We start from the raw sequence: 144,179 nt of genomic DNA, 5'->3' as shown, positions 1-144,179 counted from the left end.
CACGTGGCCGTTTGAAAATTCGGCCTTCAGTCTCTCCACTCCCACCACCTGCACTCCCCAAAGACTCTTCGCTTCCTCATTTCAGTAACGACGCTGACGCTGTCTCACAGCAGCGTCATATCATCCCCCAACAAGGAAGTCTCCTCTTCCAGTCCATCCACTCTCTTTTAACTTAGAGTGTGTCATTTGATACTAAGCCCATGCAAGGCTGAAATCCATGTGTGAAAAGTACATTCAGACATTCCGCACACATTTTTAAAGTGGACTTCCATGTGTAAGTCCACTTTGAAAATTGGTGGGTGTACACAGAACCCCCACACAGCAGACACATAAACAATTACACCTGTTTGGGAGCCAGAGCAAATGTGTATACGTGCATTTATATGCATACTTCTGAAAATCAAAAGTTACAATGTCATTCCAGAAATGCCTCTTTCAAGTAATTGTAAATGTACACCCAGAATTGTTTCCCTGGGGGCAATTTTCTAAAATGCCATTAATGCACATAAAACCACTTTTGAAATGCTTTTGAAAATCAGACCCAAAGAGAATTGTGATGTAAGAGAAGACACTTCTGTTTTAACTGCTTTAATTGCATCATGGTTTTTGTCTCATCAGTACCTTTAGGGATTGCAGGTTATTCGTGGTCGTCGGTTTCCTTGCCAGCAGCCATTTTCTGTGGTTTTGAGGGATCCTTTTTAGCTCTGCGTGACGCGGCAAAAGCCACTTCCATTTTGTCCAGTTTTCGACAAGTGTGTGTTCATTGAAGTGTTTTAAACTGTGTGTAGACCTGTGTTGCATATTTTGTGTTAAATTGTGCTGCACATCACCTTGGGAACAAGCTCCTTCAATTTTGAAATAAATAAATATTAAAGCAGATTTACCATTTGGCCATGGCCGTTATCTCTTGAGATAATCTCATCTCATCCCCCTCCCCCTTTTTTCCTCAGGAATAGTAAGTCCCACGGCAGCAATATTTTACTTTTATTTTTTGTGTAATTTTTATGCTAGAATCTCATCTAGCTATTGTTTATTTTTATGTACATTTTAAATTTAATTTGATTTCGATTGTTTCTTTACTTTTTATTTTACTTTTTGTAAACCGTTTTGACAAAATTTATTTTTATAAAACAGTATATAAATGCTTGTAAATAAATAAATAAATAAATAAATAAGTGTTTGGAAGAAACAGCAGTTTTACTCCCAGGCTTTACCTTTGACTTCCTCCTCAGAAAGTAGATCTTTTATACCTTTTATATGTCCATCTGGCTGCATGTTCTCTAGTGCCCCTCCCTTCCCCCACTAGTAAGCTTTCCTAATCTTTCCATGCTTTTCTCATTTTGGAGTAAAAGTTTTGGCAAGGAGCTTATGGTCAATGTGCATTTTAAATGTTTTTACAGCACGCCAAGAGAATAAAGCATTTTAAGAATAACGCATTACTATTTTCCTATAGAACTTCAACTTAAAATGAAATATCTACAGCGCAAAAAAAACCCCTGACCGACGTTGCCAAAGTAGATATAGGTTCAGTCATATTATTGGAACAGTGAGTAAGCCCGAGGATCCCCTGCTGATTGAATAAGGACATACACGCTCATTATGTTTATCTTTCAGATAATGGATTATTTCATTTCAAACTACATCTGAACTCCATTTTCATTCCATTTCATGTCTATCAGCATAAATCATCTCCACCAAGATGAGTGCCAAAGCTGAACTCAAAAAGAATGCCGTATAATTTCACAGCTAAAGAATTGCTGTCAGTGGCCAGCTTCGCATTATTTGGTGATAACTGAAATTGTAGTCAGCGGGATAACTCAAAGCCTTTTTGCTGAATGCCATAATCACACAGCGAAGCACCAGATACTAATAGCTTAAGCAATCTACGGCTGGGGCTCCCGTGTAAGATCTTTGACTTTTCTAACTACGGCTCACTAATAGGAGTCAGAAAGTGGTAATTAGGGATGCTGAGCTAAATGCTTTATACACTGTGTGACCTAGTTCGCGAAAAGTGCCTCCCTGGTTCCCTGAGCTTACGCTATACCCGGTCTAGGAACTGGGGTAGAAAGCCAAACTGGAGTTGTTTCCCCTTTACAAGTGGTGGTTTCACTTGTTTTACTGAACCTGGGGGGGGGCTGTTACTGGGCATCAGGGGAAAAAAAAGAATCAAGGAGTTTTAAAGAGAAAAAAACTAGAGCTAAAAACACTTTTTTTTTTTTTTTTTAACTCTTTAAGGTGCTGCCTGCAGAACTACCCCAAGGGGTTAACAGCTTAAAGAGGTGAAAGCAGCTGTGAAAATTGCATAAAGGAGTCAACAGGTTCCCCAGGAACCAATGGGCGCTGTAGAATCTGGGCACCAGCTCCCAGGCAGGCTGAGGCGGGAGACGAGAGATCCCGCTACGGCGTGAAACACAGACGGGAGCGGTCTTCTGCCTCCGTACGTGCTGAAAGAGCAGGCCACAAGCAGCTCCAAACACTGGGCCCTGAAGGGAGTTGCTCGAGACTACCCCAGCAACTCTGTCGAACAGAGGATCTGACATCTGCATCTTGCTCTTCCCCCCTGGAAACCCACAGCTAAGTGAAAGTTTTCTGAAGGGGCGTCCCATTAGATGGTAGCCTGGAGCCTATCCCAATTGTTGGACGGACACCTAAATAGAGAAGAAAGTAACCTCATCAGCCCTGCCATAGGTTACCAGCGACTCTGATTTAGCTGTATTACTACTGCACTGGGTGGTGCTGCTATAAGAATCTCTTCCCAGGAACTGAGATCACACAGGGAATCCATCCCCAGGGGACTCAGAATCGGAGAACAGCAAGCTGTGCAGGCGGAGGGAGGAAATAAAGCCTCTGCTTGCCACCACAGAACTCCAATGGATTTTTTTCTATGTGCACATTTATAGATAGCAGACATTCCTAGGGTACTCAATATTGCTATACTTATAATACATATTCACTTTTAAAATTGTTCAACCAAGTATTCAGCCAGTTGATCTAGATCAGGAGTGGCCAACTCCGGTCCTCAAGAGCCTCAAATAGGCCAGGTTTTCAGATTATCCAGAATGAATATGCATGAGATATATTTGCATATATCCTGAAAATCTGGCCTGTTTGTGACTTGAGGACCGGAGTTGGCCACCCCTGATCTAGATCAACTGATACATACTGCATAGTTGACTGTTTTGCACAGAGCATTTTAATGAATTTAAATGTATTTATTTATTTAAAATCTTAGATTCTATATCTTCCATAGATTTTGTCCAGTGTGGATTGCATAAAACACATTCATAAAATACATGAAAAAATACATAAAACCAAATCTATAACCATCATTAAAACAACAGAACATGAAAACATAGTCATTACTCAATATGCCAGCTTAAAATGTAATGCCTTGACCCTTTTGATCACTCTCCTTTTTTATTGCTGCTTGTGGGTTTCAACTCCAGTGTTACTTCTACTGTCTTATTTTGAATTGCTTCCAGTAAAAGTTAAACCATTTACTTCTGTTGTTAGTGTGTTTAAATCTGAGGGGAATTATTACGGTTCAGAGGATCTGTGTGGGCAGACAGGGTGTGGTATTGGGGCTTCTGGGATGCTCTCTGCCCTCTTCAAGGTGAGCGAACCCGCAAGAATTTACCTTGGCCTGGGTAACTTAATCTCCCGCAAAGAGGAGGTTATAACTGTAATATAAGAGTTCTACAAGCCCTAATTCTGGGCTCTAGCATGTTTCCTCATTGATGACCTCAAATGCACTTTTGCATTCTAAATGCATTGCTATTAGAAACATAGAACCATGACAGCAGAAAAAGACCGTAAGGTCAGCCATCCAATTAATTTAGCATCACTTCCTTAGAGATCCCCTGAATTTATCCCCATGCTTGCTTGAGTTCAGATACTGTTTTAGTCTCCACTAGGGATGTGAATCGTGTGCCCGATCGTCTTAACGATCGAAATCGTCTGGCAGGAGAAGAAAATCGTGATTGGCACTGTGGCACTAGAATTGCTGAATCTGGAGTGGCAAAAGGAAACATTTTCTGCTAACTCTAGGAAAAGCAATTTATTTATTTAATACTTTTTTTATACCGACATTCATGATACAATCATATCATATCGGTTTACATGGAACAGGGGTAAAATAACAATAACAAAAAAAGCAAGGAAGCAAAGGAAACAACAGTTACATTGAACAGGGGAAATGGAATCAGGGGGAGGAAGAAGAGGAGTTTGAGTTGTTGCAGACAGGGCCGGTGCAAGGGTATTAGGCACCCTAGGCAAACCTTACAGTCTGGCACCCTCTCCTCATACACAATTTTAAATTATGCATTTATAACATATTTTACATGAAAAATGACATTCTGAGGTAAAATTAATATACAAGCTGTTGTGATAATTTCATGTACTGTTGTGATGCCAACAAGAAAACTTCGCATCTTGGAATTCATATGGCATCATACCTATTGTGATATATTTCGGCATGGTACCTTCCGTATCAACACAGTACTATTTGCCAACACTCAGGGCCAGGTTTTCGGGGAGTACGCGCGTAAGATATGTGCGTACCCCCCGAAAACCTGGCCCAAACACCCCCTGTGTGCGGCAGCCGGCCCGGCATGCGCAAATTTACACCTGCCTCGAGCAGGCGTAACTTTCGTGACAGAGGTGGGGGGGTTTAGATAGGGCCGGGGGGATGGGTTAGGGAGGGGAAGGTGGGGGGAGGCGGAAGGAAAGTTCTCTCCGAGGCCGCTCCGATTTCTGAGCGGCCTCGGAGGGAACGGAGGCAGGCTGCTGATTTTGGGCAGCCTTGCGCGCGCCAACCCCGGATTTTAATGGATACGCGCGTATCTATTGAAATCCCGCATACTCTTGTTTGCGCCTGGTGCGCGAACAAAAGTACGCGTGTGCGCAAGTTTATGAAATCTACCCCTCAAAGAATAACAACCCTATCTATGAAAAAGAATACCAAAAATATTACACCAGAATCTAAAATATCAATACACCTCCTGTCAGGAAAACAGAACAGGCCAAACTTCTACAGATCCCTACAGAGAAACCACAGGCTAAAAGAATGCTTCATCTCAGTCTTTGCATGCAGAACACAAACCCTCACCAATTACAGAATAAAGCCACATAAAGTATAAATAGAAATGTACAGACAAAAACTGAACTGTAAAACGCATCACGCCAGACTCTCCAGTGCACAATGGAAAAACAAAAATCACCATTCCTCATGAAACAATCAATAAAATCAAGATATATAAATCATTAATTATAATTGTAAAATCATACTAATAAAATAATTTCAAAACAGCTGATGAACAGAATATCCAATAATTAAAGACTCATGCAAATTTTGAAAGCTTTAGCAAACACCAATAAAATATTTCAAATAGCAGACACATCACATAGTAACCAATAATTAAAATGGTAGTCAATCAAGAAAAATGAACTTAAAAAGCTACCTTTACTTACCCTCTCCAGCAGTTCTCCTATTCCTTTCCCTTGCAGGCCCACCAGAAGCAGCAGTAGCTGCTGAAGCTGTCCTCACAGTCCTCTTCCTTAGGGACTACAACCAGTCTCTTCTCGCTCTCTCTCTCACACACACACACCAGTCACATCCTCAGGACCAGTTTCTGTCTCTCACACACCAATTATCTCCCCAACCAGTCTCTCTCTCTCTTTCTCACACACACACAAGCACACACATACCAGTCATCTCCCTGATCAGTCTCTCTGACACATACACACGTCACCTCTCTGGCCAGTCTCTCTCAATCACACAATGCTCTCGCTGTCTCTTACTTACACACAGCCTTTCAATCACACACATGCTCTCTCTATTTCACTTACACACAAACTCTCAATCACACACATGTTCTATCTTACTTACAAACAGGCTCAATCACACACATACCCTCTCTCACAGCCACAAGCCAGCCAAAAACATGCTCCATCTCTCTCGCACACACACATTGACACACACAAGCACCCTCCCTGTCTCACATATACACCACACACACATACAGAAGCACCCTCCCTGTCTCACATACACATTACACTCTCACAGAAGCACCTTGCTTTCAGACTTGCAGCATTTTTCACTTTTACTAAAAGTGAAAGTGATGCTCCCAACCGTTAAATAAGAAAACCACATTCCTATCAGAAGGCGAAATGACACTCTTCCTTCAGGTTCTGTCCTTCCAAGGGACAGCCACCCACACCGTACAGCTTCTCTTGTTTTATGCTTTCAGTCAATAAAGCAAGTGTCTTTCTTCAAACTATCAGTCGTATGATTATTCATGTGGGAGATATGGAACAGAAAGACATCCTTAGTCAGCTTCCCTTTTAAATGGGAAGATTCCAGTCTTAGTCATTTAAAAATATACATTTTCTAAAGGTTTAAAAAAAAAAAAAAAAAAAAAGCAAAACCATTTCAGATTGGAACTATTCTAGTCTTCATGCTTAAATTATACTTAAAAAAAACAAACAAACCCCACCTGGCATCAGTATCTTAAATTTGTGATTTTGCTGAGATGAACATTTTAAATACTTTATTTTTTTTTTGTTTCAGTATTTGTCTTTACCCACTTTGTTAAATTTTATTTTCCAGAAGAGGGATGCTTAAAATTCAGTAATTTCATCTTTCATCCAACTTTTCAAAAGTTGTGCTACCAGCACAAAAGTTGAGGTATATGTGTTATCACATTTCATTCTTTTAAACTGGCAGATTCCTTTCTCACATACACACAACACACACAGAAGCACCATTCCTTTCTCACATATACATCACACACTCACACACACACAGAAAGAAGATCGGCGCAGCCGGTCTAGCTGATCACATGGCCGACGAAAGAAAGATCGGTGCAGACGGAGACCAGGTGCTGAGACTTAGGGGGCACCGTGGCAGCCAGCCAGCCTCCGACATGCCCTGCCTCCCCCCCATACCACCCTCCCGATGCCCCCCCTGGTGGTCCAGCGGAGGGCCCGGGAGCGATCTGCCGCTCCCGGGGCCTCGGCTGCCACTAAGCAAAATGGCACTGGTGATCTTTAGCCCCTACCATGTGACAGGGGCCAACCAATGGCACCAGTAGCCCCTGTCACATGGTAGGGGCTGAAGGCCACCGGCGCCATTTTGTTTAGTGGCAGCCGAGGCCCCGGGAGAGGAAGATCGCTCCCATGCTCTCCGCTGGACCACCAGAGGGGACAGTGGGAGGGAGGCAGGGCGAGTCGGGGGCTGGCAGAATTTTGAAAGGGCATTTTTTGCCCTTTCAAAATTCTGCTGCCTGCGGCGGCGCCCCCTAAGTGTCAGCACCCTAGGCACAGGCCTAGCTCGCCTAGTGGTTCCTCCGGCCCTGGTTGCAGATGAGGAGGTCCAGCATTGTGGGAGGTGGAAAGAGTGAGAGGAACACTACAGCAGATCAGCCTCTGGTGGCATAAACTTTAACTTCATTCAGTATCAGCTGAGATCAGGCTGCTTTATAGAGATGTACAGCCCCAAAATTTCCGGTTTGGATTGTTTTTTGTTTCAGGATTTTTTTTTTCATGTAAATTCAGTTCATAGTTTCTTTTTTGGTTCAGTTTGTTTTCCAAACTAAAAAAAAAAAAAAGTTAAACAAAATACTCTCAAAACAAACATAAAAAAAAAAATACAGGCCTCTCACAGCCCTTGATAGCTTTCCCAAGCAAAAAACGGTTCCAAACTGGTGCCAAGGCCTAGCCCCGAGCCAGGCCCAGCAATAAGGATAACCCTGCATTGGGCCCTGTGCTGAGGCCTAGCCCTGGCACTGAGGCCTGAACTTTGGCTGGGGGCCTAACCCCTGGGGCCTATTTGGAGCAGGCCAAGGGTGGGTGGTGAAAAATGTAGGGGCTAAGGAGCTCCGACTCCAGTCCTCTCTTACCCGAACTGGCTTGTCTTGGTGGCAGGAGCTCCAGCTCATGTCCCACATTTGAAAATAGTGCCATCCACCTACATATGACAGCCGTACATTAAAATGGCATAAATCTCTCAAAAGGAAGACATCAAAGTGACTTCTCTCCAAACCCATCCTCTAGATAGAAAGTATGCTTTTTCAAACACTGGAACACACACAAGAGCACTGGCCCTAGTCCTCAGCACTGGGACCAGGTATCAGTGCCAGGTTCTAGTACTTGGCTTAGACCCCGGTGTTTGGACCAAGCCTCAGCACTGGGCCAGGGCCTAAGTTTCAATGCCAGGTCTGGCATGGTTTTTGGCTTTGGGGCCCAGCCCAGACTGGGCATAGACCATAGAACCTGAATCACACCTCATTATCAGGCCTTGATGCTGGGCCTAGTCCTCAGTGCCAGTACCGGGCCTCAGTGTCAGGTCCCATTGACATGATGGGACCTAGGCCTCAATACTGGCCCAGGCCTTGCCTTTGTTGCCAGGCCTGATTCTGGACTAGGATTCAACATTGGGCCTGGTTTGGGGCTAGGCCTTGGCACTGGACCTGACCTGGTGCTAGGCTATGGAGTCAGAGCTAGGTCATAGTCACAAGAATAGGCCTCAGAATCGAAACTGGTTTAAGACTAGTCAATATTACCAAGCCTAGGCCATGGCACTGGGCCTATCTCAGGGATAGGCTATTGGGCCAGGCCATTGGAGGGCCAATTTTTACATTTAAAAATGCAACAAATATGAAATTACCTGATAAATTTTGGGTACTTTCATCAGAGGCTAGTTTTGATTCATTCGGATGAAAACAAACAAAAATTGCTTCATTTTCGCATTTTTGTATTCATTAAAAACAAATGCCTATCCCTACTGCTTTACATTACTAGAGTTTTCCAAATTATGCCCATACAATTTAGATGTTATTGAATGAAAAATGTGGACTGGCTTACTGGAAAAACCTGTAACCCAGCATTACAGGCTTGATTCCTATTATAAAACATATTGCAGAGATGTATGCAAAATAGGATCATTATAAGGCTGGTGAGACTAATGCATGAGACTAGAGCATGCGTAAACTCTGTGACTTCATACTCCATGCCAGAAATACCCCCAGCAGTGTGTATAGCAGTTTCCTCATCTTTCTGGACTCTCGGTTGGGTTAACAACTGCCGTCAGCTCACAGCCTGGACTAATCAGAGATCTGTGAGTCCTAGCAGAGGCGTGGGAGTTTCTGGTCACAGGAGAGAGAAGAGGTTAATTCATCACTAGCACTCCACACTTCTCCCTATATACAGTTTCTCATGTCACAAGGTTTTATCTAGTCTTTTTTTCCTTCCCTTATTCTCTTAAGTACAAGAAGAAAACTAATCTCCTGGAGCCTTCTTAGATAACCATTGCTTGACATTGTCCTACTTATCCATGTGGGAAATTAACAATCACTGATTTCACTGACAAAGTACACTCTTTTATGCACAACCTGGTGTCTCAGGCTTTCTAATGTCGTCTCATTACTTGGCTGGCTATATATTAAGAAGAAAGATCCGTGCTGTTTCAGCCAGAACTCTACCATGGAGGGACTATAGTATTCATACATGAGGTTAAACAGAGAAAACTAGCACCATGGCAAATATTTTTGCCTAACAAACGGGCAAAAACTGCTTTTCTGTGCACCCTCCGACTTAATATAATGGCAATATTAAGTCAGAGGTCCCAAAAGATTAAAAAAAAGTAAAAAAAAATGTGAAATAGGCCCACGGCTTGCAGGTCGAAAACCGGGCGCTCAATTTTGCCGGCGTCCGGTTTCCGAACCCGTGGCTGTCAGCGGGCTTGAGAACCGACGTCGGCAAAATTGAGCGTCAGCTGTCAAACCCGCTGACAGCCGCCGCTCCTGTCAAAAAAGAGGCGCTAGGGACGTGCTAGTGTCCCTAGCGCCTCTTTTTACCGCCGTCCCTAATTAAAATAAATTAAAATACTGAATCACGCGCACAGGAGAGTGCCCTGTGCACGCGCTGGGAGAGAGGGCGTTCGCCCGCTCTCCCGCGTTTTTACTGTATTGGCCTGAAAGTATTGTGGTGTGGTGATTTATCATGTGATATCTCTTCATGCACATGTCAACATTTTGTAGAATCAGGTCCCTGCCACTAAGGATTCTATTTAGTAAAGTGTAATATTACTAATGTTAAGTGCCTGCATTAGTTAAAACCAGTGTTTAATGAGTGATAAGTCATCGCTAGCATGAAATTTTATCATACTGTTTATAGGAATGTGCATCTGTTTTCATTGGTTTTGTTGCAAGCACAAATTCCATGCACAAGATTCATTGGGGGGGGGGGGGAGGGGGTGTCAATATGATATTTACATGCATAAATTAGCAAAACAAATAAAATGGGAAAAAAATGCCAAAAAAAAAGGGCAATCTAAATGAACAAACCAAACTGAAAATATTTTTGTGCATATCCCAAGATAATGAGATGCCAAAATATGCAAATTTCCACGGATAAATCAGGTGCACATTAAATAGTATAAATATTAACACAGATTCATGAATGGGAAAAATATAGCCACACCTCAAAAGGCATTCTTAAATTTGACTCTTAACGAGTACTTTAATTAATATGCTGCACCAGGATTGCGTGTAACTATTTAGGAGTCAATTTTCAAAGGGGTTTCACATATAAAAATTGCATATATGTGATAAAATAATGTTCGCACATTTATGCTCTTTCATGAACACTGGGAATGCATTTTACTCGGGAGGGGGGTAAGGAGAAGGCTAGGGGAATTCAAGGATGGGTACAAAAGTACACGAGGTAGTTGCTATATGTGTATACGTTACTTAACTTATTTGTGCACTTTTAAACCTTCTTATTGACTCTCACAAGTGGAACTGGATTTGTCATCTAGCAGTTTTTGGCTAGGAGGTCTGGGAGAACTGCTGGGGTTTCAAGGTGAAGTGCTAGAGGGTTTTGTTGAAGTGGAGAAATTGGGGTGGATTTTTAAACTTGCGCGAGCGGATCCATGTGCGCGCGCTACCCGGCTTGCACACATGGATAGGCGATTTTATAACATGCGCGTGCATGTGTTATATCATAACGCACTGTGGGGTAGATTTTAAAACCCCTGCGCCGGCGCACCTATTTTGCATAGGCCACCAGCGCGCGCAAAGCCTCGGGACGCGCGTAAGTCCCGGGGCTTCGTAAAAGGGGCGGGAGGGGGCGTGTCCGGGGTCAGGGTGCGGTCCAGGGCGGGTCCGGGGGCATGGCGATGGGTTCGGGGGCGGGCCGGGAAGGCGGTCCCGAGTCCCCCGGCACTGCAGCCTGTGCCAGGGGATGCAAGGTGGCGCGCGCAAGTTACGCCTGCTTCAAGCTGGCGTAACTTGCCCAACAAAGGTAGGGGGGGGGGATTTAGGTAGGGCCGGGGGGTGGGTTAGGTAGGGGAAGGGAGGGGAAGGTGGGGGGACGCGGAGGGAACGGATGCAGGCTGTGCGGCTCGGCGCATGCAGGCTGCCGATTTTGCGCAGCCTTGTGCGCGCCGTCCCCGGATTTTATGATACGCGTGGCTACACGTGTATCTTATAAAATCCGGCGTGCTTTTCTTCGTGCCGGTTGCGCGAACAAAAGTACGCGCGCGCGTACTTTTTAAAGATCTTCCTCTGTAATTTTAAAGCATTTGTTATTTGTCCGCAGACGAAATCAATATGAAATAAAATCGAGAAATAATCCCTTGAAACCCGGAGTACCGGAATACAAACCTGATATCAGAGAGGTCCCTGAGGCAGCTGGGACGCGAAATGTGATCACGTTGGAATGAGCTTTGCTATCTCCTCAAGAGGAACACTCGAACTCATACTGAATAGAGCTGAACTGAGCTCCGCCATTTAAGAGAAGTACTTAACATTGGCAAATAGCAAATGCTTTAAAATTACAGTGCGTTATGATATAACACCGAGTTTTAATATAATTTAAAAAAGAAAAAAAATATTTTTGAGTGTTGGACAGTACACGACCAATGATTAAAATTGGCTCTTTAGCAGTTTAATAATGGAGCAGTAATGCCCAATAATACTGCAGGGTGTGATGAAGGTCATCTATGAAATACATAAGAAATTCATGAATGTTGAGATTCTAATATCGCACTTATAGTTAATTTAAAGGCAATTCTGTTTTGACGTCATCTTGAATATATATTTTATTACGTGCCTAAAATATACGTGCGTACGTTTATAAAATGGGTAGAGAAAGGATGGGTTTTCTTGCATTGAAAATATTCACACAAACTGAAACATATGTGTGTACTTTTAGAGCATAAAAGCTGCACTGCTCTAGATTTGAAGGTTAGGCTCGCTATTTGTTATTTTCCATTAAAAAAGTAATCACACAAAACCTTGTGCAAATGTCTGCGGGTTTTTTGTACCTGTGAAAAACTTCAAAGGAAATGTACATGTATATGTTTCCTTTGAGAAAAGGTGCAAAGCCCATGGGTGCGTGCTGACTTTGTCCCAATGTGTGCAGTTTCAAAGCTGCCCGTAATAAATATTGCAACAAGAAGATAAAACGAGCAGAGATGAATCATTTTTGGATTAAAGACTGAAATGAGAAGGGAACGTGTTTTTGGTTTTGTGTATTTTAATTTTAAATTTTATTTTTGCAATCATAATAATGAGGTTATGATGGTTACTTTCAGGACCTGTATCAAAGTTTAATGAAATGAAACTTGAATGCATATTTTGCAGTGTGAAAGACAAGCAGTGTAATTCATGTCCCATAATGTTAAGGATAAAATAGGAGATAGCAACTGAGTTTACAAGAGCAAAGAAATTAAGTCCTTTTTTTGTTTTCTGCTTACCTCATTGCATATTGCAGTGGTGCTCCTAGATTCCCACCTAGGCAGTCAGGTTTTCAGATATCCCTAATGAATATGAGGCAGTGAATACAAATATACAGTGTCCCTTGTGTATTAATTATTCCGAAAACCTGGCTGGCTATGGAGAACCTGAGGACTAGATTGAGCACCACTAAGCTATAGCACATTCTTTGAATCATTATGCTTTCTTTTCAAATACATTTTAGGTTTCCTGTGACTCACCTAACTGAGAACTACATGTGTCCTGTCTAGCCAGAAAACCTTTAGCAGTAATTTTCAAAAGGTTTCACGTCCATAATGGGCTTTTGAAAATAGTTACTTTTATCCACATCACTTCTTTGAAAATTCACTCTCCAGGGATACATTGTCAAAAGGTTTTATGCACATAAATGCACTTTTGAAAATTGCTAAAATATATGCTACTTTTACATGTGTAACTCTTTTGAAAATTACCTCCTTTAAGGTGAATTTTCAAAGGAATTACACACGTAAATGTAGCTACTATCATAACAATTTTCAAAAGTCATTTATTTGAGTATAGTGCACTTACATGGGCAAATCCTATGGACATTTCAATGGTGTATATTATAGCAATTTTCAAAAGCCCATTTCCATGGTTAAAGTGCATTTATACATGTAAAACCCACATGTAAATGCTCTTGAAAATCAGGCCCTACATGCTTAGCAGAGAAATATATGAGAACACTCTGGGGGTCATTTATCAAAATGCGCTAAGGCTTTTTCGCATGCATTAAGGACTTAACGCATGCAAAAAGCCCCGTTAACGCATGCGATAGGCCCTTACCGCGTGCAAAAACGTGTTTAACGCATACAATAGCACCATATCGTATGGTGCGATGCAAATAAGGAAAATAGGAGGAGTTTGGGCTGGGTCTGCGAAGAGCTATCGCACAGACTTAACGCCGATTTCACCTTTTTGAATTGCATTAGGCTGTGTGATAGCTGCCGTGACTGTGCGGTAATGTTCTCTCAACCTAGCTTGATGTTACACAGGTAGAGAGTCCATCAAGCTAGGTTGAGAGAACATTGCCCAAATCTCATCTTGGAGTGAGTTTCCTCGCTCCGAGGGTCATCAAATGTTCACAAGAGACCACTGTTCTGTTCGTACATCTAACATTGAATGTCAAAGGGGCCCCTAACCCCCTACACTGATACCTAACCCTCATCTCGAGGTACTAGGTGGGCCTACCATAGGGATACAAATACCTATCTATGGAGAGGACATTATGGCCAGTCTCTCTCTCTCTCACTCTCTCTCTCTCTCTCTCTCCCCCACTCCCCCAGTGGTTATGGGAAAATTTGCATAAACCACACCCCTTTTGCTATTGCATGCAATACTTACTGCATTGACATAGAGTGAGGGTGCACAGGGAAATTTTTTTCATTTTGCTTTTCATTTCATTGGTGGCACTTTTATTTCATTTTCCTAACTTTAGTGTGTGCAAAATGGTTTTAACGCTCCCTAAAACAGAAACATTTTGTTTCTTTTTCTCTGGTTTCATTTTGAAGGTGACACAAAATGAAACCAATCTCCTCTATGCCATTTTCAAAGGAAAAAGCACCACTAAAATAAGCTTCCGCAAGAGTCAAATTTCAGTTTCTATATGTATGAGGTCCCTCGTCCTTTTGATGGAAAACGGATGTCAGGATCTAATCCTTAAAAAATTCCAAACTAAGCAGCAATGCAGAAGATACTCAGGAAGAGGAAGAAAAGAATGGAAAGAAAAAAGATGGATTTTATGTGCTGGGTGTCTTTATCATGCAACAATATAATTATTCAATCATTGCTCCGTTGTACAAAAAATGTTTTGCTGTAGTGTGACTGCTTTGCTTACCTTCTTGCCATCTGTCTTTTGCCACTTCACCCATGCAACGTAAAATGGGATGGGTGTCTACCATTTTCAGCAGTATTGTTACTCTTTCATGCTTGCCTCGACGTGGATCCTGGTGAATGGAAGGGAGGCAATCCTGGATGTAAAAAGATTTGAAGCTTTCCACACATACAATAGAATGTAGGAAAAATAATTTTAAAAAAGCTAGGAAAAATCCTCTGAATTCCCAAGGAGGACGTGGATGTGTTAGCATTCTTTTGGCATGAGCCAATATCTTTTGTGTCTTCAGGAGGAACCTTTCAACTTGATCAGTAGCGTTTTAAGCGCTATGCTTTCAGAAGAAAGTGGCGAGGTTTATCGCTCAGGCAGGAGAATTACAGACATAGGGGGCCGATGCAATGCAGTGCGCTCAGCCGAGTAGAATAGGTGCTAATCAATCCCCTAATACAATAAGGGGATTAGCGCATATTCAACGCACCTCCAACGCAGAGTGAGTCTAAATGCGCTCATCACATGCAAATGCATGCCTGGAGCAGGCGTTAATAGCTGAGCGCATCTAAAACAAGTACAGAAAAGCAGAAAAAAAACTGCTCTTCTGTACTGCCTCCTACTTAATATCATTGTGATATTAAGTAGGATGAAAAATTCAAGAAACAAAGTTTTAAAAAAAATAGACTGTCGGGTTCAGGAAATGGACGCTCGACTGACAAGCGTTCGCTTCCTGAACCCTCGGTGTCGGTTTTCCTTACCGGCGGACAGCCATCACGTCCCTAGCGCATCCTTGTTAATGAGAACCCAATCAGTTTTCATGACTCGGTTGTCCGCTGGCATCGGTTTTCCTTACTGGCGGACGGCCGAGTCACGAAAACCGATGCAGATAAACCCGGATCGATTTTCGTGACTGGTAAGCAAAACCGGATAACCGAGTCATGAAAAACGATTGGGTTCTCCTTAGCAAGGATGCGCTAGGGACGCGCAAGTGACTCTAGCGCCTCCTTGCTAACGTGAACCCCTAATGGGGGCCCCCCCTTGGGGGCGCGTTAAGAAAGCGGGCACTGACTGTTCAGCGCCCGCTTTCTACACGAATTTATTGCATCGGCCCCATAGGAAGTCAGAGCAAAACATCTGAAGGTATAAACCAATTACGGGGCAAATTTTCAAAAGACAAAGCAGAGCTTGCAGGTCTGCATGCTTAACTTTCCCAGGGAAACTCCCCGCAAAGTTTCTGTTTGAAAATTTGGTCTAATCCCTGTGCATATGTTCCCCTCACACAGCCTAAGCCAGCCCGTTTTCCTTATGAGTAAACGTGTGCACGCTGTTCCCAGTGCACATGCTTTGCCATACTGAAGGGGAAGACAATTTTCAGAGAAGCTTTATTTGTGGCTAAACATGCAAAATTTTGAAAGTGATGCTCTTAACCACCGTTCACATTGAATATGCATGAGAAATGTTTGCATGCGATGGAAGCAGTGTGTGCAAATATATCTCGTGTCTATTCAGTTTCATTCAGCTATGTTTGTTTTTCATTTTGTTATAAATTTCCTCCCTCTCTCTTGATCAAAGGCGCTGCCAAATTTCAAAGTCCTCCCAGGCTTGCTCCCACCCCACTCAAACCCCCCTCCAGCTTAGCAGCCATACTTGTGGTCCGAACGGGGCAAGAGAGCTTCCTAGCTGCTTCTTCTCCAGCGGTGCCCTACTTCAAAATGGGGCAGGTCTGGGAATCACTCCCGCTCCATTCTTACCCCAAGTAAAGGGAGAGGGCCCCTTTAAAAATGACACCGGCTGGTCCTGAGACCAGCGCTGAATTGACAAGCATGTGGCTGTATAAGAAAATGGCGCTCACTGGCCTTGAGACTCGCACCATTTTGTTGACATCAGTTTGGCACCGGTCTCAGGAGCAGAGGGGCAGCCAAGGCTGGCTGATACCATTTTGGAAACGGAGTCACTGGGCCCGCATGCCTAGGGGGCACGAGGACTATCACCACCTCACCACCTCACTTATTGTAAGTGGATAGGGGTTGTGGGGCGTGTGGGGTTACCTGCAGGGGGCTTGGGGAAGGGCTTCTACACAAGTACTTTCCACTTTTCCACTTTTTCCACATAATCCTGTGGTAGGAGGGGGGATTCTCATGATACCCCCCCCCCCCCGTGATTCTGACACTCAATCAGGGTGGGAGGGGGGAACTCCGATTGAGCCAAACAGCCCTTTTATAGGATGGCGACCCAAGATGTGGGGACACCATCGTGCATTCGTTCAGGAAGTCAGCTAACCCGCAATATTTTACCATGCAGGACAATACCATGGGATTCCCAAACCTGCAGTATCAGCTATCACAGATGAATGAATCCTGTTGTAGTTTCTCCTCCGGGGCAAATACCATGGAAAGATACCCCTAAATTAGCATTGGAATAGTTTGTCATTACTGGGACCTGACCTGGGGAAAAGCCGGCCTGCCAGGGCAGGAATATCACCCTGTAGTTTTTGTTACCAGATACACAGTGCATTGTAGGAAGTCCAGACTCTAGCTTATTTACCTGATGTGTACGCAGACAGGAGACAAGAGCAGGTCGATTTCTGCCGACAATTTCATGGTACCTCATGGACTTAATTATTGCAGTCCTAAAGCCAATTTGAATTTTATTTGTAATAGATGGCACAAGAATGATTCCATTGCAACCCAAAGGAATTCTTTCTTTTCCAAATCATTTTTGAGAATTTGCAAGGAAAGCCAAGTAGGGGTTTCCTGCTGTTGTGCAGGATAAACAGACTCTGTGTGGTTGCAGCCCTCCATGTTGACACCCAAGCTCTGCGCAAGGTACATTAACGAGAACGCAGACAGCATTTGCAATGTCGGTTTCTGTAGGCCATGGTTAGCAATCCATTGCAGGGACCTGCGCGTGGGTAGACACTTAACTGCCTTTTCTTTACTGTCAAAGGCACTGAGGAACTCTATGGGCAGACAAATAATGTGGCGTATTGCCTGCCCCCACTCCTTTTAACTGAGGTGGTGGAACTGGAAGTTCCTGGAGCAAAACCCTAATTACCAGTAACACCTCTATAATAGGGAAAGAAGGAGAATACTCCAGGGTCCTACAGTACATTCATGCAAAAGAGATATAAACAAACCCAAGTTTAGTTCCTCTTTATAAAGAAATCAGTAGGGATGTGCATCGTTTGAAACGAGTCAAGAAATTTGAACCCGATTTCCCATTTTATTTCAATTCATTTTTAAAACCAAAGAAACGGAATGAAATGTTGTTCGTTTTCTTTGGGTTTGTTTGCAAATGCGGCCACCAACACCCCCCCCCCCCCCCCCACCACCACCACCACCACCTCGGGCCTCCTTTCTGATCCTCCCCCTCTCAGTTTTCTTTTTCTTCCTGGGGCAGATGCAATCCTCGGTTGCTCCTGCTCCATCAGAGGTCCACTTAGAAGCGGCGCTGGCAGACCGATACCACTGCCAATTTCTACCGTAGAAAATGGCGCTGACCTGAGGGGGTGACATGTAACAATGGTGCCGGCCGTGGTCTGCTGGCCCTAGGTCTAAGCTCCCCCTCCCCCTGCCCATGAAGCAAAGGGAAAACTATGGTAAGAGGATCCAGGGGAATAGGAGGATCAGAGCAGAGTCCTCGGGGGGTTTTCCCTTTCTCTGATGAGAACCAGCATTGTTTTTGTTTCATTTTATTTTCTTTTGGGCTTTTTTTTTTTTCATTTTTTGTTTTTTGTTTGTTGTTTTTTGTTGTTGTTTTACATGAAAATCAATGAAAGAAATTCAGCAAAAAAAAAAGAAACACAATGAAAACAAAACAAAAAAAAATCTGTGCTGAACTCCTAAAAGCTTCTATGGCTTCCAAAACCCAGCAGAAGGTTCAGACAGTTCTTCTCTTACCCCCTGTAGATGACGGCCTACTTATGGTTTTGGAAAAAAAAAATACAGACACATGCTGCATAGAATATCAAAAACCACTAAAATAAAGGTGGGATCCATGCAGAGACAAATAAAATAGAAATGCAATAAAGCATCCCCTGGTTTAATAAAGGATATTGTTGATGAATGCTTCAATTTGAAGAAATATTGGGAGTTTCTGGAAATATGTTTACATTGCTATGAAAACCAAAATGATTTGATTTTTGATGTGCTAATTTCTCAGCGATTCAGGCACTTTTATCAACTGTCTTATGAAAGTTATCCATGGCTGATCTGTCAGTTTCCACGAACAGTTCCTTGATTCGGAGTTAGAAATCACTCAAGTGTGCTGAGTTCCTTTCCTATGTTCAAAGGACTTTTTAAAACGTGCTCGATCTACTTAATAAATGGCCTGCCCCAAGTAGGACAGGCTTTGATTTTGCTCCTTGTTCATGAGGGTAAACATAATTCATGCTAGGAAAGCAGGAAGGGATTGGGGTATATTTCCCAGTTTGTTTTTTATTAAATAAATGTTTCCCTAGTCTGACCAAGATATAAAAAGGAGTTGAACTGAACTAATTCAATACTCTTTTGTGTCTTTTAAGCATGTGCCCGATGTATAAGCACATGTGCAAGTCTGTTCAAAAATCTCGCCATCATCTTCTCTTTAAGACATGCTTGCAAACACAAGTCACAAAAAAATGTAAAAACACATAAATGTACTATAGGATCTTTTAAAGAAACATTGCAGCTAGTATATGAGTAGGAATGGCTGGGAGATTAATGAAACCTGATATTTGTTTATATATTTGGATGCCATAGATAATTATGGGGATTGGCAGCAAATAGCTTGGTTTTATAGATGTTTTGTTTAGATAATGTTGGTTTATAGAACAGATTTTTTGTTTTTTATTAGTGGGAACATTTTTTGATATGACTTTGTAATCTTGAAATGTGGAAGGAATGTACCATGTGATCATTTTGCATTTTATTGTGTTGATTATACTTTTTTTTTTTTTGGTGGGGGGGGGGGGGGGGGGGTGATCCATGGAGGCAGAATACAAATATGTAGATTAAATGACATTAAATTACAGTTTGTCAAAGATGGCTGTCACACAACATCTCCCCACCATCTGGCTCCTGCTGAAGTGAATAGGAAGAACTTTGAAACAACACCGAACAATATGATGAAAAATGGGTGAAAGGCATAGTAGGTGGCCCATTCATACAAAATGAATGTGGCAAGATACTCCAAAGCTAAGAGAAAGCTCTTTTAATTAGGGACTCAAGAGGTGACTCAGATGCTATATTAAAAAAAAAAATTGTCTATTGACCAGGGAAGCCAGACTCGGACATTTTCTCATTCTCTGTCTATAGAAAAAAGTTTAATAAATCAGGCACCAAGTGAAATGCTTTGTTTTCAATGGGAATTCCAGAAGTATAGGAAGAAAGTAACTTGGTCCAAGGTGACAGAGGGGAGTCTTTAAACGTATGTCTCAGAACATTTCCAGACTGCTGTCGCCCAGGCCAGTTTCCTCTTAAAATAATTGGTTTGCATATTCACTCCACTGAGGAACCAAAAAAAAGGGGATAGTCACTCATTTTTGTGCGTGTCCTTTAGAAAATGAAGGCAATTTACCTTCTAGGATTGGCTGGCAGATAATTATTTTTCTTTTATGCACTTTTCCCTTCCTTTCTTGGTTCTTTGTAGTCACCTTTTGGCTATTGCCATGGTGATTCTGCTCTTGACAACATCTATTGTTCGCCCTTTTCTCTTTCAAGCTAATGTCAGTAAACTTTCCACAAATCATTGGCCTTCAACTGAAAAGAACTCCGCACTTTAAATGAAAATCTCCTTATACCCATAATAACTGAGTTTTTAGACAACTCACAAAAATAGTTCTGTACTTTTGCAGTAACTGAAAAATAAACATAGGGAGGGTAATTTTCAAAGGGACTTTTGCAATATTTTATGCATAGAATGGGCCTTTTGCAAAATTGCCTGTCCACCAATATGCAGGTGAACTTCAAAAGTGAGGTATGCACTTACGGGCTGATTTAAAAAAGGCCATGCTCGTAAAAAGCAGGGGGTTACGAGCGTGGCCGGGCCTTGCGCACGCTGCACACATTTTAGAACGGGCTCGGCCACACCCGTAACCCACGTTACGCGCAGAAGTGCTGGTCCCAAAGAAAGGGGAGGGCCGGGGGGCATGGTCTGGGCAGGGAGGGGCGGGGCAGGCCGGGACAGCCATGCGATGCTGTAATGGGGAAGTGCGCCGGCAGTTGACTGGCGCACAGAGATTTCTTCTGCTCCAGAAGAGCAGTAAATAATCTGACAAAAAATAAGTAAGAAGCTAGAAAGGGGTTAGGGATCCGGGAGGAGAGGGCAAAGGGTAGGAAGGTTAGGTAGGGGGAGAGGGAACTGGAGAAGCCCTACTCCCGTCGCCGCGCGTGGGCTTTTAAATCCCCCCCCCCCCCGTGCGCGGAGGAGGCCATACGCCTGCACCTGCACGCGCGGATGTTAAAATCCACCATGCATGTGCGCCTGGATATCATATTTTACAATGCTCGAGCCGACATGCGCATGTTATAAAATAGCCGCATCCATGTACCTGCGCTGGGAACCGTGCACAATGGACGCACACTCGCGGGTCTTAAAATTGAACCCTTACTAGGGATGAGTAGCCCCAACATTTTTGTTATGCTTCATTTTTTCATTTGTTTTTCTTTTTTTTTCAGTTTATTTAATGGGTTTTTGTTTTTTTTTTTGTTACCAAACCAAAAAAAGCCCCAAAATACTGATATCAAAAACAGTCTCCGGCAGCCATGCCTGAGCCAAATAACTGCCTGGGCCTGGTGCTGAGGCAGTATTTTGGCTGGAAAGCTCCAGTCATCGCTACTGGAGGCCTGTTTTCTTTTAAAATGCTATAAATCTGAAAATACCTGAAAATGATCAGTTATTTTCTTAGGAGGCTCTTTTCAGTTCCGTACATTCAGATCAAACCAGATGTAGCCTCATTCATTGCATTTTTGGCATTTCTTAAAAATGGATGCGCATTCCTAGTGCATACCTAGCGCATTCCTAGTGCATACTATAATATAATTTATGGACATACTTTCCATGTAATTCATGTTGGCGCATTCCTAGTGCATACCTAGCGCATTCCTAGTGCATACTATAATATAATTTATGGACATACTTTCCATGTAATTCATGTTGGCGCATTCCTAGTGCATACCTAGCGCATTCCTAGTGCATACTATAATATAATTTATGGACATACTTTCCATGTAATTCATGTTGGCGCATTCCTAGTGCATACCTAGCGCATTCCTAGTGCATACTATAATATAATTTATGGACATACTTTCCATGTAATTCATGTTCGCCCTTGCAAAATTACACTTTCAAAAAGTAAAAGAAAGTAATTCTAATTAGATATTCAAAATTACACGGAGGTAATTTTGTAACAGTCTGCATAAATTTGATGGTAAATATGCATATAAATTACACCAATTTTCAAAGGGAGCATGCATACTTTCCCTTTTGAAAATTCTCTCAGCAAAACTACTCTCACACAACTACACCTGTTAAATTGTGCATAGAAAATTCTCAAGACGGTTTACATGCATTTCTTAAAAATGCAAAAGTATGCACAGAAATGGAACTGCCTCCTCCATCTTGCCCCTAGGAGCGCCTTCATTCAGTCTTGATAAACTCACTCGCAAACAAAACATAAGGATATTGGATGGGCAATTTTGTAAAAGGCCAGGTCTATACATAAAAGACTCTTCTACCTTCAGAAGTCCCTTTGAGAATAACCCTGTTACTGGTTGATTTTAAAAGTCCTGTGCATGCCAAAACCGGGAGATATGTACCTGACTCGGCCCGGTGAGCACCATGTGGATTTTAAAAAGTGCACGAGTACACACATAAATCATAAAGTTTGAAAAAGGGGCGGAGAATGGGCAGGCTCAGTCTGTTACATGAAGTCTGCACGTAAGTATTTACGAGCACAAGTACACGTCAGGGTCCCCTACCATGGTGCTTTACTTCTGCAATGCACAGCGTGTAAGTATTTAAATAAAATAAGCTAGGCTGGTCAGCGGGGTCTGAAGGCTCGTGACTAATCGAGTAAAAGGGAGACAAGTTATCAAGGGGGTTTAGGAAAGTCTTCTCCTTTACTGGAGCAAACTGAGAATGGACTGGGGATAAAGGTAATTGCATTGGCGCTTATCTACTAAACCCCCTCCCCCACTTATGCGATGGTGGCGGCATGCACATGTGCGCATCGATATAAAACCGTGCGCACATGTGCAGGCATACAGCCGATTTTATAACCGGCACACGCATTCACATATATACGCGTGTATGTTATAAAATTGCCGTGTCCACGAGCGCGAGTGGCAACTATTTATGTACACGTGTGCCCGCGCGCGGGTCTTAAAATTCACCTTTTAGTGGGCAATTTCAAAACAGTGTTTTGAAGGAAAATCCATGGGTACTTTTACTTTTGGGCTTTGCCCTAGTTCTGAAAGGAAAGTGCATGGGTACTTTCCCTTGAAAACTAGCTAGGGAAATAGTGTCTGCAGAGATTTCCACTTTCTTTTTCTACTGATACTTTTTCCCATCAAAATCCCGACACCTAGTTTTTTTAAAATGCAAAACTAGGCAAGTGTTTCATTTCCCACCCTATCCCCATCTCCGGGAATGCCTCTGATCAATGCAGGTAAAAGCACATTTACTGGCTCATAGTATACATACTTTTACCTGCCTACAGGGTGAGCAATTTTCATAATGTCCTTTTTCCCAAATACATATCATTTAACATGTATAAATGACTTTTGAAAATTGCCCTTTTAGGGGCATGTGCATTAAAAGTTAGTGTGCATGCTAAAGCTTTTTAATTTGTGTGAAAAGTGTGCTATTCACGAGTATAGTGAATGCTAAACCAATAAGAAAAAATGTTAGCATGCATGTGCTATAATTAATGTGTCCATACATGTAAATGATGGAATGTCATAAGCAAATGAGGCTTTAGTGGGCACATACTAAATAGTGAAGTGCTAATTAGCATGTGTTCCCTAAAGCCTAATTTTCAATACTTGCCCCAGACCTGGTGTTAACTTTTTAGCTTGTGTGCTATATAACACGTTCAACCACCAGCAAGCATTACGGGCTTCAAGATGAAGGACATGTGGTTGCCGGAGCAAGAGAAGATGTGGAAGCAGTTGAGAAGGAATGAGAGGAGACAGAGGAAAAGGAGATAGTGCAAGAGGAGAGGAAGGAGAGGAGGATGAAATGGAAGATGTAGGGGGGGGGAGAGAGAGAGAATGAGAAAGAAAGAGGACAAAGAAAAGGAGAGTAAGCTAATAGATCCAGAGACAGATGAGGAGACCAGGAGAGGACAAAAAGAAAGCAGCTGTTTTTATGCACCTTCAGGTCTGGGGTCACCCTATTGGGTCTGCTGGAGGAAGAGGCAACCCACAGAGTCCATTATGGGCCTATTTGAAAACTTAAAGCCTAATAACAGTCCTCAGAAAGACATGTCTCATGCCGTATTTCGGCATGAGATATGTCAAATTCTTCAGCGTCTTTGAGTCTTTTCAAACCACAGTGGCTATAGTTAGTGGGATGGACCAAAGAAGTTTCACCAGAGGTTTCCACTAGCTAGTACAATACATGCACAGATGAGTTAGGATGTACATGAGGCAACAATAGCAGGACCTCAAAAGAGACTTTTATTGTCAGCCTACCTAAACTGATGGGTGCAGTAGATTTCAAATATGCAGTGCTTTTATATTGCTTCATGAAAGGGAAGGGGCCGTTAGTGATTTAAAATTGGTTTGTAATGTGAACATGTGAATTCTAAATGTTGTAGCCAGATACCCTGGGTCATACCATGATTTCTTTATCCTGTGCCACTCCACTGTCTTCGACCAATTTAAAGAGGGCCATTAACAGCAGAAGGTGGCTGCTCAGCAAGTACTCCTTTATCTTTATCCACTCTTAATCCATATATTCTGCTTCTTTCACGCTTTACAACCTTACCTCCATATTCTGTGCAACCTTACCTCCACACACTTTACCTAGCATAGCCATGCATACCTAAGAAGGCCAGTGCAAGATAATCTTCATGGCTAAACCAAATTAGCACACATGCACACTAGAGCTGGATGCATGTATAGTGACCAGGTTGCTGACACTCAGGGAATCTTACTGCAGCTTGTTCTTTTCAATTGCTTCCTCCTAGGAAACGGAGGTTATAGGTGTCAGCTATTTCTCCTCACTTTGGTGATGGCTCCGAGTCCTTGGGCAGACGGTAGGTATAATGAGTTTCATACGTCTATTTGTTCCATAATAGTGTGCACATTTGGAGTGTTAAAAAGTCATTTCATATGTTTGGACCACTCAGGTGGGGACTAAGAATACTCCTGAAAGAAAATGGCTATGATTGTGAATGTCTGTTGCATTTTTCACAACATTTCAATAAGGTACCACATCAAAGCCCATATTAAGCCTCGCTGACCTCGTTTGCCAGCTATCAGGACAGTGCTGTGAGGAGGAGGGAGGTCAGAAGCTATATTATTAACATATTGCTTCTCCTGGAAGTGCTGCCAAAGTGGCAAAGAAATGCCTGCTTTACTCTACTCTGTAGTCAGCTGACGCAGAATTCCCACCTATATTACATTTAACAGAGCATGAATGACCCTACTGGCACCTCTCTGCTGTTTCAGGTACACTCATAGATAAGAGGTAAGAAACTCCTACTTTTGCTAAAGAAAAGAAGTGCTCTAGGAATGATACTAAGTAAGGGGTCCCTGATGGCTTTTAGTGTAAACCATCCCTATGACGCTATAGGCCTCTATAGGAAACTGCTCACAAAATCTGACCGAGTACACACTAAACTACTGGGTCCTGTTCTCATCATGGGCTCTCAGCAACATCTCTTGAGACTTGTCCTTGAGCTAAAACCCAGGTTGCTGCCATTTCTCTTTTGGAAAGAAAGACCCACACTTTAAAACAGACCAGAATATAAAAATTGTATTTATACAAGAGACAAAATCCCACTCTGTTATTTACACCACTGTAAGACCTTTTTCCAAACAAATATAAACAAATGAAATGTGATCTAAAAATGTTTGTAAGTTTACAATATTTAAAGTACAAGTTTAGAACTGTCTCAAAGCAAGGGCTATCCCAAATTCATAAAAATGGCATGATTATCCATAAAATGTGGCCAAAATTTCTTCTCTGTCCTCCAGGGTCTGCTTTGATGAAACCAACAGTCCTGTAAAACAGCTGTGGTGCTGGAGAGATAAGGTCACATAGTATTAGGTAGAAAACTGCAGCTGTTGAGCAGTAATTTGCTGACATAGAGAACATAATTGGAATTAGGAGGGCTGGCAAGAAGGTAGCCTTATACCACCAAAGCTGTGATAACCTTGTCCAGCCCTGCCATCTCAGTTGTGTAGTCTGCTACCTCAGGGCTCCTACATGTCATGAATGGAATGGCCAGGGGTGTCTGTAATCTGTCCATCATTAAAGCAGTTAGTCTGTGAAACGAGGCCTACATATTGTGTTGGGATTGGGTAAGGAATCTTCTAATAGAATTGCATCCAGTACTTAAAATAGGGCATGAATGCATCATTTGGGGCTAATTGGACCTGGACACAATCAGGGTAGGACTTTCCTTGGTGAGGGAGAGCAGCAAGTTGGGGTGACTTTCCCAAACCCATGGTTTAGAGAGATCTGTGGGGCCACCATAGCTCTTCCTCCAACATGACTTCTGTTGTGTAAGTGCTGTTGGGGTATGAGTTGCAGCGGCCATTGCATGGCAGTGGCAGAAATTGGAGACCTGGCAGATGGTCTATGGCTCCCCTCTCTCCCAGCTTTTCAGCCTCAGGGGACAAAGCCCACAAGTCTTCAATCTCCAAGGGTAAATCTCCTCCTCACGCTTCAATCTCCAGGGGCTGAGGAATTGTGGCTACTAGGGTCGACCTGGGTGGTGCCCTCAAAATCAGGGAAGGAGGGAGGATAACTGCAGCTACATTGATATCCCCTGCCGGCCAACACATGCAATGGTGATTTTCTACAATAACTCCAATACTTCACTCTTTTCACTGGCTTCCAATAAAATATAGAATTCAGTACAAAATATTGGCCATAATTCATTCCTTAATATTTAATCCTTCCTCAACCTGGTTATGTTCTATCTTATGCATTTACAAACCTGCGTAACATCTAAGTTCCTTATCAAAATTTTTTTTAGATATTCCCTCAGTACAGCTAGCTAGACTTGACATCACACGTAAAAGAGCGTTTTCCGTAGCTGGACCTATAATTTGGAACGCTCTACCGGATGCGCTTTGTCATGCATCTAACACTCAACAATTTAAAAAATCTTTAAAAACTAATTTATTTCAGCTTGCTTTCAATATCGCAGTAGCAGATCACACATAACCCGTCATATTACTCCACAATTCCCCTTAGTCCCCTGCCACATTCCTTCCTTAGCCCTTCCTCCCTTTGTCTACCTGCCCGGTCTTTCTTTGCGGTATCTTAGGCACCTGTTGTAAGTCTTATTTTTACTTAGCTATGTTAGACTGTTTTTGTTACTATTATGATTGTTCTATTGTATTTTTTAAGATTACCTTTTATGGTTTTTAAATTTATTTTATATGTTTTACATTGTAAACTGTTTTGATTAAATTATATTTGTAAAAGCGGTATATAAACACATATAAATAAATAAAATAAATAAGCTGCTTTGACTAGCCTATGCTCATCTGTGTTTATAAAATGAATTATAACTCATTGTAGCATTATGTATAATGCATTGGATTTTAGTAATTAAAAACTCTTTATACAGTAAAAATGTTCATCGTTTACCCTAAAATACTAATGACAATATAAAGTAATGGGCAAAGGCAACAGTCCAGAAGTGACGTAATCTAACTGAATTGGGTGTGTCCCAGACCTTGAGCAAGGTATTCGTAGAGGAGGGGAGCCATTGTGTTCCTGAGCACAAGCTGGAGGGGTTTTTCTCCTGGTGGACGTGTATATTACATTGTGAAATCTGCATTGTGGCTAAGTATATTTTTTGATTATTGCAAGGTTCTGTGATTATTCCTGTGGGTTTTAATTTTCTTAGTCTGTTTCATTTCTTTATAGTTATTACTATTACTGTAGAAAGTAATTACTATTACTGTAGAAAGGTTCTGTGATTATTCCTGTCTGTTTTTAATTTTCTTTATAGTCTGTGTTTCATTTCTTTATAGTAAGTTATTAATCTAGTAAGTTGATTTGCTGTTTGAATAAAGCTAGAAGGAAAAAAAAAAAAAACCAAAAAAAGAAACCTCCAAGTAGACAGCTCTCCAGCTTTTAAAACAGCTTTTAAACTCTCCCTTGGAGTTAGTTGGCACAAAAAATCGGTTCAAAAAAAATTGGGGCATAAAGACTGTTTTTTAAAACAATTGACCAAAAGCAAAGGCAACAGTCCAGAAGTGCCCTACTTTACCCAGCTTGTCCCAGGCTAAACTGCTTGACTCCCTCCCTCCCTACCCCTCTACCCACCCACCCCTGGGGCTTGTTTTCTAATAAAGACTGCCTAACTTCCCATTGGCAGCGAGATAAATTAGTACATTGGTAACAGTCAAGGAAATACAAATCACAAACTACCAAGATGAGGACTATCCAATGTAACTGCTGTAGAGCCTTTATTCTGAGGGAAAGCATCTGGAAACTTAGAGCTTGCCCAATTTGTGCACAACTCTCTTCCTTGAAAATGGAGCTGACTGAGATAAAAGCTCAATTAGCTTCAATTAAAAGTATTACACCCACATTGCATTACACAGATAATAATTCCCCAATATCACGGAAAAACCAGGAGTCAAGAAAAGGAGATCCATTACGCTCAGGTAGGACCCAAAGTCATCCATTCTTGACAGATGAGCAGCCAACAGGTACACCCTCCCACTCAAACAGGTCATTAAGAAATTCTTTACAATCCAGGATTACAGTGGGCTCTGGTAGAATTAGACCTGTGATAAGGAGACACACAATGTACCAAATGCAAAAAGAACAAGCCCTCTCTATATTAAAAACTGAGGAAGTTCTTGAGAAAAACATTGCAGTATTACCAGAAAAGAGAGAAAAAACACAATGCATGCAGTATTTCAAGATCCATAACCAAAAGAAAAATCTAATTGAGATGGATAACTCTGTCAACAGTGGCACAACTACAAACAGAAAGAGTAAAGTGAATACAAATCTCAACTAATATCTCATAAGGAGTCCAGGAAAAGCAATAACCTTAAAGAGAGTACCTGGAAGGCTATGACCACAAATGCTCATAGTTTGGGAAATAAAATCCCAGATCTGCAGGCCCTAATGGCTGAGGCAGAATTGGACATTGTTGCTATCACAGAAACATGGTTCACAGAATCTCATGAATGGGATACAACAATACCAGGCTACAACTTGTTAAGGAAGGACAGAGAGGATAGAAAAGGGGGAGGTGTGGCTCTTTATGTCAGAAACAACATCCAAGCATCTGAGCTACAAGGAAGTTGGGGTAAAGAAGAAGCTCTATGGGTCGACCTAAAAAAAGATGACGGAGTGTCCATTTATATTGGAGTGGTTTACAGGCCTCCAAACCAAAAGGAAGAGCTGGACAGAGATCTGATTGAAGACATCCATAAGATAGGTAAGAAGGGAGAAGTGGTGATCGTGGGTGACTTTAATATGCCAGATGTAGACTGGAAAATCCCCTCTGCAGAAACTAAAAATAGTAGAGCAATAATGGATGCCATGCAAGTATCTTTGTTCAAACAAATGGTGTTGGAACCCACGAGAGAAGGTGCTATACTCGACTTATTGCTCAATAATGCAGATAATGTCTCAGATGTCCAGGTGGGCGCCCACCTCAGCAGCAGTGATCATCGAACGGTATGGTTTAATATCACTAATAGAATAGGGAAAAGAACCACAAAGACCCGAGTTTTACAGTTCAAAAACACAGACTTTGAGGAAATGGGAAAGTACCTGGAGGAAGAACTTAAAGGATGGGAGAACGAGAGAGATGTGGATCAGCAGTGGACCAATCTAAAAGGAGCAATCACCAAGGCAACTGCTCTATATGTTAGAAACATAAAGAAAAGCAAAGAAAATTGAAACCTATCTGGTTCTCAAAGGAGGTGGCTGACAAAATTAAAGCTAAAAGAACAGCATTCAAGAAATATAAAGGATCCAAAGGGAGGAGCACAAAGAAGAATATTTGTATCAACTGAGGGAGACGAAGAAAACAATCAAGTTGGCAAAAAATCAAGCAGAAGAGAGGATTGCCAAGGAGATAAAAAATGGTGACAAAACATTTTTTCAGATACATCAGCGAAAAGAGAAAGGTCCAAAGTGGTATAGTGAAATTGAAAGGTGGTATGATCAATGTGTGGAGACAGACGAAGAAATGGCAGAAATATTAAACGAATACTTCAGCTCTGTGTTCACTAAAGAAGACCCTGGAGAAGGACCATCTCTACACAACAAGAAACTGGAGGGAAGTGGAATAGATGAAAATCCTTTTACAGTAGAAAATGTGTGGGAAGAGCTAAAGAACCTGAAAGTGGACAAAGCCATGGGGCCTGATGGGATTCATCCAAGGATATTGAGGGAGCTCAGAGATGTTCTGGCGGGTCCGCTGTGTGACCTGTTCAATAGATCCCTAGAAACGGGAGTGGTGCCGAGAGACTGGAGAAGAGCGGTGGTGGTCCCGCTTCACAAGAGTGGGAACAGGGAGGAGGCTGGCAACTACAGGCCGGTTAGCCTCACTTCGGTGGTGGGAAAAGTAATGGAGTCTCTGCTGAAAGAGAGAATAGTGAACTATCTACAGTCCGGAGAATTGATGGACCAGAGGCAACATGGATTCACCAGGGGAAGATCCTGTCAGACAAATCTGATTGACTTTTTTGACTGGGTAACCAAGGAATTGGACCAAGGAAGAGCGCTCGATGTCATATACTTGGATTTCAGCAAAGCTTTTGATACGGTTCCGCACAGGAGACTGGTGAATAAAACGAGAAGCTTGGGAGTGAGTGACAAGGTGGTGACCTGGATTGCAAATTGGTTGACGGACAGAAGACAATGTGTGATGGTAAACGGAACCTTCTCTGAAGAGAGAGCGGTTTTAAGTGGTGTACCGCAAGGATCGGTGTTGGGACCGGTCCTGTTCAATATCTTTGTGAGCGACATTGCGGACGGGATAGAAGGTAAGGTTTGTCTTTTTGCGGATGACACTAAGATCTGCAACAGAGTGGACACGCCGGAAGGAGTGGAGAGAATGAGACGGGATCTAAGGAAACTGGAAGAGTGGTCGAAGATATGGCAGCTGAGATTCAATGCCAAGAAGTGCAAAGTCATGCATATGGGGAGCAGAAATCCGAATGAACTGTATTCGATGGGGGGGGAAAGGCTGACGTGCACGGAGCAGGAGAGGGACCTTGGGGTGATAGTGTCTAATGATATGAAGTCTGCGAAACAATGCGACAAGGCGATAGCAAAAGCCAGAAGAATGCTGGGCTGCATAGAGAGAGGAATATCGAGTAAGAAAAGGGAAGTGATTATTCCCTTGTACAGGTCCTTGGTGAGGCCTCACCTGGAGTACTGTGTTCAGTTCTGGAGACCGTATCTACAAAAAGACAAAGACAAGATGGAAGCGGTACAGAGAAGGGCGACCAGGAAGGTGGAGGATCTTCATCGCATGACGTACGAGGAGAGATTGAAGAATCTAAATATGTACACCCTGGAGGAAAGGAGGAGCAGAGGTGATATGATACAGACTTTCAGATACTTGAAAGGTTTTAATGATCCAAAGGCAACGACAAACCTTTACCATAAGAAAAAAATCAGCAGAACCAGGGGTCACGATTTGAAGCTCCAGGGAGGAAGATTCAGAACCAATGTCAGGAAGTATTTCTTCACGGAGAGGGTGATGGATGCCTGGAATGCCCTTCCGGAGGAAGTGGTGAAGACCAGAACTGTGAAGGACTTCAAAGGGGCGTGGGATAAACACTGTGGATCCATAAAGTCAAGAGGCCGCCAATGAAGAGTGGGTGACTCGCTAGAATGATGGCTACTGCCTGGAGACAATACCCTTAGTCAATAAACATACACATGGTTACTGTGACTCCAACATCACTCTAAGATTCAACAGCAAGAGGAAATGTGGAAAAAAGGATTTGCACTCACAAAGACGGGAGTAGCTGGCTTGTTACGGCGGTTACTACCCCAAACCAAATATCCAAATTACTACCTCCACCTTCCTCTATTCCTGATGCCTTTCAACTAGCTTGATCACTCCATTCTTATACTTCACTTTCAATGCATATCCAGCATAGTTCTCTGCTTCAACAGCAGGGGAGAAGAAAAACTGTTACTTCACACATCCAGCAGAGCTCTCTGCTTAAACAGCAGGGGAGAAGAAAAAAGGGTTCGCACTCACAAAGCGGGGAGTAGCTGGCTTGTTACGGCGGTTACTACCCCAAACCAAATGTACCTGATACTTCACTCTCGACGCATATCCAGCATAGCTCTCTGCTTCAACGGCAGGGGAAAAGAAAAACTGATACTTCACGCATATCCAGCATAACTTCAACGGCAGGGGAGAAGAAAAAAGGATTCACACTCACAAAGAGGGGAGTAGCTGGCTTGTCACGGCGGTTACTACCCCAAACCAAATGTGCCTGATACTTCACTTTCGATGCATATCCAGCATAGCTCTCTGCTTCAACGGCAGGGGAGAAGAAAAAAACTGATACCTCACGCATATCCAGCATAGCTCCCTGCTTCAACGGCAGGGGAGAAGATAAACAACCAATAAGGGCTGTATAACATAATCTGGGTAAAAACAAATAAGCATGGGTGTAGCTTGCTTATTGCGGCGGTTACTACCCCTACTACCTCTAACTAATCAAGCTAGATATTTCACTTGGATGCAGCTCCTCCACCGCTCTCTACATTAATGGCGGGGGTGGAAGGGAATTAGAACCAAGAGCTAAGAGAAACAGATAAGTATGGGAGAAGAAATGAGGGAAGCTTGCTGGGCAGACTGGATGGGCCATTTGGTCTTCTTCTGCCGTCATTTCTATGTTTCTATGTTTCTATGGGCATTCATTTTGTAAATAGTTGGTGTGATACAGATGAACCTTGTCAAGGCTGTATTCGACCAATGTCATAATTCATGTTCTCTCAATAAATATTTTGTACATGACTGGTGTAGACCAAGACATATTCAAATTTAGGGTCTGATGTAAAAATGTGCACTGAAAAAATGTGATGTTAAAAATGTGCGCTGAAACTGCACACACAGTTTAACGCCCAAGTTAAAAACACTTTAATACCTGATGCAGTAAGCTAAGGGTAGGCTAACGCATCAGGAGTTTAAAAAGTGCACTGATTGGAAAATGCACACATAAACCAAATGTGCATTCAGCATAGGCTAATCCAATTTCTTAATGCAGGGGAGCAGAGGATTTTAGATACACAAAACTCATGATATATGCACACAAAAATGCTTTCAGCGCCGAAAACAGTTTTTGTGCACTTAAATCATATTTATGCGCAGAAAACATGCTTTGTGTGCATAAAGCATGTTTTCTGTGCAGAAATTCGGACTACAGGTCCTGGTGCCAGATCTCTGGCTTATGCCCATAGACTGAACTAGTGCTGGAAACTTTAGTCCACCTCTAACCAGAAGAAAGAATTTCCAGTGCTAAAAAAATCTGAGTTAAGCCAATGCTTCTCTCTGCACTGGGGGTAATAGCTACTGCCTTCATTTGCATGTGATTTCCAGATCACACCATTTTACACTCACATTTTGTGTGCGCACAGTTCCTTGCTGCATTGGAAGTAACATTTGCGCCCAAAAATGTACATACAATCTTGGGTAAAACTGCGCAATCTACTCAGTTCACCTTCTTACGTTGAGGCCTTAGATGTTGCTTTTTACGAAAAGCCATTTCATCATAGCTGCTATCCCTATTCCCTACCAGTCTCAAGTAAGAAACCCCAACAGAGCCAAAGGTCAATGCAGTCATATTACCAAACACACAATATACCGATCACTGACTAATTTCTTAATTATATGTTGGGAAAACTGCCTGCTGAGAAAATATTTTCATCTGGCATTTCTGCCATGGTTATTCAAACCACAAAGCAGTAAGAAGTATGCTACAAATTGTATTGTGAAAAAAAGATTATAAAAGGATAGAAGAGATTGCGTGACTACTTTAAATCCCTTAACTCTGAAATAAAAATGTTGATGACCGACTTGCAATGTGTTTGATCTCAAGGAGGGAAGGCAGATAAATGAGGCTTCTGTTGTGACACTCTGTTGGCTAAAGGAGCAGCACTGAGGGTGTGGCTCGGAGGAGACTTCCTCCCAGCACCTTCTGGCCAGCGAGGGCGCACAGGTATAGCCTGAGTATGATGTCTGGGTGGGCATCAGAGCCGTAGCTAGCCTACGGCCAATATGGCCACGGCCGTAGGTGCCATCCAGCATGGGGCGCCACCACTCTCACAATGGGACTGAGCAAAAGCTGCCTCCCTTCCTCCCGATATAACCCTTGGTCCCTCAAGAGCTCTATCGCCAGTAGGGGGAGGGCAGGAAAAGATGAACTGCTGTACCCGCTCTTAGTTGGCGTCCAAGTGTTAGTAAATGAAATGCTTCAGCGGAACAGCAGCAGATTCGGCACTTCCACAGTCCCGCCCTAAGCAGCGGGAAGGAGCAAGAGGTGTCCGCCTAGCCCTTGCGGGGCCGAAAGAAGAATCAATGTCCACTCCTGCTCCAATCGGGAGTAGGAAGAGCAGTGTGGCCCGTTGGCATTGGACTCCCCTCCCAACTGCTGTCGGAGCAGCGTGCATCTCCCGCCAGGCAGTCAGCAGAAGGAGCAGTGCGGCCGCGGCCCGGGGGTCGTCAGAAGAGTAATAGTATTCTACTCATCCCCTGCAGTCAGAAGCAGGAGGAGCAGGATGGCCGCCAGCCAGAAGATGCAGCATCAGCCTTCTCTTACTCACGTCCAGCAGCTTAGCCCCAAAGTTAGAAGAAGGAGAAAGACTGGGCCGTGGTTCTGAAGGAGGCGGCTGCTGCTCTCAGCTCCTGCTCCTTTTGCTACCAGAAGGGAAAAACAAGTAAATGTGTATATGTGTGTGATTGAGCATGGTAGAGATCGAGTGTCTGCATGCATGAGATTGAACATAGAAGAGAGAGAGAGGAGAAAGTCTGTGTGCAACAGCTCCCTACTCTCCTCGTGTTAATCCCTGACAATATTAGGGCATCTGGAAATAAAGTTCCCAGGTATGGAAAACAGGGGATTTTGTAAAATCCGTATTAATTGTAATTATTAGGTGTTATTTGATGTGTCTGCTGTTTTGAAATATTTTATTGGCATTCGTAAAAGTTTTATGAATTTTTAACTATTGAATGTTTTAATCATCAGCTGTTTTGAAATATATACATTCTTTTTATTAGCACGGTTTTACTATTAGAATTGATATTTTATATTTCTTGATTTTATTGTTTGTTTTACGATGAATGGTGATATATCTGTTTTCCATTGCTGCACTGCTTGTTGCGGTTTCCAGTTCAGTGTTTGTCTGCACATTTCCATTTATACTTTATGGTCTTTTTATTCTGCATTTGAGAGTTTCTGTGTTCTGCAGGTATAACCGAAGAGAGAGATTCTGCTAGCTTGTTGTTTCTGTATAGGGATCTGTAGTAGTTTGGCTTTTTCTGTTTTCCTAATTGAGGGTGTATTAGTGTTCTAGGACCTGGTGTAATATTTTGCAATGTTCTCTTTTCACAGGAAAGGTGCTGGCAGTTATTGCTGTTTTAGTATGGTAGGTTTACAAAGCTCTCTGCATTTAAGAGTCTCCCAGCCACAGTGTTGTATGCTTGTGTTCAGGGTGCTTGTGTTCACTTGGCCATGGGTGCCAAATGGCCTGTCCACGACTCTGGTGGGCATTGCTATGAAAGAGGGGAAAAGGGGAAAAGGAAGAAAAATGATGGCAAGATCCCATATTGCATTCAGATACAGTAGGCATTTCCTAGAATAAAATCTAAGTTCATGCCTGAGACAACAGAGGGATAGGTGGCTTGCCCAAGGTCACAAAGAGCATCAGCAGGAGAAGTGGTTTTGAGCCCTGGCTTCCCTGGTTTGCAGCCCACACTACTCCACCCGCTAGGCTGCTCCTCCATTCATTCACTGCCTCCTGCTGGATGTGGGGTGTATTCATATTCATGCCATGCTATCCTATGCACTGCTCACTTCCAAATGCTTCTAGCAAGATAACGAGTACAGGGATTTCATAGTTCCTTTTAGAATTAAGCAAAACAGAATCAGTCTACATCAAATGTAACCAGTTGGATTTAATAGAACAAGACCTGGTAGTGCATATTCCAACAATAACAGCACAAATGCTAGATAATAACAGCAACATTGTATATCAAATGCTGCATTACTTTGAAGGCTTATATATTTTTTCAAAGCATTTTATTAAAATATCATCACTCCATGATGGACATTTTTGCCCTAAAGCAGACCTATCATTTTAGGCCCCAGAAGTCGAAACAATCCAGTTTATGATGTTTAATTTAAAAAAATAAAAGATTTTGGTCCTGACTCTGAATTAGTTCAATCTACAAACATCTATTTAAGATTTTCAGTATCAGAGTGAAATAGCCTGTAGAATCACCAAATTGTCTGGGGATTTCCTTCCCCATTTCTGCCTAGCAATGCTTCCACTGTGAACAGTAAAATGTTGATTTAGATTTGGAATACTTAAAAAACAAAGTAACAGCTAGAAACCTTAGATTCTATGTCAAAATTCAAAAAAGTGCCTTCATAGCATTCTTTTAAAGGAGTCCATGTTTCTTTCAGGACCCACAGAAGTTTTGTTATTGCCAAAAATGTGAAATAGTTCATGAGAACAGTGAAAAAGAAAATTTTGGGGTTGGGATTTGGCACCATCAGTCTTCATTCACTGCTCCCTGGGGATTTTTCCTCTCTTTCATAATCCTCCCCTACCCTTCAGCATAACTTAGTCCGGTCATTGCAGTAAAGATCCTGCAATGGCTCCTTTCTCTTCTAGGATGCTGCAGTCATGCCCCGGAATCCAGACACTAGGTGTCATCCTTGAGCAATAACCAAGACTCCAGCCGTCCTCCCTTACCCCAACTAGGAGCTGTGAAAGCTGCCTCAGAAAGCATCCCCAGCCCTAGTCAACCTGGGCCAGGGAAGCCCAACTTAGGGATCAAACTGGGAACTTTCTGCATAGCAGTATATAGTAACGCACTAACCCAGCCCTAATGTTAATGTTTTATATTGTAATTCTTTCATTTATTTATTTATTTATTTATTTCACGTCGATAAGACAATGGGGACCAGATGCGATACTTCCAAGGGTACTAACGGAACTTAGATGTTATGTATGGCCTCAAAAGGCCTTGCATTCTGTTGAGAATGGGTTGTTTTTAGTGTGCCCATGGGCCTCAGCCCGACCCAGACCTTCAGGGCCGAGCCAAGGGTTGATGGTGGCTCCGCATGGCTGATGGTCTGACCCTCTGCCAGGCCGGCAAGCTCCCAAGGCCAACATCCGAGGATGTTGGAAGTTGAATGGTCCTCCGACCATTCCGAGCCCTTTCGGACCTGCTGCGAGCAGCATGGCACAGCAGGCCTGGCCTGAGCTTGAGGGCAGACGGATCTTGACACGAAGACAAGGCTATGAAGATTGATGCAACGGCATCACATGACACAAAGACTTGGGTTGATGCGGCGGCATCACATGGCACGAAGACTTGGGTTGAAGGCATGACACCAGGACTATTGAAGACGTGACACCAGGATCGATGCAACGGCATCACAGACGAAGACTTGACACCAGGGCTGATGTGAAGACATCACGGACCAGTGGACGATGCGACGGCATCCCAGACCAGGGTTGATGCAACGACATCAGAGACATGACGCTGAAGTGCAGGCATAACGAGGAACTTGGAATCCAGACAAGATGAGAAGCAGGGAAGGCGGACATTGGCACTGTCTCTCAGGGCGCCCTACTCAGGCCACCCGCAGGACTGAGTCGTGGACCACCCTGTCCCACTGCGCGCCCTACACAGCCCTTGCAGGCTGGTCACGGACCATGAGGAGAATGGGACAGTGCAGGAAAGATCCAGGACATAACGGCTCAAGAGCGCAGGACACCTGTCCACCTGCAGGCCACTCCAACCCGGGAAAGACGTCGTCCGAGGAAGTCCGGCCCACAGGACCAGAAGGCTCAGGAGCGTTGAAGATGAGATGTAGGAATGAACATCCAGGAAGGCAGGAACACCAGGACGTAAAAGATCATCACAAGACACCAGGACACCTGGACGAGGACCTCAGGCACGAAGACTTGACATGATACAAAGGGACGAGACGAGGAGCTCCACGAAGACTAGAAGACCTTACAAAGGCTCTGGCAGGCAGGAGCCTCCAGAGCGAAGTCACCTCGATGCAAGGCCAAGAACAGACTGACTAAGCAGCCCTTTATAGGGCTGAAGCAGGAAGTCCCATGGCAAGGTGGGGCCAGCACACTTCCTGTGCCTGGCCCTTTAAATGTAGAAGAGAGGCGCGTGCCGGCGCCTAAGGAGAGCAGCAGGGAGCTGTGCAGAACCGCGGACAGCAGCCTGCACCAACCCAGAAGACAGAAGAGGCAGTGCTGAGCCTGGACGCAGGCTCCGACGTCGGCGGTGGCTCCAGCCACTGCAGGAGGCCCCGAGGGTGGCTCCAGCCGCTACGCCAGCCCGGGGCTTTTGCAGCCTCCAGCCGCGAAGATGGAATCAGTGTCGGGGGCGGTCCCAGCCCCGTGGGAAGATGCCGGAGGGCCACGGTTCCGACCGCGGAGCAGGAAGAACCGGAGCGGCCTCTGGGCCGCGGGGGAAAGCACAGAGTCCGTGGCACCGGCCACGTGGAAGGCCGACGGCGGCGTCCTGCCGCATCCGCAGAAGAAATACAGCACGGGGTGAGTGAGCCTGCTCGTGGGGGAACCCGCGGGCAGGAGCATTCATAACATTAGAGAAGTCCTGGAAGCCGTGCTGGCTGACTTTTTCAATGCTTCTTTAGAATCGGGAGTAGTTCCAGAGGACTGGAGTCAGACGGATGTGCTTTCTATTCATAAGGGGAGGGTGAAGCTGGGATCTACATGCCAGTTAGTCTGACCTCTGTGGTGAACAAATTAATGAAATTACTGCTAAAGCAGAGGATAGTGCAGTTTCTGGAATCCAATGGATTGCAAGATCCGAGGCATGTTTTTACCCAAGGTAGATCTTGTCAGATAAATCTGATCAATTTATTTGATTAGGTGACCGGATAATTGGATCACAGGAGAGTGCTAGATATAGCATACTTGGATTTCATTAAGGTGTTAGATATGGTTCCACATAGGAGACATAAATAAATTGAACGTCCTTGGTATGGTATCAAGAGTGACTGACAGTGTTTTGTTTTTTTTTGCAAAGACAAGCAATAACACAAGCACTACAGAATTTGCAAAAAAATGGTATCAACCAGGAAACAAATAGTACCGCATTTATGCCGGTGTGTTAAAAACTGGCTGAGTGGGAGGCGACAAATTGGCAAATGGAATTTAATCTGAGGAGAGGGATATGCCAGCAATGTGACTCAGGGATAAGTCCTTGGACCAGTTCTTTTCAACATTTTCATGAGCGCCATAGCAGAAGGATTGTTGGGGAAGGTTTGTCTTTTTGGTGGAAGATACCAAAATCTGCAACAGGGTAGCCAGGAAGGCATGGAAACATGAGGAGGGATCTAGCAAAACTCATGTAGCTAAAGTTCAATGCTAAAGAATGCAGAGTAATGCATCTAGGCTGTAAGAACCCAATGGAGAGGTACAGTATTGGAAGTGAAGTTCTTCTAAGCATGAAAGAAGAATGGAATCTGGGGTCATCATATCTAATGAACTCAAGGTGGCCAAACAGGTGAATAAATCAAACACAAAAGTCAGAAAGATGCTTGGCTGCATAGGGAGAGGAATTGTCAGAATAAAAATGGAGTTGATATTGTTCCTGTATAGGTTCCTAGTGAGATCTCATTTGGAATACCGTATACAATTTTGGAGATAGCAACTATGAAAGGACATAAACTGATTGGAGTTAGTCCAGAAGGTTGTTACTAAAACGGTCTTAATTCTAAAGCATAAGGCGACATACTTAAAAATCTAAACATGTATATCCTAGAGGAAAGGTGAGATGGGGAGATATGATAGAGACATTTGAAAGGTTTCCATGCATAGAAGGCGAGCATCTTTTAATGGAATGAGAGGTCATTGAATGAGCTTCAAAGGGGATAGACTCAGGAGTAATCTAAGGAAATATTTATTTACGTATAGGGTGGTTGATGCATGGAGTGGCTTCCCAGTGGTTATGGTGGAGACAAAAACGGTATCTGAATTCAAGAAAGCATAGGATAAATACAGGGGATCTCTGAAGGAGTAATGGGGATTGTAAAGCTAAATTAGTTAGGTTGTTGGGCAGAGTAGATAGACCATATTGTCTACTTCTGTTGTCATGTTTCTAGTTTTGCAAGGCAGATTCATTCTACTCCTTTGAATTTTCAACTAATCCAAGTCAACCTATTCTGGAGTAATAGCAACTTTAACCTGCATTTGCAACAATCTTGAGGATTTCCACATTTTTTAAAATCTATATTTTCTCCTGATTAGTCTGATCATCACATCAATAGAGATGTGCATTCATTTTAAACTAAATAGAAAATGGCAATGAAATTGTCTATTTTGTCTCTTTTTGGAAGCACCACTAAATGAAAAAAAAAAAGACGAAATTTAATAAAAATTAGTATTGCATGTTAGTGTGCACTAACTATAATTGGGGATGATGGGTGGGGAGAGAAACTGATTGAGATGGTGACTGTTGAGAGAGATTCAGCCTGGTATGTTGGAGTATCTGGTGAGAGAGCGAATGGTTGGAGTGGTGACTGTTGAGAGTAAGCTAGCCTGGTGTGTGGAGGGGTGGCTGGTGAGAGAGGGAGTGACTGGAGAGTCTCTATGGGGTGACAGGTGGGAGAGAGACTGACTTAGTACGCACTAACCGGATGTTAGTGTGCACTAACTATAATTGGGGATGATGGGTGGGGAGAGAAACTGATTGAGATGGTGACTGTTGAGAGAGATTCAGCCTGGTATGCTGGAGTATCTGGTGAGAGAGAGAATGGTTGGAGTGGTGACTGTTGAGAGTAAGGCAGCCTGGTGTGTGGAGGGGTGGCTGGTGAGAGAGGGAGTGACTGGAGAGGCTCTATGGGGTGACAGGTGGGAGAGAGACTGATTGGAATCGTGAGAGGGGGTGAATGGGGTGGCTGTATGGGGTGACAGATAGGAGTGAGACTGGCTGGGGTGGTGACTAGTGAGACAGAGGCAGTTTGGTATGTGGGGTGTGACTGGTGAGAGGGAGGTGACTGGGGTGACTGTATGGTGTGTTATTGTGGGGGAGAGAGACTGGTTGAGGTAGTGACTGGTGAGAGAGAGGCAGCCTGGTCTGTGGGGGTGACCTTTGAGAGGGGGAGTGACTGGGGTAACTGTTTGAAGTAATGGGTGGGGTAGAGAAACTGGTTGAGATGGTGACTGTTGAGAGAGATTCAGTCTGGTATGTGGGGGGTGACTAACAAGAGGGAGAGTAACTGGGTGACTGTATGGGGGAGACAGGTGAGTGAGAAACGTCTTGGGGTAGTGACTGGTGAGAGAGAGACAGCCTGTTGTGTATGGGGTGGGACTAGTGAGAGCGGAAGTGACTGTGGTGACTGGGGTGACACGTGGGAAAGAGAGGTAGCCTGATGTATGTGTGAGGGGGTGACGGGTAACTGTATGGGGTGACAGGTTACTCCCCCCGCCCCACACACACACACATCAGGCTGCCTCTCTCTCTCCAGTCACCATCCCAACAGACTCTCTCCAACCTGTCACCCCATACATTCACCCAAGTCACCTCCCCACTCACCAGTCACTCCCCCCCCCCCTACCCAAACACACAGACTCACACCAGGGGAATTCAAAGTATGCATATCTCAAAATGCCAGGGCCCCTCTCCTAAAATACAAAAGTACTGGTGAATTCTAAATATGCATTTGCATTTCATGCTTTTGCTGACTAGAACTTGATGCTATAAAATTACATCACTTGTTTGTTTACACTTGTTACCCTCACAAACACCACTTTGCAATCATAGCAACACAAACAAGTACCGGTAACTAAGGAGGCAGCCAATGGGAATGCAGAGCCTTACCTCTGGCTAACAAATTCCTCCCAAATTAACACTTTTGAACTGATTGGTTAGGTTTTCAGTTAGTGCGCACTAACTCTGAAAGTAGGAAAACACGAAATAAATACCTCCCGAACCATTTTAAAAAAGAAATCTAACAGATAACAACCCGAAACAAAAACGACATGAAAAAAAATATCAGTGCACATCCCTACACATCAACATTTTTCACCTGGGAGAAAAGACCATGCCTGATTCTGGATGATAAATAAATAATAAATAGGTGTCATTATTGAGTGATGGCTTTGATTCTTTCCAATCCCCTTTCCCACTCCCCTCCCATCGCCACACACACACACACACACCAGGGTTGTGAAAGCTGCCCCCATAGCATCTCCAGCCCCAGTTGGAGGAGCAGAATTTGGGATCATTTTAATTTTAATATGAATTAGTTCAACATAAAGAACAAGGTCCGTATTCGAAAGCCCATTGAGTGGCAACATTACTGAGTAACTTTGAATGTTCCGTCACACTTACTGTATCTAGGTAAAACTGCCAATTCATATACTAGGATAAAGTCACCCAGCTAAGGTAACTTTGCTACATGTCGGGTTTTTGAATATGGTAAAAAAACAAAACAAAAGAGTAGTGGGCCAGTGGCATCACAATCCCCCTCCCTCCCTCCCAACACAAAATAAAAAATGTTGGGGGCTATGTGTCATCTGACCCTCCTCTATCCTGTTCCCTTCCCTCCCCCCCCCCCCCCCCCAAGATAAAGAGAAGTACTGAGCCAGGGACACATTGATCCCCTCCATCCTCTACGTTCAAAATATAGTGGGGCAAATTCCCACCCCTGAATTCCCAAAGGTGCTGTCTAAGTCCAGCTGGAGAAGGGGAGGCTTTAACCTCCTTCAACTGGGCTGAATATTAAGTGCTGGTATTGCTGACAACTCCCGGCACATCATATTCATTTATTCACTGCCCTCTGTAGTGAACAGAGCAATCTTTGTTTATAACTCAGTACTGAGTGTGTGTTGCAATCGTGGACCCTTAGGCTGAGGCAGGATTGGCACAATCTGCAGGAAGGAGCCCTGCAGGTTTCCACTGTCAGCAGGTGGACCCGGACGAAGCAGAGACCCCAGCTGGAACTTCGCTTATACCAGCCCTCGTTCTCCTCAGGGTGCCAGGGCTGGCAGCTGGGGTTTCTGCTGTGAGCAGGAGAGGAGGTCCTTGGATAGGAGGGTTGTAGGTGGGTGGCAATCAGGATTGTAAAGGAGTAGGCTGTGGTCAGTGGCAGGCAGCGGTCAAGCGTGTTGAGAAGCAGGCAGAGGTCTATGTCAGGCAGCAGGCAACATAATCCAAGGTCAGGCCAAGGTCAATCCAAGAATCCATCTGAAGGGAAGAAGGGGCAGATAGGCAGGGAGATCTGGCGAGGAGAAACTCAGAAGGTAAGGAACACTGAAGGCCTGGCTGAACTGAAGGCAAAGCAGGAGCTGGAGTCAAGATGCTGAGGACAAGGCTGGCTGAAGGCAAGCAGCTGTAGCAACACACTTTACTCGGAGTAGTGGGACTTGTTGCTGAGATGTGTTGAAGTTGGGAAGCTGCCTTTTTATAGCCAGCACCGGTGATATCATCTCCAGGGAATGCAGGGGTTTTCCTGCCATGGTCCCTTTAATTGTTTCAGCGCGACGTACACGTGCGTGCCTAGGGAGAGACACGGCGCGCTAAGGTCAGCGGCGGCCTGCCACGTGAAGGTCCTGCGGCTTCCTGTTGTGTTTGGGGGTGTCGTCCCGCCACTTGAAGAGTCAGCGAGCCCTTGCCACAGTAGAGGATGCCATGGCTGGCCTGAGACTGAAGGTGAAGGTGGCAATTTGCGGGATTAGCCCACGGACTGCCGAACGAAACACAGTGAGGGACTGGCTTCCTCCCTGTCAGCAAGTTCTGAATGGGGATTGGTCCCTTCACTGAAAGGGAGTCAGCAGTGAACCCCCTCTCACCTCGAGCACCCCCAACACTGATTCCTTGCACCCAGCTAAATTTTGTGTGTCTGTAACAAGTCACCCAGTTAAAATTTAGCTGGGGAAGAGGGAAAATATTCAAATGTCAAGGTTTTGTCCAGGTAAAGCTAAAAGTTACCTGGACAAATACTTTGAATACTGATCTCAGTGCTTTTTTGGCAATTTCAATTAAAAGTGAAGCAATATTAATACTTTAAACACATATAATGGATGAGCTTCAAGTCCTTTAAGGAAATTGGTAAAAGTGGACACACAAAGAACCAAAATATGTTACGACCTACAGCAATCTGTTTAGTAAGAGGAACTCGATGACTCAAGCAGTGAGAGCACCGGCGACCTCTTAGCATGCAAAACGATCTGCATTATCCCATCACGGCGCAGACCAGCTCATCCTCTCTTCTACTCACAATCTCCAAGTCCTAAATAACCTTAATCTTACAAACTCAACACGCCGGTGCAGATATCATCACCTATTCTAAATCAATCAGAATCAAGCTAAAGGGACAACTTTTTTGTCAGCCTAGCCAGGGGGAATTGTTTTCCTGGCTAGACATTGCTTAAGTAAAACGATTTTGCCAATAAACTGACTCAAAGAACAATGATTCTTTCTGCTGGCCACCTCTGTCTTATGCTTAACAGCTGGAGCAGTTCATGATGTCAGCACATCTCTCTCTTTCTCCTGAAGAGAGAAAACGTGGCCACATCACAATTCCCACAGCCGGGCGTACAAAGGATCCCAGTTCTTAAGCTGGTTTGCCAGTAAATTTCCTTTCTTTAATCCAGGGGGGCTCAATCTTCTTTCAAACTTGGGCAGCCCTGGAGAAAAATGTACTTTAAGCCGGCCAGTCATGAGGAGGTGGGAGGGAAGAATCTCCCTCTATGTCACGTGTAACTGGGAGTATGGGGGAGGGGTGGGCAGGGGTGTAGCCACCCTAGCTGCAGAATCGTGTCCCATCTGTGTCAGCCCTTAAAGGTGCATCAGTTAGAGGACCTGAAGGCATTGCAATGATTGCCAGTCTAGGATCCTAGGTTCCTGGAAACCTACTATTTGCATAATTGCATAAGACAGAGGTGGCTCTCACTGCTTGAGTACATTGTATAAAGTTAGCTGCCTCAAGCAGAGAGGGAGAGTGAGAAATAGCAGAGACAGGGCAGGGAGACTGAAGAGACAGGAGATACACAGGCCGATACAGTACAGTGCGCTGCGACGCAGCGCACTGTTAGCCTGCCCTGGACGCGCGTTTTCCCTTACCTCTTATTCAGTAAGGGGAGGAAAACGCGCGTCCAACCCGCGGCACCTAATAGCTCAATTTTGCCAGCGTCCGGTTTCCGAGCCCGTAGCTGAGCGTTGGCTGTGAAACCCGCTGACAGCCGCCGCTCCTGTCAAAAAAGAGGCGCTAGGGACGCGCTAGTGTCCCTAGCGCCTCCTTTTCCCCGTTTCTACCACGCCGCCTAATTTGCATAGTGAATCGCGCGCACCGGCCCGTTGCCGGTGCACGCGCCGGGAGAGATGGCATTCGTCCGCTCTCCCTCGGACTTTACTGTATCGGCCCGACAGTGATGTCAGAAATTACAAGGATTTTGTAGCCACTGCCTTGTAGACCCACTTAGGATGGAGGTAAGAGGTAGGATTGGGATGGGGGGGGGGGGTGCTGGCCACAGTTTCTACCCATGTTAACCTTAGCCCCCCCCCCCAAAAAAAATGTAGTTCTGGATCTTCCCATGGTGGGGGTGGCACATTAGCATATATTTGCACATTTAAATGTATTCATTTGTATTTTAATTTTCTTTTTATAGTCATTTTTTATATTTCTTGTATGTCTAGTTAATTTATTAAGTCCTTTTTTGGGGAAGGGAGGAGGAGGATAGAGAACAGGGGGTAGGAAGAGAGCTTGGGGGATGGGAGAGACTGAGAGAGAGAGGAACTCAGGGGATGGGAAATGGAGAAGATATCAGACTGGGAGAGCTGGGAAATAGGAGATGGATGTGCAGGAGGGGCTGATGGAGGGAACCAGGAGCCGAGAAGGAGAGGGAAAGGGAATATGAGGATCCTGAACTGGAGAAGTGGATCTGGGATGGTGGATGGAGAGACAATCCCCTCCCTCACTTTCTCCCACCCAGCTGCACCCCCTTCTAATCCCTTCACTCTCCACCTGCAATACCCCTGATCCCCCCCCCTCAATCACTTGCACCTGCCCACCATCACCACCACCACCACATTCCCACCCTTTCTCTCGCCCCCTCTCCTTCCTTCTCTTCCCCTGGGTCATGACCTCCTCCCCTGCTGCCTGAGATTGGTGGCCCGCTTTGAACCATGCAGGACACCGCAGAGCTGTGCAGGTCAAGGTGTGGCAATCCAGGCTCAGCAGCGGAGGAGGAGGAGCCATGAGGCCCGGTCTCCTCCTCCTCCCCTTCCTAGCAAGCACAGGATCAGCACGGTGTGGGGGGGGAAGGGAGGAGGAAGAGCCCCTCGATGAAGCGGCTGCGTTTTTAAGACGAGGAGCTGCGCCAGAGGCCAAGGCGATGGTGGGCTGGATGAAGGGCTTCTGCAGGCTGGAATCAGTGCCTAGGCCCATATGTTGGAAACTCCAGTGTGGAACTAGAAACTTGCCATTTCCTTTAAAGGATATGCAAGAGATGATTCTGTGTTTACATTCCCATGGCTGCTCTTCCTCTGTTTCACTATAATCCATGCCTACCGTCGGGTGATATACCATACTATCAGCGGGCTGTGCACTGCACCCACATCAGAGCAGGCCTTGCAGCCAAGACTGTGAATTACATCTCCTGCTTAGATCAGACTTTAACCGGGCAAATTTCAGCCTCCCTCATTTGATATATTCTGACCGCATTTGCCAATTCGTCGGAACCTGCATCAAATCTGCCTGCCGCGGACCTCTACAATAGGGTTCTAATGTATAGGCCCGGGGGTCACTTTCACGCTTCTACCTGTGGGAATTGCCTGAAATAAGATTGCCTCCTCCCCTGATATGCCAGTAGATGTGCATGCATTTACAGGCCGCTCCAAGAAATGTGCTCGGTGTTGAGCGCCCGCTTTCCTAGCGTGCGCCCAGACACCTCTCCTGGGTGTGCGATCGAATATTTAAATGAGGATTCATGGTAAAAAGGAGGTGCTAGGATCAAATGTGCGTCCCTAGCACCTCCTCGGCATCTGGTGCACAGGACAAGTGGCTGTCAAGCGGGTTGGGAAAACAGACGCTCAATCTATGAGCATCCGTTTTCTCCCGCTACCAGCATAGACCTGCACGAGATACACGGCCTGGACCATATATCTTGTGTGGGTACTGGATGTTCAAAGTTCTTTTTTCAAAGACTCTTGTTTTTTCAAATAAATCACTGCTTTATTTGGTTCCTCCTATTTAGTATTTCTACGATACTATTAGGAGGAGTCACAGAAAGCATGATTTTTCTTTTTTTCTCAATGTGCCCTTGAGCGTGACATACCTTTATATCAGCCCCAGGCTGTGCATTGGCCATGGGGAAAATTTATTGGATTGCAGGGATTAGCAAATAGCCTCATCTCCATGAATTCCCATGTGATGAGCTCGCTATTAGCCACGCGGTGATTTGGACGCGCGTTTTAGATGCACTAACCCCCGTATTGCATCAGGGGTTATGGACACATGTCCGAAACGCGCATCCAATCGCATGTAAAGCTGTGCATAGTGGCCAGCACACAGTATTGGATCAGCCTGATTCTCTGTAGGCCTATAAGTGTACCCGCAGGGAGTAGAGGCATTCAACTGCAAAGCAAAGCAAAGCAAAACTGAATTTTCATGTTCTGCTTTTTGGCACTTCAAAGCGGATTACATTCAGGTACTAATGTTATTTCCCTGTCCCCAGAGGGGATAATTACAATCTAAGGCCTGGATTCACCATTCTATCGCAGAATGATGAATCCAGCAAAAATGGGGGGCAGGGGGGCAAAGGGGGGGGGGGGCGGGCCTGTGAAAGCCGGCAGCCATCACACCACCGTGGTGTTATCGCTGCCGGCATTCGCACCCAATAGTGCCACCGTGAAAGGTGGCGCTATTGGGCACGCTAATGGCGACGATAACGTGTCTTGGAGTCCTCCTCCTCGCCGCCCCGACTCCGCCCCAACTCCACCCCTAGCAAGCTATCGCACCTGAAAAGGGACTTTTCGCGTGCGATGGCAGCTTATCGCACGCGATAAGCTTTACAAAATGACCCCCTAAGTTTGTATTTGAGGCAATGGAGGATAAAGTGACTTGCTCAAGGTCACAAGGCGTGGCAATGGGATTTCCCTGGTTTGTTGCCCACTGTTCTAACTACTAGGCTACTCCCCACTCTGAGGAGAAGCCTAATCGCCCTGGGGACAGGGCTGGGAAGGGTTTGCACTTACGCACCTACTCTTGCATTTTCAAAAGTATGTATGCACAATTTCCCCCAAAATATCTGTGCATAAATTAGCAGGTGTAATTTCAGAGGGAAAGTAGGTCCCTTTGAAAATGGTTATAACTCGTGTGCATTTGATTGAATATTTGTGTAATTACCATTGAGGGGATAATTACAAAATTACCCCCTAAATCGTTAAATGGCCAGTCAAGTCTGATCATTTAGTCTCTCATTTAAGCATTTAATATAAACTGTGGTGGGGACAGGCAGGAGTGAGTCCAGGGCTGCATTTAGGCATAGGCACATCCCTAGGGGACCAAATTCTGAAGCCCCCTCCTCCCCCCCAAAAAAAACAGGACACTGCCTGCTGCTCTTTAATTTTCATGAGCAAAATCCCCCTACCCAAATTCCTCTGCCTATGGGAGTCATAATCTTAAATCTGACCCTGAATCCATTGTGTCCAGGCCCGACTTTGCTACTTCCTGCCTGCGGCCCCATGCGTTCCAAGTTTCAGTCTGGATTATGTGCTCAGGTGATGCCGGTTTCCTGCGTGGAACTCCCTCGGTGTGAGAGAGAGAGAGATCGGCCCAGTGCTGCCTCAGGTTATTGCCACCCCTCATCTTCCTGTTAATGGTTAATTGTTTTAATTTAACCTGGTTAAACAATTAACTTTACAAATGTTGTTTCTATTAGGGATGTGAATCGTGTCCTCGATCGTCTTAACGATCGATTTCGGCTGGGAGGGGGAGGGAATCGTATTGTTGCCGTTTGGGGGGGTAAAATATCGTGAAAAATCGTGAAAAATCGTGAAAAATCTAAAAATCTAAAAATCGCAAAACCGGCACATTAAAACCCCCTAAAACCCACCCCCGACCCTTTAAATTAAATCCCCCACCCTCCCGAACCCCCCCCCCCAAATGAGTTAAATAACCTGCGGGTCCAGCGGCGGTCCGGAACGGCAGCGGTCTGGAACGGGCTCCTGCTCCTGAATCTTGTTGTCTTCAGCCGGCGCCATTTTCCAAAATGGCGCCGAAAAATGGCGGCGGCCATAGACGAACACGATTGGACGGCAGGAGGTCCTTCCGGACCCCCGCTGGACTTTTGGCAAGTCTCGTGGGGGTCAGGAGGCCCCCCACAAGCTGGCCAAAAGTTCCTGGAGGTCCAGCGGGGGTCAGGGAGCGATTTCCCGCCGCAAATCGTTTTCGTACGGAAAATGGCGCCGGCAGGAGATCGACTGCAGGAGGTCGTTCAGCGAGGCGCCGGAACCCTCGCTGAACGACCTCCTGCAGTCGATCTCCTGCCGGCGCCATTTTCCGTACGAAAACGATTCGCGGCGGGAAATCGCTCCCTGACCCCCGCTGGACCTCCAGGAACTTTTGGCCAGCTTGTGGGGGGCCTCCTGACCCCCACGAGACTTGCCAAAAGTCCAGCGGGGGTCCGGAAGGACCTCCTGCCGTCCAATCGTGTTCGTCTATGGCCGCCGCCATTTTTCGGCGCCATTTTGGAAAATGGCGCCGGCTGAAGACAACAAGATTCAGGAGCAGGAGCCCGTTCCGGACCGCTGCCGTTCCGGACCGCCGCTGGACCCGCAGGTTATTTAACTCATTTGGGGGGGGGTTCGGGAGGGTGGGGGATTTAATTTAAAGGGTCGGGGGTGGGTTTTAGGGGGTTTTAGTGTGCCGGCTCACGATTCTAACGATTTATAACGATAAATCGTTAGAATCTCTATTGTATTGTGTTCCATAACGGTTTAAGACGATATTAAAATTATCGGACGATAATTTTAATCGTCCTAAAACGATTCACATCCCTAGTTTCTATCACTACTCTTGAATCAGGCAAATATTTTTTAGCACTTTTGAGGATTCATTGGTTTGTAACAGGGTTGACACGGATTTCAGGAAAAAAAAAAAAGTTTCCTGAACAAAGTCAACAGAACCTCAAACTTCTTGAACTAGTTTGCAAATAAAAAAAAAAAACATGTGCATTTCTGCTCTTGATTCTGAGCTACAAAGAAGCAGGACTTGATTTTCGAAAGTGCTTTGACTCTGCAAAACGTCTGTGCAGAACTGAGCACAATTAGGGCCTGCAATTCTTCTGCACAATCCAGGGATTAAGAGAGCTCTTGCAATTCCCCACCCTCAGCTGCACATCATATCAGGAAACCCTGGTCAGAGCCAGAGCAGGATTGCTGTGAGATTTTTTAAATTGCAAACTACTACATATATATGCTTTACAGAAATAGGAGGCGGAGGCTGAAAATATTATTACAGGGAGAGAGCTTTTGTACTCGTATCTAAATGGAGAGAGTACACAGAAACCATATTAATTCCAACATACTCAAATACATGGATATGTTATAAATAAGAATTTATGCAAAAAGGGAATGAATCATTATTCACTTTAAAGTCAATGGTGACCCTACAGCTCCGTCCCCCAAGAAGGTGGGCTTGGAGGCAAGCAGAGCCAGTTCTGTTTTTCCCCATTGAAGGCTTGGAGATGCAGTTCTGGTCTCCCTATTGAGCTCTATAAGAAGAAAAAGGATTGCACCTGCATCTCCATGCTTGCATTGGGTATAAAACATGAACCGGCTTGGCTTCTTCCCCTGGACATCGACTTGTACTTGCCTCCTACTTAAATATATTATATTATCTTGTTGAGATAAACATACTACCTCCAAATCAAATTCAAAATTATTAAAATCTTAATTCATTATATGGTGAATTTTTAAAAGATGGATGCGCACATCAATTAGGGGATGCACAAATATGTTGGGCCGGCACGTGCCGAGCGGATTTTAAAAGCCTGCCGGGAAACACGCATAAATAATGCCACTGCGCACACAAATGAAAAGTTTCTAAAAAGGGACGGGGCACTGTCGTTCTGCTATGCAACTTTACTTCTGCTATGGATGAGGTGTAAATTGTAAAACAAAAAATTCTAGGCAGATCAGCGGGGTTTTAAAGGTCGGGGCTAACAAGGGAGGCTATTAAACTGGGGGAGGGGGGTTGGAAGTTCTATCCCTTACTGGGCAAACTGGGACTGAACTGGTAAAACTGGCAATGTCATTGGCACTCGTGACTTTTTAAATTCCCCCACTTACGCGGCAGCAGTAGCATTTGCACACACAGGCATGTGCCCACTTAAAACTGAACGCACATGTGCGCGTGGTCAGGCTATTTTATAACATGCACGCATATACTCTCGTATGTTTTAAAACGGCTGTGTCCTTTGGCGCGGGCCGACAAACATGCACACATGTGCGCCCGCGTGTCGCTTTGGAAGTTACCGTATATTATTTTGTAAAAAAAAAATAAAAATCCCACTAACTTCACACGCAGTCACAGCAACATTTTATTATACTTCACAACAATATCTTATCTAATCATTTTGCTACACATCTACATTTTATAATATTATACATATTTATTAATTGATACAGCTGGTTAAAATGCTTATAGTCGTTCTACAATTCCTCCCCTTTCATATCCAAGTTATTTTTCCATGTTTTTTGTAACTTTCTCACATCCAAAATATTGTTATAATATTAGTTAAGTTTCATACTATATTTGTTCTTGTATTGGGAAATGTTCTTTACTTTGTTACTCTCTGCCTTTACTCACATTGTTAATTGTAAACCGGGTTGATGTGATTCCTATCATGAAACTCGGTATAATAAAAATAATAAATAAATAAATAAATAAAAATAAAAAATAGTGGACTTCTAAAGTTAGTGATCGTTTTGTTTATTGAATCATGAGCTGTAAATTGAGAATCTTTATTTATTTATTTATTAGTCATTTGGTGATAAACTCTAAGGGGGTCATTTTCTATCGGTGTCGCACGCGAAAAGGGACTTTTCACGTGCGATAGCTTGATAGGGGCAAAGTCAGGACCAGAAGAGGAGGTGTCAGGGCAGACGCGGTGGTAACTTCGCTGGCAGCGATAAGGTAAGACCCTTTATTGACGCCAGTAGCACACCCAATAACCCCTTCTTTCACGGTGGCGCTATTGGGTGCGAAAGCCGGCAGCGATCACACCGTGGTGGTGTGATCGCTGCCGGCTTTCGCAGGCCCGCCCCCCCTGCTTCGCCCCCCCCCCGCCTCCTGTTACCACGGGATTCAGTAAGCTGTGCGCCATAAGAAAATCCAGGCCTAAGTGGCTTACAAGAATGATAATCCCCTTGTACAGGTCCTTGGTGAGGCCTCACCTGGAGTACTGTGTTCAGTTCTGGAGAAGTATCTGAAAAGGGACAGAGACAGGATGGAGTCAGTCCAGAGAAGGGCATCCAAAATGGTGAGGAGTCTCCAACAAATGACTTATGAGGAGAGGTTGAAGTACCTAAATATGTATACCCAGGAGGAGAGGAGGTGCAGGGGAGATATGGCAGATACCTGAAAGGTATCACATAATGAAATTCCAGGAAGGATAACTAAGAAGCAATGTCAGGAAATATTTCTTCATGGAGAAGGTGTTGGATACCTGGAATGCCCTTCTGGAGGAGGTGGTGAAGACAAAAATGGTGAAAGATTTCAAAGGGGCATGGGATAAACACTGTGGATCCCTAAAGGCTAGAGGATGGAAATGAGGAAAAGAGTGATGGGGATAACTTGCTGGTGTGGTGGTTACTTCCCTTAACCAATAAGTCTTCACACTGTTGATGCAGCTCCATCCTTGCTCTCTGCTTTAACATAGGGGGAAAAGAGAAAAGGGGAATTAGATTCAGACAGCAACCAACAAGGACATTGGATTTTACTGTCTGGGAAAACAAATAAGCTTGGGGGTAACTTGCTGGTGTGGCGGTTACTACCCTTAAACAACATGCCTGATACTTTGGATGCAACTCCAACATTGCTCTCTGCTTGAACAGCAAGAGGTAACGGAATTGGAGGCAGCAAACAACAAGGGCCCTGATTTTGACAGTTTGGGAAACTAAGTAAGGGGATGATTTTTATGGCGCAGCAGATGCTATCATAAGCTTGCTGGGCAGGCTAGATGGACCCTTTGGTCCTTTTCTGCCATCCTTTTCTATGTTTCTAATCTATCAACAACAAAATAACATAAAAATGTAGATTGGCATCCATATATCTGAGATCTTAGAAAAAATGGTAGCAATTTGGGAAAAAAAAATGAATCTAAGTTTAACCTTACTTTTTATTCCTGCACATTTAAAGGTGAATTTTAAAAGCCCAGTGGGTGCATTAATTAAGGGATGCTTGAATACCTCAGACTTTTGCGCGCCAAGCAGATTTAAAAAGCTGGCGGGCTCCGCGCGTATCTTCCGCAGCACGCAGATCTAGAACGTTTTCAAATAGGGATGGGACGTGGTCTGGGAAGGGCGTAGGCATTTCAGGGTATGAAGCTGAGATGTGTGCAACTGTGCATAAACACTTACGGGATCCGGTCCATGCCAAGGACCCTGCCGTATGACTTTACTTCTGCTATGGATGACGTGTAAGAAATTAAAGAAAGACTGGCAGATCTTTGGGGTCCTTATGGTCGGGCATAACTGGGAGGAGTGAAAGCTATTAAACTAGGAGGGGTTTGGAGGACCTATTTCTAAACAGTGTGAACTGGGGACAAACTGGTAAAACTGGGAATAGCGTCGGCACACGCTCCTTTTAAAAATCCCCCTTTTGTGCGGTACATGCAACACCTGTGCACAACCACTTAAAATTTGGTGCACCTGCGTGCATGCAAGTTACAAAATAGTCGCATCCCTGGGTATGGGCCGATGCACGTGCACACGTGCGCCTGCGCACCCGTCTGAAAGTTACCATCCCTGGTTTAATCTTCACTAAGTACAGCGTACAAATGTTTTAAATGCCATCTCTTGAACTGATCAATTGGTTAGGATATAGATGAGGGATACTAACCCACCAAATAATCATATTTGAAATCAATACAGTTGGGTAGTCATATAGAGATGATTTCTATAGCAACTGTTGTAAAGATGCAAGCCTTCAGGATCAGTAAGATCCCTTCTGCATGAGCGTGTTGTTTGAAGCTGCTTGCACATTAAAATATCCTGTAGCAGAACAGAGGAATCAGCATTCAGCTCTAGCCTGCTACCTGGTAGATCTTCTCAGAACAAACTGCCTTAGACCAGCTCATGAACACATGGGACTAACACATTCATCAACTGGTCCCTTGTTAGCAACGGCAGAAGAGTGGGGAGTATTTTCTCTTTTTTTTTTTTTTTTTCCATTTCATGCTGTAGGCTAAGCATTATCGGTTGCAGGCTCATTATTTCCTGTTGTGACATGATGCTGCTCTTGACCTGTTCTGGACCCCCCCTGCCGGATAACCCAAAACAACCAAGTAGACTTCCAGAAACCATGCCTTTATTCCTCATCTAGGTCTGTTCCTTTACAGATAACCCCCCAGTTCCTTCCTTGAGACAGGATGTCCCATGCTTGCACAGCAGGCATTTATATATGTGCTGGCATACAAGTCCGTGCAGCCTTCCAAAACTCCCTTCAGAGCTGTAGCTTGTCTCTTTCAAAGCTAGTTCCACGCCTGCAGTCTTCCCAGGCTTTTTGCAGGACTATGGCCCACCTGGAGTGAGTGATTGCTCTCAGCTTACCACAGTTCCCTTTGACCAGCCCTTACTCCCTGGCTGCTTTGTCCTTCTCTAGCAGTCTCCTGTGCCTTGCAGGCTCTCCCTTCTCTGCCCTTTCACGTTCTCTGGGTCACTTTTCTTCCTGTCTAAAAGTACACCCTGATTAGCCTCAGCTACCTCCTCAGTCTTGTACCTCTACCTTGGCCCATAGCCCTTTTGCTCAAAGAGCAATTACCTTTCTCCTCTTGTAAGAAACCTTTGGTTTCCCCTTACTGAAAGAGTGTACCATTAAGCTGGGGAGGTTCTGTGCAGCCATAATTGAGAGAGGTTTAGGTTTTGCTTCCCCCTGTGGGAACATGCAGATGGTGCGTCCTTGCTGTTTATCATCCCAATGCACCTGGATTTTTAGTTTGGAACTTGAGTTGACAGATTGTGAATTTTTAGTTAGACTTTCAAGGAATCGGGAGCGTGCTGCTTCCTGCTGTATAACTTTTCTTTCTAATTTAAGGTAAAGGAGTAAGGAGGGTCAGCCTACAGTTAATTCATCTGCCTGCTGTTGAAGATTGTTTTGGATTCTCTTAAGCCAATTTTTGAGAATTTCCAGGGAGATCATTGGTACCCCTTTGCAGTGCATCGGGGCATCTGCCGTGTAGGATTAGATCATGTGTAAGGAAATATTCCGGCAGCCTTTTGTCTCTCCTCCAAAAGATGTAAGATGTCTGCTGACCCAATGCAGAGGAATTATGTTTCTGCATTAGCTGTCCTTTTGCACTATCTCCTCTGTTTGGAGGCAAGGATGTTTTATTCCACCCTTCCTGCTTTTTGCTTAAGTTTTTCCCTTCTGGGATCAACTAATATATTTTCCACTTGGAGCTGATAACCCTTGGTCCCTGGGAATCAGTATAGCAAACATTGGGAAGAGGGGAGTCATCCAGAAAGATACAGAGGAGATACAATTTCCATCTGCAGCAAGGGATCCCAGTAAAGTGCACTGATAGGGGAAACAAAGAAGATGCAACATAAAGGTAACAGGAACTTTGCTGCTATTGAGGGAAGTTTTACATAAAGGGCGAGAAGTGCCTACTAGAAGCTGCCTAAGGAGTTAACAGAATCAAGAAAGAAAGTGAAGTGCCCTTCTGGTGCTGTCTGGGGAGTTATAGCATGTCGAAAGGATTTCTTGGAAGATATTATATCCAGGACTAAGTTCTGATTAAATATTGGGACTGTAGACAGGGCTGGTGCAAGATTATTAGGTGCCCAAGGCAAACCTTCTGCCTTTTAAAATTTATTTTTGAGAAAAAAATCCTTTTTTTTTCTATAATTTTTTGTGTTCATTTAAAATTACAAAAAATGTGCCCAGTATTACAATTGTTAAGTCACTGAAATAATGTCCAAAAATGCACTTATCGTAGTTGTGGGAACAATTCTCTTGCATAGTATTAAACTTTCTTTAACTTCTTATGAACGCAGAGTTGCCTCTATTTAAAGAATTAAAAAAAAAATGCCAATGCTGCCAATGGTTTGAAAGATAGCTATGCCAGGGCATGAAACCATTTTTATAGTACTCGGTATCGACAAAAAACTTCCTTAGTACATGCTATGGCAACAGGGTATATATATATATATATATATATATATATATATATATATCTAGGAGCTGTTGTTCATCCCCACACTCAGGAGCCTGGACCTCAGAGAGTAGAGCGATCCGTGGAGCAAGGGAGAGGTCTACAGAGACTGTGGAGGTGTTCAAGCAGAAAGGGCCCTGCTCCATTCCTTTCTATTTGCCTCTGGGTGTTAAGTAAAGGATCCGTCCCTCCCAGGAGTTGCACTCACTTGAGCCCCTTTTCCCCTCTGGAGCTGCCTCTGCTGCTCTGGCAAGCCAGCTGCTCTGCATTTTTCTGTTTATCTGGGACTACATTAGCCTTTCACTTAAGGCGGTATTGCTTCTTGTCTCTTTTCCCTCTGGAATACTCTCTGACTTTGATGGGCTGATTGCTCCTTATTGCTGTCTCTTACTCCATCATATCTGCACTGATGGTAATGCGCTATCCCCATGGTCAGCTATTGAAGTTGCATTTTCTGCTATTTGGGTCATATTTACAGACTCCTGAAACCAATGCTGCTTTCCCTGATGGCCCATATGTACTCTTGTGAAACAGAAATTTATTTTATTTATTTATTTATTTATTTAACGGTTTTATATACCGACATTCATCAATGATGTCACATCGGTTCACAGCGTAACATGAAACTAGTGCCTGTGGCGGCGCTTTACATCGAACAAATTTAACATAATACAACTAGAACATATTGAAACATAATAACTAGAGAGTAAGGAAAGGTAGGGGAAATAAAGCATTAAACTAAAATTAAAATAACATGATTACAAGAGGGTAAAAAAGAGAAAAAAGGGGAGGAAGAGTGACAGAAGAATGAAATTAGATTAATAAATTAATGTAGGCAAAGAATGCAGGTATATACAAAATGTACAATTATAGGGAATAACATGAAATAACAATTGTGAAGGGAAGGGGTGAGGAGAGGGGGGGAGAAGAAGGGGTTGGAAGGGAGTAGGGTAACACAGAAGGGAGTGAGAGGAGGAAAGGTGTATGCTTAGGGAGAAGCCAGTTCGAGAGGGGACTCACCCGCATTTAGTTAAAATCCGGGTCAAGAGGGGACAGAAATGGGAGGGCATAGATGAGAGGAATGAGAATTTAAGTGTATGCTTTGGTGAAGAGCCATGTGTAAGACAATGTTCATGTTGATTATTTTCATTGATCAAGCTGATTTTCATCTGCCTAAAATATAATGAAGGAGATATGCAATTAAAATGATACTTGTTTAAACAAACTATTACACAATTTTAGTATACATAATAAATTTCAGTTAATTTAGAAAGTGCTACTGGGCCAGTTCAATCCGTCCCTCTGTCTGTCTGAAGGGATAATAACGTTCCTGCCAGTGGACTGATTCGGCTGCAATTTGAAGTGAAGCTAGACCATGGCCCTGAGATCTACCCTATTGAAAATGATCTTGATCCAGTAAGGGTGAGGACAATAGGTCAAATTTGGTAAGAGCTCCAAATCCATGCATATACATGATTTGTCCTCATTTTCTTTACTGTAAAAGTACAAATGTGTATATGAGGCACAGATAATGCTACTTGTGTTTACTGCATCCAGGGGCGGCTCAAGGCAATTTGGTGCTGGAGGCGAGGGATGAGATGGTGCTCCAGCCCCCACCAAGGCACGGCACAGATCAAATCATCAAGAGGGCTGGGGTGAGGGCATGGGATCACCTTATAGTTTGGCCCTTTCAGTGATTTGAAATGCTGCGAAAGGGGGAAGCAGGAGTCAGAATTCCCAGAGGAGTGGCAGATAGAACGTCAGTGATAATATTCTAAGATCCTGGCAACCCTGCCACATACTCAGGAATCCTAAGCCCTGCCTCTTCCCCCCTGCAGAAGTGGGAGATTGGTGAATGGTGGGGATCTGTGTGTGGCACACTCTCTCCAGGCTAGTGGAAGGGCATTAGGCACCCTAGTTGAGCCTTATAACCTTGTGCTGATACCCCCTACTTCCTGGCCCTGCCCATATATCATTAAAAATTGTGTTTATAATAATATTTTATATAAAAAAGGACATTTGATATACAACCTTATGAGATAAAAATATCACTTACATCATGTATATTATATTTACATGCACTGCTGTGGTGCCAAAGAGAAAACCCAGGGAAAAAAAAGACACTTGGAACCCATATGGTAATAGGCTTATTGTAAATGTGCTGGGTATGGGCTTGGTACTCAGAAAGCCATGAATAAACTGAATTAGAATTACAATATAGTAAACCTTCCAGACCAAAACAGCACTAACTGCCAGCATGCAAACAGTAACAATCCTATCTACAAAAAGGCAACCCTGCAAATATTACACCAGGCCCTAAAAACATCAATATTCTTTCCATGAGGAAAACAAAACAAGCCAGGCTGCTATAGGTCCCTGCACAGAAACAATATGCACCTACAGAAACTATACAAAAACCTCACCTGGGTCACACATGCACAGCAAAAATAGACCCTCACCAAATACAGAATAAAGTGGCCATAAAATATATATAGAAAAATGCAGACAAAAAACTGAAATGGGAACTGCAAGAAGCCAGACTCTGTTTGAAGTGCAACAGTGGAAAAACTGAAACAAATCCTTTCCTCATAAAACAATAATAAAATCAAGAAATACAACACATCAATCAAACTAGTAATACCATATTAATACAAAGAATAAATATTTCAAAATAGCTGATGAACAGAACATCATTCAGTAATTAAATTCATACTTTTTTTTAATTCTCAAAAAACAATAAAATATTTCAAAACAACAGATACATCAAATAACACCCAACAACTAAAACTACAAATAAAAAAAATTTCCCCTCCCTATACCTAGGAACTTTCTATTTCTAGTCACTCTGAGATTGTTGTGGATTAGTGGGCAGAGGGGTGCTTCACACAAACTTTGTATACTCTCATATACACATTGTTCATTCTCACACACACACACACACATGCTCCCTTGCACACACACACACACACTCTTCTCCTCTCCAGCATGCACAAGCAGCAACAGTGCCAATCTTCAGCCTTGCACTTGATGGGACTTCTCTTTCTTCCTGGGGAGTGAGCCAGTGCACCTCCTGCTTCTTTCTTCTGGCCACACAGGAAGGCGCTGCTCCGATTCCTTATGGCTGTGGTGATTAGGGATGTGCAGGCAAAAAGTTTTCGTTGCGTACGTGATAGGTATTCGGGGGGGTCAATTCCGTTTTATGCGGAAGTATGGAGAACTCAATAAGTTGTCGATCTGTAAATACATTACTACTAAATTAACTACAACCCCCCACCCTCCTGACCCCCCCAAGACTTACCAAAACTCCCTGGTGGTCCAGCGGTGGGGTCCGGGAACTCACTCAGACCCTCGGTGCTAGTTTTATCACGGCGCCGATAGCCTTTGTCACAGGGGCTACTGGTGCCATTGGTCAGCCCCTGTCACATGGCCATCGGCACCATCTTGTGCTCCTACCATGTGACAGGGGCTGACCAATGGCACCGGTAGCCCCTGTGACATAGTATGGGCAAAGGCTATCGGCGCCATTTTGAGTCCTGGCGTCGGACGGAAGGTTGCTCCGGGACCCCCGTTGGACCCACAGGGACTTTTGACCAGCTTGGGGGGCCCTCCTGACCCCCACAAGACTTGCCAAAAGTCCAGCGGGGGTCCGGGAGCGACCTCCTTTCACGCCAGCCGTCCGATCCCAATACTCAAAATGGCGCAGATCGCCGCCATTTTGAGACTCAAAATCGCCATCCCGCCAATACTCAAAATGGCGCCGATTGCCTTTGCCCTGACCCCTGCCTTGCCTGACTACCCATGCCTTCTCCGTGCCCTGACATCTGCCTTGATTGACTACTCTGCAGACCTCTCCATGTCCAGAGTTCTACATTGCTTGCCATGACCTCTGCTTGCCTCCTCCGGATCCAATCCCAGCCTGTCAGTGACGCCTCCTCTTGCCTATCCCCTGGACATGGACTTACAAGACTCCATCCTTTCTTTGCTTGAGCGCCTCCAGTTACCTTCCATTCCTTTGGCACCTGAGTCCCTGTACCGAACCCAGCCCAGGGTAGGACTACGCCACCTATTGGCTGCTGTCTCTGGGCTGAACCACTTCTCTTTACTAACTAACCTTGAGGCCCACCTAAGTTCTGCCAGCCTCGGCACCCAAAGGCTCAACCCGAGGGGAACGAGGGCTGGTATAGGTGAAGCTCCAGCGGCCTCTAACTTCATCCCACATCACCTACCAATGGTGGGGACCCATAGGTCCCTACCTAAGGGTTGCATCAACCCCACCTCTGCCCAAGCGTCCACCTCCAATGCAACAAAAAGTGGCTGCATACATTGCACCTACTGTTTCATGTGGTAGACCAAGGGGTCTCTGGGAATGCCTCCTCCTAGTCTGGCTAATGGTATCCATGCCAAAGAAGCCCATGCACTCTTTTAGCTAGACTGAGTGAGGATAATTTTCAGACAGGCCAAAATATCCCAGTCCATCGCTATTTACCTGAGCAAATGGTTTTGAAAATGGTCCCTCATTATTCCATGACCTAGGAAATTCCAAATCACATAAAAATATTCTCCAGACAGGCATGCATCATAAATAACCTGTGATTAATGTTATTATTGCAGTAACATATTACAAGGAAAAACAATTATTTAAAGACAGGAAGTTTCTGGAATTTGGCTTGGTCAAGGGGAAATTAAAAAAAATTAAAAAACAAAAACAATAAAGCAAAACAACTTTGAAGTAGAGAGACAGCTGTTTTTATTGAGACTTTGGCTGCTATGTTAAGTTCAAATTTTGAAGGTAATTCATAACAGTGTGCCTAACTCAGCACATACACGCATACGTCCCTGCGTCTAAAGTTGTGCTAGTATTTTACAAACTGTGTAGCAGGAGTGCCCGATTTAAGTAAACGACCCTGTATCTCCACCCAGAAAGTAAATGCATGTATCAGTCCATTCACAAGCTAAAATGGAGCAGTGTGCATAGGCTTTGCAAATATTTGATAAAAGTATGTGCATATCTATTTTACACGTTCAATAATCGTAACTTGTGCACAGCAACTCATTCTATGCATGGAGGCAGCTATTTTATAAAGTTGTATACTGTATCTCACTTATGAAAATAATTACTTGTCTGAATACTTCTAAACAGCAGTTCGCTGAGACCTTCCCCAGTTTACCCACATCCTCCACAAGTACATCCACCCCCTCCATCACTTGCTCCAGATCTCCAACCCAAAAGCTACAGACAAAAGAGAAGTCAGGTTTAACATCCACAACGTGTTTAGCAGGTGTAAATGCAGGCACATATATTCCATTTATAAAATATGCCAATGTATGCGTATTTCCAAACGTCATCTTGGAATGCACTTGAAATGCCTTCTTTGTACATGCAGGCTTTCCACATGGCAGCAACTGAGTGTATTCCCGCCCTGCTGAAAATGTGCTTACTGAGCATACAAACCCCCCCCCCCCCCCCATGTATGATCCCTAAGGGGCAGATTTTAAAATCTACGCCCGATTTTATAACATGCGCGCGCCGCCGCAGGGTCGGCGCGTGCAAGGGGGTGCACAATTGTGCAACTCGCGTGCGCCGAGCCGCGCAGCCTGCCTCCGTTCTCTCCGAGGCCGCTCCGAAATCGGAGTGGCCTCGGAGCGGCCTCGGAGCGGAGCGGAGGGAACTTTCCTTCCACCCCCCCACACCTTCCCCTCCCTTCCCCTACCTAACCCGCCTCCCAGCCCTACCTAGAACACGCCCCCCCATACCTTTGTTGCAGAAGTTACGCCTGCCTCCTGGCAGGGGTAACTTATGCACGCCGGCCAACGGCCGGCCTGCGATCCCGGGCACAGCAGCAAATGGCCGCTGTGCCTGGAGGTTCAGGCCCCGCCCCGCCCCCCTGGACCACCCAGGACCGCCCACTCCCCGCCCCTTTTTGCAAGCCCCGGGACATACGTGCGTCCCGGGGCTTGCGCGCGCTGCTGAACCTATGCAAGATAGGCTTGGCGCGCCCAGGGGGAGGCAGTGGTAGGTTTTCAGGGGTTGCGTGCGTATCTTGCGTGCGCAACCCTTTGAAAATCTACCCCTAAATGTATGCATTTTTGCAAACTTGTTTAAAAGAGATTCACAGACCAGTTTTACAAACCAACAGACTATCCATGGGTTTGCCAAACTGGTTTGCAAATTGATTTAAAAGTATATGGTACTGACCTTGGCACAATCCATTGCAGACCCATGGAAGACCATTGGCAGATCTGCCCAAAACAGGCTTTGGAGTTCCATGGACCTGTGCACTTCGTCAGATTTCATCTGTTATTTGCCAAGATCCATAGCAGAGATCAATCTGATACTTTTTTTTTTTTTTTGCAGTTTTCAGGAAGATCCACAGATTTTGGCAAATTAAAGCCAGACTTGAATCCACCTGATTCAGTTTTGACCAGTTAATTCAAACATCCCCAATGAATATGAACTGGATCATGCCTTGATTATCGCATGGTTTCATTATACATCGATCCCACCTGGCTTTGACTTGGTATAATACTCACACAAGCCATCTGCTCTTGGGCATGCCATTCCTTATGCAAAGGCAAACTACTGGAAGACATAAGAATAGTCAACATTTTATCCAGGATTTGTAGAAACTCTCAATACATTTTCATTAGATGTAATATGTAATATTTGTAATTGAAGATAAAAGCTGCCAGATTTTGCTGCAGACAAATTCTTGAGCTATGTGTATGCTATGCTCCATATGTGTTGAATACTATGGGTTTTTTTTTCCCATTGTTAATATCCGTTTCATGTTTGTTTGGTCAATACCTCCAGCTGATGGCAGGGACTGGAGCAAGCAAAGAGTAGAAAGATCCATCTGAATTCTGTTGGCAGGCCATTAATGAAATCAGCAAAGGCTCGCACACCTTGTAAAAATCGGCCGCAGAGCCACCTAGTCTGGCCTTGGTGAGAGAGGAAGATAAAGAAAGAGAGATGGGGGCTACAACAAAGAGACAAGCCTATCCATGAAATAGGCCCCTTTTAGCCAAGAATGCAGTGCATAGTTCATGTGGCCATTAGGGATGTGCAGAGCAAAATTTTATGTTCATATTTTTTATGTCCGAAAGGGGGTCCCACTTGCGGCCAATATGGACATAAAAAAAATCCAATGAGTTGGGTATATGTACATATGTGCAAAAAAAAAATTTAAACCCCCTCACCCTCCTTAATCCCCCCCCCAGACTTACCACAACTCCCTGGTGATCGAGCGAGGAGTGAGGACGTCATTTCTGCAATCCTTTTGCGAGAAGCATGTGACGTCGGTGGCACGTCGAGTGACGCGGCGTCACGTGATTCCCGGCTCGTTCGCGCCGGACGGCTCGTTCGGCCCAAAAAGAACTTTTGGCCAGCTTGAGGGGGTCAGGAGGCCCCCCCAAGCTGGCCAAAAGTTCTTTTTGGGCCGAACGAGCCGTCCGGCGCGAACTTGCCGGGAATCACGTGGCGCCGCGTCACTCAGACGCGACGTCACGTGATTCCCGGCAAGTTCGCGCCGGACGGCTCGTTCGGCCCAAAAAGAACTTTTGGCCAGCTTGAGGGGGTCAGGAGGCCCCCCCAAGCTGGCCAAAAGTTCTTTTTGGGCCGAACGAGCCGTCTGGCGCGAACGAGCCGGGAATCACGTGACGCCGACGTCACGTGATTCCCGGCAAGTTCGCGCCGGACGGCTCGTTCGGCCCAAAAAGAACTTTTGGCCAGCTTGGGGGGGCCTCCTGACCCCCTCAAGCTGGCCAAAAGTTCTTTTTGGGCCGAACGAGCCGTCCGGCGCGAACTTGCCGGGAATCACGTGACGTCGCGTCTGAGTGACGCGGCGCCACGTGATTCCCGGCAAGTTCGCGCCGGACGGCTCGTTCGGCCCAAAAAGAACTTTTGGCCAGCTTGGGGGGGCCTCCTGACCCCCTCAAGCTGGCCAAAAGTTCTTTTTGGGCCGAACGAGCCGTCCGGCGTGAACGAGCCGGGAATCACGTGACGCCGGCGTCACTCGACGTGCCGCCGATGTCACATGCTTCTCGCCAAGGATTGCAGAAATGGCGTCCTCACTCCTCGCTCCATCACCAGGGAGTTGTGGTAAGTCGGGGGGGGGATTAAGGAGGGTGAGGGGGTTTATATTTTTATTTTGGCTCAACAATCGTGATTTCCAACATATCGAACATATCTATGTTCGATATGTGGGAAATCCGATCGTTTATGTCGAATCAATTTTTTAAGTAAAAAAAAAATATGAGTTGCGTTTTACTAATGCGGTCAATCCGAATGCACACCCCTAGTGGCCATTCAGTCCTGGAGGAAACTGGAGCCTTTGTAGGTGGCGATACCTTTTTGCCAAAACAGACTCTAATATTGCAATGCTCTCACTGGACCCACAACCCAGGCCTCTTCTCAAATTTTTTTTTTTTTGCCTCCTTTTTCTATCCCATCCCGTCTTTTCTTCTATTTCTGCACTCTTCTATTCCTGGCCACTTCTCCTTTAATCTGGTAACCCATTTTTCTTTCTCTCTACTCCTTCTCTATCCCCTAATTATCTCTCTTCTGTGATTATAATTTCACTCACAAATTAAACTACCCTTTCCCTTTTTAAATACATGAACATATTGAGGTGTGTTTTCCAAGAGTTATGTGTGTAAAAATTATCTTGCACGCGCATACACACTGTTCTATAAACATTACACAATGTACACAATTCTGTTTTCACGTGTACATCTACACGCGTAAAAAAGGGGTATTCTAAGGGTGTTCCAGGGTGGGTCCTATGGTTACACATGTCCGTGGATATTTTATAAGAGACTTACGTTGAGTACAGGGGGGTGAACTGGCAGGAGTTGAGGCTAAAGAACTAGGAGATTCTCAATGACCTGGAAAAGGACTGGGTGAACTGATGGAGGATTTAGAAAACGGATAATTTCAATTACCTGCGCATGTTTTAAAATATGCCAATTTATGCATGTTTATCAGGGTTTTATGCAAGAAAGTCAGATATATTTTCATGCATAAAATATATGTGTGTATGTTTTTAAAATGAGTAGGAAAAGTATGTTCATTCAATGCATTGAAATATACTCTTTCAAAGCATTGCAGGTATGCGCACATAAGCACACATATGCATTTATGTTGGGGGTAGACGTGCATATTTTTTAATCTGCACGTACCAGATACGTGCAAGTTATAAAATACCATAATAGATCTCTGTGTGGCCATATATTCCCATATATGGTGCTGTATAAAGTTGTTTGAAAGTAATCCTCGTTGTATGCAGTCATTCCTTTTTAGAATATAATCCAGATCCATGTATTGTAACAAATTTATGATAGCATCACATACAAATGTTATCATGTTATTAAAACTAGCCACCACTTACCAAATCTTATTTTTAATTTGCTTAACATCCCCACCGGGATCTCTCTTTCCATTCTGCTAACCCTGCAAACCTAAATATCATATTATTTTTGGTATATGATCTTGGTAATTTACATATAGTAACCATCTCTCTCAGACTACTATGGAGTCTGACAGGTACCGTAAGAAGCTAATAAGATTATAGATTCTAAACTCAGAGCAGAGCAGACCTAAGGGATTACATTCCAGGGTATACTGCACATTGCAATCTGATTGACTGCCACACACAAGAGCTAATATGTTCTTGTTTGGTAGATGCAGGCAGATGTTAAGATCTGTGGCGCTCATGACAGCCTGATCTAAGCACAGAGGATCCTTAGCACTGGGGAAATGAGGGTGCGCCTGTGACCAGATAGTCTGTAGTGTTGCAACAGGAAGGGAAATTTGGCACAGTTCATGTACCTTGAGAACTTTATTTGGTAACATATTCTGTTTTTATGTTTATTCTTTCAGAGACGCTTTGTAACCTGTATCATTATTTAAGAAACAGAAATTGCCTTTGATGAAAGCTTCACTTTTCCACTTTCCATAGCATCTGGGATCCTTCGCAGTTAAATATGTGCCTTTATTAATATACTATAACACTGACACATCATAGCAAACACTAACACATTTTAAGACGGGAAGAAAGCTATTCGAACTGATGTGCAAAGGCGAGTGTGCTTAGAATCAGTAAAAATAAGAAAAGATTTTCATATAATTTCAGTACCAAGTTAGGAATAATTCCAAGGAAACTGAAGTCTAATGTATTATTTGACAATCCATTGCAAAAGAAATTGGTTGGCATATGTTAGCAGATTCTTCTGTTTCTGCTTAGACCTGCTAATTTACCTTCACATATGTTTCTCTAGTGAGACGTATGATATTGGCAGTAATTAAGATTTACTGCTCTTTTGTCTCTCTAATATATCTGTAGTGCTATTACTGCCTGTTACCGATGATATTCCTTGAAAAAAAATGGATCCGCTGGGACGCCATGCACATAAGTATTATGATACCCATGAGCTTTCTACAGTATGTGTCTATTCTGAGCTTTTTTCAGTGCAGTTCCAAATGTCTATTGTGAACAATCTTAATAAATATTTGGGTTAATGTGCATTAAGCATTCATGACTTGTGATCCAGTTCCCTGGTGGTTTAAGGTTTTAAGTTATTCCATCCTGACCTTGGATTGAAAATGACAGTTCCCACCGGGGAAATAGCTGGATTGACCACATTTAAGACTTTAACTCCCCTCTTTAAAAGACAAAACCAACCAGATCAAGACTGTTTGAAGTGAAATAAAAAACTGGCCCGCCCATCCTTCAAGCATGCAAGACTTAATGACAACAGCTAATGCTTTGCATGAAGGAGCTGCACTGGGGTTTCTCCTGCACTGGGGTCACCCGCAGTTTACTTTGACCGCACAATGGTCTTGATGATCTGTTGAGGGTTTTCTTTTCTAGAAGAAGCTGTCATAAATGAGATTAAAGAAGGGGTGCAAGAGAGTGTTTTCTTGCAAATTGCTTATTTTCTTCTGCTTTTTGCTTGTTTTTCTTTTCTCTTCTCATGCCCAGTTTTAGGTAAAACCGTTTAACAAAAACTTTACTACTGTGTGCTCAGTGTGATTTAATTTACCTTGGGGGCTGGGGAGTCTGGCTGCCTAGGAAATCCTTCAGGTGGGACCCGGGTGTGGTGTTTGGGGGCTTGGGGATGCTGTCCCACCCCTCCCCCGGCTTGCAAAGCCACACTCGGGCCGATTCAGTAAAAAGCGTGGGAGAGCCGGCGCTCCGAGGCGAGCACCCGCTCTCCTGACACGCGCTCAGGCCACTCTCCTGGGCACTCGATTTTGTATTCAAATGGGGGCCCACGGTAATAAGGAGGCGCTAGGGACACTAGTGCGTCCCTAGCGCCTCCTTATTGGCAGAAGCGGCAGCTGTCAGCGGGTTTGACAGCCGACGCTTAATTTTACCGGCATCGGTTGTCGAACCCGCTGACAGCCACGGGTTCGGAAAACGGACGCCAGCAAAATTGAGCATATGTTTTCCAACCCGCGAGCCATGGGCGATTTTTTTTTTTTTACGCTTTTTTATTTTTTTTTATTTTTGAGGTCTCCGACTTAATATTGCTATGATATTAAGTCGGAGGGTGTACAGAAAAGCAGTTTTTTTCTGCTTTTCTGTACACTTTCCTGGTGCTGGCTGAAATTAACGCCTGCCTTTGGGCAGGCGTTAATTTCTGAAAGTAAAATGTGTGGCTTGGCTGCACATTTTACTTTCTGTATGACGCGGAAATAACTAATAGGCTCATCAACATGCATGTGCATGTTGTGGGCGCTGTTAGTTTTTGGGGAGTTGGAGACGCGTTTTCCTTGCGCTATTGCCCCTTACTGTATGGGGGCTAACAGTGCACTCGGCCTGAGCCAATGGCACGGATACCCTGTCACATGGTAAGGGCAAAGGGCCAACGGCGCCATTTTTATTAGTGGCAGCTGACGGCCCGAGAGCGGGAGATCAGTCCCCGCACCCCCACTGGACCACCAGGTAATTTTAAAACTTTTTTTTTTTTGGGGGGGGGGAGGCTAAGGGGTCAGTTTTAAAGGGTCAGGGTGGGTTTTTTGTTTATCAGATCGGGCGCAGCCGATAAACAAAAAACCAATCGGGCCGGACGATAAAAATTATAAGATTTGAATCGGAACCGGAACCGAACCGATTCCGGTTCCGATTCACATCTCTAATATTTAGCACTAGTTAGCCAGATAAATAGAGACTTATCTGCCTAAGTGGCAGTCGCTGAATATCCGGCTATGTTCAGTGGCCACCACTTAACCAGGAAAGTATTTATCTGGCTAAGTAGATAGGCGGATATCTTGGAGTGGGCAATGGGTAGATCGAGGCAGGCCAACTTAACAAGGGTCTGATTCACTAAGACATTGCTCTCATGAATCAAGCCCTTAATGAAATCTGTTTCAAACTCCATTGGAAATCTGTTTCAAACTCCATTGAAAGAAAGTTAAATAAAGGCTATATTTCTGTCTCTTACAGAAACCATTCTGCTGGGCAGGACTAATCATTTGTTTCTGTTCTTTTGTTCTGTGTGACATTAATAATCTGGTTCTGATTTGTATACTGGAGATCATTTATTGTACATAGAAACATTTCATTATGCTGTTCACCTCCCTTGCCCCCATTAAGAGTAAAAATGAAAGCCAGCATATAGTATTCATGAGAATATTAATGTTAATGAGAAGTGTGCTTCACTGATTTAACAAGATATTTGATACAAAAACAGAACATGTGATACACTTACAGGGAAATGTTTTTGAATATTTTTGGTTTAAAACAGCATATCGTATTTGTGAAATTCTTTTTTGTAGTTCTTCAAAGCATTAGCTCCCTCTGATAATTAGTAATGTGGTGTATGCCAGGAAATTAATTGTCTAAAACAAAAGATGTATTAAACATAGGTATGAGATTTTAATGGCAGGCCTATGAAGTTCTGAAATGCAAATAAGAACGAATCTCTTTTTCAGCTGGCAGGCAGATGAAGGCATGCATAAAGAATTAGGCAATAGGCTGCCTTATCGAATTTTAGTTTTTTTCTGAGGCTCTGAAAGGTAGAGTTTCAGGCTTCCATGTAGTCTCTTGAGAATTCTAGTTCCTGTTTGTAAATATGATGTTAGGTTCCATATTAGGATTTACCACCCAGGAAAAAGATCTGGGCATCATAGTTGAAATCGTCGGCTCAGTGTGCTGTTGTGATCAAAAAAGCAAGCAGAATGTTATGAATTATTAGGAAGGGAATGGCAAATAAAACGGAGGATGTCATAATACCTCTGTATCGCTCCATGGTGAAACTGCATCTTGAATACAGTGTGCAATTCTGGTTGCTGCATCTCAAAAAAGGTATAGTTACACTAGAGAAAGTACAGAGGAGGGCAACCAAAATGATAAGGGGCATGGCATGGCTGCCCTATAGATAAGGCTAAAGAGGTTAGGGCTGTTCAGCTTGGAGAAGAGCGGCTGAGGGAGGATATGATAGAGGTCTATAAAATCATGAAAGGTCTAGAACGTATAAATGTGAATTGGTTATTTATACTTTTGGATAATAGAAGGACTAGGGGGCACTCCATGAAGTTAGCAAGTAGCACATTTAAAGCAAATTAGAAAAACGTCTTTTTCATTCAACATACAATTAAGTTCTGGAATTCATTGCCAGAGGATGTGGTTAGGGAGTTACTGTAGCTGTGTTTAAAAAAGGTTTGGATAAGTTCCTGGAGGAGACTTGGATTGGTCACTTCTGGAGACAGGATACTGGGCTTGATGGATCCTTGGTCTGACCCAGTATTGCATATCTTATGTTCTTAAAAGGCATCACTTGGAGCTGCCTGCCTGCTGTTACCGGACCCGAGGAGGAGCACAGGACCATCGTGGTCACCCAAAAGCAACGTAATTGGAGTGTCAGGGGCCTATTAGAGGAGGCACCCTGCAGCAGGACTTGAGCTACCTGCCTGCCCCTACTGGATCTGAGGAGGATCACAAGACCATTGCAGCCACCCAATGCCAATGTCATTAGAGCGTTGGGGCACACCACCACTGGCACACCAAAGCCACTCGCCAAAAGGATGCACCCCCTTATGAAGATTTTTTTCAAGATCTTTTCTGTTTGAGAAAGGAGAAGCCTCCTTATTTATCTCAAGCCTCCAGCTCAACTCCTATTAGTAGTCCCATGGTTTGTCACATTGTTTCCAGCTCAATACTGCACGATAATGTGAGTACGGAACTGAAAGGAGTCTCCTTAAGTCTGAAGAGAGATCCCCTCCTCTTATTCCATCCAGTTCAGTCCTGCAACAAGAAGTTATTACAGACCAACCTTGTGGTTCTTCTTCTCAGTTAATGGACACTGATGGGCTAGTAGGTTTAGATATGGGACAGACAGATAAAAGGAAATCAATCACTCCAATCCCAACCCTAGTCCAACTCTTATCTGGAGCTGGAACGGAGAAGCCAAATTCCCTGTCTGTTTCAGGGGAAATTTCTCTTAAAGATATCTGGAAGGTGGTTGTAGGAACAGACTCTAAACTTTCGAATTCTGTTACTCAGTTGTGTCACTTTTCTAAAGATACTCTTAGTAAATTAAAGGAAGTTGATACTAAGCTTTCAACTTTAGAATCAGCAATGTCTGCCCAATCTTCTTCTATTACTAATTTGCAGTCAGTGTCCACGGTTGGAATTAAAGATAGAATTCTTCAGTATTCTAAATGTGAATTATTGGAAAACAAGCTTAGGTCTAACAACCTTCACTTGTTGAATTTTCCCATTTCCCGCCTGATTTTAGGCGAGGAATACTTTAAGAAATATGTGGTTGACATATTCATATTGTAATTATTCCCTGAGAAGACATTTTTGATTAGTAACTGTTATTATGTTCCTGATAAAAAGAGGGTTTCGGGCAGTGGAACAGAGGAGGTAGATGTTCTGCTCCCTGGACCCATTTTGAATCTCTCTTCATTTTTGCAGTCTTCTGATGATAGTGTCCCCACTAGAGCTATCTTTGTAGTTTCTCTTGCATTGACCACTGTTAGATACATTTTTTTCAAGCAATATTTCAAATATAAGTTTTTATGTTGTGGTCATAAGGTATCGACTTTCCGGGTGTCTCCAGGGAGATGCAGATCAGAAGGAAGTAATTTCTCCAATTAAAACCTCGTGTTCTCTCTGTTGGTGCCATGTTTTATTTAAGACTTCCATGTAACTGTATTATTATGTATCAGAGGGATACATTTGTAATTGTAGATCCATTACATTTAGAAACTTTTTTACTGGATAAATCTGTTGGATAATTATTGGTTGTTGGGTTTTTGGTAGAGAGATTGTAATTACAGACAGCTCCAGTAATGTGAACTATACAGGTTTAATGTGATTCAAGTGTATTTCATGTTTATACCGATATATATATATATATATATATATTTATTTTTCTGTTTCTGATTATTTCATGTTTCTTGTAAATATGAATTAAACTAAGAAAGAATTAATTATAAAAAAAAGTCATCACTTTGCTAAACCACAATTGCTCCTTGGAAAAAGTGATCAGTCCATAACAGGTCAAGATCATTGGCAGGGTAATACCTTACTGCATGTGTTAGATTTTTTTGAGATGTCCCTCAGAGTGACTAACTTTTATTTTCATTACTTACATCACATAGTTTACAGTCTGAAAGATATCAGAGTGAGTGGAGCAAACCTTTACTTCTTTAATATGGCACCATTGCCTTCCTTATTTTCTTTGACATCTTTACTTCATGTGGTTTACTCTAAAACTAGTCTTTGAAGAATACTAAGAGGCAGAAAGGCAAAGGAAGCTCATACTGAATTGCATTGACCTGATGAAAGGACCAAAGATCTCAATAGTTGGCCACAATTGTATTAAGTTAGTCCATTACAAAGGTATTGCCTACAACTTGTGTGTTGACCTTTACTTCTGTGTATCTAAGTAATAGGAATGTACTTTCATTTGAAAAGAAATGGGAGATCGCAACAACATTTCCTATTTTGTTTCATTTTGTTTTGAAAACAAATGACATTCTGTTCATTTTTCTTTTCCTTTAAATATAAAAAAAAAAGCTCTAGCAGGCAGCCAGCACTGCCCCTCTCCCCTGCACTGCCAAAGTTTAAAAAAAAATCCACTCGGGTTTAACATCATTCTTCCCAACCATCCCAGCCCCCTGGACCCTTCCACCCCACCATGCATCTTACCTCATCCATGGGTCTGCATGGGGCAGGAGCAATCCCCAGTTTCACCTGCCTCAGGCATTTTAGGTCAGCTGGTGCCATTTTGAAGTACAGCACCAGTGGGGCCAGAGCGACTGGAGATTGCTCCTGCTCCATGAAGACTCATGATAGGGTAAGGTATGAAGTTGGCAGTGGGGCTGGAGTAGTTGGAATTGGCACTAATCCTGGGGGGGGGGGGGGGGGTAGACTTTTTAGGGCATTTTTACTAAGCAGGCAGTGAAGCTGGTAGCTAGTTTTTAATGTACACTATTGGAAAAACTAAAGGAAACAAAACAAAATTTAAAAATGACAAAGAACAAATGACCTGCCCCATCCCAAAATGAAATGAACAACATTTTGTGGCATGCACATCCCTACTTAGTAGACTGACACAGCAGATATGCTACATTATTGGACTTACCATTCTTAAAATGAACTTTGCAAATCCAATGTTTTGGGTGGTCTCCTTTATGTTTGCTGTTTGCTGCTGAACCACTTCACTCAATCTGTGAGATAAAGCCTGCTAAAATGGAACGATCCAGGTTACTAAAAAGCTATATAGTAACTCATCGGTGAGTAATCAACTGGCTTTGATAGTCAGTGCTGGCCAACCAAGATTGTGAATAATGGCCAATGATTTATTGAAATCTGTAAAGTAATTAATAAATATTTTAAAATAAAATAAATGACCATATGATATCATCAAGTATTATGGATTAACTTGAGTGCTAAGAAGAGGTAAACATTAGTAGCAATTTAACAAATAAAGGGACTGATGTACAATACAAAGCAGCAAAATGAGCTAGTCTCATGACAAGTTCTTCTCGTGATCCTGGCTCATTTAAATATAGAAATGGCTTTGCGGAGATTTTTCTTGAGGTAAAGTCAGTGTGAACTCAGAGACAAAAAAAACCTACCAGGGGTGTGCATTTGTTTTGGACAAACATGAAAAGCACAGTGAGGCACTCTGTTTCATTTCATGTTATTTTAAAATGAAAGAAACAAAAAAAACAAAAAAACCCCACAAACAAAATTGATTGTGTTTTTCCTTTCATCACTAAATGCACCCTCTGTCATCGCTGCCACCACCAATTCCTCCCCCCTCCCCCCTAACTCACCTGGGCTTTCCCTTTCCCCACCACCCTTCCCATTCCTATCTCATCTGTGAGGGTCTACTAAGTCAGAATGGAGCAGGAGCGATCCCCAGTCATTGTTGCCCCTCTGGCTCCTATGGCCAAATGGCTCTGGCCAGCCCCACGATCAGCACCATTTTGTTGTCGGGCCAATGCAATCTTCACTCACTGAACAGCCATGTGGCCATATAACATCAGGTTTTTTTTTTTCCTTTTTTCCCTCCCCCAAGAGTATATTCTCTTTCATTTTCGCTCTGTTCTAGATCCTACGTTTTATCACCTCTGGGTGGTTTTAGTTTCTCCTCATCTCCCGTCCATGCATGCACACAGCCCGAGCGTCACACATGCATATCGATAGCATGAACTTCACACAAGCACGTTAAGACACCCTGGGCTTTTCGAGGAAGGTCATGAAATCCAAAGGAAGCAAAGAAAGTGAGAGAAGATTTTTGGTCACGCTAAAGGAATTGTTTTATGCTTTTCATAACTAACTTAATTTATATTTTCTTAATGAGGGGAGGGAACTTAGGTCATTGCCTGTTTTGCAAAAGGTCTGACCCATTCTCATGTGCAAGCTTTCATATTGAAATGTATGACCTAAGTTGGAAATTAACTTGCACTACTGACCTAAACTATATATTTTTTTCCCACAAGACATTCTAGATTTGTTTTCCTTTGGAGATCTTCAGAAGAACTGAAAATCTGGCTGGCTATCATCAGGGTAAGGTATTGTTAAAGCAAGCAAGAACAGCCTCTGCTGTCTGCTTTCTCCAGTGAACCGGTTTTAAAGTAATAGCCTGCACTGAACATTATAACATTATTATTTAGATTAACTTTTTCTTCACTTTAAATCACTGTCATATGTCCAAACTTGCTTATAAGGTCTGGGAAATTTCTGTATGGAGGCTGAACCTAGCAAACCGTGCCAGTTCACTGTTGAAATATGTAAACCTATTTAAATTATAAATCACCTCGATATCTGGATTGCATTCGGAGATCAAGCAGCCAAAACACAGAACAGTTTATAAGAATCACCTCAAGTACTGAATCAATTGTGAAATTACATGAACTTTCATATTGCAATGAGTCAACATGCTAAACTGTTAAGATGTTAAAAGCTGTGAGAATAAAAAAATGAAATGATCTAGCAAACGAGCTTTCTAGCCTGGGGACATCTTAATTAGAGTAAATGAAGAAATGATCTAGAAGAATGTGACATCTGCATCCTCCGCTCTGAAATTACTTGATCATATTTCCGATGAAGATTAGAGCCCTACAGTGGATTTCATGGTAACAGACCTGTATTTGGCTAAGCATCAATGCAGCAGTGACAGAAAATGCACATCATTTTAAACATGGAGAAGATAAGGTACTGATTTGAACAGTATTATTATTCCAACTGCTGCTGTTACTATAGCTATCATTTTGATTACACTCGTGGAAAAGTTACACTAATCCTAGTACTGTCAAACGTAGACAGTGTCACCGAGGTTTTCATTTCAGTTCAGTTCTTAAAACTTTTAACCCACTTGTAAAACACGTCACCCAAGGTGACGTAGGTGAAACATTGGGGACAAGTGGCCACCCTAACATACAGTTCAATGTAAATAGGAATCAGAAACCAATTGTCCTATAACTTGTCCTCTTCGATGTTCCCTATAAGTGCTGTTGTGGAAGGGCTAGAAGAGAAAATGAACCTGTTTGCAGATGGTATGAAAATGGAGGGGATAGAGAACATGAAAGATTGCTTTCCAGAACTGGAAGAATTGTCAAGGGTTTGCCAATTACATTTTACCTCAAGGAAATGAGCAAAATCATGCGGCTGAGGAGCAGAAATCTACAGACCAAATGCAATTTTGGAGAGGAAGAACTAGCGGTCACCAAAAGAGGAAAGAGACCTGGGAGTCATCATCTCGGATGCTGCTTCATTTCATTTCATATATTTCTTATACATTGCCATAGCAGTTACAAAACCTGCCCAAAGCAGAGTACAACAATATCAACATACATAAAACCCAACACTAAGCAAATAATAAAACAAAACAAAACAAAACAGGGTTGTCTGGAAGCCAGTTAATGTGACAAAATATATTGGGTGCAAAGGGAAAGGTGATCACAAGTAGACCTCTGTACATCATTCTGGAGAGACCCCCATCATGATTTCTGTGAGTAATTCAGGAGACCACACCTAGAAAAGAACATTAATAAGGTGGAAGATGTTTTAAAGGCCTTTGATATAAATCATGCGTGAGAGATGCAGTTCCTAGGAGAGAGATAGGAAAGGAAAGGTATGATGCAATTATTCAAATATCTAGCAGGCTTCAATAAAGTCGCAGAAGAAAGCATTTTCTATAGAAAGAGAAGCTCAAGGATAACGGTAAGTAGCAGTGGTAGAACTACGTCATTCTTCCAAGAAAACTGATGTGACCTGCATGGAAGGACCATGGTTGAAACCCAAATTTCAATGAGCATGGAGAGGCCAAGGTTTTTTATGTTTTTACAATAGCCTCACTAATGTTGTTGGTGGTTAAGGATTATTATAAAAGCTGGTAATAATACATAGAAAGGGTCCTGGGTGTTGGCTTAAATATTGGTCTCATAAGAAGTAAAGATGAGCATGGCAAGAGCTGAAATGGTCTACTAGTGAAGACTGAGGAGGCAGTCACTGTAACAGAACTTGGGTATGTTTGGAATGGAGATGGAAGGTAGAGGTTGGAAAAGGGTTGAGAGGTCAGGTAAAAAATATGGGGAGAATTGGGTTGCATTTGCAAACTTGTATACACATCTCCCAAAATAGGTGAATCTCAACTGGGAACACTGGATAGGCCACTTTGGTCTTTATCTGCCATCATTTACTGTGTTGCCAGGAGTCATGATATGAAGTGAGAATGAGAGAAAGCACTTTTTCTCTGAGAGGTGATGGGCACTTGGAACTGACTTCCAGTGGAGGTGATAAGAGCTGAAACTGTGGCAGAATTCAACTACACATGGGATAGACCCAAGGGGGACTTTAGTGAAGAAGGGAGAGAGGGAGAAAAGCACTGATCAAAGAAGAGCTATGGCAGAATAGTAAACATGCACAAATGGACAGACTAAATGGGCTAAGTAGTCCTTAGTTACATACATTTTCCATTTTCCTATGTTTTTTTAATATTTTTATATTACTCCTTAATAGAATTCCTAAATCTCAGTAGTTCAAACATATATATATATATATATATATATATATATACATATTCACATCCCTGGTAGAAGGTTTGACAATTATTTTTAGTCCTCAAATGCTTTTTCTGCAGTCAAAAAGCAATAAAAGGATACTGTTATTATTCAATATTTGACTTTCAGATATGTTTAACTTTTCATTTCTGTAGCAGTGATTATGGTCTAACTATTCACTGGTCAGTTTTCAAAACATGCTCAGTACTTCACTTAGGCATCCAAGCTTTAGAAATCTAAATTCAAGACATTTTCAGATGAAACTTTTTCCTAAATTTAGGAAGAATGTCAGCCAAATTTAAGAGCTTAATTTTTCATCTGCAAATTTACCTAAATTTAGGGACCTAAAACATAGTGATCTAAATTTAGTCCTGCAATTCACAAAGGCAATTTTCAAAGCCCTTATCCTGGGTAAATAATCATTTATTCTTGTAATTTGGCCTAACCAAATAATTGCCCTCCTTAAATGCTGCTAAACGTTGGCTTGAATTTCATAAGAGAGGCACTTTAAAATGCATCAACTAGATTCAGCCCTCTGGTATGTTCTGGTTGAGGAAGGAAAATAGCACATACATGACATTTTGAAAAAATATTCATGCCATTTTTCTACTTTCAGTTGCCTACAGTAAATAACAGGTGCAAAGTGCATGGGCTGTTATGTACTTTATGCTAATTTTCAAAGATAAACTATGTGCATGGGGCCTGATTTTAAAAAAAGCATTTTTACACTTAAAATTGAGTTTTATACATATAAATGCACTTTACCTGTGTAAGTGGGCTTTTGAAAATTGCTACAATATATGCCATTGAATTGTCCATAGGATATTCGCATGTAAGTGCACTTTATGCATATAAATGGGCTTTTTAAAATTGTTACGATAGTATGTTTCATTTACATGTGTAACTCCTTTGAAAATTACCACCACAGTGTGCCAACTCTCCCCAACCATACTATGGGTCTCCCCATCCATTCTGGGAGTTCTCAATCTCCCCACTCAGTCTGAGAGTCCCTGCTCTCTCCCCTTCTCTTCCAGCCCACCTTCACTCACTCCCCTTCTAAATCTGAGAGTCCGCACTCTTTCCCCCACTGAGCCAATGTTTTCCTGTGAGGAATCTAAACTCTCCCCTCCTGGAGCTTTAAGAGTTCTCCCGTTTCTGTCCCACCTTACTTCTTACCTTCAGTATCCACTCCCCCCCCCCACCTTGCTTTATGGGCCTAGCACTTATAAAACCACATTTTATCTACAGCGTGGTGGCTCCTCATTGCTTTCTCTTGAAGCCCATGTGGTTCTAACATTTTAAAGGCCTGATTGATTAAGTCTTTTTTCCATTCTGTCTATGGAAAAAAAGTGTAGTAAATCAGGTCCTAAATTAGGTCCCTAAGTCCTTTGAAAATGACATCTAGTCTGTTTTCCCCTATAATAACATAAGATATGCCATACTGGGTCAGACCAAGGGTCCATCAGGCCCAGTGTCCTGTTTCCAACAGTGGCCAATCCAAGCCACAAGTACCTGGCAAGTACCCAAACATTAAATAAATCTCAAGCTACTGTTGCTTATTAATTAATAGCAGTTTATGGCGAAAATATTTAGCCACTGTGTTGGAAGCAAGTTTTAAACAAGGCTATCTGCACCAGTCACCACGTTTACCCAATTAAACGCTGGGCTCACAATTTTTTATTGCAATATTTTATTTTTATTGGAATGTTGCACATTTCCCACTTGTTCTGTGAAAGTGTTTTTCCTAAAACATGTTTCATGGAAAACACAGGAACCCAGGTTTTGCCATTTCCTTTCTAGAATATGAATTGTTAGGGGAATTTACTTTGTATGGGGAGATCAAGCAAATAGTTTGAATCAGGAACAATCTGCTCCATTTTTAGGATTATTCCTAAGGATTATCCAGAGATGATGATGTGCAAGATCTTTCAGTTAACCCTAAAAATGTTAACAGTTTTATCAGCCATAGTATAATATATCTTTCCTATCTATTTTAGGATGGCTGATTAAATTGTAAACAATTTCTGAGTCTATTTAGAAAAGAAAAAAGGAGTATGTATGTAGGGGGTCTTTTTTAGATAAGAATTGATCTTTGTGACTGCACTGTGTTTAACTTTTACCAAATAAGGAAACTGAATTCTCATTGTTTTTTGATACCAGATCGGTTTTTTCTTCAGACAACCAGGATTCAAGCCATGAATGTCAATAGATTAAAACTAGGACTGAAAAAAATTAAGCCAACTGATAACCTAGTAGAAAGAAACAGAGGAAGTGTGCTTGTATTTATCATCTGCATGTCATAATGCCTCTGTATTGCTCCATGGTGAGACCGCACCTTGAATACTGTGTACAATTCTGGTCGCCGCATCTCAAAAAAGATATAGTTGCGATGGAGAAGGTACAGAGAAGGGCAACCAAAATGATAAAGGGGATGGAACAGCTCCCCTATGAGGAAAGACTGAAGAGGTTAGGGCTGTTCAGCTTGGAGAAGAGATGGCTGAGGGGGGATATGATAGAGGTCTTTAAGATCATGAGAGGTCTTGAACGAATAGATGTGACTCGGTTATTTACACTTTCGAATAATAGAAGGACTAGGGGGCATTCCATGAAGTTAGCAAGTAGCACATTTAAGACTAATCGGAGAAAATTCTTTTTCACTCAACGCACAATAAAGCTCTGGAATTTGTTGCCAGAGAAGGTAGTTAGTGCAGTTAGTGTAGCTGGGTTCAAAAAAGGTTTGGATAAGTTCTTGGAGGAGAAGTCCATTAATGGCTATTAATCAATTATACTAAGGGAATAGCCACTGCTATTAATTGCATCAGTAGCATGGGTTCTTCTTAGTGTTTGGGTAATTGCCAGGTTCTTGTGGCCTGGTTTTTGGCCTCTGTTGGAAACAGGATGCTGGGCTTGATGGACCCTTGGTCTGACCCAGCATGGCAATTTCTTATGTTCTTATGTTCTTATCTCTAATTTTTTAAAGAGAAGTCTTTGTAAAGCTGAAGGCTCATAATGATTCTGATGCAGAATCTGCTGTGTAGGAACTCACGCGCACAAAACAATTGTGTAAATAATGAGCTTACGTGTGTCAGCTTCTACGATTACTAAGGTCCTGAGATATGCAAGGAATACATCTTTTTTAGATTTGAGCTCTCTTTACACATGCTACCGTATTTTCTCCAAGCTGCAAACTGAATTGCTTTAAGATGGCTTATTTGTCATTGACTGAGATTTTTTGCCACATTGATTGGTGCTGGGGCTTATAATTCTAAAATGGTCAGATATTTTTTATATACCTTAAGAGAGAAACTATTTTTATCCCAGTTTTACCTTTTGTGTTTGTTTAGTGAGGTGTTAGAATCCAGTCACTTTCCCAGACTCCCCGGCATTGGATGCTCACCATGGGGCGGATTTTCAGAGCCCTGCTCGCCTAAATCCGCCCAAATCCGGGCGGATTTAGGCGAGCAGGGCCCTGCGCGCCGGTGAGCCTATTTTACATAGGCCTACCGGCGCGCGCAGAGCCCCGGGACTCGCGTAAGTCCCGGGGTTCTCCGAGGGGGGCGTGTCGGGGGCGGGCCCGGTCGTCGCGGCGTTTAGGGGGCGTGTCGGCAGCGTTTTGGGGGCGGGTACGGGGGCATGGCTACAGCCCGGGGCGGTCCGGGGGCGTGGCCACGCCTTCCGTACCCGCCCCCAGGTCGCGTCCCGGCGCGCTAGAGGCCCGCTGGCGCGCGGGGATTTACGCCTCCCTCCGGGAGGCGTAAATCCCCCGACAAAGGTAAGGGGGGGGCTTAGACAGGGCCGGGTGGGTGGGTTAGGTAGGGGAAGGGAGGGGAAGGTGAGGGGAGCGCAAAAGGAAGTTCCCTCCGAGGCCGCTCCGATTTCGGAGCGGCCTCGGAGGGAACGGGGGTAGGCTGCGCGGCTCGGCGCGCGCCGGCTATACAAAATCAATAGCCTTGCGCGCGCCGATCCAGGTTTTTAGCAGATACGCGCGGCTCCACGCGTATCTACTAAAATCCAGCTTACTTTTGCTGGCGCCTGATGCGCCAGCAAAAGTAGGCCAATTCGCGCTATTTGAAAATCTACCCCCATGTGTGGCACAGAACCGCCATTGGGAGCTCTGATACGCGCGTAACCAAGACCTGGCAGAGGGACGCATAGGTGTGCGTTTGTATCTGTGCACACGATTCTGTGTACTTTGGCAGGAGAATTGGATGGTTGCCTCTGATGTTGTCACACGCTCCAGATTAAATAGCCTGCCTGGACCTGGACTCCTTGCTTTGCCAATAGGTTCCTTGGCCTGTTTCTGGTCCCTGCCTTGCTTGCTGTGTACCTGGTTCTGGATGGACACTGCCTGTTTCAGCCTCGGACCGTTCTGGATTCTGCCTGCTTGCTGCTCGTCTTGACCTCTGACTATTCTGGATTCTGCCTGCTTCGACCCTGGACTGTGTTGGATCTCATCTGCTTGCCGCCTGCCCTGACCTTGGAATCGTCTGTCAAACTCTTTTGCTTTCTGCCTGCTCCATTCAGTGCTTGGACTCTCTTTGCCTGTGGCCAAGATAGACCCTTGTGTCTTCCTGTGTGACATTTCAGTTACCTACCACACAGAAGTCCACACCACCTAGAGTCAGTCCGAAAGGGCTTACGGAGTGGCCGGAGGGCTACCCCTCTGCCACCATCAAGGGCTGCCCTCCTTACATGAGGGAGGGCAGTTTAAATTACCTGGTAGTATTATGGTTTTGCATTTTTTTTTTTATAAAGAGATTTAAGACTTTATGCAGAATGGTTAAATGAACATCAAGTGGAGATGAACAACCTAGTTCAATTCAAAATCCATCTGAGCCAGGAGAAAGGGAGATGAAGATGTACAATGTTGAACTGGGGCAGATCATAAATCAGTTGGGTTCATGGCGTGATTAGGATACATCTGAATCATATGTGATTTAAAGCTTCATTTTTTGCCCTGTTTACAAGTTTTTGACCTTGTTAAGGTTTGACTGTTTGCAGGTCTGCATCCCCGACTCAAAGTGTTCACATATTTACGTCACCTTTTGAATGTTTTAAATCTGTGAATGTTTGAAGAAATCCAAACCAGTCTGATTTAATCTGGATTATAAAAGAAATTAGTGGTGTGCTTCAAACTGGAATTACGTAGACTTTGGGTAAATCTGATTCAGTATTCACAGGTTCCAATCAACATTCAAAGCAGGTCTAAAGCGGTTTGCTCATCATTAAAATAAACCAATGTACAGGTTAGCCATCGTGTATCCTTGTGTAACCCCTGCTGAGACAGATCCTTTAACTGAAAACAGGAACACATAGGAAAAGAAAGATTATTTTTTGGAGCCTTTCTGTACACAGTCCTCCACTGATAGGAATTATATTTGAGCTCCAAGGCTCCCTGTATGGGGGGAACAATAGTTCCAAGGCCCTTTTGCAATACTTCCCGGTACAAACATCCTTGTAAACAGCATTAATAATAATTCAAAGTCTTTTATATCCAAAAAGTACACTGAGAAGCAATGTGGATTCCAAATTCTTTTACTGATAGCTCATTAGATGACTGAAGAATATTTATAGCTTTATTTCAAGTTTCAAATAAAGTCAATAAATATCATAGACAGCAGAAAGAATAATAAACTTGTGACCTCACTCTTCTAGCACAGTCTCTTAATTCCTTGGAAGCTCACTTCATAACACTTGACCTCTTTCTCTTCCCAGTTACTCAGATTACTAGGATTGAAAAGAGTTCAATTCTCTTTTCAAATCCCCTATTTGACATCTCTGTTTTCTGTCTACGGTGGCGTGGTTACCGTAAAGTCCCAATAATTTATCAGACCATAAGTCCCAGATCCTCATACCTTTCCTCAAGTCTTCTTATATCCTCAAAATCTCCTTAGGAAGTATCAGAAGGGCACTTTTCCCTCAAGTAAAACCCCACTTGAGTCCATACAAACTGTTTTTCAAACAACCCTTCAGATCTTTCCTTCATCTGGGAAAGGCAAAATTCAGTCCTTCCTGATATGTCTCCAGTCTTCAGGTTCCTTCAGAGTGAGACACCTCTTTCCCAGCAGAATGGAGACTGAGTCCCTGGTACCAAGAGCACTCAACTCCAAAAACTCCAAACTCCAAAAAAAAAAACAGGGGGAAAATGAAAAGGAGACAGGAAGGGTGGAAAGACTTCCTTGCCTCAAACTGAGGAAATAGTCTCTTAAAGCTGAAACTCCTCTGCATCGGGTCACTGGCCAGCTCCACCCCCTGAAGGAGTGATAGAGATCTGCCAGAATCTTCCCTAACCTTGCACAGGGCTGCCCTGATCCTCCGTGAAGGGTTACCAAGTCTTTCACTGGATTACTAGAGCAAAAAAATAATACCGGCAGGTAGACCCTCAAGGGAAAACCAGACTACGCTCCCTTCAGAAATTAGGAAAAAATAAAGGGCAGGAGACAGATAGCTCCTATCCTTTTGAAAGGCTAACTAAAAATCTACAACCTGTCTAAACAAAAAGCAAACTAAAATCCACCTGGATTGATGGTGCTGCAGGATGATAAACAGCAAGACCACATCATCTGAGGCTCCCAAACCTCTCTTTTTGCTGAATGGCTCTGACCCGCCTCATGCTTGTGCTAGTACATTCCTTTTAGTAAGGGAATCCCTACGCTTGTGAGATCATAAATCTTAAGGGAATACAGAAAGACGTTCGATAAGTTACTAAATGTTACTAAGATGTTTTTGCGTTGTTTTGGGGTGGGATTTTTTTTATTTTGCTTCATTTTTCTTTCATTTGATGTTTCTTTCATTTTGTTTTGTTTGGTTGAACCAAAATAAACAGCGAAGTAAAAAAAAAAAAAAAACCAACCCAAACAAAACGGAAGAACCAGGGTTCCCCCCTCCGCCCACTGCTGAAAATCCCAAGAGCTGCTGAAGTAAAGAATTAAGCAAACCCCCCCCCCACACACACACTTTTCCCCATATCCCCCACCACCACCTTCCACAGACTCAGTCTTACATCATCAATGGGATCAAAAGCACAAGAAGCAGGCAAAATGGAGCAGGAAGTCCTTTCCCCCAGGGTCTTCCATTCTCTTTGGAAATAAAAGAGAACTGCACTGTGAGAGAAGCCATCTCCATCTAATTTCTCTAGTTGCACTTTGATTGCCAGTGATTAGTTCCTTCAAGGATCATCATAGCTCCTTCCCGATCATGGTAAAGGAGCTTCAGATTCACTTTCCTTACTAGCAGTCATTTTTTATTTGTGATGGTGGAGGGTCTGGTTTGAGCACTCTTGACGCCGCGTGATACCGCAAAAGCTGCTTTTATTTTACCCGATTTACCATTGGTTATTGCAATAATTATCTCTCAGGACAGGACTATCAAACGGCACTTCTGCAGGTCTGCAGACGAGAATGCTGCTCAGTCTTGCCCTAACGAATATGCAGAAGAGCTACAAGGGAGGCCACGCGGGATGAAGCTGAGGCTTCACACAGGCAGGAGCGGCATGCAGAGAGCCAGGAGAGATTCTGGAAAGCAGAGGCAGCTCTAAAGGGTGGTCCGGGGAAGGGAGAAGAAATGAACCAGAGTTGGCTAGGGAATTGCAAAACCAGAAGGAAAAGGAAATACAGGGTTGCTGGAAAATATAGTTTTGAGATCTTTGGCAGAAAATGAATTAGGATCAAGCCAGCAGCCAGGGAAAAGTGTGTTAAATTGGAATACACAGCTGAAACTAATGAGAGACTGCAGGGAAATCAGCGTGGCTCTTATGCCAGAGAACGCTGCCTTAAGGGCAGACAGGGAGAAGGAAAGCCAGAGAGAAAGCGTCATCCAGATGCAGGGATGCACGCGGCCTGTGGCTAGGGATTTAGTCTGCAGAAAGCCAGGGCCAGTGGAAGGGTATTAGGTGCACTCGATGGACATACAGAAGGCCCTCTCCCTCCCCCCCCACCCCCTCCTCCCCATCTCCCCACACACAATTATAATCTATACCTTTATACTGACATAGGTTATATGACAGAAATGAGACAGACAGACACACACACACGTTCAAGGCAAAAGTGATTCCCTGTCATCAGCCACTGCTACTGATCTATCAGGATAATTCTGGGCCTCCTGACTTAAGCATTCTGGCCTGCGCAGCGCAGCGCAGCCCAGCTGACAGACGCTGCTATTCACAAAGGGGCAGATTTTAAAAAAGTGCGCGCAACTGGCGCAAACAAAAGTACACCGGATTTTAAAAGATACACGCGTAGCCGCGTGCCGAGCCGCACAGCCTGCCTCCGTTCTCTCTGAGGCCGCTCCGAAATTGGAGCAGCCTCGGAGGGAACTTTCTTTCCGGCGCCCCCCACCTTCCCTTTCCTTTCCCTAACTAACCCGCCCCCCCGGCCCTAACTAATTCCCTCCCCCCTACCTTTATTTCAAAAGTTACACCTGCCCGAGGCAGGCGTAACTTGCACGTGCCGGGCCGGCTGCCGGCGCGCCATTTTCCGGACCAGGAGCTGGTCCGGAGGCCGTGGCTGTGCCCCCAGAATGCCCCTGGGCTGGAACCACGGCCGTGGCCCTGCCCCCGGAACACCCCCGATGACGTGCCAGCCACGACACGCCCCCGACACGCCCCCCCCCAGGAAAGCCCCGGGACTTACGCGCGTCCCGGGGCTTGCGCACGTCACCGAGCCTATGCAAGATAGACTCGGCACACGCAGAGGGTTGAAGGGGCAGCTTTTCGGGGGTTACGCGTGTATCTTACATGCATAACCCTTTGAAAATCTGCCCCAATGCGCAGGCCCAGCCGCCACTGATCCTTCTCCTTCCTGCACCACAGCCCCCAGTAGATGTTCCTTCAGTACGTGCTAGCTTGCCCCCAGTCCTTTCTTCCAACCCTGTGGGGCCAATGCTGCTAGGAGCACTAGGCCACTGCCCCCAATCTTCTGGCACTCTAGGTGGCCGCCTAGTCCGCCTAGTGCTTCTACTGGCCCTGCAAAAAGGTATAGTTGTGGGCCTGGGAAGAAGGGCTGGCCTACAGCCTACCGCAATGTATCTTGCTGAGGTCATACTGGTGACTCAGCAAAGGAATTGAAAACTTTTAATCTATGCATGAGTCATAGGTTAAAACCCTTTTTGAGGAAATCAAACTTACTGCTGTTTCCTTTACTACTGAATTATCTCACTTTGATTATTGTAATTCCCTGTACATAGATATTGCTGAAGTTGCCTTGAGGAGGTTTAATGACTACAGAACACAGCTGCTAGAGTAATTTTTGGAGTACCAAAATGTGAGCACATTATACTGCTGCTTAAAGAACTTCGCTGGCTCCCAGTAAGGGCTAGGGTAATCTTTAAACTTCTCTGTTTAAAGTATGGGGCAATGTCCAGAACGGGGTCCGTTTACTTAGGTAATCTACTAGCATTTTACCAATCAAGTAGTACACTGAGATCTTCTCAATTAGAGCTACTTAAATTGCCATCCCCACTGGGAAATCAGATTAGAGAATATCAGGATTACATCATTTCAATATCAGGCTCTTTTACTATGAATTGCTTTCCCATTAAACCTAAGTACCAAGAAGAATTGCCTTAAATTCAGAACGTTGATAAAGGCCTGTTTTTTTACTCAGGTATGTTTTAGGCACTTTCAAAAGTTTATTTTTATGCCATTTTTTATGTAATTTTTTTTATGTTTTTATTTTCTATTAATTTAAATCTTTAGTTTATGTTATGGTACTTTTATTTAGTTGTACATTTTTACATTGTTTTGATTTTACTGTAGATTAGAAAATAGGTTTACAAAATAAAATTGTATTGTCATTAAATGTGAACAGAACACTGACACTTGGAACAAACTTGCTTTGCACTGCAAATAGCTGGCTCTGAGCAGCGGGTTCTGAAAGACAGTCAACGAGTTGTACAGGGCTCAGGCAGTATCCTGTGACACCATGCATACAAATCTCATGCATATTCCTTAAGGTTGACCTGAGCACCAGACCAGTATGCGACCCTTAAGGATGGCAGATGAACACCCCCTATCTTAGGATGAGTATTTGGAAGAGACAGCAATTTTAGTTGCAGGCTTTACTGATTTTTTTGGCCTGTTTCTCAGAGCGTAGATCTCCCTCCTCCTGCAAGTTCTTCAGTTCCCCAATGTCTTGCCCAGACTTAATGACCACAGAATGCGTGTAACAAAACAAAGCATTGCTATTTCTGTTTGATCATCTCATATTTCACATGGCTTGATGACAAACTATGCTCTATTTTCAGAACAACTGGAGGCAGAGCTCTGCAAATTGCATTTCCAGTTATGTACGGATAATTGCTTGGTCAGTTTTCCACTACAAACTTCTTTCATTTATTTATGTATTTATGTATTTATTTATTTATTTAGCTATTTATCTATTTATTTATTTTGGGGTGGGGACATAAGGGTCTCCTGAAAAGAGCTAATAGTATATATATATATATATATATATATATATATATATATATATATTAATCTTTTTAAGTAATCATGTTAGCAAAGTATACATATTTTTATCCAAGTTAGGTTTGCTATCAAAAACAGTTAAGTAACCTTCAGAAACGTATATGTGTAATAATCAGAACTAATTTGCCCATAAAGAAGAATAAAATGTAATAGAAATCTAAGTTGCGAAAAAGATAGGGATACTACTAAATTTTCACTTGAAATTGAATCATGACATGTCAGTTACAGTTTATTTTAATAACATACTAACTTAAATATCATGGGATGAGTTTCAAAAGCTTTAGCAGGAGAAGCACTCGTAAAATAAGGCGTTATGAATGTGGAAGGGCTAAATGTCCTTACGTGGATTTTATCCCACATAAAACTAGGTATCTAAATTAATAATTGCACATATAGCTAGCCACGTTGGCATAACATAGGCATTTGCACCCTCCCTTCTCAGCTCACCCACTCTGCACAATCACATGCCAAATCAAACTAATGGCAAAATAGGATTGCAGCATTATACTGCAACATGCTATATTACATCAAGTGAAAGATTAGTACAAATTGCATCCATAGAACAACAAACATCTTATCAGATTTCTCTCCAATCCCCCAGATCAGCCAGAATTCATCTTAAGATCTTAAAATACATTGAAGGCTACTAGTCAAACGATACCACTATAGGATTATTAGCCCAAATTTAGGGTCCACTGCTGAACTTGGCTACCTGACTTGTTGGTGACAATCTGGTTGAAAATGAGGTAACTGTACCCTGTGCATCACCTCTGTGTGCACCCAAAATCCGTGGTATTACTAGGCTATAAGATACCTAAGACTGCTGAGCAATGTTAAGCTCAGAAAGCCATAAGACACCAGGGTGGTATTTTCTCAGAACCCCGCTCTACAACAATGAGGGACTTCCCTTTAGGTTGAAACCTAAGGAGGCTGTGAAACAACAAATCCTGCCAACCTAAGCCTTGACAAGCATAATCGTTCCCTCTTAATAAAGTTCAACTGAAAATCCCCTTAGAACAGGGTTGGAGGGGGGAACAACAAAAGCATCCAATGTCAAGTGGACCTCATGGGAAACTGATACCAACGGAACCCACAGGCAGCCACAAAGAAGCCAGTGATTGGCCAAGTAAATCCAGCCACTCAATGATAGAGATAAGAATGGTTTTTTGACGATTTAAAATATCATCCGATATATGTTAAATCGTCATAAATCGTTGGAGGCGATATATAATAGGAATTCCCCCGATTTATCGTCAAAAATCGTAAATCGGGGGAAGGGGGAGGGGAAGGGGGAGGGCGGGAAAACCGGCACACTAAAACAACCCTAAAACCAACCCCGACCCTTTAAAATAAATCCCCCACCCTCCCGAACCCCCCCAAAATGTCTTAAATTACCTGGGGTCCAGTGGAGGGGTCCCGGTGAGATCTTCCACTCTCGGGCCACGGGTGTGTTGATAGAAATGGCGCCGGCGCTAGCGCCGGCGCCATTTTGGTTCCTGTCCCCCGACGTCCCTAGCGTAGGAGATCGCTCCCGGACCCCCGCTGGACCCCCAGGGACTTTTGGCCAGCTTGGGGGGGCCTCCTGACCCCCACAAGACTTGCCAAAAGTCCAGCAGGGGTCCGGGAACGACCTCCTGCACTCGAATCGTGTTGCCGTATTGCAAAATGGCGCCGGTCATATGGCCATACGGCCGGCGCCATTTTGCAATACGGCAATATGGCCATACGGCCGGCGCCATTTTGCAATACTCGGGCCGTATTATCCCATCAAATCTATACTATACAATAGTTATCCCTATTGAAATATATGCACATTTTTTAAAACTACAAATCAATCATGGGGCGGATTTTCAAAGGGTTACGCGCATAAGTTACGCGTGGAACACCGAGAATCCGTTCCTGCACGCGCCAAGCCTATTTTGCATAGGCCCGGTGATGCGTGCAAGCCCCAGGACGCGCGTATGTCCCGGGGCTTGAAAAAGGGGGCTGGGAGTGGGCGGGGGCAAGGCCGGAGCCTCCAGGCACAGCAGCCATTTGCCACTGTGCCTGGGATTGCGGGCCGGCCGACGGCCGGCGTGTGTAACCTACACCTGCCCGGAGGCAGGCGCAACAGATAAAGGTAAGGGGGGGATTTAGGTAGGGCTGGGGGGCGGGTTAGGTAGTGGAAGGGAGGGGAAGGGAGGGAAAGGTAGGGGGGGGGGGGGGCGGAAGGAAATTTCCCGCCAAGGCCACTCATGTTATAAAATCGGGTGTAGATTTGTGTGTGCCAGGTTACGCGCACAAATCTATGCCCGTGTGTAAATCTTAAAATCTGGCCTCATGTGTTTAAGTCCAAACCCCTTCTCAACTCTGCCCCTAGAAGTGCCTCAGCTCAGTTCAGCTAAACTTCCATGCAAGCATCTACACATATGTGTACCCATATATTGGGATGGCAATTTTGAATAATGCCACTTTTTTGGATAAAACACTGTTTTAGCTATATAAGTCCCTTTAAAAATTATTCTCCCTATTTTCAGAAACTGCAGGCTGAACTTACATCATCACTGTAAAATGGATAAAAGTGTGTATGCACATTTTGTTGCATAACAACCTGATGTTCAAACACAATAGGCCTGATTTTCAAACGCATATACATGCTTACAAATGGGTTTTATGCATATAAATGCACTTTATTTGTGTAAGTGAGCTTTTGAAAATTGCTACATTATACCATTGAATTGTCTATAGAATGTATCCACGTAAATATGCGGGTAAATGGCTTTTGAAAATTGCTATAATAGTAAATACATTTACATGTGTAAATCCTTTTGGAAATTACCCCTAATTTATGCAGGTACCTTTTATTTGAAAATCAATTCACTGAGGGTAACTTTAAAACAAGCGTGCACACACCTGCATATGCAGATATATGGATGTACGCATGCATGCTCACGTATTTTATATCGTGTGCACAATTGTGCAGCATGATAGAAAATACGTGTACATCTACCCAATAACATATTTGCGTATGTAAAGTTACATGGTATGTAATGTTGAACATAGCTGGATAAGTGATAACACTTATCAGGCAGATAAGAAGCAGTTTTTCAGACTTATCTGGCAAAGTGGCAGCAAAGCAGCCTCTTATCCGGAGCAGTCATAATTTTTTCAGATAAGTGGTGCAAATCGGTTCTATGCATGTAGTTGTTGTCCTAATTTTAATCATTTCCACGAGAAGATTTAACTTGCATAGGTTCCTTAGCAATTGCCGGCTTTTACACGCCTAATTCCTCAACTTTTGTAATATGCTCGTGAGGAAGGAAATTAGAAGTTTTACCTAGTAGTTCACCAGTTTTCCCTGTCTATGCAGTTCATGAAGACCCTCATGGCACTTCAGCCTGAAGTCCCCCTATGTCACCCAGACCCCTCACCCAGTCATTTTTTCATTTTTAAGATGTTTACGACCAATGGCATAGCCACAGGTGGGACTGGGTGGGCCATGGCCTACCCACTTTGAGCTCAGGCCCACCCAACCAGGACTGTCTGAAACCGAAAGAGGGCTGGAACAGCAATGCCAAAGGCGGGATCTCATCCCCATGACGACGAAGAAGAGGGCCAGAGCAGGATCTCAACACCGCGGTGGTGGAAATAAGAGTTTGGCTGTGTCTAATGAAAAGACTCTGTGTGTGTAGGGGTGAGAATGGGAGCCTGAGGATCTATGGGGGGGGGGGGGTGAGAATGGGAGCCTGGGCATGTGTATATGTGAGTGAGAATGGGAGCCTGATGGTGCATTTGTCTGTGAGTGAGAATCGGAGCCTGGGTGTGCATCTGTGTGTGTGTATAAGAATGGGAACTTGGGTGAGCATCTTTGTGTGTAAGAATGGGAGCTAGGGGATGAGAGCTTGTTGTTGTGGAAGAGCATATAAGAGTGAGAATTTGTGTGTGTGTGTGTGTGTTTGTGTATGGTAGAGCATGTTAGAGTGAGAGCTTGTATGTATGGAAAAGCGTGAGAGTGAGAGCTTGTCTGTGTGTATATGGTAGAGCTTGTATGTGTATATAGAAAAGCAAATTAGAGTGAGAGCTTGTGTGTGTGTGCATATGTAGGGAATAAGAACATAAGAACATAAGAAAATGCCATACTGGGTCAGACCAAGGGTCCATCAAGCCCAGCATCCTGTTTCCAACAGTGGCCAATCCAGGCCACAAGAACCTGGCAAGTACCCAAAAACTAAGTCTATTCCATGTAACCATTGCTAATGGCAGTGGCTATTCTCTAAGTGAACTTAATAGCAGGTAATGGACTTCTCCTCCAAGAACTTATCCAATCCTTTTTTAAACACAGCTATACTAACTGCACGAACCTTGTGTGTGTGGGTGCTTGTGTGTGTGGGTGGGAGAGTATATGAGAGTGAGAGCTTGTGTTTATGGTAGAGCATGTGAGAATGAGAGCTTGTATGTGTATGTATGGTAGAGCATGTTAGAGTGAGAGTTTGTGTGAGAAAGCATGAGTCTCTGTGTGTGTGTGTGAGGGAGGAAGGGAATAAGACAGTAGGAGAAGAAACAGAATGAGAAGAGAAACCCTAAAAAGGAATTAGGAAATGACTAACAAGGGAAAAGTGAGAAAAAAGAGACTGGGACCAACTGATTAGAAAAATACAAAGTTCAAACAACAAAGGTAAAAAAAGATGTATTTTGTGATTTTAGCAATTGGAATATATCATCTTTGAGAATGTGCATTTCTTATATTTTTATATTTTGCTCTTTCTTCAGTATTCCACTGTTCAGAGTCTAGTTTCTCAGGCTTCCTATCTCAGCTTTGTCTGCATGTTTCTGTTTCTAGTTGGTAGTCTCTTATTTCTATATTAGGTAAGGGTCGGTCTCTGTTTTGCCTGTGTGTGTGTGTGACTGAAGTGCAATATTTCTGCTCGCATGTAGTTTCTCTGTAGTAGTCCTCCTTGTTCTGTTATTCCAGTAGGTGATGTATTAATGTTCTAGGGCCTGGTGTAGTATTTGCATTGCTGCCTTTTCATAAGGCTGCTGTTTGAGTCCTGAGTCAGTGCTGTGACTGTATGGTATGGCAAGGCTCTAGAGTTTGTGTTACTTCCCAAAATGTTTAGCAGTGGAGAAATATGTTTTGCTGAGGTGACACCACAATTTGAATTTTGTTTTTCATGTTAGTTGTAATGTGAATTGTCCTAGCTCTGCACTACACCTGTTCTGATGATTAATGCTATTTTATTGTAATTATGATGATTTCTGGTTTTCTGCAAAGAGCATTCATGAAATAATACATTGATTTTTGTTTTATTCCATGATTGGATCTGGTTGTTTGTTTTCATTGCTTTTTCAAGATATACTTGTGCATTTATAAACTTCTATAAATATAAAATAAATTAATACAGATTAATAAGGAATTTTTAATGCTGGTAAGTGCTTGAAATAATTGAGGTAAATTATTTTAAAGTTTCTTGCATGATGCATAATGGCTGTTGCAAGCTACTTAGCCATTGTAGGGTGCAGTATATGGCATTATTTATCAATAAGAATACAACTAGTAGGTCTCAGACCTGCATGCCTAAAGCCCACCCATGTTAACCTATTGCCCACCCAAAAAATCAGTTCTGGCTGCGCCACTCTTTATGATCACTTATGCCTGAAATTGAACAGCAGTAAATAATAAATATATGCAAGTAAAAGACTTGTGAGTGTCACTTTAAAATAGATAGTTATGTGCTCAAATGTTGGGCCCGCCCCAGAATGCTCCTATCATGCCCCCAGAACGTCCCTAACACGCGCTCTGTTGTTCACAAATTTTTACATGGGAAACTCTCTTAAAATTCATCTCATAGTGCACATGCTTAAAGGTTTATGCACTGAAAATTTACCCCCAAAACGACTGAAAGAAAAATGGGCATTGAACGAAACTTGGTGCTTCCCACACCAAATCTTCCATTTATTCATGGCTTCCATTCAGAATGTCCAACCCCCAGGAAATGTTTCTAACCTGTAGACTAGTCAGTAGGGTTAAACTGCAGCTTCTAGTTAAATATTTTGCGTTAATGCATCTGCATTCATTTTAGTACCTTTTAACAAATATTTTTTTCTGTGCGCTAAATGGTAGTGAGTTATTTGCATAAGTTTGCATCTCAGCCATTTAGCATAGATTTTGCATTAAGACATGCATAAGCTAATTAACACTTGGAAATCTGACATGCATACGCACCTACAATCAAAATTACATGTGTTAATAATGGTTTTATTGCTTGTGAAAGTTAGCGCATGTCACTATATTAGCGTCTTAGATAGAGTTTATGTAAATAAATGATACAGAGGTCCTATGGCTAAAAAAAGGAGGAGGCAAAGAGTGAAGAAGAGGCACAAGGGAGACAGACAGGTAAAAACAATTAGTAACTTTACAGAACAAATGTTTTCCTCCATCTCAAACATAAAGGATGATTTGATAACAAAATGCTCATTGCCAAGGTTAGAGGGCCTCATCTGTAATTTGTATGCACTGCTCTTAAATTTGGAATTGTATTTCTTTTCAGTTTTGTCTTTCTGCTATTTTTATTTTCCTGTGGCTTTACTTTCAAATGAAAGGTGACCTGCCTTTTATCTAGAACCAAACCAAACGAGAGGAAATATCGCTTTGAGCACAGCATTCCTCTCGGAGGCTGATGCACTGGGACGGCCTAGGAAAATATTTATAACCTTAGCAGAAGGCACTCCCAAACCGAGATGATGTATGCAGAAATAGTAGGATGTGCTTGATCATGGACTCGGGCCAGTTTTCAGCGTGGGCTGCAGATCTGTTTTGACTATTACAGAGCAAAATAGTAACATCTGGAAATGTTAAGTTCAAGGGTCATTTTTCTCCTGCAACGAAAACGTTATGATTCATAACTACCTGATTGTGAACTGGAATTTAAGAGTGGCCCTGTTGCTAATACTTCACTGCACAAAAAAAAAAAACCCGAAAGGCCTGTTTATCCTTGGTTTACTCCTCCTCTCTTGGAAAGTCCTGCTCTTTGCAGAGACCCGCTGCTCTTGTGAATCTTGCTTGATTGGGTCTTTAAGCCTCGTAAGCGGTTAGTTTAAGCAGATAATGAGAAACACATCTCTCCATTTTCATTTTTAAGCTTTTCATTGCAGCAAACTTAAAAAAAAAAAAGCTTATAAATGCGTATTCAACATACATTTTGTTTCTTATGCACCCCAAATAGTAATGAACAAAACCATTTAGACGGATCAGACATCTCACTTTTTCTCACTCGGATTTCCTTTGGTTCTTAGCTGTTTTTCCTTCTCCTGCTGATAATTGGGAATGTCCATGATCTCGGTTGACATTTACCTCATCTGTTGCAGCTTCTTATGTGAAGACCAGTATTCAGTTTGTTTAATCAGAAAAATAACTTTTTGTAAATCTCTGTTGGATTCAGGATTCTTTTTATTGCCCCCTGTCCTCGGTTTCCACCATTGCTGGCTACTGAGGTTTAGGTGATCACAGTCTCAGTACTACTGCAGCAGTGTAGCAGTGTGGTTTTTATCTTCTTCAGTACATAGCTCCCACTTTTCCCTAGGAGGAGCTTTCCAGGTATGATCCTGCTTAGCTTCTAAGCACTAGGAGGTCAATATTGAAAGCTATCTGGGTATGTAACTTATCTAGAAACAACTTATCCAGCTGAGTTACAAGGGGTATTCAGCAACACAGCAATGCCACTGAATATCTGCATAGAAGTCACTACTTAGCTGGTTAAGTTATATCCGGCTAAGTTAAACTTGCTTTATGGCAGGTCTAACTTATCCAGTTAACTTAACCAGATAAGAGTGAATATCGCTATTTTTCTGGTTAAATTAATCTGATAAGTAGCACCGCACCTATTCGTCCACTGTCCACCCACTAGCAGCTGTTGAACTTAACCATATGCAGCGGTTAAGTCCTATTTATCCAGTTATCTAGCACTAAACTTGCTTTGAATATCCCAGCCTAGATAGTTTGGCTCCTCCAGGCTACTGTTGCTGGGGTTAAGAGTCTATAACGCTCAGAAACTACGAGATATCTGTATTGCTAAAGCACAGTAGGGGCAGTTCAAGTGATATTAATATCCACCCTCACTGTGGAATAACTTGCCCCTCCCCATCCACAGCATCCAAAACTCTCCCTCTCTGCTAATCTTTCAGATTCAACTTTTTCAAAATGGCCTTTCCTTAACGCTGCAGTTTTGCATGCGTTGCATCCATGACCTGTCCTTCTTTAAGTGTGTACAATTTAGTGTGCTCCTTCTTGGATTGTCATCTAGCTCTCTTTTTTGTAAGGTGTTTTTTGGTAGGATGTCAGATTGATATACTATATAAAAACAGCGATAACAGCGTGCCAGCTTCACATGCAGATCTTCAGCTAAACAGAACCTCAATCTCTTACATTCGTAGTACTTTGGAAGCATTCATGTGCAACAGTTGCAGAGTGGATACCCAGACGCTGCAGGAGCACTTCCTAAACCAAAAAAAAAAACTATGTTATTTTCCAATTAATGTGGGATGCATAAAAGCAGAAGTCAAGTACTTTCCACAGGTTACACAGAGAGCCAGTGGTACATCTGGATTTGGAAACCTGGAGAACCAGAATCTGCTGGCTCTTTGTTCTTTGTGATTACAACAACATTAGTTCTCCTCTATAAATGATGTGTTTTATGCTCAAACTAGTGTTGCCTGCACAAAACAGTTTTGTATGCTTGAACTCAGACATTATGCTTAAATTTCATTCACAAAGTAGTACAACTAAGTCTTAGAAATTAAGATTTTGGATCAAACAAAAATGTTCCAAAACGGGAAATGTGATCTGTGAAAAGAAAAAAAAAAACCAAAACAACACCACATGACAGCAGAATAGCAGCTCAGGCGATTGGCAGCAGGTGAAAGTGGATGTACATCCCCCAACCAAGAAAAAGATAAAACTGTGACACAAATATGCTGAACCACATATGAAAAGACAACTCACTCCCCCATTGGCTGCAAACTGGGAAAACTGGGGGAGTTTTAGGAAAAATGTAAAAAAAGTCTTTAAAGAAGATGATACAGTACTTTTCCTTCAGCAGGACATATTTAGAATATATTATTAGCTGCTGCATATACTGTATCTGCCATGGGATCCTGGCAGTAGTCTTGCAGGTTTCTCCTGCAATCTGCTGAAGCCCCATAAACTTCAGTAGTCAGTACTAGTGGGTTTCCCATGGCAACCCATAATGAAACACTCGGAGGCTTACCTGCACGCAGAAGCAGAGCTGGAGCTGATTCCGTGCCTTGCAAAATGTCATTGCATCCCTTTGTCAGAAAGTGCTGAGGTTTTGTAAGCATATTGCTCTTAGCACATCATTCATTTTGGAGGAATTTCTTGACTTTATGAGTAGAAGTCACCGATGCATTCATGACTTTAACAGATGCTGTTTTGAGACTATGTGATATTTGTAATAATTGTTAGAGAAGCGTCTAAGCATGGATCCACCAGTTATGACCCAGGTCTATTTCTAGTCAAAATATCTGCCCTAGTTCAGAATTTTGACCAGTATAGGTATATACACCTTTTTTTTGTTGTTTTGGTTCATTTCATTTTTTTGGAAGGGGGGAGGGTTTCACTTTGTTTATATTTTTTGTTTTCTTTTGTTTCCTGTTTTTGTGCATGAAATTTGCAAATTGTGTCTCTAAATGCAAACAACAACAACAAAAAGACAATTAAAAAACTGGCCTCCAGATGCCCTGGCCTGCTCTTTCTGGTGCCAATGTAGAGACCCAGCACCAAGGCCTAAGCCCAGATAAGGCATGGCACTGAGACCTAGATCTGGTAAAGGCCCAGAACCAAGGCTGAGACCAGGCCCTCCTCCTTTTTAGCCACTGGGAGCTCCCACTCCGGTTCCCACTTATCTCCTTCCCATATCCTGTGAAAATGGGCAGGAGTGTGACTGGTGCTATTTCATTGTACGGCCATAAAACTGTATGGCTGTACAAAAAAATAGTGTCAGGGCTCTAGAGAAAGGTACTAAAGTGACATCACTTCGGTGCCGACCTCTTAGTAGACATCACTATTTTTAAAGTGCTAAGATCCGTGTAGGAGCACCTGGGCCTCTGTCCTGCCTGTTTTCACTGGATCCAGGAAGGGAGCAAGTGGAAACCAGGATGGGACCTACCTAACTCTGGCAACTACAAAGAAAGAGGACCACAGCCCTAGCCCTAGCCCCAGCCTCATCACCAAGCCTGGCACTGGCCTAAGCTTTGGTGCTGGGCCTATACTTCGGTGCTAGGTTCGGCCTGGGCATAAGTCTTCGGACCAGGCCCGAGGCTTCAGCCATGGAGCTAGGCCTATGGCTTGGTATTATGTCCAACCCAGGCCTATGATTTGGCACCAGGCCTAGGCCAAGACCTTGGGGGCTAGGCTCTGGCCTAGACTATGGGGCCAGGTCCAGCATAGGCCTAAGCCTCGGTGCTGGGCTAAGGCCTCAGCACCAGAAAGGCTCAGTCGCAGCCACAGTAGGTTCTTTTTTTTTTTTTTTTTTTTTAAATGCCACATATACAAAAATACCCAAAACATTTTTCCATAGGAAGCTGTTTTTGGTTTGTTCTATTCAGAACAAACTGAAAATGCCATCATTCATTGTATTTTTGGCATTCATTAAAAATTAATTCAGATCCCTTGTACATTTAAATCATTTCTAAACCTGTGAAAAGGGGGTCAGTATATAATGGATTGCTAGAAACATGATATCTTCCATCCTGACGCACATGGAATTCATTTGAATCAGCACACCAAAATCTAAGCCAACCCCAGCTCTGTCTTTGGTCCAGTAGATAAGTTTGGACAACATTGCATGACAAGCCAGGTAATCACTTGGAATCTAACTGCTCTAAGACTGCTGCCAAAAGCTGCTTAGATCAAAAGAGATCTTCCTGTTCAACAAGGATGTGCAGAGATTCATTCATTTTTTTCATAGGGCACCTAGATATGTTTCATTAGTTTCACATGAAAAATAAATTGTTTAATTTGTTTTTCATTTCCTATTAAAGTCGGTAGAGGAAGGACGTACCATGTTGGGAGAAGGTTTACCAATGAATCAAGACTATATCAATGTGGTATCAAAAGTAGCTTTACTATCCTAAGGTACCATAATGGGGAAAAGGGTACCAGCAGTGGCAGGAGTTCTACAAGGCACCGACAGAGGAGCAAAGAAGCAGCAAAAGTGGGAGAAACACACCAAGGCTTCAAAAATGGCATCAACAATAGTGGCATGAAGGCAGCATGAGAGGCAAAGTGACACTGAGAGTAACACCCAACATCCTAAGGCACTATGAAAATGGAACAGAGCAGAAAAAGTGGCAGGAAAACCCCAGGGCACTAATAAAGGGATAAAGTAGCAAAAGAAGTGGAATTAACATACCAAGGCACCATGAGAAGTGCAAATCACACCTCCCCCCCCCTGTAGCAAGAACAACCCAAGATGTAGAGTTTAGGCTATGACAGCAAGACTTTCAAGGTGCAAAGTCTGGGTATGGCAGCAATTCTGAGTAGAAGAAAGACTCCTAAGGTATAAAGGAGCATAGCAGCAAGGCAGAGTGGCATAGAAGATCTCTGTCTTCCTGTTGAAGCACTTATTACTTGTCAGATTTAGTGTAAGAGAATGATCGGTTTCTTGTGAATGGGTTTCTTGTGAACGGGTTTCTTCTGAAATTTGCTTTCCAATTGAAACTTATGTCACAAACAGAACATCTACATTGTCTCTCACCAATGTGGCTTTCCTGGTCATTTGTAAGTTTACTTTATTAAGAAAGTTTTTCCCATATTCTATAGCTGAATACAGTCTCTTCCCTTTGTTGCATCAGTTCTCTCTTCCTACTGAAACCTTTCCACATTCAGAACATGTAAAAGGTCTGTCCTGTGCATCTTTTCACATATGGGTGCATCTCTTCCTTCTGACTGAGGATTTTCGAGGACAACACACCTCAGTGTAACCAAGAAATAAGGGTGGGAGAACTAGGCTGGAATCCTATAGATGTACAACAAAATAGTAAAGTTCAGAACCAGAAAAAAAAAAAAGGGATGTGAGGAGAAATTTTAATTTTTTTTTGTTTTTTTCTGGGGACAAAACTCCCCAGTATAACTAAGCTAAACTGGGATTGCATTTATTTATTTATTTGAAACTTTTATATACCAACATTAGTGTACAACATCATGCCGGTTCACATTAGAACTGAAAGATGGAAAGTACAATGAACAAACTAGAGAAAGACAGAGTGGAGGAATAGAACAACTAACAAAGCTTATGTTATGTATATCGAGAGGATTGGTAATGACATATTTACAAAGGGGATATAAAATAAACAGGGAAAGGTATTAACATATGTACAGGGGGAAAAATACAGAAGGGAATGTGAGCATATAATTCAGGGGGATGCAGGAAAAAAGTGCACAGGGGGCGTACGAGGATAAGAGAAGGTAAGACATGCGGAATAGGAAGCAGAGGTGATTCAAGGGTTGAGAAACTGAAATGTGAGCAGGGACTAGGCAGGGAAGGTGTGTCTAAAGAGCTAGGTCTTCAGTTTATTTCTTCAGTTTATTTCTAAATTTAGATGTGCAGGGTTCAAGGCGTAGCAGGGGGTAAAATAAAATGAAGAACCAGAAAAGAGGTGGGGCGGGAAAAGAAACTTTATTTCTTTTTCTTTTTTTTTTTTCAAATTTTTCTTCTGGGGATACAACACCCCAGTATAACCAACAAGTAAACAGGGTGGAAGAATTAGGCTGAGATCCAGTGAGCAAGCAACCCAGAGGCACCAAAACTTCCATTCTGCTACATAATAGGCATAGCAAGTAGATATATTAACAGCATTACCCCTATGGTGGTATATAGGGGGCAAAGCAAGTAGGCAGAGCGGTAGCAGGAGGATCCCTAAGGTGGTACATGTGGGGCATGGTAGGTAGGCATGTGGCAGAAAGACACCTAAAGTAGCACATCTGGGGCATGGAAGGTAGGCAGGGTGGGAGCAGTAAGACCCCTAATGTATTACAGCTGGAGAATTCTAGGTATGCAGAGTGTCAGCAAGGCCTTCAAGGAACTTTCAGTCATCTTCCTACCCACATGAAAATTCCAAAACCCCAAGATAAGGCAGATTTATTTTCTAGTACCAGCATTGAGCAATGAGGACTCACAATGTCCCTGACATTGAAAAGACACATTCACTGGGCATGCTGGTTGGTAAACATCGAAGATATTGCTGAGCCACCTTGGCTAGGTCAAGCCAGAGTGCAGATTTGTGTGCCCATGTTCTCGATAGACTCTGTGAAATAGCGTGTCACAGAAATTTGTGCTGGGGTCTCCTTTGCTGTGAGAGAGGTTTCAGTCTCTCTTGCATCTGCAAGTCTATGGCTGTGTCCTGCAGGGAAAAAAAAACAACTTATAATTAGAACAACAAGCTCTTGCCTGTGTGACCTCACCGCAATGCTAGAGCCTTATCAGAGCCAAGCAGGAAAAGTAGGCAAGGAGACTAGCCAGAGGACAAATCATGAAGCAGCATCTTTTTACTAGCCTATAGCAGCTATCTGGGTCAAATGACACTAACCCATGCCTACTATAAAGTCTAAGAATATTTCCTCTCTAGTATTTGCCAAAGAAGGACATGCTAGAAGTATCTTCTATTGCCCTTACCATATGTGTACCACAGTCTGTAAAAAAGAATTGCCTGAGAGTTTTTAAAAAGCTTATTTTTTGGATTTAACACTGGTTAAAGGCTGCCTCTAATCCTCTCTATGCTACAGTGGTCTCATTCACTGTGCCAGGATTTTGATTTTTCTCTTCACGGGGGATCAGAGTGGGAGACGGTAGGAGATTGCAGTTGCAGAAGTGCTAGTAAATTTTTGTCTCTGGATAGTGAGATGAGCATAGCACACTCAGACTGGAGAAGAGTCTTACAGGCTGCCAGTCTGTTAGTGTAACACAGGTGCTTGTGTGGGGAGTCAGTCTGCAGACAGCACAGCTCACATACACTGTATTTGTGTGTATGTGTGTGTGTGTGACACAGTTCTCCATACAGTGAGTGGTAGGGGTGTGCATTCGTTTTGAACTTAAATGGAAAACGCAACTTATTATTTTTTTTTAACTTAAAAAAAAGATGAGGCTTAAACGATCGGATTTCCAACTTATTCAACATAGCTATGTTGAATACGTTGGAAATCGCGATTGTTGATCTAAATAAAAATTTAAACCCCTCACCCTCCTTAATCCCCCCCCCCAAGACTTACCAAAGCTGGCCAAAAGTTCCATGAGGGTCCGGGAGCGGACGCGTGGGGAATCACGTGACGCCGCGTCACTCTGACGTGGCGCTGACGTCACGTGATTCCCCTCGGGTTCGCTCCCGGAACCCTCGTTGGGCCCAAAAGGCACTTTTGGCCAGCTTGGGGGGGTCAGGAGGCCCCCCCAAGCTGGCCAAAAGTTCCTTTTGAGCCCAACGAGGGGTCCGGGAGCGAACCCGAGGGGAATCACGTGACGCCGCGTCACTCTGACGTGGCGCCGACGTCACGTGATTCCCCTCGGGTTCGCTCCCGGAACCCTCGTTGGGCCCAAAAGGCACTTTTGGCCAGCTTGGGGGGTCAGGAGGCCCCCCCAAGCTGGCCAAAAGTTCTTTTTGAGCCCAACAAGGGGTCCGGGAGCGAACCCGAGGGGAATCACGTGACGCCGCGTCACTCCAACGTGACGCCGACGTCACGTGCTCCTTGCAAAGGAGTTCAGGAATGGCGTCCTGACCCCGCTGGACCACCAGGGAGTTGTGGTAAGTCTTGGGGCTGGGGGGGATTAAGGCGGGTGAGGGGTTTAAATTTTTATTTGCACATATGGACATAGACTCAACTTATGGAATTCTCCATATGTCCATATTGACCGCAAATGGGACCCCCTTTTGACTTATGGACTTATGAACTTAAACTTTTGGTCTGCACATCCCTAGTGAGTTGTACTATGAATGGTGGTACAGTTACAGTGTCAATAAATTAATTTGTAATATCCAAACTACAAGTAGGCAGTGCACCAATAAATTCTATCATGTTAGGAAGACAGAAAGTGATGAAGGCAGCTTTGACAAGATAGCAATAAAAAAGGCAGTCCAACACTTAAATTAGAGGGAATTTTAAAGTTAGACTGGCAGGAGAGGAAGGTGAATTAATGTGCCACTGCTACCTAGAGATGTGAATCGGAACTGGAATTGGTTCCAATTCCGGTTCCGATTCACATGTGGTTTTTTTTTCATTGGGCCCGATCACGGTTTTATCGGCTATGCCTGAGCTGATAAACAAAAAACCCACCCCGACCCTTTAAAACTAATACCTTAGCTTCCCCCACCCTCCCGACCCCCCCAAAAAAACTTTTTACAGGTACCTGGTGGTCCAGTGGGGGTCCCTGGAGCGATCTCCCGCTCCCGAGCCGTCGGCTGCCACTAATCAAAATGGCGCCGATGGCCCTTTGTCCTTACCATGTGACAGGGTATCCGTGCCATTGGCCGGACCCTGTCACATGGTAGGAGCAATGGACAGCCAGCGCCATCTTGTGCTCCTACCATGTGACAGGGGCCGACCAATGGCACTGGTAGCCCCTGTGACATAGTAAGGGCAAAGGCTATCCGTGCCATTTTGAATACTGGCAGCCGACGGCCGAGTGCAGGATTTCGCTCCAGGACACCCACTGGATCACCAGGGACTTTTGGCAAGTCTTGGGGGGGTCAGGAGAGTGGGGGGTTTATTCATTAATGATATGTTGCATTCGTGGGGGTTCTCCATATGTTTCGTGGACCCACGAATGCAACGAATAGGGACCTATACGTTGCGGATTGAGCATTCATTCAAAACGAATGCACATCCCTAACTTTCAGGGTATCTGTTGCTTTGCACACTTACTGTACCTGGCACTGAGGGTTACCCTGGGGTTGGGGACCCAACGATGATGGGAATCCATTCCTGAAGAACCTGATAGAGAGGTTTAGGAAACTGGCAGGGCATTTCCATAGAAGCTCGAAGGTGGGGCAGCTTCTCCGTGAGAAGCAGGTTGAATATGGGATGCCTCATAAGCATCTGATTCAAGATATTGGCATCTACTGAAATTCCATCTGTATGATGCTGCAGAGATTAGTGGAGTAGCAAACACCCCTTCATTATCTGTATTTGAAAACAGACATAGGTGTGCATTGCCCCATGGGGGCATCATGATTGGATAATAATGAGGCAGCAGGTATAAATCCTGAAACCCTTCAAGGTGTAAGATTTGTGGACCCTTGCTGTGGTGTAGGGATGTGAATCGTGTCCTCGATCGTCTTAACGATCGATTTCGGCTGGGAGGGGGAGGGAATCGTATTGTTGCCGTTTGGGGGGGTAAAATATCGTGAAAAATCGTTAAAAATCGTTAAAAATCGAAAAATCGAAAAATCGAAAAACCGGCACATTAAAACCCCCTAAAACCCACCCCCGACCCTTTAAATTAAATCCCCCACCCTCCCGAACCCCATCCCTCGCCGGAACATCGTTAAAAATCGAAAAATCGAAAAATCAAAAAACCGGCACACTAAAACCCCCTAAAACCCACCCCCGACCCTTTAAATTAAATCCCCCACCCTCCCGAACCCCCCCCAAATAACTTAAATAACCTGCGGGTCCAGCGGCGGTCCGGAACGGGCTCCTGCTCCTCAATCTTGTCGTCTTCAGCCGGCGCCATTTTCCAAAATGGCGCCGATAAATGGCGGCGGCCATAGACGAAAAAGATTGGACGGCAGGAGGTCCTTCCGGACCCCCGCTGGACTTTTGGCAAGTCTCGTGGGGGTCAGGAGGCCCCCCACAAGCTGGCCAAAAGTTCCTGGAGGTCCAGCGGGGGTCAGGGAGCGATTTCCCGCCGCGAATCGTTTTCGTACGGAAAATGGCGCCGGCAGGAGATCGACTGCAGGAGGTCGTTCAGCGAGGCGCCGGAACCCTCGCTGAACGACCTCCTGCAGTCGATCTCCTGCCGGCGCCATTTTCCGTACGAAAACGATTCGCGGCGGGAAATCGCTCCCTGACCCCCGCTGGACCTCCAGGAACTTTTGGCCAGCTTGTGGGGGGCCTCCTGACCCCCACGAGACTTGCCAAAAGTCCAGCGGGGGTCCGGAAGGACCTCCTGCCGTCCAATCTTTTTCGTCTATGGCCGCCGCCATTTTTCGGCGCCATTTTGGAAAATGGCGCCGGCTGAAGACGACAAGATTCAGGAGCAGGAGCCCGTTCCGGACCGCTGCCGTTCCGGACCGCCGCTGGACCCGCAGGTTATTTAAGTTATTTGGGGGGGGGGGTTCGGGAGGGTGGGGGATTTAATTTAAAGGGTCGGGGGTGGGTTTTAGGGGGTTTTAGTGTGCCGGCTCACGATTCTAACGATTTATAACGATAAATCGTTAGAATCTGTATTGTATTGTGTTCCATAACGGTTTAAGACGATATTAAAATTATCGGACGATAATTTTAATCGTCCTAAAACGATTCACATCCCTACTGTGGTGAGATTGATGAAGGCTACAGGGTAATACCTATAAGCTCTCACTGACAGCTGGCAGAGCTATGCAAGGAAGAGACTGGACTAGAGCTTCACCTATACCAGTCCCTTTTCCCTTGGGTTGAGTCTTCGGGTTCCAGGGGCCAGAAGGTCTTAGGTGAGAGTCTTTAGGGAAGTAGTGAATGTGTAGGTTCAGGGACAGACCAGCGTCAGAGGCAGGTGGCAGGCGAGAATTGTCAAAGTCCAGGTGAAGGTCAGATCCAGAAGTCAGCCCATGGACAGGCTGGGGAGCCGAGAAGGGGTGACTGAGCAGGCCAGGCTGGAGGGTAAGGGCTGGATAAGATGAGGTTGGCTGGACTGGAGATATGAGGCAAGCTGGGCTGGAGAGACAAGGCAAGGAGCATGACCAGGGAAGCAGGAAACATGAAGCAGCAACACACACTACACTCTGGAATGTCGGGGACCTGTTGCTGAGATGAGGTGGAGGACAGGAGCCCTTTTATAGGGCTGAGGCACCAATGTCATCAGGGGTGCCATGGCCCTTTTCCTGCCACAGGCCCTGCAGAGGTGAGGACTTGGAATGTGTGCACTTCTAAGGAAAGTAGGGGGAAAGGCCAGGATGGTGGCATCCATGCCATGCAGGAGAGGCCTAGCTGTCCATAGTGGCCCGAACGTGGAGAGTCGCTGTGGGCATTGGAGGTAAGTGTGCTGGTTTTTAGGAGCTTCCCGTGAGCTGGCAAATGTAACACAAGGATGCTACGGAGGATCTGAGTTCCTAAGGTGCCAACCTGGGCAGGGTCATCCCAATAGTAAATAATAGGGTTCCGTGAGCAAGAGGGAATGGAAGCAGAATTATTGCAGTTTCTGGACTGTTTGTAGCAGCAGATGCAGGAAATCGCTTCAGGAACCCCGCTGGACCACCAGGTACTTTTGGCAAGTCTTGGGGGGGTCAGGAGGGTGGGGGGCTTATTCATTGGTGATCTGTTGTATTCATGGGGGTTTGCCATACGTTTTGGAACCTCACGACTACAACAAATATGGCATATACGTTGCGGATTCACAATACATCGAAAACGAATGCACACCCCTAATAAGCATTAGTAGCTTGTGATCAATCAGATGTTTGAGTACTTGGCAGGTACTTATGACTTGGATTGGCCACTGTTGGAAACAGGATACTGGGCTTGATGAATCCTTGGTCTGACCCAGTATGGCATTTCTTATGTTCTTATGAATTTGTATCTCCAAATGATTATTTGGCAGACCAGATACAGTACGTGGAAGTTTTAAGTAGTAAAGGAAGTACATGAAGCCACCAAGGGGCTCTCTAAGGGTAGATGTGAACCCCAAATCATCCTATGAATAAATAATGGGTAAAATTCTCAAACACCGTAGCAAGGGTCACTTGACACAAGGAGGTCATTTTCAAAACGATCTATATGGTTAAATCTGGTATTCACATGTATAAATTCAATTTACGCATATAAATGAACTTTTTAAAATTGTTACAATATATGCCATTGCATTGTCAATAGCTTTACATGTCTAAGTGCAATGAAAGCCCATAATGAGCTTTTGAAAATTGCTATGATAGTATGTTATGTTTACACATGTAACTCCTTTGAAAATTACCTAAGACCTTGGTGAAAAGATCTGGGGAGAAACCACTGATAAAACTATAGAGCCCTAACATATTCTCAAGACAGAGACCAAAAAAATTCAAAAGCAAAGATAGTAGGGATGTGAATCGTTTTAGGACGATTAAAATTATCGTCCGATAATTTTAATATCGTCTTAAACCGTTATGGAACACAATACAATAGAGATTCTAACGATTTATCGTTATAAATCGTTAGAATCGTGAGCCGGCACACTAAAACCCCCTAAAACCCACCCCCGACCCTTTAAATTAAATCCCCCACCCTCCCGAACCCCCCCCCCAATGACTTAAATAACCTGCGGGTCCAGCGGCGGTCCGGAACGGCAGCGGTCCGGAACGGGCTCCTGCTACTGAATCTTGTTGTCTTCAGCCGGCGCCATTTTCCAAAATGGCGCCGAAAAATGGCGGCGGCCATAGACGAACACGATTGGACGGCAGGAGGTCCTTCCGGACCCCCGCTGGACTTTTGGCAAGTCTTGTGGGGGTCAGGAGGCCCCCCCCAAGCTGGCCAAAAGTTCCTGGAGGTCCAGCGGGGGTCAGGGAGCGATTTCCCGCTGCGAATCGTTTTCGTACGGAAAATGGCGCCGGCCATACGCGTAAGGCCGGCGCCATTTTCCGTACGGAAAATGGCGCCGGCAGGAGATCGACTGCAGGAGGTCGTTCAGCGAGGGTTCCGGCGCCTCGCTGAACGACCTCCTGCAGTCGATCTCCTGCCGGCGCCATTTTCCATACGAAAACGATTCGCGGCGGGAAATCGCTCCCTGACCCCCGCTGGACCTCCAGGAACTTTTGGCCAGCTTGGGGGGGGGGGCCTCCTGACCCCCACAAGACTTGCCAAAAGTCCAGCGGGGGTCCGGAAGGACCTCCTGCCGTCCAATTGTGTTCGTCTATGGCCGCCGCCATTTTTCGGCGCCATTTTGGAAAATGGCGCCGGCTGAAGACAACAAGATTCAGTAGCAGGAGCCCGTTCCGGACCGCTGCCGTTCCGGACCGCCGCTGGACCCGCAGGTTATTTAAGTCATTTGGGGGGGGGTTCGGGAGGGTGGGGGATTTAATTTAAAGGGTCGGGGGTGGGTTTTAGGGGGTTTTAATGTGCCGGTTTTGCGATTTTATGTTTTTTCGATTTTTCACGATTTTTCACGATATTTTACCCCCCCAAACGGCAACAATACGATTCCCTCCCCCTCCCAGCCGAAATCGATCGTTAAGACGATCGAGGACACAATTCACATCCCTAAAAGATAGATTCAGACAGTATGTGTTCAAAAAACATCTGTACCTCAAATAGGCTAAACAAAGATCTGGTTTTCATGATTCTGGAGGAAAGTGACAAAACATTGAGTCCACATAATTATCTTGGTATCCCCAAGGCACCCAGAAACAAAATCCAATATCACCATATCACTGAAAAACTACAGGGGCCTAGCCTATTGTAATTACTAATTACCCTGACAGTAAAAGTCAACTTTGAGGTTATTTCTCCTAGATTAAGGAATGATAAAATTCCAACAATAGTTGGTGCTACTTTCCAACCTTCCAAAAATTTTGTCACAGATCTCTAAGGCAATAAGGTTTATTTATTTAATTTATAACCATTTATATTCTGTTTGTGCCAAACCAATTGTTCTAAACTGGTCATGGGGATTAGGTGATGGAAGGAAACACCACTAAAATAATTATACTGAAACCAGGTTTTGAACTGGTAATCTGTGGATACTGAGATAAGAGGCATATCTGTAAGCCACTGGATTTGGTCAAAACAAGCCACACGTTTTAGTAAACTCAGACCTTTCCAGAAAAGACACTAATTAATGGATTTCAAGTGAAAAGACCATATTTCTAAATTTCCTCATTAATTTGAATTCAGGAAGTTCAAATGTTTTCACAGGAATTTCATATATGAGTAAAAACCAGTTAGAACTGGGAGTTGCCATCCTCTGGAGAGGAATCAACCCACTACGTAAATACTTACAAAATAAACATTTAGTCACTCAACCTCAGGAACTGGAGGACTCCATTTGCTGGCTGAAGTTGATATGGACTGATTCAGAAATTATGTTTCCAGCTACAAGAAGGGTAGAGTTTGTTACTTCATCTATACTAGTGTGTATGCTTTACCTTTTGCTGTTTTATTGAATGCTGTTATTTTTGAAGTATTTAAATCCCTGGCTCCGAAGTTAAGAGTCGGGGAAAAAATAAATTTGTTTTTTGAGTAAGAACACAGCAGTTTCCTGTTCATCCTTGCTGTCTACCCAGACCTGCCCACCTCTTAAATCCATGCCCACCTGGAGAAGGGGATGTTTTGCCATAAATTTATCAAGATCACTTATCTTCCTCCATTAATACTCCACCATCCTAAAAAAAACAAGTGTGTTGTCACTGTCATATCGAAAAAATACCAAAATGATGTTTGGTTTCCCTAGAGAGTACTATTATTATATATATTATATATATTGCTATCTATGACATCCATAAAAATTATCACAAACTTCTCTGGCATATTTGTAATTTTTATTCCTAGTGAGGCATGTATGATGTAGTGCAGCAATAAACCTATAGTTTATCAGCTGTTCATGTTTTCAAGTTGAAACATACTACTATAGAGACAGCACACAACACATACATGAGGTATGAATGTTAACATATTCGGTCCTCAGGTATTCACGCAGAGAATAGTTTAAGCAGATATCAATAATTTTAAAATATAGTGGTTTATTGATACAGCATGAGGTACAAATGTTTTGCTTAGTTTAACATAGGGAACTCACACATATTCAGAGATGTACTCCTTTGTGCTTATCAATCACACTGTTGAAATTCAGAGAGTTCATGGAATCTAAAATAATGTTTAATAGAGGATAAGCTAGAACACGTTAAGAGCTGGAAAATAATATTTTGGGAAATATATTCAACCTAATCAACAAATTCTATTAAGTAATCTTTATTTTTCATTGTTGTGAAATCTGCATGCAATTTACAAATGAAAATCACAACAGGAACAAAAACACATTTGCAATTCTAATTTAATTTTAGTTCATTAAAACTTTTTTTTTCAATATTCCTTTGGGGATATAAGTCAGTGCTTAAAAATGAAACATTTGCATTGCCTGCTGAGACTTGATGATTGTTTTATCCTAATGGCTAAAATCACATTTTAAACACTCATTGCCAAGTAAAGATAAAACGCAACTGCAGATGTGAAGCTGCTGTCCTCAAACAGTGAGATGACACCATTAGACAATATCATGAGCTGATAACATTGATCCAGATGTGTTCTATTTAGAGATAATGTCATTATACTGTGAACTAAGAGTACTGGACAATGATTATCCTGATGACATCCTAATGATTTGTTTTGTTTTATTTTGTTTTTTATATTGTATCCCGCCCTTAACTTTGGAGGGCACGAGCAAACAAGTCCTTGTAAATAAGCAAGTAAATAAATAAATAAACATATGTCCAGATGTGTTCTTTCAGGAAATAATGTCATTTGAACTAGATTCATTAGACAATGACTATCCTTATGACATCTGTCCATATGTGTTCTTTCTGAAGATAATGAAACCAATATTCAGTCACTGGCTAGATTGCAAAGTTAGCTGAATAAAATTATCATGCTAACTTCAGAAGGATAATCAGTGTACAGCCGTACTATTGAATATATCTGGCTATCTTAAAGATAGGTGGATGTTTATCCAACAAACTTTAGGACTGCTCTATGGCATGACTAGAGTTAGCCAGATATGTTATCCTGCTAATCTCACTCATCCCAGTAATGTACCCAGATTGCCTCGATGTTATCCAGCTAAACATTTGCTAGATAATGAGATAGCTGGCTAAAATGTAACCCAGACCACTTTTTTGGGTTACCAGTAGGTCTTGCAGCAGTCTAGTGAAGTTAGGGAAATAATTGGGGGAGTACCCATTCATGAGCAGTCCTCCGACTGGTGGAACTGTAATGGGTACCCCTATGGTAAGGCTTTTATATTTTATAGTAGAGCTCTGCAATAGGCTCTGGGGGCAGTCTAAGTTGAGAGTGAGAGGTTGTATTTTCCTAAGTTAGATTTTGCGCATACCTGGAGCCTCAGAAACCCTTTGAGACTCCTCCAGGATAGGTGCAGAGTAACTGCTCTGGGACTAATTTTTGGGATTTTGAATGTCTATTTGGAGGACCCTGCTGAAGGCCTGGGCCTTTCTAAAGCCCAGGGAATGGGAAACCCTGAGCTGAAGACACCCAGGGGCAGATTTTAAAAGCCCTACGCGCGCCGAGCCTATTTTGCATAGGCCCGGTGATGCGCGCAAAGCCCCAGGACTCATGTATGTCCCGGGGCTTGAAAAAAGGGGCAGGGTGTGGGCAGTCTGGGGTGGGGCGGGGCTGGGGGCATGGCCAGAGGCCTCCATAAGGCTGCTAGGTCAGGGGATCGCTCATGCCGGTACTTTAAAACAAAGGTTGGGGGGGGGGTTAGGTAGGGCTGGGGGGCGGGTTAGGTAGGGGGTGGAAGGAAAGTTCCCTCCGAGGCTGCTCCGATTTTGAAGTGGTCTCGGAGGAAACAGGGAAAGCCATCAGGGCTCCCCTAGGGCTCGGCGCGTGCAAGGTGCACTAGTGGAGAAGGCGTAGCCTAGTGGTTAGAACAGTGGGCTACGGACCAGGGTTCAAGTCCTGCTGTCGCTCCTTGTGACCTTGGCCAAGTCACTTTACCCTCCATTGCCTCAGGTACAAAAGCTTAGATTGTAAGCCCTCTGGGGATAGGGAAATACCTACAGTACCTGAATGTAAACCGATGTGATATCTCAGATTGAATGTTGGTATATAAAAATAATAATAAAATAATAGTGTGCACCCTCTTGCGCGCACCGATCCCGGATTTTATAACATGTGCACGCATGTTATAAAATCGGGCGTACATTTGTGCGTGCTGGGTTGTGCGCACAAATGTACGCCCGCGCGTACATCTTAAAATCCTGCCCCCAGTGTTTAGGGAAGATCTGCCCAACAAAGCTGGTGAGCCATTGCAGCAGATTCCTGCAGTTATTTAAGTTGGGGAAGAAGTTTTGTTTTCCAGCATCTGGGAGGAAGTGTTTTTCTGCCCCTCTTCCTGCCCATCAAGGGGACTGGCAAGAACTGCAGCCCACAGGGATTCCTACAACAAGGGATCCCATCAGAGGATCAATCTACTAACTGTGAGTAAAAGATCTACATTCATGGGAGGACGCCCATCTGGCATCCACAAAGAGCCCTTAGGGAAAGAGGCATTAGCTCTGTGCCAAGATAGATTTTTGTGCCATCGGGAGGGGTTTCCCATCCATCCAAGCGGGTCTGGCCCAGAGGGACCCACTGCACAGTCTAATCCAGAAGTGTGGATGGATTGCGGGCCTAATAAACATAAAAGCACAGATAGAGGAGAAAAGGTCTGTAATTAATAGAGAAACTGTGGTTTACCATATTTAATTGTGTCATTCAATGAAACTGTATCAGTAAATCATTATTTTAGACACTGCCTACGTGGTCCAAGTGTGGTTTTGTATGGCACACAATGCACAGCTCACAGCAGAATGAGGGAGCTCCATCCCAGCTCATTAGTCACCCCGAACAGGGACTGGAGAGGACTCCTTTCCACCCCTAGTCTGAAGGATCTACACTTTGGGATGGGAGAAGTAAAAGCTAAAAAAGGGAAAAACCAAAACAACTATTTTCTTTGTGCTCACATTACCCAAAACTCATTGAAAAAGTTTTTGTATAATTTTTTAGTAAATTGACCGTATCGGCATGCCTGGCGACGCGCAACCCCACAGTTTTTTTAGAGGGAGCCGTCCGGACTTCTCATCATTTATGGTCCAATTCAGTTTAACCAGATTCCTAAATAATGTTCAATTTTTATAATTTTGCATTTTTTAAAGACTTTTTCAAGGAGTTTTGGGTAATGTGAGCACAAAGAAAATAGTTGTTTTGGTTTTTCCTTTTTTTGGTGATTTAATACATTAGATGGAAGAACAGTAGCTCTTGTATTTATTCAGAAGTAAAAGCTAGCCAGGCTCCCTGCCCCAAAGAACTTATAAATAACTTTATGTCCCCCTCCATATTCGACTTGTACCTTAAAGAGAGTTTACAAAAGTTTAGCAGGATAAGTGGCCAAAATATTTAAAAGTCACTATTTAGTTGGATAACATGAGTCATCCAGCTAAATGCCTCTGAATATGGACCTCAATAGGGACCTCAGTGTTAAGAAAGAGTTGTGGAATGACAGTACTAGACCATGGCTATTCTATGGTTTGATGACAGTTCTAGATGTGTTCTTTTTGGAGGTAATGTTATTAGACAGTGGGATGACAGTATTAGAAAGTGGCTACTCTATAATGTGGTAATATCAATTCCAAATTTGTATTCCCCAGAGTTGAAATTATCAGGAACTGAGCCAACAGCATTTGACAAAGACTATGATTTCTTTCTGCATCTAATGTCATCAGACAGTAAACTGACAGCTTTAGACAATTTCTCTTCTATGATCTGATGGCATCAGCTCCAGATGTGTTCTCTTTGGAGCTACTACCAGACAGTGATCTCACGGCATTATACAATGTCTATTCTATGATGATTGCATCAGTTCCAAAATAAGTCACTTACTATTGTCTCTCTTCAGTAGCTGAGTGTGTGCAAAATTATTTTAACACACAATCTGAGCCTAAATGACTTGGAAATGACAGAGCATTTGCCCACAACTAACTTGAAAGTCTATTTTTTCCCCCAATGAAACCAAACAAGCACTTTCAAGTTTTTCAAACATATTCTATTTCTTCATTCTTTAAAAAAAAAATTAAATAGTTTGCAGTTGCAGGCACTGATTAGGTGTTGGAAATAGTTGATTAAGGCGATGAGATCAGAACCATCAATTGGAGATGTCAGCAGGTATAATGAAAGTCTGGAACCTCCAGAACGACTTCCTGTTGCTGGACAAAACCTACATCTCCTCAGCTGCTGCACACAGGCCTCTCAGATCTTTCCCTGACAACATAATCCATCTCATTCTGGGCTTGCATGCTTATTCTTCTGCCAAAGTTCTGCATATGTTTTATACATCCAGCGGAATAGTTTTACTATTACATTATTATTAATTGCTAGCAATTGTTAACTGCTGAAAGAATGGCAATTAAACAATTTTGTGTGTCACAATTTAGTAATCTATAAAATCGTTGCTAATAACAATCTATTAACACCAAATGCCCTCTCCATCAGTCTTTGACTTTTATGGTTTTCTTTCTTTCTTTGGGTCCCCTGGTCTACTTTGATATCTAGGTTGATGGTCAGCCAACCACAAAAAGTTGTGGAACAAGGGACCTGACTAACTTACTCTACACATGGGACATTATTAACCCTTTTGTCTTGGGTTTCAAATATAGTGATGGTGGTGATGGTGATGGTGATGATGGTACAGAGTAGGGATGTGCAGAGCAAAATTTTATGTTCATATTTCTTATGTCCGAAAGTGGGTCCCACTTGCGGCCAATATGGACATAAAAAAAATCTAATGAGTTGGGTATATGTACATATGTCGCCCATTAAAGTCAATGGGGGAAGGATTTCCAGCCTATTTTTGGCTGCAGAATTGTGGTTTTCTTATCAATTGGCCCAGGAGAGAGTTCCCTTTCCTTTGTGCAGGGAAGTACTCCCTGGAAAGGGTCCACCCCTAGAGTTGTGTGTACCCGGTGTTTACATTGGCATCCAGTGAATATCGTTGGCGTCTAGTGAATTCCGTTGGCGTCTAGTGAATTCAGACGGTACTTACGCACTTCAGCAGATGACAAAGGAATTGGAGGATCTCTCAGAAATAAGAATACGTGTGGGAATACAAGGTCTGGATGAACAGGCAGGCACAGCAATGGAGTTAAAACAGCAGTAGGAACACAAGGCCTGGATGAACAGGCACTTCATTCGAGGACAGAGGTCAATCCCAGCTAGGGACACAAGGCCTGCATGAACAGGCACAGGAACTAGGTTAAAACACTGGTAGCTCGCCAGCATCTTTCTGATGCATGCTAGAATATTGGCAGCGGTATGGGCATGGTCCGTCAGGTGGGTGTGCAGTAAAGCCCACCTCCACCCTCATGCTTGTTCAGGGAAGGACTCCCTGGAACGGGTCCACCCCTAGAGTTGTGTGTACCCGGTGTTTACATTGGCGTCCAGTGAATATCGTTGGCGTCTAGTGAATTCCGTTGGCGTCTAGTGAATTCAGACTGTACTTACGCACTTCAGCTGATGACAAAGGAATTGGAGCCTAGGATCTCTCACAAATAAGAATACGTGTGGGAACACAAGGCCTGGATGAACAGGTACATCATTCGAGGACAGAGGTCAATTCCAGCTAGGGACACAAGGCCTGCATGAACAGGCACAGCAACCAGGTTAAAACACTTGTGGGAACACAAGGCCTGGATGAACAGGCACAGCCACTGAGTTAAAACACCTGTGGGAACACAAGGCCCGGAAGAATGGGCACAGCAACTGAGTTAAAACACCTGTGGGAACACAAGGCCTGGATGAACACGGATACTCGGATAGTAATTATGTGTTTTTTAATGTATTTATATTCTTATTCGAAAACGTTTCTAGCACGTCATACTTGATTACACTCAGGTACTGTAGGTATTTCCCTATCCCCAGAGGAACACAAGGCCTGGATGAACAGGCACCGCCACTGAGTTAAAACACCTGTGGGAACACAAGGCCTGGATGAACACGGATACTCGGATAGTAATTATGTGTTTTTTTAATGTATTTATATTCTTATTCGAAAACGTTTCTAGCACGTCAGACTTGATTACACTCAGGTACTGTAGGTATTTCCCTATCCCCAGAGGAACACAAGGCCTGGATGAACAGGCACCGCCACTGAGTTAAAACACCTGTGGGAACACAAGGCCTGGATGAACAGGCAGGCACAGCAATGGAGTTAAAACACCAGTAGGAACATGGATGAACACTGATACTCGGATAGTACAATTTTTTTTTTATGGATTTATATTCTTTTTTTAAAAAGTTTATAGCACTTCATTTATTTTTATATTTATTTGTCATTTTTATATACTGACATTCTTGTATTCAATGCAAATCATACTTGCTTACACTCAGTTACTGTATGTATTTCCCTATCCCCAGAGGAACACAAGGCCTGCAGGAACGGGCACAGCAACGGAGTTAAAACACTTGTGGGAACACAAGGCCGGGATGAAGAGGCGCAGCAGTCGAGCACAGAGGTCGATCCCAGCTAGGGACACAAGGCCTGGATGAAGAGGCACATCATTCGAGGACAGAGTTCAATCACAGCTAGGGACACAAGCCGCGGAGGAAAAGACACTAACCAGGATCCTCCAAGCCCTCATTTTCTCCAAATTAGACTACTGCAACTCTACATTTCTTGGACTCCCTTCCTCATACACAAAACCACTCCAAATGGTTGAAAACGCAGCAGCCCGTCTACTAACAAACACTAGGAAAAGAGACCACATTTCCCCAGTCCTAAAAGACCTCCACTGGTTACCAATTCAGTTCAGAGTCATTTACAAATCCATCACCTTGATATACAAAATCTTTCACCAACACACCATAATCGACCTACAAATTCCTCTCCGTTTATACAAATGCACAAGACCGACCAGGGAAGCCTACAGAGGATGCCTCCTTGTTCCACCCTCCAAAACCACTTATCACAGCACCTTTAGAGATTGAGCCCTTTCCACAGCAGGTCCACCGTTATGGAACTCCATCCCCCCAGATCTCAGAAATGAACCTTGCCTCCTAACCTTTCGGAAAAGACTCAAGACATGGCTTTTCAGGCAAGCCTTCCCGAACTGCACCTAACACACACCATCAATAAATTCTCAGCTCAGAAGCTGTATATATTGGACGCCATATTTGTAATGTACTCTTGTATATTTTTATATTCTACACATGTATATAATTAACCTCCTCTATCCCTCTTTATTTCTTACACTCCCAGTTCATAGCCCCAGTTAATTGTAACTGCATCTCTTCACCACGTGTATTTATGTTATAGGTTGTTTTCTTTGCACCCCTGTTTTCTGTAAAGCGACATCATGTGAACGATTTCATGAATGCCGGTATAAAAAAACCTTAAATAAAATAAATAAGTAAGTACCGCAAGGGAAAGTTGAAAACAACTTTGAAGAGGGAGTTCAAGAGGGCGTGAAATTGTAAAGAGGTAAATGGGTGGGGTCCGTGCAGTCCGCCCGCAGGATTCAACCCGGCGGGTTCGGTCGGACCGGGGTTTCGGCGGATCCCCCACCCCCACCCCTTTCGCGGGGGGTGGGGGAGGGGCGGGGAACGCCTCCCGGACGGCCCCGGGCCCCGCAGGGCGCATTTCCTCCGCGGCGGTGCGCCGCGACCGGCAACGGGTCGGCTGGGAAGGCCCAGGGGGGGCAGGTGGCCCGCTGCTCTGGCGGCGCGTGTTATAGCCCCCCCTCCCGGCGTTTCCTCCTTCCCCTTTGGCAACTGTTAGCTTGTCTTAACCTCATTCACTACATCTATGCAGACGATGTTCAGATTCTTATTCCCATAACAGAATCTATTAACAAACTTGGCTATTCTTACAAGCCTTCCCTGATCCTTCAAACTTTCACTAGATAAGTACAGCTACTCAGCTTTGAATATGGAACTTCGCCCCTCCAATATTCTCCTCATTTAGCTACCCTACTTATGCACTTCAGAAAATGACAAAGGAATTGGAAGATCTCTCAGAAATAATAATACGTGTGGGAACACAAGGTCTGGATGAACAGGCAGGCACAGCAATGGACTTAAAACACCAGTAGGAACACTAGGCCTGGATGAAGAGGCACATCATTCTAGGACAGAGGTCAATCCCACCTATGGACACAAGCCGCGGAGGAAAAGAAACTAACCAGGATTCCCTCCGTAACGGCGAGTGAAGAGGGAAGAGCCCAGCGCCGAATCCCCGCTCGTCCGGCGGGCGCGGGAAATGTGGCGTACGGAAGATCGCCTCTCTGGCGCCGCTCGGGGGCCCAAGTCCTTCTCATCAAGCCTCAGCCCGCGGACGGTGTTAGGCCGGTAGCGGCCCCCGGCGCGCCGGGACCGGGTTTTCTCGTAGTCTGTTTGTTTGGGAATGCAGGCCAAAGTGGGTGGTAAACTCCATCTAAGGGTAAATACCGGCTCCGGCGCGTGTTATTGCCCCCCCCCCCCCCCGGCAGCAGCTTCGCCGTTTCCCCGGCCGTTTCCTCCTTCCCCTTTGCCAACTGTTAACTAGTCTTAACCTCATTCACTACATCTATGCTGACGATGTTCAGATTCTTATTCCCATAACAGAATCTATTAACAAAGCCATCGCACTTTGGAACAACAGCTTACAAGCCATCACTAATCTCCTCAACAGTCAAAGCATGAGATCTTATTAAGAAACTGACATTATCCTCAACAAATTCTTACTCCTAGCAAAACCTCTACCAAGTAAGTACACAGGGGTCTGTATTTTCATACCCCAGTGCTTGCTGTTTGAATACCGCTCTTGCCGTACCGACCCGCAGGGACCACCTAGGGACACAAGCTGTGGAGGAAAATAAACTAACCAGGATTCCCTCAGTAACGGTGAGTGAAGAGGGAAGAGCCCAGCGCCGAATCCCCGCCTGTCCGGCGGGCGCGGGAAATGTGGCATACAGAAGACCGGCTCCCCAGCGCCGCTCGGGGGCCCAAGTCCTTCTGATGGAGGATCAGCCGGCGGACGGTGTTAGGCCGGTAGTGGCCCCCCAATAAAACCACCAAAGACTGCTTCTATAAACTGCAAGTTTAAAAAAGGATAAGACCACTCTTCCACGCCAAACACTTCAGAACCATCCTCCAAGCCCTCATTTTCTACTACTGCAACTCTACATTACTTGGACTCCCTTCCTCATACACGAAACCACTCCAAATGGTTGAAAACGCAGCAGCCCGTCTACTAACAAACACTAGGAAAGGAGGCCACATTTCCCCAGTCCTAAAAGACCTCCACTGGTTACCAATTCAGTTCAGAGTCATTTACAAATCCATCATCTTGATATAAAAAATCATTCACCAACACACCATTATCGACCTACAAATTCCTCTCCGTTTATTCAAATGCACAAGACCGACCAGGGAAGCCTACAGCGGATGCAATGCCGGTATAAATAAATAAAATAAATAAATAAAATCAATAAGTACGTAAGGGAAAGTTGAAAACAACTTTCAAGAGCGAGTTCAAAAGGGCGGGAAACCGTTAAGAGGTAAACGGGTGGGGTGCGTGCAGTCCGCCTGGAGGATTCAACCCGGCGGGTTCGGTGGGACCGGGGGTGGTTTCGGCGCATCCCCCACCCCTTTCGCGGGGGGGCGGGGAACGCCTCCTGGACGGCCCCGGCCAGGAATAAAAAAATAAAGTAAATATATAAAATCAATAAGTACGTAAAGGAAAGTTGAAAACAACTTTCAAGAGCAAGTTCAAAAGGGCGGGAAACCGTTAAGAGTTAAACGGGTGAGGTGCGTGCAGTCCGCGGCCCCGGCCCCGTCCAGGAATAAAAAAATAAAGTAAATATATAAAATCAATAAGTACGTAAAGGAAAGTTGAAAACAACTTTCAAGAGCAAGTTCAAAAGGGCGGGAAACCGTTAAGAGGTAAACGGGTGGGGTGCGTGCAGTCCGCCTGGAGGATTCAACCCGGCGGCGGGTTCGGTGGGACCGGGGGTGGTTTCGGCGCATCCCCCACCCCTTTCGCGGGGGGGCGGGGAACGCCTCCTGGACGGCCCCGGCCCCGTCCAGGAATAAAAAAATAAAGTAAATATATAAAATCAATAAGTACGTAAAGGAAAGTTGAAAACAACTTTCAAGAGCAAGTTCAAAAGGGCGGGAAACCGTTAAGAGGTAAACGGGTGGGGTGCGTGCAGTCCGCCTGGAGGATTCAACCCGGCGGCGGGTTCGGTGGGACCGGGGGTGGTTTCGGCGCATCCCCCACCCCTTTCGCGGGGGGGCGGGGAACGCCTCCCGGACGGCCCCGGCCCCGTCCAGGAATAAAAAAAATAAAGTAAAGCAGTAAAATCAATAAGTACGTAAGGGAAAGTTGAAAACAACTTTCAAGAGCGAGTTCAAAAGGGCGGGAAACCGTTAAGAGTTAAACGGGTGAGGTGCGTGCAGTCCACCTGGAGGATTGAACCCGGCGGGTTCGGTGGGACCGGGGGTGGTTTCGGCGCATCCCCCACCCCTTTCGCGGGGGGGCGGGGAACGCCTCCCGGACGGCCGCAGGGCGCATTTCCTCCGCGGCGGAGCGCCGCAACCGGCTCCGTGTCGGCTGGGAAGGCCCAGGGGGGGCAGGTGGCCCGCCGCTCCGGCGGCGCGTGTTATAGCCCCCCCTGGCAGCAGCTTTGCCGTTACCCCCGCCGTTTCCTCCTTCCCCTTTGCCAACTGTTAAGTAGTCTTAACCTCATTCACTACATCTATGCAGACGATGTTCAGATTCTTATTCCCATAACAGAATCTATTAAGAAAGCCATCGCACTTTGGAACAACAGCTTACAAGCCGAAGCCACCACTAATCTCCTCAACAGTCTAAACCTGGTCCTCAATGCCTCTAAAACTAAACTCCTCTTCATTTCCTACAAGCAAGAAAACCTCCCATCTCAGATCCATCACAAACACCTTCTCACCCACAACCATGTGAGAGACCTGGGAGTAATTATAGACAACCGTCTTGACCTAAAGAATATGATCCAAACCACAACTGTAAGATATAATATTATATCTTAATGGGCCTCGACAAAGGAAACTCTTTCCTATTGATCTTGTTAGACCTTTCCGCAGCGTTCGACACGGTCAACCACGCCATCCTCCTAAACCAGCTTTCGTCCATAGGAATCAGCGGCACCGTCCGATCCTGGTTCAAAACGTTTCTCGATAACAGAGGTTACAAAGTTAAACTCCAAAACAAGGAATCCTCAAGATTTGACTCTGTCATAGGAGTCCCTCAAGGTTCTTGATTATCTCCGACCCTATTTAATATCTATCTTCTTCCTCTCTGCCAACTTCTTACCGACCTCAATCTAAAGTACTTCCTTTACGCAGATGATATTGAAATCATCATCCATATCAAAGACACATACTCTAAAACTCTTGACTACTGGGAAACATGCCACCAGAAAATCAAACAAGTAGTAAACAACCTACACCTCATCTTAAACTCATCCAAGACAGAAATCCTACTCATCTCTCCTGAAAACAATATCTCCAACACTACTCTTCCCACCAACCTACCTACCACACAAGTTACAGACTTAGGAGTGATAATAGACAACCGGCTAAACTTCAAGGCACATATCAACAAAACAACCAAAGACTGCTTCTATAAACTCCAGGTTCGGAAGAGGATAAGACCTCTTTTCCATGCTCAAGACTTCAGAACGATCATCCAAGCAGTCATTTTTGCGAAATTAGACTACTGCAGTTCCCTATTGCTAGGTCTGCCCTCATCCTATTCCAAACCACTACAGATGGTTCAAAATTCAGCAGCCCGATTACTAACAGGCGCAAGAAAGAGAGACCACATATCTCCCATTCTGAAAGAGTTACATTGGCTACCCGTCCACTTCCGTATCATCTATAAAGCCATATGTGTCATCTTCAAAACTATTCATCAACGCATCTTATGCACTTTAGCTGATGACAAAGGAATCGGAAAATCTCTCAGAAATAAGAATACGCGTGGGAACACAAGGTCTGGATGAACAGGCACATCATTTGAGGACAGATGTCAATCCCAGCTAGGGACACAAGCAGCGTAGGAAAAGAAACTAACCAGGATTCCCTCAGTAACGGCGAGTGAAGAGGGAAGAGCCCAGCGCCGAATCTCCGCCACTCCGGGTTCGGGGATCTGAACCCGACTCCCTTTCGATCGGCCGAGGACGACGGAGGCCATCGCCCGTCCCTTCCGAACGGCGCTCGCCTATCTGTTAGGACCGGCTGACCCATGTTGAACTGCTGTTCACATGGAACCCTTCTCCACTTCGGCCTTGAAGAAGAATGCTCAGTCTGTTTAAAAGAACAAAATTAACGGACCCACTCAAGGAATATGCTCAGTCTGTTTAAAATAAGAAAATTAACGGACCCACTCTGAAGGTCAATGCTCAGTCTGTTTAAAAGAACAAAATTAACGGACCCACTCAAGGACTATGCTCAGTCTGTTTAAAAGAACACAATTAACGGACCCACTCTGAAGGTCAATGCTCAGTCTGTTTAAAATAGCAATATCAACAGACCCACTCTGAAGGACAATGCTCAGTCTGTTTAAAATAACAAAATGGAACTGCCCAGCTAGGGACACAAGGCCTGGAGGAACAGGCACATCATTGGTGGACAGAGGTCAATCCCGGCTAGGGACACAAGGCCTGGAGGGACAGGCAGGCACAGCAATGGAGTTAAAACACCAGTAGAAACACAATGGCTGGAGGTACAGGCAGGAACAGCAACGGAGTTAAAACACTTGTGGGAACACAAGGCCTGGAGGAACAGGCACATCATTGGAGGACAGAGGTCAATCCCAGCTAGGGACACAAGTCGCATAGGAAAAGAAACTGACCAGGATTCCCTCAGTAACGGCGAGTGAAGAGGGAAGAGCCCAGCGCCGATTCTCCACCACTCCGGGTTCGTGGATCTGAACCCGACTCCCTTTCGATCGGCCGAGGACGACGGAGGCCATCGCCCGTCCCTTCCGAACGGCGCTCGCCTATCTGTTAGGACCGGCTGACCCATGTTGAACTGCTGTTCACATGGAACCCTTCTCCACTTCGGCCTTGAAGAAGAAAGCTCAGTCTGTTTAAAATAAGAAAATTAACGGACCCACTCTGAAGGTCAATGCTCAGTCTGTTTAAAATAGCAATATCAACAGACCCACTCTGAAGGACAATGCTCAGTCTGTTTAAAATAACAAAATGGAACTGCCCAGCTAGGGACACAAGGCCTGGAGGTACAGGCAGGAACAGCAACGGAGTTAAAACACTTGTGGGAACACTAGGGCTGCACAGTAGATGCCGGTCAGACACAGCGATTCATGTCAAGAACATGTGCTGCAGTGCTTACTGCTTACATTATCTTGAGCATAGGAGGCAATTGGAACTGCTGCAAGGCTCCTTTCAATAGCTTTTATTCATTTTGCCATTCACAAGGAAAATCGGGAAAGCCAAGCACTGGCAGGTTTACTTTCAAAAACACTAGCATTTCCATCAAGACCGGTGAAAGCCTTGAGCGGTGAGGGCTCATGATATCCCCTGTCATTGAAAAAACACGTTCACTGGGCACACTTGTTGGTGGACATGACAGATATCCTTCAGCCACTTTGGCTAGGTGTGGCCAGACAGTGGACTTGTGTGCCCAATATGCCAGCGGATCTGTCTGCGTATTCTCTATCGGCTCTGAGAGATACCGTTTCACTGACAGCTCTGCTGCTGTCTCCTCCTGTGCTTGGGAGGGCTGAGAGTCACTCAATCCAGTTACTTTCTCTCTCGCCTGTTGCACTACTGATGTATCTTTATGGCCAACATGCCTTGGGCGTTCTGACGTTGAGGTGGAGGCACTAGTAATAGTATCTGTCACTGACACAGTCCTTCTCCTGCCAGGGCTAGCAGCAGCACAACTCTGTGACGTGCCTGCTGTTTGCACCTGTGCTTCAAGCCTAATCTGTCTCCGCCTATGGTGCTCCTGTTCACGGACCTGTGCTAACAACAGCTCCTTCACAAATGACAGACAATTGGTCTGTAGGGCGATTTTACCTTTCACACGGGGATCACAGACAGAGGCGAGCATGTATGTGCTGTCCTCTGTTAAAGGCCTTAATCTGTCTTTCACCTGCTGCTGCAAAACGTCCACACACTGCAGCACCTCAGCAGTCATTCCCTCTTGCCGTTTAATGCCTTCCAAATGGTCATCCAGGAATTTCACTATAGGGATGATGTCAGCCAAGGTGGAACTTCTGGAACTCAGCTCCTCCGTGACGTCCTTGAAGGGCTGCAGGATTTTTACCAGCTGACTCATGACTAACCAATCGTGATGCCCTAGGGGATTCTGTACACCTATGTCTATTGTACCAGAAAGTTCATGAAGGGGTGTCTGCAGCTCCAATAACCTCTCCAGCATCATAAAGGTGGAATTCCACCGGGTGGGAACGTCTTGAATGAGACGCTTCTGGGGCATATCCAAAGCAGTCTGATTTTCTCGGAGAACCTGCCCCGCCCTGACACTTCTGTGGAAGTGTGCTGCTATGTTCCTGCACTTCTGTATTAACCTACGCAGGTATTCAGTCTCCTTGTCCTTGGACTCCAAGCCCAAACCTGACTTCACTACCAGATGCAGAGTGTGTGCAAAACATCGGATGTTCTTAAACCGCCCATCGCTTATTGCCTTAACCATGTTTGCACCGTTGTCTGTGACAAAAAAGCCTGCCCGCGTTTTACTGTCTCGCTGGTGTACTTTCCAGCTCGCCAGCATCTTTCTGATGCATGCTAGAATATTGCCAGCGGTATGGGCATGGTCCGTCAGGTGGGTGTTCAGTAAAGCCCACCTCCACCCTGATGCTTGTTCAGTAATAGAGCTGCTGGCTGCCCCTGCCTCTGCCATGTCCCACCAGTGTGCTGTCAGAGAGAGGTAAGAGTGTGCAGCATTCATGGCGGTCCAGATATCGCAGGTGAAATGCACTCTTCCGTCTGCCTTACCTAGCAGTGCTTGCACGCGACTGACACAGTGCTTGTACAGGCTGGGGATGACCTTTCTACTAAATGTGGTTCTGGAGGGGACTTTGTAATTTGGAAGTACGACCTTCAAGAAACGTTTGAAACCCACATTCTCAACTAACTGCAGGGGCTGGTCATCAAGGGCAATCATTTCCCCAATGCTCCTGGTTACTACTTTTGCGGCTGCCTGCCTCCTACCCCGGGATAGCGTTACCGCACTCCACCCCATTTCCTCCATGGTGCATTGTCGCTTCTCCCACATGTCAGTGGGTTTCTGGCCTGCCGCCTGACTGCTAGAAGGGTATGAGGGCATGGGCTGACTCTGCTGCTTTCCTACCACTGCACCCTGGTTGGAAGGGGAAGGGGTCCCCTGACGGAAAATGCTACCATCCCCAGATGGCAGTAATCTTGTTGGGTGTTGCCTCTTAACATGATACTCCATGCCAAAATTTGACAGATGTCCCAGTTGCTTGCCTCTGCTAATATCCCTGGCACAGTAATTACACCGAGCATAACGCGGGTCTTCTGTCACTTTAAAATGTGCCCAGATCGCAGATTTCTTTTGTGATCCTCCTCTCTTTCCCGCCCTGGGGGTGGATGGTGGCACTGGAGTTGAGGTACTACTGGGTGTGGGTGGTGCACCCACTGCACCCGGCGAAGCAATGCCAGCGGGGGCAACAGTCACCCTCTGTCTCCCTTCTGACAGCTCTTCCTCCTCCTCGATATCAGTGGAATGTCTCCCCTGCCGCAGATTTCTGGAGGTGGAGGCTAAAACAGGACTAACTGACAATTCTACCGAAGATTGCTCAGGTATAACATCTTCCGTTTCTGATGAGAATCCCATCCAAGAAGATTCTTCTTCTGAATCAGAAGCTAACAGTGCCAGCGCTACCTTGTCACCGCAAAGTTTTGCAGGACACTTCTGTCCCCTGGATGCTCTTGGGTGTGTAACTTTTGTCTGGCTAGACTCTGCCTCCTCTTCACTCTCCTCCAAAACTACAGTGCCAGAAACAGGTGCTGGCGATTGCAAAGTTTCATGGTCTGATTTCTTTTTTTTTGCCATGGAACTGCCATCCCCTACAAAGACGTTTGATTGCGACAGTTGCCTTTTTACCTGTACTGGTGGTGTTGCGCTGGTGTCTTTTGCGGTGCCTCCGCTGCCATTCCCACTAAGTCGCTTGCATCTCCCTTTCCCTGACATTATGGATTTAATGTCAATGAGTACTAGTGGTAACACTGCCCACTGTCCCACAATAATAATGTTCGGTCAGTTTAAAATAACTAAATTAACAGACCCACTCAAGAAGAATGCTCAGTCTGTTTAAAATAACAAAATGAACGGACCAAGTCAAGGACAATGCGGTTAAGTCTGTTTAAAAATAGCAGATTGAACAGACTCGCTGAAGGCCAATCTTCACTCTGTTTATGCCCACTGCCTGCCTGGCAATGCACGGAATGTGTCTGTCTGTGTGTGTGCAGTGAGTGCACAGAGAACAAGCTTCCTTTTCAGTAGATATGAGGCAGGGTACTCCCAGCCCTGGAACTGCTGCCCACCCAGCACTGAACCACTCAAGGACAATGCGGTTAAGTCTGTTTAAAAATAGCAAATGTAACAGACTCGCTGAAGGGCAATGTTCACTCTGTTTACAATGCCCACTGCCTCACTGTCTGCCTGGCAATGCACGGAATGTGTCTGTCTGTGTGCACTGCAGTGCACATAGAACTAAAGTAGATATGAGGCAGGGTACTCCCAGCCCTGGAACTGCTGCCCAGTGCCCACCCAGCACTGAACCACTCAAGGAGAATGCTTTTAAGTCTGTTTAAAAATAGCAAATGTAACAGACTCGCTGAAGGGCAATGTTCACTCTGTTTACAATGCCCACTGCCTCACTGCCTGCCTGGCAATGCACGGAATGTGTCTGTCTGTGTGCACTGCAGTGCACATAGAACTAAAGTAGATATGAGGCAGGGTACTCCCAGCACTGGAACTGCTGCCCACCCAGCACTGAACCACTGAAGGAGAATGTGTTCACTCTGTTTACAATGCCCACTGCCTCACTGCCTGCCTGGCAATGCACGGAATGTGTCTGTGTGTGTGCAGTGAGTGCACAGAGAACAAGCTTCCTTTTCAGTAGATATGAGGCAGGGTACTCCCAGCCCTGGAACTGCTGCCCACCCAGCACTGAACCACTCAAGGACAATGCGGTTAAGTCTGTTTAAAAATAGCAAATGTAACAGACTCGCTGAAGGGCAATGTTCACTCTGTTTACAATGCCCACTGCCTCACTGCCTGCCTGGCAATGCACGGAATGTGTCTGTCTGTGTGCACTGCAGTGCACATAGAACTAAAGTAGATATGAGGCAGGGTACTCCCAGCACTGGAACTGCTGCCCACCCAGCACTGAACCACTGAAGGAGAATGTGTTCACTCTGTTTACAATGCCCACTGCCTCACTGCCTGCCTGGCAATGCACGGAATGTGTCTGTGTGTGTGCAGTGAGTGCACAGAGAACAAGCTTCCTTTTCAGTAGATATGAGGCAGGGTACTCCCAGCCCTGGAACTGCTGCCCAGTGCCCACCCAGCACTGAACCACTCAAGGAGAATGCTTTTAAGTCTGTTTAAAAATAGCAAATGTAACAGACTCGCTGAAGGGCAATGTTCACTCTGTTTACAATGCCCACTGCCTCACTGCCTGCCTGGCAATGCACGGAATGTGTCTGTCTGTGTGCACTGCAGTGCACATAGAACTAAAGTAGATATGAGGCAGGGTACTCCCAGCACTGGAACTGCTGCCCACCCAGCACTGAACCACTGAAGGAGAATGTGTTCACTCTGTTTACAATGCCCACTGCCTCACTGCCTGCCTGGCAATGCACGGAATGTGTCTGTGTGTGTGCAGTGAGTGCACAGAGAACAAGCTTCCTTTTCAGTAGATATGAGGCAGGGTACTCCCAGCCCTGGAACTGCTGCCCAGTGCCCACCCAGCACTGAACCACTCAAGGAGAATGCTTTTAAGTCTGTTTAAAAATAGCAAATGTAACAGACTCGCTGAAGGGCAATGTTCACTCTGTTTACAATGCCCACTGCCTCACTGCCTGCCTGGCAATGCACGGAATGTGTCTGTCTGTGTGCACTGCAGTGCACATAGAACTAAAGTAGATATGAGGCAGGGTACTCCCAGCACTGGAACTGCTGCCCACCCAGCACTGAACCACTGAAGGAGAATGTGTTCACTCTGTTTACAATGCCCACTGCCTCACTGCCTGCCTGGCAATGCACGGAATGTGTCTGTGTGTGTGCAGTGAGTGCACAGAGAACAAGCTTCCTTTTCAGTAGATATGAGGCAGGGTACTCCCAGCCCTGGAACTGCTGCCCAGTGCCCACCCAGCACTGAACCACTCAAGGAGAATGCTTTTAAGTCTGTTTAAAAATAGCAAATGTAACAGACTCGCTGAAGGGCAATGTTCACTCTGTTTACAATGCCCACTGCCTCACTGCCTGCCTGGCAATGCACGGAATGTGTCTGTCTGTGTGCACTGCAGTGCACATAGAACTAAAGTAGATATGAGGCAGGGTACTCCCAGCACTGGAACTGCTGCCCACCCAGCACTGAACCACTGAAGGAGAATGTGTTCACTCTGTTTACAATGCCCACTGCCTCACTGCCTGCCTGGCAATGCACGGAATGTGTCTGTGTGTGTGCAGTGAGTGCACAGAGAACAAGCTTCCTTTTCAGTAGATATGAGGCAGGGTACTCCCAGCCCTGGAACTGCTGCCCACCCAGCACTGAACCACTCAAGGAGAATGCTTTTAAGTCTGTTTAAAAATAGCAAATGTAACAGACTCGCTGAAGGGCAATGTTCACTCTGTTTACAATGCCCACTGCCTCACTGTCTGCCTGGCAATGCACGGAATGTGTCTGTCTGTGTGCACTGCAGTGCACATAGAACTAAAGTAGATATGAGGCAGGGTACTCCCAGCCCTGGAACTGCTGCCCAGTGCCCACCCAGCACTGAACCACTCAAGGAGAATGCTTTTAAGTCTGTTTAAAAATAGCAAATGTAACAGACTCGCTGAAGGGCAATGTTCACTCTGTTTACAATGCCCACTGCCTCACTGTCTGCCTGGCAATGCACGGAATGTGTCTGTCTGTGTGCACTGCAGTGCACATAGAACTAAAGTAGATATGAGGCAGAGTACTCCCAGCCCTGGAAATGCTGCCCAGTGCCCACCCAGCACTGAACCACTCAAGGAGAATGCTTTTAAGTCTGTTTAAAAATAGCAAATGTAACAGACTCGCTGAAGGGCAATGTTCACTCTGTTTACAATGCCCACTGCCTCACTGTCTGCCTGGCAATGCACGGAATGTGTCTGTCTGTGTGCACTGCAGTGCACATAGAACTAAAGTAGATATGAGGCAGAGTACTCCCAGCCCTGGAACTGCTGCCCAGCCAGCACTGAACCACTCAAGGAGAATGCTTTTAAGTCTGTTTAAAAATAGCAAATATGAGGCAGAGTACTGCCAGCCCTGCCTGGCACTGCCCAGGATAAAATGTACAGACTCACTCAATAAGAATGTTCTTTTTTTTTTTTCCCTAACAAAGAATCTGTTCTGTGTTGTCTATCAAATCTGGTTCTGTTCTGTGTTGTCTATCAAATCGGGTTCTGCTATCTTCTCTGCCTCAGCCTGCCTAAGCCCACCCAGCACGATCCCAATCCCACCTCCCCACTGAATCGCTGAAAATGTCCGTCAGTCCTCGTGCTGCTGCTGCTTTTATAGTGCTGCTGGCTCGTCAGGAAATCCTCAGAGAAGCACGGAATGACAGCGCGATTCGCTGCATTCAGTGCTTCTCTGAAAAGGTGAACGCAGATTCGCTGCGTTCCGGTATCCATGCCGACCTGTCCCACCCTTTCCTGTGAGTCACTGAGACTCACAGGACAGGGTCAGACAGGTTGGCATGGTTACCGCAGGGGCGCCGCCATTTTCAGGTAATCCGGGGCTCCGAGCTCGAGTCGCAGGTAATGGCGGCGAGAAAGCGCGCGCATGGCGATTCGCCGTATCCGACATATCTATGTTCATTTATGTCGGAAATCTGCTCGTATACGCCCCATCTTTTTTTTAAGTTAAAAAAAAAATTTGAGTTGCGTTTTCCATATGCGGTCAATCCGAATGCACATCCCTAGTACAGAGTATATGTGTATTTGTGTGTGTGTGGGGGGGGGGGGGGGAGAGCACTGAGTAATCCCAATTGTGGTTTATGAGATATGCAACTTTTAATAAAAATGGTACAGAGCACTTTTAGAGTCCACACTAGGATACTTATCAGCAAAGAAGCAACTTCTAACTCTCAGTGAATCTGTATTTCTCTGCAGTTCACTACTATTGGTGAAGAAACTATTTCCAATTTCTTAATTTACTTCATTTGGTTTTTTTTAAAAAAGATGCTTTGTACCAAAATTGTTCATTCAAATATGCTCCTAATCTGAATCTGTCTAGTTATTATTCTTAGGGGCAGATCTTAAAACATACGCGCGGGCGTAGATTTGTTCGCGTAAACAGGCGCGAACAAATCTACGCCTGATTTTATAACATGCGTGCGCTGCCGCACACATGTTATAAAATCCGGGGTCGGCGCATGCAAGGGGGTGCACACTTGTGCACCTTTCGCGCGCCGAGCCCGAGGGGAGCCCCCGATGGCTTTCCCCGTTCCCTTCAAGGCCGCTCCGAAATCGGAGCAGCCTTGAAGGGAACTTTTTTCCGCCCCCCCCCCCGGCTTCCCCTCCCTTCCCCTATCTAACCCATTCCCCATCCCTAACTAAACCCCCCTACCTTTGTCGAAAAAGTTACGCTTGCCCAAGGCAGGCGTAACTTGCGTGCGCCGGCTGGCTGCTGGTGCGCCATTCCCCGGCAAGGGGCTGCTTCGGAGGCCTTGGCCATGCCCCCGGAACGCCATGGGCCGGCACCATGCCCACGGCCCCTCCCCCAGAATGCCCCTGAATGCCGCGCCACCCCAACACCTCCCCCAACACGCCCCCAAGCAAAGCCCCGGGACTTATGCGCATCCTGAGGCTTTGCGCGCGCCACGGCCTATGCAACATAGGCGCAGCGGCGCGCAAGTCCCCTGTGCACGTAAATCCGGCTGAATTTACGTGCGCAGGGCTTTTATAATTTACCCCTTTGTGTTCAACAATAAATAATAGCTGACAGAGCAGGCATCTCCCAGTCAGTTGGATATACCAGCACTGGGAGAAAGGTCCAAGAACAGAGAAGATACAATAAAGTAATATTTCTCATGATGTGAATCACAATTAAATAATTGGGCAGTTAATTGAGCATTAAAGTACATATATATTCTGAAAGGACTCTTAGGGCCTGATTTGCTAAGCTCTTTTCTTGCACAGACATAGTCAAAGACTAGGAGGAAAGCTTTAGTGAATCTGGTCCTTGACTCCTCAGTTCACATTCACAATATATGAACTAGGCTTATCTCTGAAATTTAAGGAGTTTTTTTGTTCATTTAGAATGCAACCAAAACCATGGATGACCTTCTATGTTCATGTTAATTTACCATTGTGGCATCAGTCCCTTGCTTAATACCCTCTACTATTGTGATGTCAGATAGAATGCTCTCTAATTCCAGAACAATTCCCGCTGGCTTTGAAACTCTTTTCTATTAATCTTCACCTCATATACTGACACATTGTCATCACTGGTACGCTCCTACCTACATGTCCATAAGCAAATTCTATTTGCAGGAAGAGCAAAACAGTAGATGAGATAAATTTCCAGTATAAAGCACAATAATGAGATCTAGGAAAGCTTTATTTTTGCTTTAAGAAAACTGGAAATAAATTACGTTTTGACAGCAAAATCATACCCATTGTGTCCACAGATCATTGACTGTCTTCAGACTAGGAAAAACAACCAAAAGTTAATAAATGTATCCCTAGGTTAAAAGTGTATTAAACATAATGTTCTACTATTTGGCTATGTATCTGTAAAAAAATGTGATTTATAATGGATAAGGGATGTTCAAGGCAGTAATGATCTTTAACTAAATCCACTGCTGTAGTCAATTGTATGTTTATTGTTTCCTGAAAGTTATTTCATGTTGTGCAACGTAGTATATAACTAATATCTAGTTCAAAGAGAAAAGTTGATTTGAAATGATTCTTTCACCTGTATTTAGACATGAACAATTAGAGTTTTGTTGCAATAAATCATGTAAATACAATATACACTGCATATGGAATAAAGAAATATGCTCAAGGTTAGGTCAAGGTGTTAATACATTATGCATCTATATATCATAAATTACATTACATGCCTAGTGCATGCTAGAGAACATGTGTTTTTGCTCTTTTTAATTGTGTTGTCTTATCTATATTTCATATACTGTAACTCCTTTTGTAATATATTTCCTGGAATAAATGCCTTATGCAAAATAAACCAGTACAAATCCTGGTTTCAGTTAAAGAGATGCTAAGTCAGAAGATAAATAAAAATGTTTTCTGGGCTTATATTTTTCCATAATGTTATTGTTAGGGGCTGGAAAAATCACTTTTTATAGTTTTCCTGTTTTTTATTTTTTGCTTTTCCAAGAATTCTGCTCCCTTCCCCAGTTAAATTAATAAAAATGACATATTGTTGTCATGGAGCATATCATAATGATTGTGTACACTGTATTTTCTTGTGATCCTAGCAGATTTATTGACATAAGCAAGAGACATGACATCTTGGCTATGAAACTTATGGCCTTATTTTCCAAGTGGCTCGCACGCGATAAGGGACTTTTCACGTGCGATACCAAAATGGGGGCGGAGTCGGCCCCGGAAGAGGAGGAGTCGGGGCATCACCGGGGCTGATTCCGTGAAGACGCGGTGGACGATGAAAAGGTAAGGTCCTTTTCGTGTCCGAGTTCCCACCCAATAGCTACACCTTCTATGGTGACGTTATTGGGTGCGAAACCGGCAGCGATCGCACCGCTACGGTGTGATCGCTGCCAGCTAGCACAGGCCCGCCCCCCATTTCGGCCCCCCGCCCCTCATTCCCTAAAGTATCGCAGGCCTGCGATACTTTAGAAAATGAGGCCCTTAGTCTTGTATTACCATTAGGGGTGTGGGTGAAAAATGTTGTTTCATGCCATTTTGGTTTTAGATTGTGTACATTGTTTGGTTTTCCCATTTTGATCATTTGTTCTGTTGTAGCACACATTATATTTTTACCATGTACATACTGCACTTAATCTTGCTTATTATGTGCACTGAAAAGACAAAAGTTTTTGTGTCATTTTGGATGAGCAATGACACAAGGAGGATAACATTCAAACAATTCCGTACGTATTTGTCTGCACAGAGATCTACAGTACTTCAGTATTTTATGACCTGCGTATATCAGGTATGCCCAGATTATAAAATATGCATATGTTTTACTCCAGCATACACACTTATGTCTGGTTATGGATGAATTCCTGAAATGCATTGAAAGTATGTATTTATCCTACCTATTTTATAAACATACATTTGTATATTTAATGTGCAAACAAAAAGTATAACTTGCTTACATAAATCCCTGGTTTACATGCAGAAGTCGGTATATTTTAAACATGCCACTTAATTGAAATTACCAATTTACCAATACCTCCTTCACCAGTTCATCCAGTCCTTCTCTATGTCATCAAGACTCTCCTAGTTCTTCATCCTGAACTCCCCTCAGACCTCTCACCCAACCAATAGAAGACACAGATGATATCACTCGCGCAAGGCAATTAGCAGATGTAAAATTGTGTGAATAAGTTGCTTAACATTCATGTAAATCTCTTATAAAATAGCAACTTACATGCATTCCTCTTGGCCTCATCCTGCTCCTTTTCTCACGTGTGTAAATGTGCGCGTGAAACTGAAAATATGTGCTCATTTTTAATGTTTGCAAACAAGAACAAGTTTCTTACAAACACATATATGCTAATTTTATGACATAACTCCTTTGAAAATTCATCCTAAAATGATAAGGCAAATATATTTGATGATTTTCATGTCATTTTAAAATGACAGCTCTTGTTTAATTACCATAATATAAATATTTGAAAATCTATTGGAAACGCTCCGTAATTCTCACATGCAAATTAAGATGCTACACCTTTTTAAATGGTTTTTACTGCAGGGAGATGGCATGGAAAAAAAATAGCAGGCTACTAGCTATCACACTGGCACCAAAAAACTAATTTTCCTACCTTCAGATGTCTAGGCGGCTACAACAATGAAGAAGTAAATAGCACACGGACAAGTGGTTGTGTTATGAAGTTAGAAGGAAAGAGGCTTCCATTTAGCATGAGGAAATACTATTTACTGAGGGGAAGGTGAATGTTTGGGACAGTCCACCCCCATAAGTGGTAGCAACCAAAGCAGTGATAGAATTAAAGTATGTGGGGGATAGATATGGAAAGGCGGTGGCAAGAGAAGGAGATGATTGGAGATCGAATAGACTGGGTGGGTCAAGAGACAGATTTATTTATTTATTTATGTCTCTATTTCTCCCATCCTTCCAAGATTGCTGAAGGAGGATTACAGTAGAACATAAAATAATAATTAATATGTAACAGATGTAGATGCATAAGACATAAAATCAAATAATATATCCATGATAAAGATTTTTAAAGAACATTAAAAAGACATAAATTTAGGTCAGTTGATAAGAGCATAGCTTACAGGAACCTACTCTACCAATTTAGAACCACATAAGAAATGCAGTGATTTGGGGCCATAGCTGAATTAAAAGCTTTTGGTGGTGGAATCATCCGATAATTCCCCTCTTGTGACTGTAACAAGTGAGGTGGAATTTATGATATCAACCACTCAGCTAAATTGGTGAATCCATGTCATGTTGGGCCTTAAATGCAAAGGTTAAGCTTTAAATTTAATATGCCAAGCAACTGGTAACCAGTAGGGAACTGTTAGAATGGGTGAAATATGTTCCCCAAATTGTGCCTAGATAAGCAGCATTTTGAATTAACTATAAATGTCCTGCACTTTTTTGCTGGTAAACCCAAGTACAGGATATCACAGTAATTAGTGTGAGACAACACAATGGCATACAATATTTGCGCCGTCTGCCTTAGTGAAAAAATGATCATAGAAACATAGCATAGATATAGAAATGACGGTAGAAGAAGACCAAATGGCCCATCCAGTCTGCCCAGCAAGCTTTCACAATTATTTTTTTTCCTCATACTTATCTGTTACTCTTGGCCCTTATTAGTAACGTTTTGGTTCTAGTTACCTTCCACCCCCACCACTGATGTAGAGAGCAGTGCTGGAGCTGCACCTAAGTGAAGTATCTAGCTTAATTGGTTAGGGGTAGTAACTGCCGCAATAAGCAAGCTACTCCCCACGCTTATTTGTTTACCCAGCCTGTGCAATTCAGTTCTTGTTGGTTGTTGTCTGAAAATAAATCCTATTTTCTTTATTCTCCCCTACCATTGAAGCAGTGAGCTGCGCTGGATATGATTTCCAAGTGAAGTATCAAGCTTAATTGATTCGGGGTAGTAACCGCCGTAACAAGCAAGCTACACCCATGCTTATTTGTTTACCCAGACTATGTAATTCAGTCCTTGTTGGTTATTACCTGAATATAAATCCTTTTTTCCTCTTTTCCCCCTGCCGTTGACTCTGTTGCAAATAATAAAAACACATTTTCACAATGGAGGAGATTTGTAGGTCCAAAGTTAGAGAAGTATCAGTTTGGACACCCAGGATATGTACTTGATCTTTTACTTGACTATGCAATTTAAAATGTTGGATTTTACGAAAAATTTCCAAATTATTCCTGAAATTGTCATGGAACTGAAATTGACTGTACCTAATGGGCCAGATCTTAAAAAATACGCACGGGCATAGATTTGTTCGTGCAACCCGGTGCAAACAAATCTACGCCCAATTTTATAACATGTGCGCACAGCCGCGCGCATATTATAAAATCCAGGGTCGGCGCGAGCAAGGGGGTGCACACTTGTGCACTTTGCGGGCGCCGAGCCCAAGGGGAGCCCCGATGGCTTTCCCCGTTCCCTCCAAGGCCGCTCCGATTTCAGAGCGGCCTTGGAGGGAACTTTTTTTGTGATCCCCCCAACTTTCCCTCCCTTCCCCTATCTAGCTCACCCCCCAGCCCTACCTAAATCCCCCCTACCTTGTTTCGTCGAGTTACGCCTGCCTGAGGCAGGCATAACTTGCGCGTGCGGGTGGGCTGCTGGCGCGCCATCCCCCAGCATGGTGGCTGTTCCAGAGGCCTCGGCCCTGCCCCCGGAACGCCTCCCTGGGCTGGCACTCTGCCCACAGCCCCGCCCACGGAACGCCCCTTTTTCAAAGCCCCGGGACATAAGTGCGTCCCGGGTCTTGCATGCGCCACCGAGCCTATGCAAGATAGGCTCGGTGGTGCATGCCACCGAGCCTATCTTGCATAGGCTCGGTGGCGCATGCAAGTGTCAGGATATGGAGCAGGTTTTCATTCAGACTTTGAGCTGGCAGTATGTCAGAAGTAGGTAGAGTTACAGGTTAGTGCTTTAAACCTTCACCTGTGGAGAGTTGAGAGTGGGCTTCAAATTATAGTTCCGCTCAAAAGCAAAATTAATTTGAAGGTAGTGACCTAATTTGCCAGAAACTAGCCAATAAATTAACACAGTTGGCAGTCTCTACTCAAGAGAAGGCCAGGATTAAGAGGCATTAGCAGAGTTTCCTGGGGTATGTACCAGCTGTGTTCTCTTTTTGGTTGTACCTAATGTCCCTCATTTTCATGAACACGAAAAGTGACTCACCAAACATTAAAAAATAGGGAAACAAAATTTAGTAACATAGTGAAATGAATGAGAATGAATGAAGTCAGTTGTCCAGCATCTTTAGAGTTCTTTCTAGATGCTCTTTATATTCCCTTGAATTTGCTAGAAATTATGTAGTGCTATACGCACTGATATCTTAAAAGCCAGGAATATGCCTATCATCCAGCTGTTAAAAGCTGCCAGCAATCTGCAGCATCCTCTAGTGTCCAATGAGTTGCCTTGATCAGCCACAATTTAAACCATCGACTTAAATGCCTTGGCGATTCTGGCATTCACAGAAGTTTTAGTGAAGAACTCTCTTTTAAAAGAATAATTCCAGTTCTTTTTTTTTTTTTTTACTGAATCTGCCTTTTAGCTAGTTTCTTTTTATTCTGATTCGTTCACATTACAAAGCATATCATAACTTAACTCTGACAAATCCTTATGTAGTCTAACCCTATCAGATATTAGTATGTTCTGTTATACTCCCACCCTAATATTCACCATAAGCTGTGTAATAGATGCGGAGTTTCTGACCAAGTATGCTTTTGGACTAGAGTAAAAGCCAAATGGCATTGAAATATAGTGATAATGTTGATTGTTTAATGCAAAATGCAAACCTTACATGATTTTATGTGTCATTTGGCTAAGGGAATGTGTAGCTATGCTTCTTGTATATTTATAGTACACAGGAAGCAACCTGGTTTAATTTCCTAAATAATGGATCTGCGAGGCCACTCAAAAATATTTCTTGACTACAGATTGGTTTAAACTCGTTGACAACCTTTTTCAAAGCCATTTACTTGGGTAAATGTAACACAATTCACTTATCTGAAAATTGCTGTCCTCAGAATGACAATAAAATATGAATATTAAAAGGGGGCATTCCCAGGGTCATATTTAGGTCAGGGGAGCCCAGAGTAAAGTATGTACACAGGGAATTTTCAAATCTGTGCACATACTTCCTCCACACCTTCTTTCTCCACCTGTAGAAAAAGGAGGTGCAGTGTATGTCAGTACTTTTTGTCTCTAGGTACTCATATCAATACATTTTCAAAAGAAAGCTAAGGAATTCATTTTCAGCCATTGACTAGTTTGCAAAGTTAGCTGAATAAACTTATCTACATAGGAAGCTCATGAATAAAATGAGAAGCTTAGGAGTGGGTGCCAAGGCAGTGGAGTGGATAACAAACTAGTTGAGTGATAGGAGATAGTGTGTAATAGTAAATGGAACCTACTCTGGAGAGAAAATGGTGTTAAGTGGTGTACCACACTGATTGGTTTTGGGACCAGTTGTATTCAGTATCTTTGTGAGCAACATTGCGAAAGGGATAGAAGGTAAAGTTTGTTTATTTGTGAATGATACTAAGATCTGCAACAAAGTGGACATGCCTGAAGGAGTAGAGAGAATGAAAAGTGATTTAAGAAAGCTTGAAGAGTGGTCAAAGACTTGGCAGCTGGGATTCATTGCCAAGAAAGGCAGAGTCATGCATCTGGAATGCAGTAATCCTAATGAGCTGTATGTGATGCAATATGAATGCATAATGTGCATGGACTGGGAGAGAGACCTTGGAGTAATAGTTTCTGGCAATCTGAAGGCAGTGAGGCAAAGTGACAAGGCAATAGCTAAAGCCAGAATAATGCTGGGCTGCAGAGAGAAAGGAATAACCAGTAAGAAAAAGGAGGATGCTTTTCTACAAGTACTTAGTCAGGCCTCAACTGGAGAACTGTGTTCAGTACTGGAGCCCATATCTCTAAAAGGATAAGGACAAGACAGAGGAGGTCCAGAGAAGGGTGACCAAAATGAAGAGGAGCTGAAGAATCTAAATATGTATACCCTGGGTGCAGGAGAGATAGGCTATAGACCTTCAGATACCTGAAAGATTTTAATAATGCACAATCTTGCAACATTTTCCATTGGAAAAGATACTGTAGAACTAGATATCATGAAATGAAACTTCAAGGGATGCAACTCAGAACTAGCATCAGGGAATATTTCTTCAGAGAGAGGGTGGTGGATGCCTGGAATGCCCTTCCGGAAGAGGTAGTGAGGATAAAAATAGTAAATGAATTCAAAAGGGCATGGGATAAACACTGTGGATCTCTGAAGACTAGAGATTGGAAATGAAGAAATGGGTGCATAGGAGTAATATGCATGGAGCTGCAGTTCCTGCCCTTAACAGAAGGTATGGGGATTACTACCCTTTACCAATTAGACCTGATGCTTATGATGCAACTGCTTCCCAACAATCTCCCCTCCGTTCTTATTTTATTCCATTCAATGTCTTCAGTTTTATCACAATCCAATATCACTCAAAAGTGTAAATTCTTTTCTATCAAAAATATTTTTCATGGTTATTATCCGTAATGCCAAATCCACCACTTTTTTGTAAGAATAACAGTTTTTAAAGATGGAGTAGGGAGGCTTCATATACTGATTTTACGCCATTACTCCATTGTAATGTGCTGCATTATTATAATCATTAACCAAACTCCTCCACCTTTTATATGTGATTTTTTTGTATCTATTTTTCTTTTTTCAGCTTGACACACTCTTAAAAAGTCTATCAGTGTTGAATCGTTCATTAAAAACAATATTCAAATTGTGAATTTACTATGTTTGAAAAAACAACCTTTTTCTGTTTATAACACTACTACATAGTGCCAACCTATGTCAAATTATTCTTGTTTCTAGTTTTGACAAATTGCTTAAGCTTCCATAAATTTCACCATATCATGCTTCTCTGCACAAAGTTGTTATATATCATTTTCGCCGTAAACCAACTTATCTGTCCCAACTTGTTCCCGACCGACTTATCTGTCCAGATTTGTTGTTCCCAACAAATCTTGTACATGACCCAATTTGAACGCGATATTGTGTATAAATCGGAATGGTGGAGTCACATTGTTATATGGTGTTGATTCATCAACGATGTCTTTTTGATATGGGAAGCCAATGAAGATTTATTAAAACAGTTTTGCGATTGCATCAATATAGCAAATTCTAATTTACAATTTATAGTGCAAAGATCCGAGCAACAGATTTCATTTTTGGATGTTCAAGTGAGCATGAGTAATGGAGCACTCACAACTAGGGATGTGCAGAGCAAAATTTTATGTTCATATTTCTTATGTCCGAAAGTGGGTCCCACTTGCGGCCAATATGGACATAAAAAAAATCTAATGAGTTGGGTATATGTACATATGTCGCCCATTAAAGTCAATGGGGGAAGGATTTCCAGCCTATTTTTGGCTGCAGAATTGTGGTTTTCTTATCAATTGGCCCAGGAGAGAGTTCCCTTTCCTTTGTGCAGGGAAGTACTCCCTGGAAAGGGTCCACCCCTAGAGTTGTGTGTACCCGGTGTTTACATTGGCGTCCAGTGAATATCGTTGGCGTCTAGTGAATTCCGTTGGCGTCTAGTGAATTCAGACGGTACTTACGCACTTCAGCAGATGACAAAGGAATTGGAGGATCTCTCAGAAATAAGAATACGTGTGGGAATACAAGGTCTGGATGAACAGGCAGGCACAGCAATGGAGTTAAAACAGCAGTAGGAACACAAGGCCTGGATGAACAGGCACTTCATTCGAGGACAGAGGTCAATCCCAGCTAGGGACACAAGGCCTGCATGAACAGGCACAGGAACTAGGTTAAAACACTGGTAGCTCGCCAGCATCTTTCTGATGCATGCTAGAATATTGGCAGCGGTATGGGCATGGTCCGTCAGGTGGGTGTGCAGTAAAGCCCACCTCCACCCTCATGCTTGTTCAGGGAAGGACTCCCTGGAACGGGTCCACCCCTAGAGTTGTGTGTACCCGGTGTTTACATTGGCGTCCAGTGAATATCGTTGGCGTCTAGTGAATTCCGTTGGCGTCTAGTGAATTCAGACTGTACTTACGCACTTCAGCTGATGACAAACGAATTGGAGCCTAGGATCTCTCACAAATAAGAATACGTGTGGGAACACAAGGCCTGGATGAACAGGTACATCATTCGAGGACAGAGGTCAATTCCAGCTAGGGACACAAGGCCTGCATGAACAGGCACAGCAACCAGGTTAAAACACTTGTGGGAACACAAGGCCTGGATGAACAGGCACAGCCACTGAGTTAAAACACCTGTGGGAACACAAGGCCTGGATGAACAGGCACCGCCACTGAGTTAAAACACCTGTGGGAACACAAGGCCCGGAAGAATGGGTACAGCAACTGAGTTAAAACACCTGTGGGAACACAAGGCCGGGATGAAGAGGCGCAGCAGTCGAGCACAGAGGTCGATCCCAGCTAGGGACACAAGGCCTGGATGAAGAGGCACATCATTCGAGGACAGAGTTCAATCACAGCTAGGGACACAAGCCGCGGAGGAAAAGACACTAACCAGGATCCTCCAAGCCCTCATTTTCTCCAAATTAGACTACTGCAACTCTACATTTCTTGGACTCCCTTCCTCATACACAAAACCACTCCAAATGGTTCAAAACGCAGCAGCCCATCTACTAACAAACACTAGGAAAAGAGACCACATTTCCCCAGTCCTAAAAGACCTCCACTGGTTACCAATTCAGTTCAGAGTCATTTACAAATCCATCACCTTGATATACAAAATCTTTCACCAACACACCATAATCGACCTACAAATTCCTCTCCGTTTATACAAATGCACAAGACCGACCAGGGAAGCCTACAGAGGATGCCTCCTTGTTCCACCCTCCAAAACCACTTATCACAGCACCTTTAGAGATTGAGCCCTTTCCACAGCAGGTCCACCGTTATGGAACTCCATCCCCCCAGATCTCAGAAATGAACCTTGCCTCCTAACCTTTCGGAAAAGACTCAAGACATGGCTTTTCAGGCAAGCCTTCCCGAACTGCACCTAACACACACCATCAATAAATTCTCAGCTCAGAAGCTGTATATATTGGACGCCATATTTGTAATGTACTCTTGTATATTTTTATATTCTACACATGTATATAATTAACCTCCTCTATCCCTCTTTATTTCTTACACTCCCAGTTCATAGCCACAGTTAATTGTAACTGCATCTCTTCACCACGTGTATTTATGTTATAGGTTGTTTTCTTTGCACCCCTGTTTTCTGTAAAGCGACATCATGTGAACGATTTCATGAATGCCGGTATAAAAAAACCTTAAATAAATAAAATAAATAAGTAAGTACCGCAAGGGAAAGTTGAAAACAACTTTGAAGAGGGAGTTCAAGAGGGCGTGAAATTGTAAAGAGGTAAATGGGTGGGGTCCGTGCAGTCCGCCCGCAGGATTCAACCCGGCGGGTTCGGTCGGACCGGGGTTTCAGCGGATCCCCCACCCCCACCCCTTTCGCGGGGGGTGGGGGAGGGGCGGGGAACGCCTCCCGGACGGCCCCGGCCCCCGCAGGGCGCATTTCCTCTGCGGCGGTGCGCCGCGACCGGCTACGGTTCGGCTGGGAAGGCCCAGGGGGGGCAGGTGGCCCGCTGCTCCAGCGGCGCGTGTTATAGCCCCCCCTCCCGGCGTTTCCTCCTTCCCCTTTGGCAACTGTTAACTTGTCTTAACCTCATTCACTACATCTATGCAGACGATGTTCAGATTCTTATTCCCATAACAGAATCTATTAACAAACTTGGCTATTCTTACAAGCCTTCCCTGATCCTTCAAACTTTCACTAGATAAGTAAAGCTACTCAGCTTTCAATATGGAACTTCGCCCCTCCAATATTCTCCTCATTTAGCTACCCTACTTATGCACTTCAGAAAATGACAAAGGAATTGGAAGATCTCTCAGAAATAATAATACGTGTGGGAACACAAGGTCTGGATGAACAGGCAGGCACAGCAATGGACTTAAAACACCAGTAGGAACACTAGGCCTGGATGAAGAGGCACATCATTCTAGGACAGAGGTCAATCCCACCTATGGACACAAGCCGCGGAGGAAAAGAAACTAACCAGGATTCCCTCCGTAACGGCGAGTGAAGAGGGAAGAGCCCAGCGCCGAATCCCCGCTCGTCCGGCGGGCGCGGGAAATGTGGCGTACGGAAGATCGCCTCTCTGGCGCCGCTCGGGGCCCCAAGTCCTTCTCATCAAGCCTCAGCCCGCGGACGGTGTTAGGCCGGTAGCGGCCCCCGGCGCTCCGGGACCGGGTTTTCTCGTAGTCTGTTTGTTTGGGAATGCAGGCCAAAGTGGGTGGTAACTCCATCTAAGGTTAAATACCATTTCCGGCGCGTGTTATTGCCCCCCCCGGCAGCAGCTTCGCCGTTTCCCCCGCCGTTTCCTCCTTCCCCTTTGCCAACTGTTAAGTAGTCAACCTCATTCACTACATCTATGCAGACGATGTTCAGATTCTTATTCCCATAACAGAATCTATTAACAAAGCCATCGCACTTTGGAACAACAGCTTACAAGCCATCACTAATCTCCTCAACAGTCAAAGCATGAGATCTTATTAAGAAACTGACATTATCCTCAACAAATTCTTACTCCTAGCAAAACCTATACCAAGTAAGTACACAGGGGTCTGTATTTTCATACCCCATTGCTTGCTGTTTGAATACCGCTCTTGCCGTACCGACCCGCAGGGTCCACCTAGGGACACAAGCTGTGGAGGAAAAGAAACTAACCAGGATTCCCTCAGTAACGGCGAGTGAAGAGGGAAGAGCCCAGCGCCGAATCCCGGCCTGTCCGGCGGGCGCGGGAAATGTGGCATACGGAAGACCGGCTCCCCAGCGCCGCTCGGGGGCCCAAGTCCTTCTGATGGAGGATCAGCCGGCGGACGGTGTTAGGCCGGTAGTGGCCCCCCAATAAAACCACCAAAGACTGCTTCTATAAACTGCAAGTTTAAAAAAGGATAAGACCACTCTTCCACGCCAAACACTTCAGAACCATCCTCCAAGCCCTCATTTTCTACTACTGCAACTCTACATTACTTGGACTCCCTTCCTCATACACGAAACCACTCCAAATGGTTGAAAACGCAGCAGCCCGTCTACTAACAAACACTAGGAAAGGAGGCCACATTTCCCCAGTCCTAAAAGACCTCCACTGGTTACCAATTCAGTTCAGAGTCATTTACAAATCCATCACCTTGATATAAAAAATCATTCACCAACACACCATTATCGACCTACAAATTCCTCTCCGTTTATTCAAATGCACAAGACCGACCAGGGAAGCCTACAGCGGATGCAATGCCGGTATAAATAAATAAATAAAATAAATAAAATCAATAAGTACGTAAGGGAAAGTTGAAAACAACTTTCAAGAGCGAGTTCAAAAGGGCGGGAAACCGTTAAGAGTTAAACGGGTGGGGTGCGTGCAGTCCGCCTGGAGGATTGAACCCGGCGGCGGGTTCGGTGGGACCGGGGGTGGTTTCGGCGCATCCCCCACCCCTTTCGCGGGGGGGCGGGGAACGCCTCCCGGACGGCCCCGGCCCCGTCCAGGAATAAAAAAATAAAGTAAAGCAATAAAATCAATAAGTACGTAAGGGAAAGTTGAAAACAACTTTCAAGAGCGAGTTCAAAAGGGCGGGAAACCGTTAAGAGTTAAACGGGTGGGGTGCGTGCAGTCCGCCTGGAGGATTGAACCCGGCGGCGGGTTCGGTGGGACCGGGGGTGGTTTCGGCGCATCCCCCACCCCTTTCGCGGGGGGGGCGGGGAACGCCTCCCGGACGGCCCCGGCCCCGTCCAGGAATAAAAAAAATTAAGTAAATATATAAAATCAATAAGTACGTAAGGGAAAGTTGAAAACAACTTTCAAGAGCGAGTTCAAAAGGGCGGGAAACCGTTAAGAGTTAAACGGGTGAGGTGCGTGCAGTCCGCGGCCCCGGCCCCGTCCAGGAATAAAAAAATAAAGTAAATATATAAAATCAATAAGTACGTAAGGGAAAGTTGAAAACAACTTTCAAGAGCGAGTTCAAAAGGGCGGGAAACTGTTAAGAGTTAAACGGGTGAGGTGCGTGCAGTCCGCGGCCCCGGCCCCGTCCAGGAATAAAAAAATAAAGTAAATATATAAAATCAAT

This window comes from Rhinatrema bivittatum, chromosome 4 (genome assembly GCF_901001135.1).
Source record: "Rhinatrema bivittatum chromosome 4, aRhiBiv1.1, whole genome shotgun sequence".
NCBI classification, from domain to species: domain Eukaryota; kingdom Metazoa; phylum Chordata; class Amphibia; order Gymnophiona; family Rhinatrematidae; genus Rhinatrema; species Rhinatrema bivittatum.
The sequence above is the reverse complement of the archived record's forward strand: the minus strand, read 5'-3'. Positions refer to the sequence as shown.